The 143,280-nt window shown below is 41.2% G+C and overlaps 7 protein-coding genes and 1 pseudogene across 13 annotated transcripts in view; 3 read left to right on the top strand and 5 right to left on the bottom strand.

Annotated features, from left to right (window-relative positions):
* tmod2 (tropomodulin 2) overlaps positions 1-12,217 on the top strand; it is a 16,769-nt gene extending 4,552 nt beyond the window's left edge. Inside the window, exons 2-10 of the mRNA XM_085158874.1 lie at positions 892-1,111; positions 2,181-2,337; positions 7,716-7,838; positions 8,198-8,272; positions 8,359-8,489; positions 8,566-8,673; positions 8,754-8,897; positions 9,035-9,179; positions 9,769-12,217. Of these exons, the coding sequence (XP_085015000.1) occupies positions 986-1,111; positions 2,181-2,337; positions 7,716-7,838; positions 8,198-8,272; positions 8,359-8,489; positions 8,566-8,673; positions 8,754-8,897; positions 9,035-9,179; positions 9,769-9,800 (1,041 nt within the window). The 5' untranslated portion in view covers positions 892-985 and the 3' untranslated portion in view covers positions 9,801-12,217. The remainder of the gene's footprint in view (positions 1-891; positions 1,112-2,180; positions 2,338-7,715; positions 7,839-8,197; positions 8,273-8,358; positions 8,490-8,565; positions 8,674-8,753; positions 8,898-9,034; positions 9,180-9,768) is intronic.
* LOC146525405 (uncharacterized) lies at positions 4,129-5,008 on the bottom strand (annotated as a pseudogene).
* Positions 12,218-25,434: 13,217 nt separating the features above from the next.
* Positions 25,435-37,752, top strand: lysmd2 (LysM, putative peptidoglycan-binding, domain containing 2). The gene is given in 4 exon segments (XM_085156883.1): positions 25,435-25,913; positions 28,294-28,360; positions 28,363-28,642; positions 31,229-37,752. Coding segments are annotated over 4 exon segments (645 nt in total). The 5' UTR covers positions 25,435-25,667; the 3' UTR covers positions 31,281-37,752.
* scg3 (secretogranin III) lies at positions 32,607-45,841 on the bottom strand. 2 transcript variants are annotated; one of them, XM_085156862.1, is made up of 12 exons: positions 45,707-45,841; positions 44,669-44,721; positions 44,490-44,532; positions 44,094-44,291; positions 42,964-43,106; positions 42,449-42,598; positions 42,151-42,364; positions 41,665-41,781; positions 38,561-38,644; positions 37,868-37,978; positions 35,780-35,869; positions 32,607-33,637 (listed from the first exon to the last, which is right to left on the bottom strand). In XM_085156862.1, the coding sequence occupies exons 1-12, from the start codon at positions 45,810-45,812 to the stop codon at positions 33,519-33,521; spliced, it is 1,428 nt and encodes a 475-aa protein (XP_085012988.1). In that variant the 5' UTR covers positions 45,813-45,841; the 3' UTR covers positions 32,607-33,518. The 2 variants fall into 2 exon arrangements, with proteins under 2 accessions (XP_085012988.1, XP_085012997.1); XM_085156871.1 differs by having other exon boundaries at positions 44,106-44,291.
* Positions 45,707-75,231, bottom strand: tnfaip8l3 (tumor necrosis factor, alpha-induced protein 8-like 3). Its single transcript, XM_085156895.1, has 2 exons — positions 74,711-75,231; positions 45,707-55,964 (listed from the first exon to the last, which is right to left on the bottom strand). Exons 1-2 carry the CDS (start codon positions 74,754-74,756, stop codon positions 55,402-55,404), a joined length of 609 nt encoding a protein of 202 aa, XP_085013021.1. The 5' UTR covers positions 74,757-75,231; the 3' UTR covers positions 45,707-55,401.
* Positions 75,232-86,782: 11,551 nt separating this feature from the next.
* On the bottom strand, positions 86,783-90,309 carry cyp19a1a (cytochrome P450, family 19, subfamily A, polypeptide 1a). Its single transcript, XM_085154637.1, has 9 exons — positions 89,661-90,309; positions 89,416-89,566; positions 89,149-89,303; positions 88,872-89,036; positions 88,620-88,734; positions 88,432-88,543; positions 88,080-88,242; positions 87,555-87,796; positions 86,783-87,292 (listed from the first exon to the last, which is right to left on the bottom strand). The coding sequence occupies exons 1-9, from the start codon at positions 89,845-89,847 to the stop codon at positions 87,032-87,034; spliced, it is 1,551 nt and encodes a 516-aa protein (XP_085010763.1). The 5' UTR covers positions 89,848-90,309; the 3' UTR covers positions 86,783-87,031.
* A 2,501-nt stretch (positions 90,310-92,810) lies between these two features.
* gldn (gliomedin) lies at positions 92,811-99,126 on the top strand. Of its 2 annotated transcripts, XM_085154627.1 has the most exons (10): positions 92,817-94,204; positions 95,832-95,883; positions 95,971-95,988; positions 96,140-96,229; positions 96,724-96,825; positions 96,924-97,040; positions 97,235-97,315; positions 97,400-97,525; positions 97,622-97,772; positions 97,866-99,126. In XM_085154627.1, exons 1-10 carry the CDS (start codon positions 93,662-93,664, stop codon positions 98,329-98,331), a joined length of 1,746 nt encoding a protein of 581 aa, XP_085010753.1. In that variant the 5' UTR covers positions 92,817-93,661; the 3' UTR covers positions 98,332-99,126. The 2 variants fall into 2 exon arrangements, with proteins under 2 accessions (XP_085010747.1, XP_085010753.1); XM_085154621.1 differs by having other exon boundaries at positions 92,811-94,204; positions 97,400-97,772.
* A 456-nt stretch (positions 99,127-99,582) lies between these two features.
* dmxl2 (Dmx-like 2) lies at positions 99,583-141,344 on the bottom strand. 5 transcript variants are annotated; one of them, XM_085154610.1, is made up of 55 exons: positions 140,895-141,344; positions 134,384-134,509; positions 134,048-134,119; positions 133,848-133,926; positions 133,512-133,656; positions 132,141-132,207; positions 131,881-132,053; positions 131,357-131,537; positions 131,064-131,244; positions 130,728-130,946; positions 130,353-130,624; positions 129,315-129,578; positions 128,889-129,118; positions 128,589-128,791; positions 127,953-128,074; positions 127,338-127,427; positions 127,096-127,204; positions 126,878-126,997; positions 126,533-126,760; positions 125,801-126,087; positions 125,176-125,348; positions 124,438-125,089; positions 123,971-124,300; positions 123,762-123,881; positions 123,512-123,647; positions 122,797-122,907; positions 122,490-122,659; positions 122,082-122,179; positions 121,789-121,954; positions 119,514-119,778; positions 119,180-119,382; positions 117,795-118,184; positions 117,217-117,399; positions 116,787-117,083; positions 116,492-116,683; positions 116,304-116,380; positions 115,902-116,032; positions 115,171-115,416; positions 114,710-114,892; positions 111,914-112,104; positions 111,662-111,795; positions 111,487-111,572; positions 111,099-111,300; positions 110,513-110,630; positions 109,422-109,487; positions 108,634-108,720; positions 108,275-108,396; positions 108,013-108,151; positions 106,520-106,580; positions 106,241-106,368; positions 106,092-106,169; positions 105,891-105,982; positions 105,748-105,800; positions 105,431-105,648; positions 99,583-101,170 (listed from the first exon to the last, which is right to left on the bottom strand). In XM_085154610.1, exons 1-55 carry the CDS (start codon positions 140,979-140,981, stop codon positions 100,961-100,963), a joined length of 9,363 nt encoding a protein of 3,120 aa, XP_085010736.1. In that variant the 5' UTR covers positions 140,982-141,344; the 3' UTR covers positions 99,583-100,960. The 5 variants fall into 5 exon arrangements, with proteins under 5 accessions (XP_085010736.1, XP_085010737.1, XP_085010739.1 ...); XM_085154611.1 differs by having other exon boundaries at positions 133,848-133,923; XM_085154613.1 differs by lacking the exon at positions 114,710-114,892 and adding an exon at positions 114,377-114,454 and having other exon boundaries at positions 140,895-141,343.
* Between the last annotated feature and the right edge of the window lie 1,936 nt (positions 141,345-143,280).

Genomic DNA, 143,280 nt, shown 5'->3' with positions numbered 1-143,280 from the left:
GTGACAGTCATAACTTCGTATTACAAACTTGAGAATCTGGTCAGAATGTAATAATGGATGTGGCACTAATCTATAGGTAACAACTGCAATGAGGTTCCTTGGTTTATTTGCTTTTACACTACTGGAGCAGCCATGAATGAATGTCTGTTCTAAATATACACTTACATGCACAGTTGTTTTTCTTGCAAAAGAGGGGCACAACTGTTTTTCTTTTCACTATGACAAAAATCTGTTGTTTTGAAAGAATACAAGTTTAAGTGTGTTTCCAAAAGTGTACACTAATTATTTGGAGAATTAGCATCTGTGGAGTCCTGCAGGGAGTTTGGAAAATCACGAGGTCGCTCTGTGTTCGGCTGTGGCGTGGGAGAGGAAACTGCCTGATGATTTTATTTGAAAGGACACACACTCAGTCACTAACTCCTTCGCTTATCTGAGCTTTATTTAAACTTAACTGCAATGTTATGCTCAGCCTTTCAGTCCCAAAAGACAAAGAGACACATGCATTTCCTCATTTTTATTTAGAAAAAGCTTCCTTTATTTCTTCTTCTGTCTTGATAGTGTTTTATAAACTTTTTCAAAATTTCCATTTGCAAAGAGCTGTAGTTGATCCTTATGTGATTGGTCAGATGTTTTGTCCAAGCCTGAGAAAGTTCTTTGTTCCAGCTCTGTGTGTGTTGGGTGTGTGTTCACCCATCATTACATCATCCCAAGGCCTTATTATCCAGCCCAGCTGTGATCAAGTGTTGGTTCACAGCAATAAGATAAACAATCTTTATTTCAGTTAACGACATGCAATTAAAATTGTCTTTTTGTGAGTCAGCGTAATTAAATGAAATGTATGCACCATCCAGTGCTCATCACTAATTTATTTGTGTGTGTGCTTGTTTTCAGGTAGTATCTTCCTGGTTTGGAGCAGTAATCCTGAGAAGAGCAGTGTGGCTGCGGTCTGGTGTTCGGTGTTGCTTAGTAAGCTATAGCTGGTACCATGGCGTTGTCCTACAAGAAGGATCTGGATAAATACAAGGATCTCGATGAAGATGAAATCCTCAACAAACTGTCGGCAGAGGAGCTCAAACAGCTGGAGACGGCCCTCGAGGAGATGGACCCTGAGGTCAGGGCTCGATGCAGGTTGGAGGAGCTCCAGGGCTCCTCAGTGGGAGGAAGTTCATTTAGAGAAGGGATTTATTGAAATGGATTTATTGGCTTATCTCAAAATAAAAAAAAACACTATGCACACACAAGTGGGTCATTAGATTTGTTAAATTACTAATCGTTTTTCCAACTTTACGTCTCTTGTTGTGGTTGTAGTGCCAAAGTAGACCTGGTTGTGACAGGTTAATGGTTGGGAAATTTCCCCCCTGGAATGCCTTAAAACTCACTAATTCACATGTAATGGTGGTTTTTTTCTCGTGTACTCTGACAGTCACCTCCCACTCCAGTCTCTATGGTTTGGAAAATAATTTAAAGCTGCAGCGGCTCAGGCTGCCAAGTCTTTGTGAGAAGAGCTGTACAGCGTAATGAAATCCCTTCCAAGCCCCTGGACGTTTTCTTTAATTTCCATTCAGTGAGGCAAATCGGCCTACATGGTGACCACACGGGGCCCACAGGAAACAGTCAGCAGCAATGGGAAAATAATCATTTCTGGGTCTCATGTCGGTAAAGAGATGAAATCTCATTTGGTGTGGATGCAAAACGAAGCACTGATTTTGTTTTGTTGCTGTGTGTATAGATTAACACACGGCCTTGTTTGCTCTCTGCCAAGTTTTTTTTTCTTCTTTTTTTTTATTCATCCACAACAAAATATTCACAAGCTGCATTTTTGGATTAATCAAGTTCAACTGGTTTTAAAGTATTATTTTACTTCCTTTTTGAGCAACTTGTATTTCATGTTTTAATTTCTCATGTGACTGTCAAACTCCTGCTTCTGGCAACTAACACAGAGGCCGGAAGATGCAGAGGATACACTAGCAGAAATGTTTTTTGTTCTTTTTTCTAACAAATGGTGCCAAATATTGTTTAGCTTGGATTGTCCAACTTTTTCAATGTGTGGAAAAGGCTTTTAAAGCCTGCTTAAATGGATTTGATGAAAGTCCGGTCAAGGAGTTGTGCTGCGGCTTCATTACGGTGCATAAGTGCACTGAGGTCTTAAGCTCTAATATGGCTCCTTGTCTTGTTCCCAGAATGCTCTTCTCCCAGCGGGTTTACGTCAAAAAGACCAGACGTCTAAGACAGCTAGCGGACCGTTCGACAGAGAACGTCTGCTCAAATACCTGGAGAAGGAAGCCATGGAATATAAGGACAGAGACGATATAGTGCCTTTCACTGGAGAGAAAAAAGGTGGGTTGCTTTTTTGTTTTTTTTCTCGACAGCGCCACCAATACTAACCACCAATACTAACCACCAATAACACCGGCAACAAGGTGCTATTACATGTTAGTGCTGTATTACTCAGGGGATGGAGATTCAGGGTGCACCTGCAGACCTAGCAGTAATTACTCTTCACCTGTGTTTGCAGATATTATTAAGACATGCTTGCACTTACATGTAAGCATGTCTGCTCAGCATAGAGCAGTGTTGGGAGGGTGTGCTAATACTAAAGAAGGGAGGAAGGATTTTACATTTTGAAACTATGTTTTAATTGATGCTTTTAATAGATATGTTTATTTATATGCAAGCCTGAAACATTTTTGAACCATGTTGGCCTGAAGTATACTACATAGAGTATAGTATATAGTATATATTATACTTTATATAGTATGTACTGTGCTTGAACTCACAGCTTAGTAGTATGATTGTCTTCTAAACCGTATGGGTTTAATGTCAGACTGATATATCCTAATCTTTCCATGTGAAACTTGTTCTGATGGGTTTTGCGACATACTTGTGACACTCTTATCCACCTCTTAGAGGAAACAAAAGGTGAAATTCTTTGTGGCAAAAAGTCAGAAATGCTGACGAGTGAGTAGAGTAGAAACCTCACTGGGAAAAGTAGGAAAATTTTCATGAGATGAAGCAGTTCCTTTTGTCGGGATCTCCACAGATATGAATCTGAAAGCTACTCCCTCACCAGAGAGGAAACATGGACTGATGTCTTCCACTGACCTAACCATGGCCTGTTAGGAAATTAGCGTGTGCGTGTGTGTGTGTGCATCTGTGTTTGCAGTGACAACATGGAAAACTCACATCACTGTGGTTTTGTGGAATGCAGCTGATTCTCTTTTCATTGTTAGACTCACCCCCTGCTGATAACTAATGTGGTCATGAGTGTTTATGTCTCTAGTTTCAAACTTCACATAATTTCTGAGAAAAACACCCAGTGTGACTCCATGGTAACCATTTTTAACCCTCTCGCAGCTGAATTTGTTGTAGTTGTTTTTGTCGCTTCTCCATAATCCATCTTTTCTGTTGTTTATTCCTCTGTCTACGACGTGTTATCTGTAGATAACGAGCAGACGATGTAGCTACTTTTAGCTGCTCCCTTATTACAGTTTTTCTCAAATGCTAAAACACATTTCACAAACTTTCCCACCATGTTCCCCAATGTCTAAACACAACACCCCTTTCTAAAGCTACATAAACACAACCACACCTTCCCTCTGCAAAACTCAAACTTTCACACCAAAAGAGCAGCTCGAAGCTTTCAAAAATGTAAGCAAAACAATTAAAAACACAATGCTCAATTTGTGAGAAGGTTCTTTGTTTCATAACTGCCAATGCATATTTTTAGAAACTATACAGTAACGGATCGTCGTAGATCTCTGCAGAGGATTAGGCATTTAGATTTGTGAGTTTCATATGAAGAGTATAAATCTATAGAAAATCCTGCATGTACGTACACTACTGTAACACAACTCAATGCAAAAACAGAATCTATTGCACACAACAGTACTCTTGAAAACATGATCAGGGTGTGAAGTTTTTTATTTACGTTATTCACACCACACACACACACACACACACACACACACACACACACACACACACACACACACACACACACACACACACAATCACTGTGCGGCATCATGTCGCTGAGCTGCAATCCATCCTTGGAAGGCCTCCGCTGGGATGTCAACACAGGCCAGCTCCATTGCCCTTAGAGGGTTCTCTCTTGTGTATGGTTGTCTGTCATAAACCTTCCATCTCCACGATGAGAAGAACTCCTCTATAGGGTTCAGGAAAGGGGAGTAGGGTGGCAGACAGACGTTTAAAAAAATGGTCACTGTTGGTGGTGAACCACTCTCTGATTTGGTTTGTTCTGTGGAAGTGGACATTGTCCAAAATGATCACATAAATGTGATGTGCGGGCCCAGGATGGTGTTGTTGGCGGTCCAGGAGGATGTCTTTTAGCTCCTCTAGGAAGGTGAGGAGACGTTGGGTGTTGTAAGACCCAAGGACAGCATGCCGGTGGACAAGCCCCTCCGAACCCATGGCCACACAAAGGGTAATATTACCCCCCCGTTGGCCAGGGACCTCAGTGATGGCTCTTTGGCCAATGATGTTACGGCCTCTTTGCCTTCGTTTCTGCAGGTTGAAGCCAGCCTCATCCAGGAAGAGGTACTCATGAGGTCTGGCCATCGCGTCCAACTGTGATATCCTCTGTGAAAATGTGAAAGTGCACAGGTGTTCAGAACAACGGTCAATCAGGTAGCACAGTATTGTCCAGAAGTAATGTAGGCCACTGAGCAACACAGTATGTCCACTAACTGTACTGTGAACATGGGTGTATACTTACTTGCACATACTCGGAACGTAGGTCTCTGTGTCACGCAGAGTTGCGCTCAAAGGGAACCCTATAGACCTGTTTCATCTGCGTCTTTTGGCGCCGGAGAACTCGGTCTATTGTGGCCAAGCTGACATCGTCAATGCTCTCAAAGTTGACATTATCGGCAATGACTTTGTCTCTGATCTCCCGGAGTCTGATGAGGTTGTTCCCATGAACCATATCCACAATGAGGGTTTCTTGTGCCGCTGTAAATATGGCAACCCTCCCACCTCTATGTGGCATTCTTTCAACTCTAAAGAAAGAAACATGTTGTCAATTGACTTGTGTTACAATACAGTCACAACTGATTTGAAACCAATAGACTACTTTCACAGGTTTGTAAAACTGTATTGTGACAAAGAAAGCAATTGAGTTCAATACCTGTTGTGTTGTCTGAATGCCCTGATAATGGTAGCCACGGTGAACCTACTCAGGTTTGGACGGACTCTTAGTCCTGCTTCAGCCATTGTCATGCCATGGACAATGACATGGTCAATGACTGTTGCTCGCATCTCGTCCGTAATGATGGTGCGAGGTTGTCTTGCTCTCCCTCTTGGACCTTCTCCTCTCCCATGTTGGCCTCCTTCTCTTCCTCGTTGGCCTGCTCCTCTTCTTCCAGGGCCAGCTCTTCTCCCTCCTCTGCATCGAATTCCTCTTCCCCTGACTCTGCCTTCATCCATTGTGTTTGTTTGGAATCTTCAGCATACTGTGCACTCTGAACTTTTATACATGTGGTCACAGCATTAGCAACAGGTGTCTTCAATTTTGAGTCATTGTGTGTAATGAATGATGCCAGGTGTGTTCATTGTGTTCAAATATTGCTGACTGTGGCAAGCATGTTGCATCACATGAGCTTTCATTTGAGAATATGAGCAGAGTTCTTTTGCAACTTGTATTTTAGCAAGAAAGGATGTGTTTAGATTTATGACAACGGAGGATTGTGTTCTGTGAATTGTGTCTTCATGTGACTTGTGTTTATGATATTGGTAAATGGTGGCTAGATTTAGTAAATGTGTTTAGACAACTGGTCATTTGGTTTAGAGGATTGGCTTTTGTGTTTTAGCATTTGAGAAAAACTGTAACAGTGTAGACCTCCGCACGTTTGATTTGGCAGATTTTTACACCGGATGCCCTTCCTGACGCAACTCCAAAGTTATTTGTGTCACCTCCTGGGAGTGAAGCATGGACTATTCAGTTGTTAGGCCAAAGTGTAAAGCGCTACACTGCGGAGCGGCGAAGATGTGTGATCGATAGAAGCCTGATAAGCATTTTGTTTGCTTAGGTTACAGTGGAGGGCGTCACTGTTGCACCAAGGAAAATGCAAACACACAGCAGATGTGTTTCACATGCTTACAGTGCTCAGTTTTTCTCATGAATTGCTTTCAGAGTTGAAGCATATGACTTTAAGCGTCCATGTAACAAAGCTATACTGATATTATACTGCAAGTCAACTAAGCCTATTACTACAAATTCACTGCTCATGATAATAGTTCAGTTAGTTTAATTATTCTGGTTGAATACACACTAGTACAATGTGTAACCTGGGTTAGCCTTACGCACCCAAATAACAAGAGCAAATTGAATAGCTGAAAACAGATGGACAGACGTCCAAAGATTTCCTATATTTATTAGTAGGTATACATCATGTTTTGTACTGTTTTTGCTCATGTTCTGTAATTACCTCTCCGTGTTGGTTACATGTAGATGAATCATTTGGAAGAGATAACAAAAGCCTGCGGTTTGCTGTAAATGCCAGCGTTGGTGGAAAAACAGGTTTGCAGCTTCAGTTGACCTAACCTTACCTGCTGTATCTGTGATGTTAACTTTGAGTTATGCTAGTAAATAAAGTTTTCATTTGTAAACCGTGATAGTGATAAACTGCTCATTTGTAGATCTTGAGATTTTTTAACAATGCAAAAACTAGATTAGTGCAGGAAGACGGTGCCTGCTGCTTTAAGTTACAATTGAAACCTGATTGGAGAAACATGCCTCCCTTTGACACCTATTAGATAAGTTACTGCTAGAATCTAGTATTTCATGGGAGAAGCTTTTTGAATGAGAATCGATTTGAGCCAAAGATTTTATTTCTTCTTCATTCTTTTTTTCTTTTGAGGTACGTATACATTACTATCGTCATCTTTTATGTACAGTCCATGTGAATGCCTTTTGAGTTTTTAAATCCAGTTTTAAATCCGTCGTTCTATGGCCCTGGTTTTTCCTTGTTTCTGACGAGTTGAATTTCGCTCCAGAGGGACTGGCACAGGATGCTGCCTGATGACTGTATTTAATGTTTGTTGGCTTTCAGGAAGTGCCAGTGCACCCCACTAGGGACCGGTTTGAGCAATTTGAGCAGCTTGACTGATTTAGGAGGGGGAGGGGGGAAATGAAGAGCTGTTCTCGGGGTGTTTTTGTTTAAGAAGACGGGCAAATGGAGAGGCAACAAATGGCACCCACTGGATGGTCTCTCTGCCCAGTGCAAGTGTTTGGTTGCCCCAGCAGTGCAGTTTAGATTAGACTCAAGTCATTGTTCCATGACTTCCTTTGTGCTTTCCGTTTCTTCCCTCTGATGGGTTACCATGGCAATACTGTAACTGTCAGACACTCAATGCCGGTCCAAGTTGAGCGAGTCTTTTGCACACTTAACCTCTTGTAAGAAATGTAACCAGTTTAAAAAGTAATTCAGAATTTAAAATCCTTTAGTGACTGTCAGTGTAACTAGTTGCTCTTAAACAAAGCTTAATATGCTGCAAGGAATTGTGTAGAAATGGCCTAAAATGAGACTGTGATACATCATCCATGGTCCCAAAACCTGATGTTAAAGTAAAAGGTAAGTAGGTCTAAGGGGGCTTATTAACAGTTATGTGTTTGTTTTGTTGTTAAATAGAAAAGTATCTGTTTCTACTCGACTCCTTTGAAATTTGACTGAAGTGTTTTCTTTGTTTGCCCACAGGTAAAGTATTTGTTCCTAAGGAAAAGCCAATAGAAACACGTAAGGAGGAGGTCACGACCCTTGATCCAGAATTGGAGGAAGCGCTCTCCAGTGCCACAGATACGGAGCTGTGTGATCTCGCAGGTAAGAATGAGAAAATGCCTCAGAGAGTCTTTGTGGAAAGGCTTCAAAAACACAAGTGTTTAAGTGGGTGTGATTGAAGAGAAGGCTTTACACATACACACACAGTATTGTAGTGGTGGGAACTTTCTCTGGGCCCAGTCTGTGCTGGGACAATAAAACACAAGCTCTTTTCACTCCTTTACTGTGTGTCTTGATGGGGGGAATAAAAAGGGCATTGAGCAAAATCACACCAGTGGCCTGCTATGCCATTTAGAATTGGTTACTTTTGTTCACACTGGAGAACATACATGTATCCATGTATGTTCTGGTCTGTGGTCTTCGCCTCAGTCACTGAAAATACCGTCTGCTTTTGTTCGCAGCAATCCTGGGTGTTCACACACTGGTTACCAGTAGTCAGACATATGATGGAACAGGAAGTAAAGAGGGTTACAACAGTGAGTATTAAAAGTAATTTATCCCAGTTAACTCAAGTATTCGGAAGAGGAAAATCTGCTGACCTACACTTGCGTTTGTGTCTTAGATGTGGTAAAAGGGGAGAAGATGAACCCAGTGTTTGATGAGCCTCCCAATCCCACTAACGTAGAAGACACTCTGCAGAGGGTGAAAAGCAATGACAGCACCTTAACAGAGGTCAACCTTAACAACATTAAGGTATGTAGAAACGTGCGTGTATGTATATGCTGGTCAGTCCCCGGACCAATGGCAGTGTCTTTGTCTGCTTTTTCAGAACATTCCGATTCCCACGCTGAAGGACTTCGCCAAATCCATGGAGAAGAACACGCACGTCATGAAGTTCAGCCTGGCAGCCACGCGAAGTAACGACCCAGTCGCTGTGGTGAGTGGTTGATATGCTTCTCGTGGCTTTTGCAGACACCTGAGAACTCCACACTCACATCTTTGTCTTCTTCCTCCCAGGCGTTCAGCGACATGCTGCGGGAAAACAAAACATTGCGAAGTTTGAATTTGGAGTCCAACTTCATCACCGGGGCAGGAGTGCAGGCTTTGGTTGATGCATTGCGAGACAATGACACGCTCACAGAGATCAAAATAGACAACCAGGTACAGTAACAATTAGCTCAGAATTTCCAGTAATTGAAAAGGAGGAAGGGGAAATTTCACACCTGTAATTTTGGTTTAGCTGAACAAGCTGTTGTGTTTTTTCTCTAATGCACTGTATCTATTTGTGCGTACTGTAGAGACAACAGCTGGGTACTACCGTAGAAATGGAGATTGCTAAAATGTTGGAAGAGAACAAGAGCATAGTGAAATTTGGCTACCACTTCACCCAGCAAGGGCCCCGATCCAGAGCTGCCGCAGCTATCACCAAGAACAACGACCTGGGTATGAACACAGCACGCACAGACTCGACACTCTGAGATTTGTTTAAACTTGCAAAAGTTGGGCGAGCCGTTTCCGCTTCCCCCCCCCCCCCCCCCCCCCCCCCGCCTTCCTCTAGTCATCTGTTTTATGGGAGTGTGATGACATAGTTGAAACATCTGTTCAATATCTCACTCCGCAGTGACGACCTCTGCTCTCTCTTTTAGCTCCTCCTCCAGACAGAGTCGTGGTAGCACAGGTGTGATGCATGGGTGTGGCTCCCACGTGTGTCAGTGCATCAGTGATAACGGAGATTAGTTTCACAGTATTTGAATGGAGCGTTCACCATATTAACCGTGTGAACATTGACACTGCGTGATATGCAGCTTTGAGAGTGACGACATCTCACTTCTTGTTTTCTGCACATGCTGACACACACTGTATAAATAGGTGTACATTTTAACCACACAGCTCATGATGACTCACTTAGTGTCTTCATGATGAACTAACAAGCCTGTGTAGGGTTAAGATTGTGTAGCATGTTTACAGTTGCTTTTATTCGTGTGTTCTTTAAGTCTTTCACCTCTCGTTTTATTGTGCTTTTCCTCTCCAGTTCGCAGGAGGCGAGTGGAAGGGGATGTGTAGGGACGCCACGACACCCGTCTCCCAGCCAATCCTGTTTTTCATCTCATTGTGTGGAATAATTTCAGCCAATGCCCTGGTCTTTCTCATCTCACTGTGTGGAAACTTTAGTCTTGTGCCAAACTGCGGGGCAAGGCATGCTAAACCTGAACATACATCTGAGAAGAAGGGAAATAACTGGAATTGCCCTCTCCCGTACACATGTTCATACTTATATGTTTATTGTTATGTTGTTATTGAAGCTGTAAATCTTAGTTTTTAGTCATTCATTTCAGCTGCTCCCCCTTTTTTTGAGCCTTTACATTCTTTCCCCACTTTTTACTTGCTTTGTTTCCCTTTTTTTTTTTTTTTTTTTTTACAATTCTACAATTATGTGAGCTACCAACATTACCAAGTACCAACAACAACATCAATAACAGCTCTATAAAGATGGTAACAAACGGTAACCTTTGTGTCCTGATAGCTTGCTATTGAGACTGAAGCTTCTTGTGGAATTCCTGTATTGATTAAGCACTCATTAGAGCGATGCAGAGAGCTCTGAAGTTTAGTGATGATCTGCTAGAGACACAGTGGTTATTGCTTGGAGATAAATACCAGACTGCTGACCTGAATGCCTGACTATACAGCTGAATGTTAGCATTGTAAAAACAAGGGCTGTTGTGCAGTGTTGTCCAGTGCACTTGGCAACAGTTTACATGAGCAGGTGTTGTTTATTAGAGCTGCCTTGTAAAGCCAGAAGTACTGCTGAGTTGGAGTGGCTAACAAGGCGTGCAAAAAGTGCACCAGGTCTCTTAGCCAGTGCTGGTACTGTACTGTCAGCCTAATTCAGACTGTATATCAAAGATGGATATAGCCACTGCAACATTACCTATTGTTTTATGCAGTCTCATAATTTTTAAAACCTGAAAACTGGCTAGTCACAAGGAGGGTCCACCTTAAGTTGTATCCTTATTTTATATTCATTTTTGATGCAAATTGACTAAATAAAAATTGTGTTTTATTAAATAGGATGTTAACATAGCCATTGAGGCCACAAACTTCAGCTCCCGTAGGCACTAGGGTCATTTTCCTCATAGGCTTCTATATAATCAGATGTTTTTGAAAACAGAGGGGTCGCCCCCTGCTGGTCATTAAAAAGGATGCACGTTTAGGGTTCTTTCTTCACTGTGTCCATCTACATGTACAGTCTATGGTTTGATTTGAAACACCCTGCAGTAGCTGTTGGCTCGCCCCTCGTGTAAAATGTATACTTCATCAGTGCGATATTGCTTTACTGTTTTATTCTATGATCTTGTTTTGATACGGTTCAGTTTCTGTTGCTAGTTTTTGTGATCACTTTATTTTCTTGACAGGAAGTTCTAACTGTTTTGATATTTTGGAGTAAGCAAAGCTGCGGTTGTGCTGTAAATGGACCGTGATATTATTGCCAGTCATGGCTATTAAGGCCTTGACCTGCTCCTACAGATGTCTGCTTAACATACTTGGTTTCACTGATGCTTAACCATGCCAAAGACTAACACATGCAGTGCTTAAAGTATCAATAGTAGACATAATGGTTACTGGCTCAGGTTTGGCTTTGTGACAGAGAGATTTACATCATGCCGTACAATGTTTTTACTTTTTTTTTCTTTTTTTATGTGTGATGTTCACAGCGGCATCTTCTTCGAGCAGTCCAATGAGGTGCGCGGAAGGTTTAGCAAAAGGTTTGCACAAAACTTTCTACTTTGACTTCTCAGGTTGCGACTGCTCATGAAATGTTTCTTTGAACTACATCTCACTTTTAACTTCCACTCAAACTTCCACGCTCTCAGCAGTAAGATGTCACTTATGAAATATTAGATGACACCACGCTGTGCGCGCATCAAGTAGACTTTCTTTAGCTCGAGATGGGTATAACAGGACTAATTCAGGAGTTACTTGAAACTTGTATATACTGTCTATGTGTAATAGGAACAATATCCTGGCATGAAGTCATCACCTGTGAACATTATGTTTCTGTTGACCAAAAATGTTGTCATCAGCCTCACATTCCTCACAAGAGTTGTACTGTTTTTATATCCATGCACTTTTTCCATGAGCATATCTGCTTCTTTTTTCCATTACTGTTTTTTTTCTCTTCCTGGTGGACACTCTGCTAAAGGAGAAAACTGCTTCCTTGCTTGAGCTTGTTAATAATACTCTGATTCATAAAAGCTATATTAATTATAAAAAATGCCATCTCAAATTCAAAGTGTGCACGTACACATAATGTTATATGTGCACCACGTGAACCTACAAAAGTCACTGCTGAGATTTTTTTTTGTACCTTAAATCAAAACCCAGGTGTTAATGCAAGGATTCTGTATTATAAGAAAACCACAAGACTGGTAAAACGCACTGCTGAATATAAAACAACTTCAATAATAAATGTTTTTACATAATTTGTCTGTTCTGGGGGGTTTTGTTGTTGTTTTTTCCTCAGCATTAATTACAAAACATTTGCACAACATTTAGATCATTTAAATTGGACTTTATTTTATCTGACAGATTTCAGAGTCCTTTTCTCTGTCAAGCGCTGAAGATTTGTTAAAAAAAAAAAAGAGGTAACTCAAAGGTGGAGGTTAACTAACCTTGTGTAGAACAACCAGCTTGGAGATAGAGATGATATTTCACCTTAGTCATCAGAATTTGATCAGGTGTGCAATCCTGTGATATTAAATTTCTCTTAGTCAAAGGACTAGTCAATTTCAGTCTCATTACCCTTTATGTCTAAATCTTTATGACATGTAGTAAAAATGCACTAATCCCTTTCTTGAAAAAATAAAGTATTATCAGATGCTGAAGATTTAGCAGAATTAATGAATACAAAATCAGTGCTCTGGTGTTAGGAGGTTAATATCTCTCATTATTTTGTTTAGCATCTCTTCTATAGCAAAACTACCTCATCTTTACTTTCTGTCAGTATCTACAGTATTTCCTTTATATTATTGTTCCAAATGTGTATAAATGTTCAGAGTTTTGTCATTACAGATCTATATTTTGGGACTTTAAAATATCAAATTGGGACTGCATCATAAAAGGAAAACATTGGATAATATGTAAATTCTAGCTTATTAATGTGTACAGTCCCTGTTAAGTAATCTTTCAAATAAAATGAGTATTATAAAAGAAATTTACCTTGTTGCACTATATTAAATGTAAAAATATAGTGTAAACTGTGGAAGAGAGTCAGATATGAATGATAACTACGTAGTGGTGTATAGTGAGTAAGGAAGGAAGGAACCGCCTGAAAGAGCAGCTTCAGCAGAGGGACAGCGAATTCCAGTCTGTCTGCTGAGCTTACACAGCTTCAGAAACACGAGAAACCACAATTTGTGTGCACTCTGCCTAAGAGTACACTGGACAACCTTATTCAGGTTAGGAAAGCCTTCCTAAACACTGTGTCTGAAAATCAACTTTTAAAAGAGGATGTAAAGACGGCCAGACAGCAAATCAAACAGCTTATGGCCCAAATTTCACTGATGCGCACCAAGCTGGACCAGTGTGAGATCCAAACTGAAGAACTCACTGACAACTCCGTGTCACGCAAAGAGGAACAGACTTGTTCAGATCAGGAAAAGACCAGAAACTTTGACCTTGAGATGAACCGTCTGAAAGAGCAGCTTCAGCAGAGGGACAGCGAAATCCTGATCCTGAAACAGGAGAAGGACAGTCTGTCTGCTGAGCTCGCAAAGCTTCAGAATAGGGATGCAACGATACCAGTTTTTTCAAACCGATACGATACCGATACTTGGATCTGAGTACTTGCCTACACAGAGTACAAAAACCGATACTTCTACCACACACACACACACACACACACACACACACACACACACACACACACACAAATGCAATGAATTGGAAGACAGGTTTTATTTTATTCTTTGCCGATAATAAATAATAGCTTAATAAAAATGACCACAAAAAATTTTCAAGTGAAAAATAAGCACTTCTGTTAAATTATTGCAGAGTCTCCACATTGTAATTTAACAAAATATCACTGAACTATTGGCACTGTCTCGAGCTTTCAGAATAATAAATAAACACTTCTGTTTGGAATAAAATAAATACAAATTAGGTTTGAGAATAAAATAAACTTTTAAATTGTTGCAGAGTGTCCATATTGTAAACAAACAAACAAAATAACAAAAGTATTTGGCATTGACGAACGAACTCCCTATCTGCCCGTGGATCATCAGTCCACTGTGCCATTAAACCGAGGACTGACATCCCGTACACACTGCTTGTCTTTACCTCTTTAGAAAGTTTTGGCACCATTATCTCCCTGATGTGTGGGCGGCTGGGAATTTCATATCGCAGCTCGAGTATGCTGAGAAGACGGTGCAATCCTATGTTTTCCACGACTGGCATTGGCTGGTCATCCAGAGCGATAAAATGAGTCAGAGCCTCTGTTATTTTAACTGCCCGTGGATTTTCTCTTGACATTTTTCATCGCTTTTCCAAAACCTGAGTTAAAGTTGGCTGTTCCGGTCCACACTGCTGACATTTTGTTTAGCCTAGCTACAGCAGCCTCCAGTTTCACTTTTTTTATCTGGAGCTGCCAGTCTGACTCGTCTAACCGTGTTTCTGTTTAGCATGGGATGTCCCCCTAGTGGCCAATCTAAAAAACTACAACAAAAATGACAAGCCACCCTCTGATTAATGAAATAAGTTAGTATCGGTTCATTGTATCGGTTAACTTTTACGAGTATGAGTACGCACACATTTTACAGTATCGGCCCCGATATCCGATAACAGTATCGGTATCGGTGCATCCCTACCTCAGAAACATTAGGCCTCTTTGAAAGAAACTCTGTGGAATGAGAAAACACAGAGAGAGAATCTGGAGGAGGACAAAAAAGTCCTGGAGGAAGAAAATAAAAACGTCCTGGAAGAGCAGAAAGTGGTGAATGACAAAAGAAATGCAGAACAAACTGGACGAGGAGAGAAAAGAATTAGCGGAGGCTAAGACAGAGACAGAAGACACGGCAACCCCAGATTCCTCCTCATCAGAATTCCTCGAGGTGTATCAGAGTGCAGAGAAGAGCGGTCTCAAAACACCACCAGGATGACCAAGTGAAAAAGGCGCTTGAAGAAGAGACAAAATGTATTGGACTTGCAAAGAAACGGTGAAGAGGCAAAAAAAGGACTGAATGAAGTGCAGACAGCACTGTCAGTCAAGAAGAAATATGTTGAAGATGCAAAGAAAGAAATTCATCAGTCAAAACAAGTGTTAGAAGAAGTGCAGAATGTATTTAAAGATGCGATCAACCAAATATGTCTGAAGGTTCTCAGTCATCCAGGTCATCGTAGTCTAAGGAGCTTGGAAAGAAAAGCATCTGGACTTCTTTAAGTTGCTTGAAGACGTTTCAACTCTCATCCGAGAAGCTTCTTCAGTTCAGATCAACCAAATACTGGAGACAAAGGCTGAAATATCAACAGTGGAGAAAACACTGGAAGTGAGGGAAAAGTTGTGTATCAACAGTTATTCAGTTGGCCATAGAAAAAGTCTCCTCTAAATACTCTTCACAGAGCGCCTGACTGCATCAGCGATCGGCTGATTGAGAAACTCTGGTCTTAAATTGAGCAGAAACATTTGGATCTATCCCCAAAATGGCTGATAAATCTACACAAGACCATTCTCAAGGATCTTTGCAAAACACATAACTGCAAAGAAAAACATTTGATTTTTAATCTGAGGGAGCAGCTTGATAATATTACTGTCCCAACCTTCACCACAAACTGGCATTACCGAAAAGAGTACTCAGCTCTGAAAACAGGAAAGAGTACAAGGTAGTTGTTGTTGTGAGAAATTTCACTAAGGATCTGTTAATGCAGGCTATGAGTGAAGTAAACGAGACAGCGACATGGCATCCAGGAACATCTGAGTTTATTATACAGAGGCTTTCCCACAAGATCTGGAAAAAAATTTGTTCGAAATTACAAAATGAAGAACTGAATGAGAACACTGAACAACTCAGCCTAACAGTATACAAGGAACTCCATAAAAGGTGGTCTTCTCCAGTACTCTTAATGAGGTCAAACAACTCAGTGGTTGACGAAGAAAGTAGATATTCTACTTTCCATGTTCCAGATCCCCAGAATTGATATTTTCACCAATGGTCTTTTCTCTCTGCCAGTGTGTCATGCACTTTTCAAGATTTTTGTTGTTGTTGTTAACCAAGTGAGTCCAAGTGAATCTTAGTCCACCCAATTTTTGTGAAATGCGATGGTCTGTAAGTACAGCACCATGAAAATTGACCTGATTATGGCACCAGAGAAAAGGTCAGGGGATTACCAAAGTCAGCAAGTCATCTCTGGTTGACCCAGTGTCTTCAGGGCAGCCCATGCAACTATTTTTGAGATGTGCCATCAAACTAAATTACTTAAGTCAGTAATTTAAACTCTGGCAGATCAACCAAAACATATCCTGACATCACAGAGCCCCCCCCCCCGCCCCCCCCCCCCTACACACCCACCATCACCACAAAAAAAGGATACCACATTTACTAAACTGCATAACTCTCTGTGTTGCTACTAAATCACAGATTAAAAACTGACATGCCAAAATCTCAAGTTCAAAGAGTATTTTTAATGACTGACAGATGGGCCTTTTGGTTTTGGAGGAACTCTGGGTGGTGTGGAGGTATACACCCTTTAATAAGATCCAGTTTTAAGACTGTTTGCACATGCCTGAAAGATGATGTAATCTGCTAGTACATGACTCCATCCCTCTCTGAGTTTCCTGTGCCAGAGTGTTGCGGTGAGCTGCTGTCAGAAAAAAACTGCACTGCTGGCAGTGAAGTGTGGCCGGGGGGGGATGACTTAAGTGTTTCCACTATGTGAGGATAGAGGGAATAAGCAGCTCTATGGCATGTCTAGTAATCAAAGCAGAAGGCTTTATTTCAAACCCAGAATCAGAATCTGAAAGTAAGCTGTACAGTTGTGCTCTTATGTAAGTACAGTAAAAATCTTCCCTCAGACCATAACTATTAATAAGTGCTGCCCCCGCACGTGGAAAAAACAGCATCTAAAACTCAGCTTCTGTTCTCTGTCTTTATCACAGGCTGTTCAGAGAGTACTGCCTTTGAAAAACGCCTTTGTTTAGTTTCAAGCAAATACAGGGACTCGTTTCTGGCAAGCCATGAACATAAAACCCCAAAGCAGATGTTACCTGTCACCTCAAGCTTGGTTCAAAATCTGACTCCAGTATGCATCACTCCATGTCACACTCATTATTGGTTAACAAAGCCTGATAAAGCAAGTTTGCAGCTTATAATTAATATAAATATAGAGTGGAAGAAATAATTATTAGACCTCCTCCTGAATTTGTAAGTTTGCTCACTCAAAGAAATGAATACTCTTTGATTTTTATGATAGTTTCATTTTAATTGAGGGAGACAGAAATAAAAACACATTTCTTTTTTAGCCACTCATGTTTTGCATTGGTGGTATGTTTTGGCTCATTGTCATTCTGAAACACCCATTCATAACTCATCTTCAGTGTTCTGGCTGAGGGAAGGAGGTTCTCATCGAAGATTTAAAGGTAGATTTTTACTGAAGTTGTTCTGTAAGCTTAGCAGAAAAACAGCCCCAAAGCATATTGTTTCCACCTCCATGCCCTTTTGGTCATACTTAACTCTTCCTGCAAACATGGCAGGTGGAGTTGATGCTGAAGAGCTTGATTTTGGTTTAATCTGACCACAGCACTTTTCCCCAAGCCTCTCTTTTACTGGAAAACTCAAGATAGGCCTGTACACGTACCGTCTTCACGGGACACTGAAGAATGTCACTCTATTATAGCACGTTACCAGTGGTGTTCACTTCATGCTTATATTTTCAACCTCAGACTTCCTCATCTTTCACAAACACACACTGTTGTTTGCTCTTTAAACAGGTGTGTTCACCTGCAGTTGTCAATTTGATTTTCCACCAGAATGAGAACTGTAATTAGCCCTGCGAGCCCAGAAAAAAGCTCTCAGAAGTCCTTATCCATTCTGACCGTATGCAGTCAATCAACAAAGGCCTGCAGATTACAAAGGAGAGGAGAGAACAAGAAAGGCACTTGTACTGCATTCACAAACTTCAAACTTATTGTAGATAGGTACACTGAATAAAGTGCTACATACCACTACAATATGTTTATTTTAGAGTACACCATATTCAGTTACTAACAGATTAAAAGGCCCTCTTAATCTTAATTGTAAATTAAGAGTTGATACTGTATGTAACTAGAACAAAGAGGGCTTTGATGTTGTCCTTCAACACGGGCTCATACCTGACATGATTCTGTAATAACTAAAAGTCTGTGAACTAAGTGAGACGGAATAAGTAAGTAGACAGATCAGGTTATGTAAGAGATGTTGGAGAGAATGTTTTTACATCTCTACTAACACTTATGTAAAAATAGCTCTGATGAAAAATGAAAAGTGCATCCTGTCATAAATGTCAGCTTTGCAGCCACAGCAACAGTGTACTTTTAGATTCCTTCTCTTTCATGTTAAAAATAGAAGTTATGTCATCCTCATAATGTGAGGAACAATCTGCCGAGGGAGACTGCCAGTGCAATTCCTGTTCAGGGTGGAAAACTAATCATAAGCAGTGCCATAAACCAGTGGGTCGTTTGTAATAAAGGTTTTAGAGGGCTATGGTGGAGACACTGTATGTAGGAACACACCCTCCTGGCTATTTGTGTTTCTCAGTGTGAGTGCTATATCATTTTTACTTGAACTGTGGCTGTTAAACTGTCTTTCACTCTGTCTGTTAGAGATTTTTGGGGCGCCAAACCCTCCCAAACAACCTGTTTATTATCAAATCAAACCAAGCCAAACAGATCTCATTAACGAAAAGACTCTACTAAGAAATGCAGAGTGAATTAGAGGCGTATATGCAGGGGTTCAGAGGTCACAGACGCCCTTTTTGGTTTCAAAAAGTCGTAGGCTTCTCTTGTGACTAACTTACACCCCCTGGTGGCTGAAAATATATGGCACTTGGCGTAGGTGCAATATTTAAAATGGTCCAGTAGGGGTCAGAGTAAATGCACTTCTTTGGGTATCATCCAAAGAGCGTGTTCTCAGTATTTTGGGGAACGTTTCATTTGATGGTAAACGCGAGACAGTAGTCAGGCTTAATGAGTTAACACGTAAAACTGACTTCAGCCCCTCGCACCACCTTAAAACTAGAACCCACGTGCTGGAAGTAGTGGGGGCACCAACCTCCTTGCAGGTAAACCGCTTTAGGAGTAACGTTGCTGTGAAAGGTTCAGACTGTAAGGCGGCTACAGACATTGTTGTCATGGTTACAATGTGACAGATGACCCACTGCTATTGGTTGTCATCCTCTTTTTCTAGTCGCCTTTGTTTGCTTTGTTCACCCCCCCCCCCCCCCCCCCCCCAAAGCAAGTGATGCAATCCGATTCCTGCTGCAGGCCAGGCAATGTCAATCTGCTATTGCTATTTTGACCTCTCAGTAAATCCCGAGAGCTCAATTTAGATTAAAAGGTGGGTTATATTTTAATTGTGATGCTTTTACTTCCGCAACAAAACAACCATTAAAAACAATAAAAGCGTCTCTCCCTCTTATATGCTTGTGCATTGAATCAGAGAAAGATGTGGCGCAAATATGACCTGAACAACGAGCCGTTTAATAAAAAAAAGTGTGATCTCATAACGACAGCAACATGAATAATGAATGCCACGAGCTCCTACTTCCCACTCTCTCTTTGTACTCCAAGTTTAATGACATGATTTCCATTAGAAAATGTCAGCCCGTGAGATTACCTCAGCGTCGTCTCCAACCAAGAGAAGCTAATTGAATAAATTAAACATCGGGAGATCGTCGATCCACTTGTTGCTTCCCAGGATTTGTTCCTCAGTGAATTAGGTTTTATAGAGGTACACCCTGTGCATCCCAGATTAGCACCTGCACCCTTTGTGTTAGATAACATCAGGCACGTGCAGAGGGGGGGGCTAGAGGGGCTTGAGCACCCGCCCCTTTCCTGATGGGTGCCCAAAGTGCCCTTTTGTTGAGGCAACTTTTTAAAAAAATATTATTAATTTTTTTTTTTTTAATGTGTGTGTGCGTGCGGAGTCCTGTCTGCACCCCTCAACAATAATATTTAACTTTTAATCACAGTTTTGCTACATAAAAGGATCTGGCTTGCATCAGTCACATGATCACATTTAACCAATGATCGCCCTTGACGGCAAAACGCGCTGGTTACCAGCCGGGAACGAGCTCACAAAGTGCATGCGCATTTGCGGTCGGGAGCTGTAGGAGAAACGCAAGTTAACTCAGAGACACAAACTGATGCGACAAAACCAGTAAGTAGGTGTACAGTGTACACTGTAGTGTATAGCACACAGGAGTATTAGCTTATTACGTACACGTTGGTAAGTTGTCTTGTTGCAACTGACGAACTGAAACAAACGAGCGTGCTGTGTGTGCAACAGCGCGACAAACATTACCTGTCCTTTTATTAACTGCACAAGTAGTGCTGGTCATAGCTGCTGGCTACCTGTGTAAGGCTGTCATGGGTCTGTAGCTCTGTCACCGTTTTAGGGAACATATTTAGTTTTAAAGTATTTAGAACATATTTAGTTTTAAAGTAATTTTCTGGGCTTTTCCTGCCTTTCTGGAGGGATTATATTTCACTAAAAAACGATCTAATATGCATGTCCACATAATTATGCATTATTATATAATATATTAAAAAACACATGCTGTATTTTAAAGAACATACATTAAGAAGCAGATTATATTAGATTTATATTTTACATAAGACAAAATATAGATTTTACAGCAGTAAAATTATTGTATCTCTACAGTTTAAAAATGTAATAAGCTTTGCCCCTGCACAGAGTGGATAGTGAAACAAATGGAATCATCATAAATACATTATTTCATATTTATTACTTCCCCCTCCTCATTGGTTTATTATTGTAGCCCTGGTAATAAATAATAATGTAAGGATTCTGGATCAGCACAGTGATGCCCATAGTATATACAGTATTCTGAAGAAGGTCTAAAATGTCACTGTGCGTGCATGTGTGTGTTTTATTTAGATGGATTTTTAAAAAAAATATTACTCATGATATGACATTGTCCAGACATGCCTGGTAAGGACATGAGGAGGAAACAGTAGGAGCTGTGTGAGGCTACTAAAGGCAGTGGATCCCTCAGCAGCTGGATTACAAAGAGCACATGTACCAGTTGTACCAGTTATAACATTTTTCTCTCATCATTTTATTATAGATTAAGTGCAAGAGTTGTTAGGTGTGGATTTTTAAATTATAGTTTATTGCAATAGCAAGTTGTGCCTTGTTCTCAGATAGACAGCAAGTGGAGAGTGATATATGAGATGATGGGATGGAAGGAAGAAGAGAAGCAAAGAGTGATTCAGCCTAAATTATTTCTCACAGTTTTTTGTTGCCTTATGGTTCCAAGCGCTGTCACCAATCTTTGCATTTTGTTATTATCTCATGACACTTGTTTAATCAGCTACCATCTCTCCTATGGACTTTTTAATGTCTACAGTCTCAGATCAACACAGCCCTGCCCTCCAGCACTATCAGCAGCAACCCCTCAACAGCAACATTGTACCCATCAGGTATAACATCGGCTACGTTTGCTTTGCCTTGTTGCCCATATTAGATTCTTGATGAATGTGTGTTGTTGTTATTCAGCCTGGTTCAATGTGCCCCTTTTTAACTTTGAGCACCCGCCCCTTTAAACCTCTCTGCACGGCCCTGGATAACATATACACAGCAACAGCTTGACATTACTTAATATGCTAATAATGTTTACACCCTCCATGCTTTCCACTGCCAGCTTTTTTTTTTTTTTTTAGCTGCAAGCAACAAACAGTGGAAAGAACAGTAAAACTTTATTAGGGCATTTTGTGTGACAGACAGTAGTCTAGACAATACATGCAGTACTTCATGGAAAGTGCAGTACAAGAAAATATTTATACTGTCATGAAGGGAAAAGATTCAATGAGCCAAATGGCAGTCTAAAGACAGAAAGACAGGACTGTGGACGAGAGCCAGAGATTAATGATAACTAATGATTAAATAAAGAGTAGTGTATAAACACATGGAGAGTGAAAAGAAGTAAGAAAAGAACAGACACTAAGTGCATAATGGGAAAGCCCCCAGCAGCCTATTGCAACAGGACTAAGGGAGGGTTTAGGGTCACGTGATCCAGCCCTAACCATAAGCGTCATCAAAAAGGAAAGTTTTAAGCTTAATCTTAAGACTAGAGAGGGCATCTGTCTCTTGAATGCAAACTGGAAACTTGTTCCATAGAAGACGGGCCTGGTAGAAATGCAACATATAGCATCTGCATTTAAACCAAAATGTAGCTAGAACCGTTCCCGAAAGTTACATTTTGGCACTCATGTATTGATATCAACTAATAAGTGAAAACTAACTAACCAAAATGGAAACTGGATAAAGGACAAACAACAGATTTCACTGCATCTCTGAATTCTTAATAACCATGAGCCACACGCCGTGCACAGACAGCAGGGACAGAATGCAGTGAAACTTTCCATCCGGCTTCCAGCGAATGAATGCACAATGAGAAGACTTCTGTTCATCCACAGATTGGCTTTCACATAATTGGATTGTTTAATTCTCTTTCTACTGACATATTTTACATGCATGCAGCACCGACTGGGCCCCCTGGTCTCACCCAGGAGTTATCCCGATTGCAATATTGCATATTTTTATACCAAGTAAATCCGTACCTGTATTGCTGATACCAATACCAATACTGATACTTTTTTATATAAAGGCAGCGTATGTAAGGGACAGCAGTGTGTCATGACTTATGAAATGAATCATCATCAATTCGCAAATTCTGAACACATTTTTAATGACCACTAAATCCCTGTGATTTTTACTTTCCACAGTAATTAGATAAAACAGAAAAACACACCTTTCAGCTTTTCATGTGTATTAAAACTGGGTTTTTATAAAGATCTAAAATGTAAATGCGCCCATCTCTAAAGCATTTGGGTCAGATTCTGTTCTTTAACACTAGAACCACCAAAGGGGTCATTTTGGGTTAATTTGACCCCCTTGGTGGTTGTAGTGTAACTCTGTTAGACTAAATTCTCATATTTCATGACTTTTCCTATGGCTTCATTCATCCAACACTGAATCTTTGGCTGTGTGAGATAAAAATTAATAATAATTATGCCCATTTATCCTTTGAATCACCACGGACGTCTTTTTGACCTGATGGAAATGAATGTAAAAACTACTACTGCAGCATACCATGTTGCCTAGCAACACAATTGTTTACCCACATTTTGACATTAAGCCTGTTATAACATGATATAATACCTGTCTGACCAGTCTGCCAGCCAAGCTCTCACTGTGGTTGTACAAACACCAGAAATGACTAAAGCTAATTGATACCAACGCTGGTATTACAGGATCGATCCTTTGTTTATATCCTCTAAGTTCAGTATGTAGCGCACTGAATTGTGTTACATTTATTATTATTATTACTGAAATGAAAAAAATATACTTCAAATATTGAAAAAAAGTACTATGAAAAATATCTGAGTGTTTTTCTGCTGATTGCCAAATTCATTTTATTTATAGCCTATAGCACATTTAAACAACAGAAGCTGAGTGCTTTATAGGCATATTTACATTCCATGTCTTCAAAAACATAGATCAACAGAATAGCAGGGAGTATGGCAATGTTTTATTTCTGTCTACACACAGCCAGCTCCTCTGTTGGCAGACCCGATTATATCCAAGTCTGGGAAAATCCCTCTAATGCTTTTGTACCGCGTGCTGTCTAGCGATGATGGAAAATATGCTGCTATCATTGATGGTCGGTCATATGACTGTTAACCATGTCCCTCCCACAGAAGCCTCCTCAGATGTCACATGCAGCGGTTGGTAGTCACACAAACCTGCCAAATGTTCCTACCCAGTGTAAAGTATTGTTCCAGTCCTCATTGGTGTTCAGCACATCAGCTTTATTATTGTTTGGATTTTCTATGATTTTTTCCATGATGGTTCGCTCTTTCGCTTAAGTTTTAATTAACTATAATATTATAGTTCTAGTGTTTTAATATAATTTGGGACATATATGTATAGAAAAAGAAGCTTGGAATAGGTTTGTGAAGGCGCATGATTCACAGTCATGTGCACATCTCAGTCTTAGTGCTGGATGTGTTGACAGGTTTGAGCAATATGACCTGATTAGAGACCAGAACTAAAGACATTTTCTGCTTCATTTAGTTAGTTTTGTAAGTGCTGTTTCAGTTATAGTCCATTTTGTTTTATTGCTAAAGTGTATTTCTTTTAATTCAGATGTTTTTTTCTCTCCACGCCTGTTTCTGAGTTGACTATAATAACATTGCTCCTGATGCACCACACACACACGAGAAAAGTGAGTTAGTGCAGTCTTTTTTTCTAGTACAGGGCATGACTGATGCCGCCAATCAAAACTCAGTCTGTGCTGATATTTTTTTTTAACTAAAAGCACATCTTTCACCAAAGCCAGTGCCGTATTTTTCCAGTTTTCAGAAACGGATTTGTAATGTAATGTAATTCGTTTTTCCTCTTTCCTCATGCATTACCTCCAGACAAGTTCCATGAAATTTGCTCTAGTAGTTCTTGCACACTCTTGCTGACAAACAGAAGTGCAAACAGCACATACCCACATAGTTTCAGCAAAGGAAAAAATGCACCATCCCCCCAGAAGGCCAAAACCTAGATTCTTATCCTGGGCCTGTACAGGACGAAGCTAAAAGATGAGATAAAAGCACTGCTCTTTGCTTTTGGCCTCATTTTAGTGGTGAAATTGACAAACATGTCTGCATTTAATAATAGTAATACCACTACTACGAATAATGGCAAAGACCTAATTTTTAATGGCAAAGACATCACCCCACTGTCTGCCATATTACCAAGTTAGAAAAAATCAAACAAATGTGGTGGAAATCTTCTTGTTAGTACTCAGTTTAAAAACAGATAAGCTCCTTTTTTTCACTATTCACAATAAAATTTGCTGGTTTTTACCCTGGAAAAAATGCAACAATTTAAGTGGATTCACACATATTTTCTGTTGTTGTTGTTGTTGTTGTTGTTTTTAAAAAACTATTATAAAGTCCTTTATTTCTTATAGTATAATTTGTAATGTAGAAAAACAAAGAAGACCCCCCCCCCCAACACACACACAAAACCCCCCCCAAACAAACAAAAAACCAAAAAAGCCCAAAGGTCTACAGTAATGTTTTAAAAATCCCACGGAAATTATAGCCTACTACTAACTTCCTCTTTTTTGCCGGTGGAATTCTCCCATAACGTTCGATTCGGGATTTTTTAAATGCCGTGGTTGTCTGTGGACAGGAAATGAAGGACCACGAAAACATTAGCACTTTCAGGCGAAATAGGACATCTAAATTTTATCTCATAGGGCGATACTTTGGTCAATTAATTTCCTCCTATTAGTGAGCTTATTGTTTAGAAATATTTCAGTCATTGCTTGTAATTTTCACACCAACAGCGAACAGATAAAGCCCGTGCCCTAAATCGGTTCTGCTTCACTTATTTTGAAAGTGCAGTAACCGGAAATTGTGTTATAGTCCCCCCCCTGCACGTTCTGTACGTTTATACGTCAATGTAGCGGATCAATGACAAAAGAGGGCTTTGTGGTAATGCCCCCCTAAACATGTCTGTTTTCCCCGGGGTTGCATGCTCCATATGACCCGGGATGGGACTCTCTCCGCCGCCTAAATCAGCGATTTAGTTCACTGAAGCGACGGAGCTGGAGCGTTAAAACAAACAGAGGCTAACGGGCTGTTTATTTATTCAAGAGAAGATGGCGGAGTTCTCGCCCGTCCTGCCGATGCGGGATGGAGGAGGACGATTTGCCCAGCCCATCTTCCCTCGGTCCAGGTCCGGTTCCGAGTCAGAGAGTGAACTGTCCCAGAGTCTGGCCCGGACCAAGATCCGCTCGTACGGCAGCACAGCCAGCGTCACGGCCTCCCTGGGGGAGAAATACATAGAGCATCGGGTTACAGACAGCGATACTCTGCAAGGGATTGCTCTCAAATACGGTGTCACGGTAAGGTCGCTTCTCGGCCATAGATAGCAGTGTATGCGTTGATGTTTACCTTGAAGGAACTAGAGATTGCATTAAACACCCACACTGACAGATAAGAGGAGCAAACACTGAAACGTACACAAGGGAAGGCATTTTCTCTTACTTTCCACTCTCTGATTCTACTAAAAGTCACGCACTAAGAAATCCGAGCCCAGAAAGTTGTCCGTAAACTCTCTGGATTGTGACTGAACACCCGGGGACTATTTCCGTTCACCTTGAGAGAACAGAAGCTCACTTCCATATTTTACTTTCGCTTTTACTCCTAATGTAAACGTCAGGCAGTTCTGAGGACCCCCCGAAATGCAGCAAAATTATTCCAATTTGAAAGAGGCGTGAAATATTTGCTTCGAGGGTTCAGAGTTTCCACTCTGCGTTCAGATGTGTGAGATCAAAAGTTTGACAAGCTTGCTGTGAGGATGATTACTTGGTCAAAAATGGGCTCTACCTGAGTGTCGACATCTCCAGTTTCCTCAAAAAGTCCACAGTTTGTGAAGTGACTCTGCATGATTCCTATCCAGGGTTAGAATAAGTAATCTGGCTCACATGCAATGCTATATTCTCTTAATAAAAAAACAAACCAAAAAACAATACACGCACACACATGCAGGATATTTACCTGCCGTGAGTTAACCACTTCCTGTTTCTTGTTCATTTTTCCCTGAAATGACCTCTGAAACAGCCGAAAAATACCCTGCCAGTCACTTCAGTGGTTCCCAAATGTAAAACACAAGTTTTACTTTGTTTGAAGGGCTGCTGACAGAACTGACTGATGTTCAGACTGCTGTGACTTTAGGGAGTGAAAGTGTTCCTCTAATATATTACTAATATATTTAAGTTTAAAGACTGGGCTTTTGTGTAAAAATAAATAAATACCATATACACTCATCAGCCACTTCATTTGATACATCAGCTGCTGGTTATAGCAAGTGTGTAATTAGCCACTCACATGGCAGCAACTCTGTTGCATTGCGACATATAGATATGGTCACGATGACTTGCTGAGCATCAAAAAGGGGGAGAAGGATGATAGAAGTTACTTTGAACGTTTCATGGTTGCTGGTTCCAGACGGGCAGCTGTGAGTATTTCAGAAACCGCTGATCTACTGGGATTTTCCCACACAACTCTGGGGTTTACAGAGAATGAAGAATAAGACAGAGCGAGAGTCAATCCTCAGGGAGAAAATGCCCCGTTGCTGCTAGAGATCAGAGGAGAATGGCCTGATGTCTTCGAGCTGATAGGAAGGAAACATTAACTCAAATAACTGCTTGTTACATTCAAGAAGAAGCAGAAGAGCATCCTGAGTGCACATCATGTTGAATCTTGAAGCAGATGGCCTACAGCAGCAGAAGAAGACCACATTGGGGTCCACTCCTGTCAACTAAGAACAAGAAACAAAGCCTACACTTTCCACAGGGTCATCAAAATACTCTTCTGAGCACTCAAAGCTCTTTACACAACGTGTGCATTCACCCATTTGCACAAGCACATTTTTTCTAAGTGCTTTCTAAGTAACATTCACACACACTCATACTTCAATGGATGCATTAGAGAGCAATTTGAGGTTAACATCTTGCCCAAGGATATTTGGCATGCAGACTAGGGGAAGCCAGGAATCGAACCACCAACCTTCCAATCAGTAGATGACCTGCTCTACCACCTGAGCTAGTTTAGATAGTCTGGATTTCTGCTGAGATGTGTGGATAAGGTCAGAATTGATCATAAACAACACAGAAGGTTATGTCCCTCTTGTCTCCAGTGGTTGTGGACGGTACATCAGATTGATTGTCACATCTACCTGAGTATTGTCACTGACCATCGTTTATGGCCGCTTTATGCAGGATCACAAAGCTCAAGTCATCTCAAATTGGTTTCTTGAGCGTGACAGTGAGTTTGCTGTACTCAAATGGCCTCCACAGTCACAAGATCTAAATCTGGCGGAGCATCATATTGACGTGGTGGAACAGGGCATTCTCATTATTGACGTACAGCCGATAAATCCACGGCAACTGTATGATGCTACGCTATAAAGTCAATATGGAGCAAAATCTCTGAGGAATGTTTTCAGTGCCATGAAGAATTAAGTCAGTCCTGAAGGCAAAAGGCGATTCAAACCGGTACCAGCAAGCTATAACTAACCATGTGGTCAGTGATTGTATTTAAAATACTGCTACCAAATATAGATACGCAGATATAAGATGATTTTCTTTTCAGATGAGAGACAGGGGTGCCATCAAAAAAAGTAAAGTGTGTAGTCAGAATTTCATCAGAATTGATTAAATAGCATTTTAACATTTCTTTTTCTTTCTTTCTTTTTTTTTTTTTTTTGCTGTCATCTTCCAGATGGAGCAGATCAAGAGAGCCAATAAGCTTTTCAGCAATGACTGCATCTTCCTGAGGAACAGCCTCAACATCCCGTGGTGTCAGAGAAGCGCTCCATATTTAATGGACTGTCTCTCGAGTCTCCTGATGGGGATGGTGACACGGCTTGCCAGGAGGCAGACGCACCTTGTATTATCACGCAGGACATCGAGGGACCCTCGCCGCCCCCTTCCCCGCCCCGTGAGCACTCCAGACCTGCTCAGCCTCAGCCAGAGGAGCTGTCAGCCAAAGACTTCTTACACAGACTGGACTTGCAAATTAAACAGTCAAAGCAGGCTGCGCGCAGACTGAAAGAAGAAGAAGAAGTGAGGTGAGGTGTTAAACAACAGCCAGCAAACTGCTTCCTCTTTTATGTGTGCTGATAAGTATCCACTTTCATACTATTTTTGTGAGCACCATTGCTCATTTCAGTTTCTTTCCTCTGGGCCGCTGCTTCTCACACTGGTGCTTTCTTCTAAGCATTGCATCCAATCAAACTTTGTTCTGATTGACCTTTGCCTCATGGTCAGATGCAAAAACTGATACTGTGTCTTGGTTTGGTATCAACCAACGACACGACATAAATGCCAAGTCATTTTTTTTTTCAAGCGTCGTAGACAGGAAACGGCACAATGTTTGCGTGTTTTGACCTCGATTGACCAATGTTTCACCTCCTCACGTGTCCCCACACAGATGTCACTGCAGGGGCTCGCACACTTGCTTTTAATTTTCCAGACAGCTTCCTGCTCTTTTCTCACATGGGCGCAGTCCAGAAAAGTTCAGGGCTGCAATGATTTTGTGGAAACGGCTTACAGTGCAGCGTCGTCTGAAGTGAACCGCTCTCATCTTCTCTTTGAGCTCAGCGGGAGCTCGTCAGAAATCCCAGTCAGCATGAATAAGCTGTTTGAAAATCTTTTCACAGAGAGAAGATCGAAGCTAGGAGTACAGGTTTTTGCCGTTCTGCAGTACTAGTCAGGTATTTAGTGTGAGATCTGACTTGCCCTCGCACGTCCTACCTCTGTGTGCTGAGGCAGAGAAGCCGGTCGCGTCTGCTCAGTAGTGAAGCAGCAGTAAGTGCCTGGCGCACAGCGTTCATAGAGAAACGGGCTTTGTTGGTACTATCACTTTGGAGGACTGAGTCACGCTGTGAGTCATATTGCTCCCGCTATCTAGGATTTAACTTCAATATTTGGTTCACACATTCGCCCAACAAGCAAAAGATCCCCCAGTTCGATCCCTGGAGGAGATATGTGTCCTTTGGGGGGCAGTTGTGTCATGAAGGGCATCCGGTGTAAAAGATAAAAGCAAAATCTGTCAAATTAAATGTGTGCATCTGCCCGATGTGCTGAGCCCCTGTGAATAAGAGAACAGCTCAAAGTAGATACTACATTTGAAAAAAATAACCATTACTGCGTTCTCTTCCTATAATATATATATATCCACCTTTACTGCCTACTACATACATTACAGTGCAAAATTGTGTCTCTCATTTCATTATTACACACTTTCTATCTATTCAGCTCATATGCATTTCCTATGAATCTATTTTTAAGCACAGATCTGTGCTTTTAACTCTAAATCTGTGCTTTGGTGTTACAAAACGCATCAGCTTTTAATTTCTCTTTCAGTGTTCGCCTGCTGGCTTTGTCAAATCTGTGCTCTGTGTTTAGTCCCGCTTCTGACTTCAGTCACATAAAAGGCTGCCTTGTAAAGCTGTAGTGTGTTTAGGCAAACAAAGGCGCACTCCCTTGTTTATACAGAGTGCTAGGGCAAACACGAGCAGCGTGCCTGCTTGACGTACTGCCTGGGATGAAATGAACCACAAGCCCCCTTGAGCTAAACTAATGACAGGCCCAGTTCTCCTTTCTGAAGACCTTCTATCATTTGTGCACCCGTGGCTATTATATTACAACAAGTTAGGAATACAGCACAGATTAATCTGTAAAATTATGTTTGCATGTTTCCCTCTGTCCTGTAGTCCCACCTGTCTGCCTTCTCTTGAATATAATGGAAGTAGCTGGCACTCATTTTAGGAGTCAAAGTGCTTAGAAAGAAAGAAAAAAAAACATTATCCAGTTTCTCAGAAAATAGGGCAAAAATGGTAAGAACTGTTTTTATTCTACTGTCTGCATGGCTTCTAGGTAACATTGTAGCTTCAGTGAGAGGGAAATAAAATTGCTTCTACAGAAACGTCTCACAAAGAGGTTTGTGGTTTGGTGTTGTTTGTAACTGGGTCATGTTTTAGTGAAAGTATTCACCTCTTCTGTGTATTTTCAACTACAGGTGCTATTCGGTAAGGTTAGTAACATTCAAGAGATTACAGACACCCTTGCTGAAATTTTCAAAACTAGGCAGCTCATGTTAGAACGATCTCAATAGCTCCAGAGGTTTGAAATAAAAATACATACATTTGATTGGTGCATACTGGTGGAATAACCATTGCAGAAACATAAACAATGTCAATAAAATGTTTGTTGTTGTTTTTTTTTAATTACAGATACTCTTAATTTAGGACAGCTGTGGGATAAACCTTACATTAGATGGAGGTGTGATATATCTGTTAAGAACTTTGTGTGTTTATATGTATATTTTCAGGAAATCTGTAATCTAATGGCCGCCACTCATTTGAATAAACAAAATAACTGTGGAATCTGGTGAACCAGTTAGGTTTCTGCGAGGGTTTTTGAAAGCCAAACTACACTGAGAGTGAGTTATTTGTGGTTTAAAAGATTGATTTTATCCTAAGTCGAAAGAAATCCGCCACATCGCATCAGCGGTCATTTCGCTTTTTACCCTCAAAATTGTGGTATAAAACCTTTTTTATGTTCATCCTCTCATATTTCAGCCTGTAGCTAAATAAACGCTCAGCAGCTTCAAGGCTGTAACATGTTTTTTTAAAATTTCCTCTTGTTTGCAGGAGCAGCGAGGAGAATTACGCGGCCCCCACAACATCATACCAGGAGATCTAAAGAGCAATCTGTTTACCCAAAGTCTCGGACACGCTTGCCCACGCACACAAACACTACCGCAGCCTCGTTGCTTTTTCTTTTTACCTTTTCATGTTTACTGAACAGCGTTCAGCAAGTGTCATTTCTGCCTTTTTATTTATTGAAATGCAGTTCTTATGATGTACATTACAAGCCCATTTCCAAGAGTGCTGCTGTGCTGTGTGAAATGTAAATATTAACTTAGCCTGACCTGGTGGTCATAGGTCAAAAGGCAACACACATCCTGGATATGTTGCCACTTTATCACAGGGCAACCGTTCCCACTCCTACCTATAGTTACTTTAGACTCGCCACTATCAGAAGCGAAGATGCTCATATCTATGGAAGCCTGTTTTTGCCAGAGGAAAAAAGTTTTTCAATCCACAAGTCATTTTAAAATCATTTCAAAATTTCAAGGTAGGCATCTGAGAAACTGTGACAGAAACAAGCTTCCTATAGATCTGCCGCCGTACAGGGAAGGTCTAAGCAAGACAAGGCCAGACTACTTTTTTGCACATATTCCAGCAGCGTGGCTCTGGAGAGTCAGGGTGCTAAACACCCACTGAAAGCTCGTGACACATTACAAAAACTAAACCTCACAACAGATGCTCCAGACTGTTCCATAAGAAAAGGGGGTGATATAACACGGTAGTGAGAGACGTGCGCCTGACTCAGCATTTTGGCATCCAATTCATAAACGATCATTTATTCTTGTTAAAACAATGTTTTCAAATTCGTCTTGTTCATGATACGTCTAGATAAATCTAGGGTTTAAATATATGTATGTGTATTTTTTCAAATTTCCATTTTACATGGCACATCTCCTTCTGGAAGTAGGTTTGAGGGTATTTTTTTTTAGTAGTTTCACCAAGTCGCTCACATCTCATCTGGAGGAGCATCTGAGCACACGTGCCCGTCCACATATGATATGCTTGCAAAGCTGCTGTACAGAACCTACCTGCTGCATATGTTCAGATACAATCTCACACACACACACACACACACACACACACACACACACACACAGGGCGCTAAGCAATGCCAGAAGGATTAGCTTGTTAGACTTGCTAACCGCTTCTGATGTTCTAAATCTCCTCCTAGAATAGGATCGTCGGAAAGTATGTTCAGGCCTTCCTCATCAGTGTTTACTCGGTACGAGCTCACCCCACACGGAGGCGGCGGATGGACTCAAGCCTTTGAACGCAGTTCCATTTGCCCTGTTTGAGAACAAATGGGACCGCTCTTATTATTATTTTGTTTTGTGAGTGTGATTGCATTATTTATGTGTGGAGAACTGTCTGTATCAACTGTTTTATTAAGTTCTATTGGGTTTTATTTGGACAGAATAAATGCTTATTTAAGCAAATATTAAGATCAAGAGTTTTTTTTTTTTCGATGTTCCCTTCCAGTGCTGCTTCTTCATCACAGTCGAGCACAGTCGAGTAAAGAAAAGGCAATGTTTTAATTGCTTTTACAACTTTAGGAAAAAATCACAAATATTTACATTTAAAAATACTTCATCTGTTTTTCCTCTACAGAGATAGAAATGTTGAACTCAAAAGACATGCAGAGAGAACTGATTGAGTCAGACACCGCCCCCTATTGGGCTCTGGAGGGATTACAACAGAACAGGCGTACATAGGGCACTGACATACACAACAAATATATTTTTGGTAAAGTAAAAAGCGAGAGTACATTAGGAGCTTACACATACACTGGAGGGGGAAAAATAAATGTAGGCTAACACAGGTTAAATACAATGAAAATAACTTGATATATGCATGTTTTGCTGTAAAATTGTATGGAAAACAGTTATGACACAACTACAGCATTATACCCATAACATTCATGTCCCATTGGAGTCAGGTTGGAGTAAAAGCTAGCACTAAAATCTGGCAAGTGTGATTTTCCTCTTAGCTCTAGTGATTATTACTCTGATCTTGGCGTGCAAATATAATCAGTAGCTGGAAGGAATAATTTTAAGTTTTTTTTTTTATTGTGTTGACAGTATTATGAATTCCCATTTCTCAATACATATGGGAATCTCCGGGAGTTCCCCTAAGCAGGTAGGTTTGAATACAACATTTATACGTTACCATGCCTTCGGTAATAATAAGTTGTAATCTGTTTTTTTTTGAGCATTATTCATATCAGATTGAGCCCTGGTGTGTGTGTGTGTGTGGTTTTTAGGCCGGGCTGGTTACAGGAAGGACAATAGTGTTACAGACTGCTGTAGATCCTCTTGATGGTGTCTCCTTCGTCTTTGGCGATGATGCCCTTCTCGATGTATGAATCAACCTGCTGGTCCATGAAATCCTTCAGCTTGGACAGGTCATAATCTGGAAAGATGAGGAAAACAGGAGAAGATCGTGAGGTTAAAGGAAAGATCAGACATTCTAGAAGTGCTGTCTTTTTAAGATGGCACACCCAAACAGGGTTCAAGGAGGATTAAGGTCATTTTTGTCTTAGGCCGAAATGCACGAAATGAAATGAGGTCAAAAGATCTCAGAGCGAAACACACTTGCCAGTTAAATAACTGCTAACTAAAAGACTTTGTGACATTGTTTTCCACCATGCTCTAGACAACTAAATCTCATTTGAAATGGCACCATATGGCTGTGGCTATATTTAGAGTTGAACACAGCGTAACTCTGTATTATCCATCATGGTAACAAATGAGTGCAGGCAAACAGCTGCCGCAACACCAGCACCCCTCTCTGTGCTAACAGACTCTGAGTAAAGTGGCTGCAGGAGGCTAGAGGACAGCCAACAAGTCCCACAGTCACTCCTGAGCATCTTCCTAACAGCATTTCTAACAGAAGCAAATTATAAAACTGCTCGAAGATACAATTGCTTTGACGGACATGATGTGCGTGAAGGATTAGCAGGATGTAATTAGAGACAGCACTACTTCTCTCAATCTTGGCACTGAGGAGCCAAGAGCCCAAACCAGGATGCGGCCTCTACGTCCATCTGCTCTTCTGGCTAATCTCTGTGGTGCGTAGGCGTAAACACACACAGAGTATGCTGAGATTGTTGTAATGGGTGCTTCTGGCAGAGTGAGCACAATAAATGGCCCATCTTACACTCTCTGTTTCTATGAGGGTGTTTTTTTGTCTAACACTCTGAAAGAAGAGAGGACGAGGAAGACGAGAACTTTAGAGAGCGTTTTAAAGTGGTACAAGCTGTGCTAGATAAATAGGGCCTGGCGGTGTGTCGTTTTAGTTACCGAGTGTCTCGGTATGGGAAAATTGGGTGATTCTCGGGCACATTTTGACCCTCTGTGTGTTCAGCCTGAACTTGTCCTTTCTTACACCAGTATCAGTCTGTCTCCTGTCCAGATCACTGACAGGCAGGCAGGGAGGCCCTCTGTTGTCCCAGACAACTCCTTCATGCACTTGAATGCTAATGAGGTGTCCTATATAGAGCAAGGTCAGAGATGAGCTCCAGACAAAACTTCCCCGCTGCTTTGCTCCTCTCTGCTATTCAGTGCTTTAAGCTCACTGTCAGTCTCTTGCTTTTCTTCTCTTTCCCTTCCGTGTTTAAGATCCACACGAGAATCTGGGTCACACTTTGTTTTTTGTTTTCATTAATTCCTGTGTTTTTTGAGCCGTTTGTCTGGTTCACTATTGATCAGCTCAGATTAGATCAAGCCTGCCAGCACAACAGATATAAATCTCACTTAGTTGGAACTGTTTACTTTTTTTCTTTTTTTGCTGTTTTTGTCTGGGATTTCCTACTGAGATGATCGCCATTGGGTGGATGGCCTCAATAGTGAGAACTCATTAACATTTCATTCTGCTCTGCTTAATTAAGCACCACTGGGCATCGATTTTACTCTGTGGAGAGCCCAACAGCAGGTTCCTCTTGTTAGACGAGTGCACCGTAGTGTGTGAACCTACCACAGCTCTGCAGACTGCAGACTTTCTTTATGGAAACCGATTGTTCCGGTAAAGAAATACATTTGAAAATATACAAACATTACACAAAAATCCAGAGAAAGATGCTGATGCCTGATATTTTAGTGTTGTGGAGCAGGGTCAGTATCATAAAATATATTTCTTCTTCAAAGATGCCATCAATGATGAGGAACAGGTAGGAGGGAATAAATGAACTGACCTTTGTCTCTGAACAAGCCAGCTGTATCACAGCAATTAGGACAACTCATTTACAGTTATCCATATTCATGAGATCTGGAGTGGAGCGTCTATGTTAGCATCCCACTCTCTTTGAAAATGCAAATCAAGGCGAACAAAAGAGGCTTCAATTTTTCCTCTTCTTTGCCGCGTCGCCTCAGACCTGTGATCTACAGCTGTTCAGTAAGGAGAGGACAGCTTCTAGTTCTGGCTCGTAGTGCTCAACAAAGCCGTTCAGGACTCAGCGTGGAAATGTTTGTGTCTTTTGCACAAAAGCAGACACACGAGAACGAGGTCTGTATCCAGTTTTTCTCATCTATTGTCGAACGTGAGGACACGTCTCACCATCTTTGCCCTCTTCTTTGTTGTGTTTCTTCAGCCACTCGATGTTCTTCCTGATGGCCTCCAGATAAGTCTCGGATTTGCCAGGCCGATCTAGAGTTAGAGGAAAGGGGAAAATGAAGAGAAAGGCAGGCGACAAACCGGCTCATTAAGATATTACAAAATGCAAAAAAAAATTCAGCTCAGGTAAGCTTTGTTTTCACCAAAGAATCAGTCTGTGCTGTCTTTGGCATGTCAATTATTTATAGCTCAAAACTCTTCTAAAGCAAAAAGCGCCATTTTGTTTATTTTTACTTTTTTCTTTCAGAAGCCATGGAAACACAGATTTTGACAACACAAGATTTTTCCTTTAATAACGTGGCAGCACAATAAAGCACTGCTGCTGAAATCAGATGCCCATTTTTAAAAAAAATGGTAGAAATGGTGCCTGTTTGCCCCCCAAAATTAAAAATCCTTTTGACAGTTTACTGGTTCTTACTAAATAAAGCTTCTTCTCTTTCATGCCCACACACACCCTGAACACCTCCTCTTGCGCTGTATAACTCGGGTTAATCAGATGCACTTCCCCGCAAAATCTACAGCAAACGTGTCCCACACCAGTGAGTGTGTTTTCATCTATTTATCGGAGAAAGTCGCTAAAGAGGTTAGGAAAACAAATCGGGTGACCAAAGTAAGAGGACAGGAAGTCCAGAGGAACTCTCAGAATGAAAAGGCTGAACAACCTGGTTGTTGGACCTTTAAGTATCATTTGCTATACTCTGTCATCATAAGACAAGTCAGCCCCTTTTGACACAGGTTTAGGTGTGGGCTTGGTTAGATTACTAACCCCAGTATTGCTAATTGGTTTTGAAGTGATGGTTTTTAATATTCTAAAGACAGGAAGGATAAGCAAACAAATCAAAGGTGTGTGACACAACCATTGTTTTCCTCATTCATCATGAACAAACCAGCAGGAAAAAAAGTTTTGGAAATAGTATAAAACCGCACTAGTGACAATGTTGCAGTGGTTACTTTTCCTTCTTTTCTAAACTCAACTGGTTGATCTTTGGGTCAATGTGACAAACAGCTGCAGAAATTACTCATGGCCGCAGAAACTTCAACATCCATTACTGTACTGCACTGCACTGGAAAAGCGTTCTGAAATTAGCATGTCCACCCAAGTGTGATGCGTTCTTTCAGAGCTTATCAGAGCTGGGCCTGATAAATGGCTATTCCAGAGTCACGTGACCCGGGACTGAATGACAGTTGTACCCTTTCCCCTTGGAGTCAAAAGCCAGACCTTAGCGAGGGTTGAAAGCAGGCCTCAAGTGTTGGTTTGCATTGAGATAATGATGATGTATTTGTTTTATTCTCTGTAACATTCACCGCTTGCAATCAAAGACATGTATAATTTCACTTTCTGACACAGAAAGCTCAGTTACAGTTATATATTTCAGCAAACTTGCAATGATTTGATGAATCACACATCAAATTTGGATTTTAACCCAATTTGTTCCGTAAATATCATATTATGCAACTCAGCCTTTTAACATGCAGACAAACCAGAGTTTAGTAGGCAGCACTTCATATTTCCTTCATTTCCTGCTGAAATGTCATGGTGGTAATCCTGCTCTGTGATTCATTTGTTTTTCCTCTTTATGCACTCCTGTTTGTGTGTGCGTATGTGCGTGGATTAGATTGATGAGTGGGTACAGCACAGCAGACAGGGACACAGAATAATGGCAGCTGTGACAAGCTTTCCTTTGAGTGCTATTGGACTGGCCTAGTTCAGGGACTCGAATACACAGCGCTGTATATTTCAGTGGCAGCTCTGCTGAAAAACAAAATGTCTGAAATTGTAGTCAGGCTAATAGTCAGGTAGGAAAGGATGATTTGCTTCACAGAGCTAATCTTGTGGGATTTGCAATATTTGTGACTCATGTACTTATTTGAGATGTTTGGCACTAAACAAACCCCAAAAAAATGCAAGAAAAGAATTACAGGAGCGTAGCTTATTGCTTTGTGAGGGCAAAACTGTTAGATAGTATCAAATTATTTTAGATTTTTCTTTTTAAATCACAGAAAAAAAAGATGATTGGGTAGTGGACTGACTGGTCTCAGCTGATGGCTGCTCTTCCTTGGTCGAATCTTTCAGGTTCTCATATTCCTTCTGCATCTTGGCAGCTTCAGCTTTGGTGTTGTCATCCTCATCCAGGTTTTTCCCTACAGCAAAGAAACAGGACAGGAATCCTTAAAAAAAATCCTGGTCTGTTGCTGACAGCAATGCTTAAAGCTACAGGTGAACGACTTCTTTGTTTAGTTAAATTACTTACATTGTTTACTTTGTTTAGTCTTTAACAAAAAAATCTGATTTGATATTATAAAACATTAATACATTTTAATGGTGGATTGTCCTGCAGGCTGTATGTCTAGATGAGTGACGTTGCTCACTAGCATGTAACCATCTAAGACTCCCAGTAAAGACTAAATTATTGTTTTCAGGTCCACATTTAGAAAATGTTAAGCATGATGCAGTGTTCTCACTGGTGAGCTTTGGGGTGTTCCTAGGTGGATTTAATCTTCTAGTGTAGACAGTATGGTGTTTTTTAGTGTTAAGCTAAGCTAACTGGCTAATGGCCAGAAGTGCATTCCTGCCGTTAGCCGGTTAGCTTAAGCAGAAGGGCATTCCTGATGGAAAAAAAGTAAAATAACTGAAGTGAAACTATTAATGTGTTAATAATATATGTTAATGATAGTTTCATTAATGTCTGGCATGTTTGGAGGATAGTCTGTGCAGCTGTTTACCGTTTGGTCCAGTAAACTCAGGTGGCAAGAGAGGTTTGCCCAACTTGTTCTTGGTCTGCATGGCTATCATAGCGTCCAGGTTCTCTGCAGGTGAATAAAACATGACAAACAATTTAGATTTCACTTTAGATTTCATCAGCGTCACGCTGCTGCTGCACAGTGAATGAAAGCCTCTTAAGTGCTTGAGTGACCCGCACTGTTCCTGTGTGACTCAGAGCCTGATTATCATTTAAATCGAGTGTCATCTAATTACTGAAAAGAAGTCTCGGGAGTACAACAAAGGGATAAACATAATCTTGTGTTTTCCACTATTATTTCCACTGACTTATTTATGCATTCAGTATGAGAAGAGCCCTCACAGAAATAATTTATGTACAAAGCAGTTAACAGTGAGCTAAATCTATTTATTCTCTCTTTTAATCACTCATAAAGACTAAAAAAGAATGGCTGCATTTATTTGGGGGGGGGGGATAGACCAGGTATGCATATATGGTCATGATGGTCTCATTTAGGTGTTAGAAAACATGGAATGAGAAAACCAGGTGATGCAGCTTAATGAGACATCCAGTCCTATCTGGATTAACGAAGGGGTGAACCTCATGTTCAAAAATAAACGAAGCAGATGTTCTCAGATGTACCTCACAGTCCCCTCATTTAGCATTTAAAAGGTTTATTTACACATTTAATCCCTACAGTGCATTTATGAGCAGGTACAAGGACTCTTAAGTGTTTTTTTTTTTATGTATTCTGTGAAGATTATTTTCTATGAAGACACAGCTGATATAATTACAAGTCTGCAGATATGGTTCCCTCATAGCGTAATTAAGTTCTCCACAGAGTTTTATTATTTTGGTTAATAAATGTTTACTAAAGTGCACCTCATTGTCTGAAAGAGGTCATATATACTGGATTAAAATAAAATAAAATAATGGATTGGTAGAGTTTGGTGCATAAAATATGACCACATATGAGAGCAGAGGAGCAAAAGAGTTTTTGATGGTGGATATTGGGACAGAAGGACGATAAAGATGTAAGACGAACAGAACGGTTCAGTTTGTTTGCTGTCACCGAACATCGTAGAGCTTTGCAATTTCCTCTTTCATCTTTGCTCGCTCCGGCCTCCTTCCTCCATTTTTCTTTTTTATTATTCAACCATCTCACTCTGCTCTGCACTTTCTGTGTATTCACTCCACCTCCTCCCACCTGTGCCACAGTGGAAGCCCATTATTTTACTCTCTCCTCTGTGTTCGCACGCACACACGCACACAACATTTCTTACTCGCCCACTCTCTCCCCCACGTCTTACTTTCTAGCTCAAGTCCTGCATCATCCGCTGGCAGATTGACAGCTGTGTGTATTCACTCGTGTACCTGTGTGACTCACTGGAGCGCCACAGGCAGATGGGCATGGGGGGGAGGGGGGCATTTACGTATTGTTTTTCCATTATCTTATTGCAACCCATGCTATAAAGCCAGAGGGGTTGCCTAGGAAACTCACATCCGCTCTCGTGGTATATGGCTGTTTGCTTTTGTAAGTGAAATCAGCAGTGGTCATTTCCTCTGTGTAAGAAACAACACTGGCCAGCTGCTGTCAGGGGTCACTCAAAGGAGAATTGATTCATCTTTTTATAACCGACATACGACAGGTTAGCCCTCCCAGACCTAAGGATCTAAGGACTGTGTTTGAAATATCTTTAAGCTTTGAGATAACAAGCAACAAAAAGACATATGTTAGAATTCTAGAAGCTTGAAGAATAGACCTGGTGTTAAAGTCGAACTTGGTCCTGAGTATGCATGAAAGAAGATTTTATTTCCGTTGTCTCTTTCTATGACTGAATGTCAAACAGAGATGACAGCTGTCCCTTAAACGTGCCTGACTTTTCCACTGGCCAGTGATGTGATGGACGTCCATTAAAAAAAAAAGAAAGCAGTCTGATTTTACAGGGTGCCCTTGACACTAATCTGTCTCTGCAGGCTTTACGCTCCACTGCGTCGGCTGATAGCGAACATTAGCTTGACTGAACGCAAACAGAGCGCAGGGGGAAAGCTCAGGTAACTCAGAGACAGAGAAATGTGCGCATGTACATTCAGCTGGTTAATGCAACAGATGGGTAGAAACCTACACCTTTTATCCGCATGTTAACTACACATGTAAGCAAAACAAGTTCAAACATCGGTGGTCAGTAATCTAGATTTGGCAGCTTTATCGATGATTTCAAGTGACTGCAACAAAAAAGGCTTCAAAAAACTAAAATCCACTTAATAGCTTTTGAAGATCTTCATCAAAATTATGGTCAAAATTAGAAATCAACTCTTATCCAACAGTTTTAACAGACACAAAAAATTGTATTATGTATTCTGATGGCAAACAGATCAACAGTTGTTAGGTAAAACATGTTAGTTTCCATGACCTGTTAATGCCAAATGCCCAGTTTGTTTCTGCTATTTGTTTGTGTGCTGATAAAATAACGCAGTGACTCTTTAGTGAAACTCTTTCCAGTAAAAACTGGAAAAAATGATTAAAAAAAAGGGAAATGGAAACCATATGGTTCTTTAAACAAAGCTTAAGTTAATGATTTGTTTTTAAAAGTCGACCTGATAGCTGTGATCCACAGGTGCCACTGCAGAGATGCAAACATGAGTTTGCAATCAGCGTGACAAATGTTAAAACTGCATTAGAGCTCTGATTGAATCCAACAGAAGGAAAACAGAGAAGAAAGAAGAAAAAGTAAAACATCACTGTGTCTGTGCTGCGCTGCTGATCTGATCAAATAATGATGTTGTCCAAGCTAACATTAGAAGCCCCATGGGACTTTTTATAGCACTCAACATGCCACCCACATTAAGACCTTGAATTGCAGCTGGAAAAAGCCAATAAATTGACTTTGTGCTACTTTGTCATTACCATTACCAAGATGAAAAATGATCTGTCAAGATCAACATTACTGAATTATGACGATGTCCTGCATGTACATAATATTATTTACCACATATAGAGCAGGATCTTCAAGGACTTCTGCCATCTATTATACAATCCTATGCCTCCCATTAGATCGCTGAGAATCTCCAACCGTTACGCAACATTAGCATTATGTTATGTCTTACCCAGATAGGACACTCCCTCCTCTGGCGTGATGGTGCCGTACTTCACCATCATTTTGACAAAGTCAATCAGAGTCTTCATGATCGTGATCAGCGTCTCTCTTTCCTGGGTGTCTTGTTCTGCAACAGCAGAGCAGAAGACAAATTGCAAACCGGTGTCTAATAATGGTAACTGCCTACCGTGGCCTTTATGTGACCACATGGTGTTTGACTCTAGGGGTTATAATGATTGGATTATAAATAATTAGTTTTGTGTGTGTGTGTGTATGTGTGTGTGTGTATTTGATCTGCACTTCCTAGATCTGTAAAGGGAAAAATGGTGAACAAAACAAGCTGCACCTCGATCTCTGAAAACAACATCACCAAGATTAACAATCTAACCCTGTTCTCGATCTGAAGAACTGCTAGCTTGGGGTGGAAATATTAAAGATATTTTTGGGTGTGGTCTAACGAATCACAGAGACTTTGTGGACATATTTGTTTTCGTACCTGAGTTGAGACTTTTAAGCAGACGGTAGAAGTTTGGGAAGTACTGCAGGTCCTGGAGCCCATCTTCAGGGCTCACCTCATTGCCATCGTCAGCATCCCTGTCCCAGACGTTGTCCCCATCTTCTTCCGCATCTCTGTCCACCTCGTCTTCAATCTCATCATCCTCCTCATCCTCATCCTCCTCGTAGCGCCTCCTGGGTGGCTCCCATGTGTCCTGAAAGGGTGTTGTTTATTGTTATTGTTGTCATCCTTATTCTTATCATCATTACATTCACCATTTTTTTTTTGGAGGTTTTACCGCATTTGTGTCAGAATCCTCATCATCCTGAGCACCTCTAGCTTCTTGGTCAACGTCCTCAATCTCGTTGTTTTTGGCGTTTTTGGTGATGAGATCCTGGAGAGCCTCTGCCACCTTGTACTCAAGTGTATCTGCCTGATTTTCGGTGATCTATAAGACAGCAAAGTGAAAGAGGCAGGCTGAGAATGATTGTGTGCAGTAAGAAATGGACTGTAAGATGGATACTGGTGGACTGGTGATAAAACTCCATATATCACGTATTGATCACTATCACTGAGCTCTCCATCTCAGGGAGGACTGAAAAAGTTTTTATTGACTGGCAAAAAACAAACAAACAAACAAAAAAGCAATTCACAGCCAAAATGGTGCAAACACAGAACAATTCACACGTCTCTAAATCTTAACCCATGAGGAAGCAGCGAGCGCACAGAGAGGGAGAGAGAGAGAGGGCTCCCGCTGAGAAAATGCCATGCGGCGTGCTGTGCTGAACTGAATGATGGAAGCTTACAACTTACCAGCCCCAGTTTGAGCAGTTTGGAGACGATCCTGTCGAACACTCCCCTGTCGTCTTCCTCATAGATCTTATTCGCAATCTTCTGAACAATGGCATCAGCCGTCAGCGGGGTGCCGTCGATTTGGCGGAAGCTTTCTGGGTCGTCTGAATGGAGAGGACACTCGTGTTATCGTTTGGTAGCTTTCTCGAGACACTTTTTTAGCTGCTTTAATGTGTGCACTACATCGACTAAAGATCCTTTTCTTTCTTCACTTCTTTACTTTGATTCAACTTTTCTGTTTTTCTTTTTTCATTTTCACAATAAAATGTCAAACCTGGACCCGGAAACAAGTCTCTCTTTTATTAGATTTGCTAGTATCCTCACATTCACCATATCTCTGCCTCTATTACTGAGCACGAAATGTGCAATTTTTACAGCTTGTTCTCTTACATAACATCCTCTGCTGCTTCTCAAAGTCCAAAGACAATAAAAATAAGCATCGACAGGATGCTTGCGCCCGCACTGGCCTGAGTGAATCATCGCTGATGCGTTTAGCCTTCAAACACCAGGAACCTATTTTTGCTTCACGCTGTAAAATGAGAAATGAAATCTAGACCACACTTGCCAAATATAGCCACTTGTCATTGTTGGACTTTATGCACAAATCAATAAAGGACGGCGCTCAGTGGTTTGTGTCAGAGTCACCTCACCACAGAGACAGCGCTTATGCTGATGATAAAATTACATGCAGCCAAACGTGTGCACATCTGATAAAGTCCAGTGAGACAAAAAAAACCCAAAAACAAATATAAATGTTTAGAAATGTGTACCGCACTAATATTCAACCATGCCAGGCTATGTGTTCATACAGCTTCCTGTGAAGAGATTAAAGAAGAAGCCAGCACTGTAGCTGAACATAAGCGTTCACAAACGTAGTCAGGGAGAGGATAATCTTTCATGCATTCACATGTTCTCTCTCTGACTCTTGTCTCTGCTCATCCCCATCACACACTCATGTGTTTATCCTGCCTGCTCTTCCTTAAAACGCCTGCCCGGTGTCCTGCCAGCGAAAGGACAGAAGCACGCAGCGTGAAGCCTGCCCGTAGCAAAGGGGCCAAAGTTACAGTGCATGAAATCATGACAGTGTGTACCCTGGTACTTGCCGTAGTCCATCCCGTTCTTGGTGGAGTCATAGTCCTCAGCGAGACGTCGGCTCTTGGTGGAATCTGACTCGTCGGGAATGTACTGATTGTCCTTCTTCTTGGCAGGCACCTCGGTGGTCTCCTTTGATTTCGGGACTTCAGCCAGCGACTTGAGCATGGTGAAGTCATCGTGGTTCTGCTCTGACTCTGTCGGGCAGAGGAAACAAAAAAGGGGGGTAAAGAAAAGTGAGGGCTAAAGATGAACTCATCTTACATTACTGTGGCTGCAGCAGTTTTTCTTCTCAGTACGGATGAATTCTGTTTTACTGGAAGTGCTGCAACATGATTCCACTCGGCAGGCGGAAATAAAGTCATTAATTGATTGGCAATAAGGTTTCGCCTTACCAGCTGACTGTACCGCAGCCTTCACGCTGTCCGCCTCTGCGATCTGAGGAAATTCAAAAAATAATTTCCACTCAGGATATAAGCTCTGATTAATAATGTTTGCCAGGTTAATACCCGGGTTATTTGCCAAGTGGCCATAAAGTTCATTTGTCCGGATATTGGAGGAGAAAGAAGCTTACCTGCTCTTGCAGAGGTCTTTCTTCTGTCAGCTGTCTATTGTACACAGTTTTATCTGAGCCAGGAAAAAAAATGCATGCAGTTACTAAACAGCTGGATTGTCCAGACGTTATTACTGACAAACAGAGACAGATTTGAAATGTTAATATAAAATCAGTGCTGTGATCAGGCAGAAATACTTGTACAGGAGGCTCAAATGAACAGTATAGCAAATAGATATATTTAATATTATAGTGATGCTCATCCTATTCTTAAATTATAATCCCACATAGATTTTGTTATACTCCCTTTGTCCTATATTACAAATAAGCAGCCTGGCTGTCCATGAGGCTCATCTCAGAGCCAAAAAACTGTAACAAGAGAAAAAAAGGTGAAAAACAAAGGACAGGTCACTGTGTTACAAAAGGCTTCTTGACCTTTTAAAGGTCTCCCCAGAACAGTGAAAAGTCACCCAGTACAGGGGTCATTTTAAAAATAAAATACAAACCAATAGATAACTAACAACTGTACAACCAGTAAGATAGTTAAACATGTCTCATTAAAAAAAAAAAAAAACTAACTTTATTGAATAAATGCGTAGCCTTCATGCGTCCCTGCTCTCCTAACTCGCCACCGCACAAGCACAACTTAATCGGATTATCAAACAAAAGATTAAATTGCAGCGAAAATAGACCACAAGCGGCCTAGAGCCAGGCGCCTTTAAAAACACCAGCAGTCAGGCACTGCCGAGCTGGACCTTAACTTTAGGGAGTCCGCTTTTTATTTATTTATATACTCATTATTGTGCTGTTATGATTTATGAATCAACACATTTAAAACTAAATTTAACCTTGAGCTCTAAGACGTATAAAACCCACAGAAATATCAACTTAGTAGGATTCTTTTTTTCTTTTTTTTTTTTACATTTCAACAACCATGTGCTTAAATAAAGACTTCCATTGTGGACTACTTTGTGGCATTTTATAAAATCCCCTAAGCAATCACTGCTCCACCAGCCCGCAGACTATTCTACGAGAATTCCACGATTGATTTCAACTCACCGTCCGCTGAGGCTGGTGTAGGTGTGGGGAAGGCAGATGTCTGGCTCACTACATTCAGGGCGAGAAGCTGGAAAAGGACGAAAAGGCCAACGTGTTTTGACGCCATGGTGATAATAACTTGTCTATCCCTCCTCGGTGTCCCTGCTGTCCGGTTTCCTCCTCCTCAACAAAAGTGCTGAATGTGTGGACAGCTCCGCTGCGCTTCGGCCGGCCGATGGTGCTGAAACTGTCGCCCTGATGAACCCGCTTCTGCCTGACGTACCGGGCGGGGTTGGGGCTGGTCAAGTCTCTCCACTGGAGCTGTTGACGAGCCGCGGTGCTGAAAACAGGTCACGGTCTCTGTAATTATAACCAGATAAGCAGGGAGGCTCTCCAAGCCCCGTGTGAGCTACAGCATCACCTGCTACGGCAGTAAAAGAGCCCACTACAACAAGACCTGCCCCCTTCTGCCTTTACTTAGGAGGAGGAGGGGGAGAGAGAGGGAGGGAGGAAGAGGAGTTAAACACTGTAAAAAGTGTTGATGTGCACGTGAAGTCCATCTGCATATCCTATAAGATCTCCATTAATAATGCGTGGAAGCAAGGGCGATAGTTTCACACACACTGCTGCAAAACGTGAGAACAGGTTAAGATTCTGCTGTGTGGATATTTGAGGAGTTTATGATCATCAACCATGCGGTGATGCTTTTAGTGGGGAAAAATCATCTAAAACACGCGAGACTGCGCTGATAGTAAAGAATATTTATGCAAGATCAGATAGTCAATTGATAACACATAAAACTGAAGAGAAGACGAAGCAAAGCCGTAAAGCTGAGTATGATTTTTTTGCAGCACATGAGCAGTGGGGGGTGACCCCGCCCACTCCGTGCGTCATCCACAACCTGCGTCATGGTTGTAGATCTTCTTCATGTCAATAGCAACCGCTATTAAAACAGCATTTGAGGACATAAACAAAGGGTGCACACACACATCAGGCTCGCTTTATGACCGCTGTCCTTTGGCAGCTAATTAGATTTAGGCTTGTTTCATGAAGGAACCAGCAGGTGGTTTGAAGTGGTATAACAAAATGAAATACTTGGATTTTAAAGTTCTTGCGAAAAAAAAAAGAAAAAGAAAAAAAATGAGTGCAGGAGATAAACTTCATTCGTTTTGCACTTAATAGTTCAAATGGTTCATCCAAAAATCAGATGTCATCCTGAAAGCTGTCGGTCTGCAGCGCACTCATATTTCACATGTCACAGTGTGAAAGCAGCGGGCTGTCTGGATGCAACCAGACAGTCATTAGGAGCATATGAGCTGGATGATGTGGCCTGTCACTGCTAATCCTCCGGCTTTAGCTTAAAGTGCATCCCGGTCAATAATTGGACAATTCTTCTTCATGTCACATCATTCATGTTTGTTGGTTTGACAAGCTTCAATATTATTCTTTAGGTTGGCAAACAGCTGCCTTTCTCCCCTCACAGGACATTAGGAGGGAACCTATGAGATCTCTTCCTTGTTAATATTTGGCGCTACTGGTTTATGTGTTTGCCTGTTGTTAAAATTGCTTGCTTTTTGTTGAATTATATATATAAAAAAATACAACACAGTAATGCCAATATATGATGTGGTATAGGTCAATATTCTTTTTTTCCCTCTCACATATTGGTTTGTTGGGAAAAGCAGGTGTTCATTTATTGCCAACATTATCAAAATGTAAACATAATATCTAGTTTGTGTTCATAAAATATTTAATTTTCTTAGGCTTAAACTGAGAGGAATCATTTTTAACAGTAAACAGTATGCACAGTACTGTGCAAAGACATATGTTTTTATATTTTTCTTGGAAAATAGGTAATAGGTGTCATAGTTTATTAAAACATGAAATCATACATTGAACTACAGCATTTGAGAGTTTGTACAAGTCTTCAAAAAAGCTTAAAAGTCAGCATTTGACCACCTTTTTTCTTCAACACACTGTGAACTCACTTAGACAAGCTTATTCGTCATGTCTTCAAGTAGTCTTCAGGAATAGTTCTCCAGGCTACTTGAAGGACATTCAAAGCTCTTCTTTGGATGTGTGTACCTTTTGTTCTGTTATCTGTCAGGATGATCCCACACTGTATGTTGAGGTCTGGGCTCTGGGGAGGCCAATTTGTGACCGTGTGTTTTTATCAAGATATGCTTTTACTGCATTGATACTTTGTTTGGGATCATTGTTAAAAAAGAATCTGTTCCCTGTTGTCCTTCCACAGAGATCATTTGTGACAAGGCTTCAGCAAACAGTAGATGAATCAAATGAAGCATCTCTCGGGTATTTTTCAGGTCTTTCTTTTCCTCTTAAAGACACGACTTTCAGGTACTGTTCATTTACTGTAAATGTCGGTGTACTGCTTCCTCTTCTGTCCTCCACTTGTCCAGTTTACTGAAAATGTTCAAGGACACGCTGCACACTATATTGAGAAATGCCAAATAAAAAAATGATCAGGTACAAGGACCGGACTGAAAATGAGTAACAAAGCAACCAATGTCCAAAGAAGAACTTTGAATGACCTTTAGAAAGCCCACAGAACTATTACTATATTAACCATTTGACAAAAGCAAATAATGAAAAACTGAGGAGTGTCTCAAGACTTCTGAATAGAATTGTATGGGCTGGGTGAAAAAACAAAGTTACAGAGATTAACAAAGATGTGGTCCGTTTACCTGTGCAGCACAGCTGTTATACTGTATTGCAGTTTAATGTGAGTTTTAGTTCTCTGTCTTCTATTTGAGGGCATCTTATTAGTTTTTCTTATCACTTTTATTCATCACAGTGCAGATGCTTTAAAGCTGTAGCACTGACCCTACATCACGGTGCTCATTGCGGTACAAAATAAGATGTTTTCCACCTGCTGTGGGACGACTGCACTTCCTGTCCTCTGGCTGCGTCAGCAGTCTCTGAACAGGAGCGCTGCCAACACCAGATTATACAGTATGCTACAGTCTAACAGACCCCCCCAGTCAATATGATTTAATCATCAAAGCAATGAAAAGAAGAGACTGAGGATGTACAACAATCACTTTATTTTGCTCATAACTGCAAAAGAAAGTAACAACAGCTATTTTGATTTTTTTTCTACAATCCCCCATATTTGATTTACCCCAACAAACCTTTTATCCTCTTATCTGTTAATTGGCATGGACAAAAAAAGTAGTACACTAGTGACACCTTGTGTGTGGTAGCTCTAATTACACCCACCGTCCTTAATCCCATAACCCATAACTATTCTGAAACCCAGCACTCATCTCGTTTTCAAGTAAGTTACTGATTCAGAAATACTTTTCATTTTGCACATTTTTTGAAAAAGACAATTGTACACATGAGCCAGATGTTTTCTGCTGTATTTGTGGATGCTTCACAAAAAACAGGGACAGTGACAGATTTTATTTAAAAAAAAAAAAAAAAAGCTATACTCTGCTTATTTTGGTACTGAGACACCAGAATCACATTGATGACTGCCACTTCTGCTAACTTGCCATCAGCTCTGAGACCCGAAGATCTGAAGATGTTTTGTCTCCATCGATCTAGTAATGAAGACTTTAAAGTTTGCTTTTAGAGGCATTGTTAGAAAGATCTAATTCCATTATTTGAAATGGACGATGTCTCTGTCTATAGCTGAGGTTCTTTTGTGGTCAGTGAGTTGTGAGCATGATGCAGATGAGTGGAGGCTGACAGGTCAAAAGCCAGCCTTAAATGTGTTCTTCTGCATAATGGCAATTACAGTGTCAGTCTGTGCCAGCTGGTCATTCTGTCCAATTAAAAGAAACCTGTAAAAATATGCAAATTGTGTTGGAGAAGCTGAAATATAACAAGCACAAGTGAATTGTATGTGGAAAAAAACTGATTGGGATTTTGTGACAAAGCAGAAAGTGATTGAATACTTTTATTAGAAATTTTATTTTGTGATGCAAAATATTTCCAACCATTTATGGAAAATACTCAGTAGGAAAAATATCTATGTCCATATTTCTGACGTATTATTCCAAGAAGAGAAGGAAAAAATGAAACTGTACTTGACTCAGCTCCAAATGTACAATTAGAGTACAACTGGTAAAGATGACTCAATGCAAGTATAGTTGAACATTTTATTACTCTCTGCTATCTTATTTTCTTGGAGCAACTTGGAGCAACTGTAAGCATCCTCTGGCCCCAGGGCAGCTGTGGCTACAATGTAGCTTGCCATCACCAGTGTGTGAATATGTGTGTGAATGGGTGGATGACTGAATGTAGTGTAAAGCGCTTTGGGGTCCATAGGGACTAAGTAAAAAGCGCTATACAAATACAGGACATTTACCATTTATTCTGATTCTGGTTTTGAACAACGCATAAGATTATAAAAAGTATATACAAAAGCTTTTTACTGCATTACTTCAGTGATGTATAGTGAATATGCTGCCATCGTGTGTTTGTTGAATAAAACACAATTCATGTTATTTTTTGCCATTCATGCTAAACAGAGCTATATGAGCCTGAAATGAGCTTTTCACTTTGATTTTTTCATTATGAAAATATAAAGTATGGTTTTGTTGTTCACTGAAAGCCTTACAGGTCTTATCAACTGTGATCAGTGACTAATCTCAACTAACCAGTAACTAATCTCTGCTGAATTACCTGTAGCAAAGTCCTAAAATCATGCAATTTTTTAAATTAGTGTTTAAAAATGAAATATTTTTCTTGTTTTTAAATTTGGAGTATAACTTTATGATCCATATATTGCTGTCTAATAAATATTTAAAATAGCAAAGAAGTTTAAGGTGAGTTCCAATGTGGGCTGCCCCCAATTCAGGACTGCACTCAACATCTTGGACCCACAAACAATGGTTAAAATGTATAAACGCTAATGTGACAGAGTCGGAGTGTCTTTCTTCTTGGGTCCTGTGGATCGAGTCCACCACGGCTCACAAACATTCTGAGGAAAATCATGGGGAGTTTTTTAAACAGCCTAAATATAAATCTAGTAAGAAGTCCTCACTTACAAGTGATTCTCAGAGAAACGTTGAACTAGAAAGGGTCTGAAACTCCTGTGACACATTCATTCTTTCAGCTGTTTGGTTAAAAAAGGAAAGCACGGGGTTACCAACACAGTTATCTATTTACATGCTATTGATTATGATTACATTTTTTTTTTTACTGTGCAGTTGTAATGTTGGTAGCTTTGCATGCCCCTTGTGTTCAACCCCAGCTACACTTAGAGACATCCTCACTGCCTCCAACATGAGCGTCCCTCATGGCAGGTTTACCTGGAGGCACAACTAACTGGGGAAATCTCTGGTGTCTGATGGGTGCTGTAGATAACTGCTGTGGATGAGGAGAAAAGACCCCAGCTGGACCCCGAGATTTCAGTGATACAAACCAAGGTCTGATCAGCATGTAATGGGCCAAAAGGCTGAAACATCCAATTATGCTGAGGAACACAACTGAGGATCTCACCCTAACATTTGTGACTGGCTAATGGAGCATTAACCTTGTGCGGTGGTCCTTCAAAGCACATGGCACTGCTACTGTCTTGTCCTATACTTCAAAAACGTAGTACTTTGATATCAATGTGGAAAATAGTTCTGCATTCAAGTCACACCAGCTACGCTGAGGAAGTTTGCTGAATTCACCGTCACGGGGTGTAGCAAGTTGCAGGAGTCAAGTGCAAGACTCACTGATAGGCTGACCTATTATTAGTCCAAATAAAAGTCCAAAACAACAACACAAACAATAAATTCAAACACTTCAAGAGAAACAGAGAACACACCAGGGGGAGACATAGTGACAAAGGTAAGGCTGTATATAGACACCCAGGGCAATCAAGAAAACTGGAAAACAGCTTAAACTAATCCCAAGGACAGCAAGACAGAGAAAGTTAAAACTAGCAAAACTAACAAAGCTCCTACTAGAGGCAAAACCCTAACATACATAACCTTGACACAGAAAGACATGGACAGAAGGTCAGGAAAAAAACAAACACCAACCAGAAAACTAATGGAAATAAACAGGACCTGAAACAAAGAACTGAAGTCTCAAGATAGTAAGGAACATGAAAATCAAATGGAAAACAAACACACTGAAAACCAAACAGAACATGAAATAATAAACACAGGTTCAAAGTAAAAATGACCCAAAACAAAAACAAATATCACATCTCTGACCTGGGTGCATGACATACCTCTTTTTATAAGCGTGCAAGGCGTGCACTTCCAGTGAAGTGCGTGACAATGCGAGACTGTTAAAGTGCTGTATTTGGTTGTGTAATCACTCCGCTCATTTGAAAGTCCACAGGATATTTTTCCGATTGCCAAATATCTTACTGCTGCGATCGCTTCCATTTTTAGCGTTGTAGTGTTATTGCACTGGGTGAGAGAGATGTGAGAGCCTCTCTGCAGAAATTCATCAAAACCATTATTTTGACGGTCTCACCAACTGCGCGTCATCCACAATTTTCTCCGCTTTGTATGAAGAGTGAAGGTCTTAAAAGTTCTCTTCTCTGCTCCTGATAGTTTTCCCACCTTTTGTTGTTATGAGCTATGTGTTTTAAATAACTGTTATATTTCTCAACACTGTGGGGAAATTCTCAGAAAACATCGTAATTCAAAGAGTTTTCTGAGAATTTCGTCTCCTCGCCTTGGGACTACAGGCACAAATGTTTAGCTGCTAATGCATCCTTGAGCCAACTACTCTGACAGAAGTAAGATCACGTGACGCAGTTTATCAGGGCCTCAAAAGGCCTTAGCCCATGCAATATTCATCCTTTAAACCGTCTGTGGTTTGAATCAAAGATTTCTCTTGAGTACGTTCAACGTGCTGTTTATTAATGCATTTCTAAGAAAGCCAGTAGTTGGCGTTGCACGTTTGTACCTAGAGGCCGGATCTGACATCGTTGTTTGAGCCTGTGTTTGGGGAGAAGAGGTGCTGAGGAGCAAGCTGACCTGGTATTTATTTGTTTTTTTCCTCTGTTTGCAAATGCCATCTGACTCTCTTTTGTGAGGGCCTGAACAGAGCCATTCTCTGGAGAACAAAATAGATGGAAAGACATGAAGTCTCTGCTCATGTAAGACCCAGGGGGAAACTGTTGAGACTTCAAAGTCAGTTCAGCTCAATCCAATCCACAGAGGCACTGCTTTTGATATGTCATCTGTTTACAGCCTCCTTCAAACAGACTGCCAGGGAAACACTTCATTTATCTTTTCTTTCTTTCTTTTTTTATTTTTAAGAGAACCTCCCCCTGTGGTTATGTGGGACAAACAACTGGTTGCATGTCTCAAATATAATTTTTTAATTCACTTTCCCATCTGTGACATGTGTAAATAGGGATTCTGTTGTCCCATTTGAGTAAAAGCTTTGACATTAGCTGCACTGCTTTTTGTAACTGGCAGCCCTCACATTTAGCCAAAGTACTAACATGTGTAGGAAGTTATTTCACCACTAGAGGTCTACGCTTTCCTTCCATCCACAGGAGTGCTGGGGAGGACCGACAAGAGCGGACAGAAAAAGGCACCGAAAACCTGAAGCAATCTCTGCTAATGGAAGGTAATTGTGGGTGAAATGTCACTGCATATGCTGTATGTGTTCCTCATAAACCTTTTGAAGGGTCATATGTTTTTCAGTGGAGAAAATGTGAATTTCCAGTGGAATTATCAGCTGTGGGATCTCTTTATAACCAGCTGACATTAAGATATAATGCTGCTGACTTCTTCTTCACCCTCTGATCCTTTGAAGACGGCGCTCAGGAAGTTCATTAAGCCACAGGGCGTTTTACATCACCGAGCTTTCTGTGTTTTCTCCTCCTTCTTGAACTTTTGACCTTCTAACGAGAGAATATCTCATTAGTTTTGAGGTTTTGCTTACATTTACTGTTCTTCTGCATATTAGATAATTTAACACAAGTGCTCTTCTGAGGCAGTTAGTAGTATGTCTGTGGTTCTGGAAGGTTTTTATCAAAGTCTGAGAAATGACTTTACAAGGGGGTTTTTTTTGCCCTGGGTTTGGGGACTGCATTACAAACTTCATTTTTGCTAGATGTTTATATGAATTCATTGGAGGCGGTTCGGGTTCAAAGAAAAGACCATTTTGGTGGCATTCTGGGAAATGTCACATTCAATGTTTTTAAAGCTTGACCCACACAAGAGGCCGAAAGTCAGCCGAAAGTCAAGACTGACCCAGTTACAGCCGGGTCCGTCTTGACCACAGGATCTACTTAAAGTTTAAGATAAAGTTTGAATTAGGGTTAAAGGACAAGTTAGATATTTTGAGAATTAAAACAAAAATCTGTTACAGAGAGTTACATGAGATGACTAATTATTATAAATCGGCCTCTATGAGCCAATGGAAGGAAATCCACAAAAACGTAGAGAAGAGGCGCACGTGCGCGTACGTGTGTGCGGTCTTTTTTTCCTGTAGCAGTTCTTTAATTCAAACTAGTCAACATTATAAATTATGCGTCCACTTTTATCTCCCGGTTTCATATCCAGACTGTTTGATTTAAGAATCTGGAAACAGCTGAAGGTTTTGTGCAATGGCGGGAATTAGAAGAACAAAGATTTATAGATGTAATGGAAGTTTATGGTGAATGACATGAAAGTAAGTATCCAGTAACAATAGCTGCATGACTATTTCAACGTCTGGATCTGACTGACAGCGAGTGCAAACGGGTGAACATTGGGTGAGTGGTCTCCTTGTTCTGTGTTTTCTGTAAGAGAACACAGACATAAAACTGGACTTCTTCTCTACTGGCTGCCAGAGTTACGCTGCTGGAGTCACACCAAACCACCAGTAATATGTTTTCCTGGCCTGGGGAGCAGAACAGAGGCAGAGGGCATCTAATGAACCAGAAATAACAAATCACTGAATTCTCTGGACATTTCAAAACATGTGCAGATTTGTGTCTGGCATGCATCTGGGTCAAATGGACAAGAAAGTCCCCCCGTATACTTCCCCTTAAAAGAGCTATTCTAGTTTAAAAGAGAGTAACTGGTTAGCAATCAAGCAAATCATTGTTTTCCTTTTTCAGTTGACTACGACGTGAGTCACGGGAGAAAATTAGCGTTATGACTGCCAACATGAGGGAACAAACTCGTGTTTCCTAAAAGCTTTCCCAGCCCACGTGGAGCTTTTGTTGTCAGGAAAAAATGCAAAATAATGATTTAAAGAAATCTTTAATAAAGGACACGTGTTACACCCTTGTTGAGAAGATTGACACAGATACATAATACATACCAGGTCATTATTGGTCTTATGTACAAACACTACACAACGTTATTCAAGCGGATCCCATACAAGCACACGCAGCCATTCTCTCATATACGCACACATGCAACCACACATAGAAAGACTGATTACTACAACTGATTATCTTCCATATCCAAATATACCTACTGCAAGTTTTTTTTTGGCCATTGGTACAGTACACTTTTGCACACAAAGAGGATGTAAAATGCATACAATGTGAAACAGGCTGTCTTAGCGTGCAGAAAGGATTCCACTGAGTGTAAAGACAGTCCAAAAAAAAAAAAAAAAAAAAATCCCTCATTGAATCATAACAGCAGGATGTTACAACAACCTCCGTGGAAATCGATGCGGAAGAAACAGGAAGACGAGAGCAATAAGAGGATGTGGCAGTCAAGTGAAAAGGACATACAAAGGAGCAAAGGGAGAAAGAGCTTGAGGTGAAAGGGGTCAAGTGCAAGAGGTTAAAGCGTTCCTTCGTCCAGCAGTTTGTTGATGCCATTGCAGATCTTCCTCAGAGAGAGTCTGTACTCCTCTCCGTCTCCGTACAGCTCGGCCAGGAACTCCCCGTGGGCAAAATGGTTGAAAACATGATCGATGCGGGCATGTGAACGTGCGGTCAGGTGCTGCTCGACCAAGGCGTGAAGCAGGTCCCTGCACTCTAGCAGAAGCTCTGACAGAATATTCCGGTCAAAGGTGTACTCCACCTCGTAGAATGACACCGCCGTCATGGCCGCCTGGTTCATCTTCTTCTTGAAGCGCTCCACTGTGTCCAGCTCATCCGGGCTGAACTGGTGGTTACGGTATAAGATGCCAATCTTCAGAGCAATCTTGATGACGTCCTTGATGATCTTGTGGGCCTCCTTCTTGCTCTTGGTGAACTCCCGACTCGCCTTGTAGAGCTCGTCCAAGATCTCACTGCTGGTATCATCCGTCAGCATGTTAGCCACCACCATGGTGGCCATCTTACTCAGGATCTTCTTCTGAGCCTGCAGAGCCAGGGAACGGGAGTTGAAGCTCTCCTGCCCTGAAGGAAGAGAAACGAAAAGGAGAAGAAAAGAAAAGACATGCGAGTTTAATCTGCAGCATATATTGCACTTCGTGATGACCAATCCAAAATAAGAAGGTTTACAAATGAGTTAAAAACTTTAATGTGTGCTGCACCTTTCAGAGGTGAGAAATATTTGTTGCTCAAAATCACAACAAGAGTCGACTTAAAGCTCTTTAGAATGTAGGATAACAGCTATTAAATTCAGTTCTTTGCATTCTTTTGGCGGCCAAGAAAAACTCAAGGCTCAAAGTGGTCTAACTCAAAAAACGATCTTTATTTTACACGAACACACAAGCTCAGGTCTGAACGCAGCAACAGCCGCATGGTTGTTTAGATACTTCTGCAGCACGTCACACACAGCACGTCACACAAGTTTCGAACACTCTGCTTAGTTTCACTTTCTGTCTGCACCTCATATGCTCTGCAAATGCAGTTTCCTGTCAGCCTGCAACCTAGTTTACACTCAAAGTTGGCCCTCTCTTATTAAAATACATAAAACAATAATAATCAGAAAATAAGCACTAAGAATATATGTTTATTCCTTAACACAACACATCAATATTCTGAAAATCAAAAGACCTCTTATGAAGATGCAGTGTGCGACAGTGGGAAGGAAAAACTCCCTTTTGACAGGAAGAAACCTCCAGGAGGACTAGGCTAAGGGAGGGGCGGTCATCTGCCATGACCAGGTGGGAAGGTGGGAGATGAAAGAGAAATAAAAGAAATTATGAAAGAAAATAAATGATGCGCACATTAGTCATTGTTTACGCACTCTTACATGCTTACATGTACATAACAGCTGAAATCCATCTGGACGAGCAGGCTTTTGCAAGTCGCTCGTTTCATGACGTGACACTGCAGAAATTTCGCAGGTTTTCTTTTTTCTTTTTTTGTTACAAGAACACTGGTAACAGTTTTATGTGAGTAGATATGATGACATGGCAATGCTGCAAGTTCCTCTTGGGATGAAAGGTCAAGTCGAATAAATCAGTCTATTCAGATATACGTCTCTGTTTTTTGTTTTCTTTTTCTAAACAAGATTGTATTTTGTTTCAAGGGCAAAAAAAAGAAAGAAGGTACAGACGACAGTCTGAAGAAGTGAACGAGGGATAAATTGAGATGCATCTACATTCTACAGCAGGGCGGCGGCTTTCCTGGAGCTGGCAGTGGTTTAGCGGGCTGGCTACGGGAGGAATGACTGTCTTCCCTGGAAAACTTCAAACAGCTGAAGATAGATAAGGTTCCTTTTCACACACTTTCCTTTTACAAGTCCAGATTAATCACATTTGTTAGTCTGCGTCCCGTTGCAGCCACAGTTTATCTCGGAGCGAACATCAAAGGCTCCTTGTGTCCTCATGAAGCAATGCGAGCAGCCCAACACATGTCAGTGTGTGAATGTGAGGAGTGGGAGGATGGAAAGGGGTTTTATTTAGGTGCCACCCAGCTTCAAATTACACACCAGATAACTCCTATTATGATTAAAGCCAAGCAAAGAGGCTTCACTACCCCCCACCCCACCCCCTGTTCCCTGGGCACGTTGTCAACCGCTCCCTCCTCCACATCTACGTCCAGAGTGGGAGAGAGAGAGTAGAAAAAGTGAGGATGAGTGTGCCATTGCCCAGTGGGCTTAGCGCAGAGCAACAGATGAGCCCATATTCGAAGAGGAACACCTGCTTAGTTGTCATTATAATTTAATTTAAGCACACAGCTCCTGTATGTGACTGTTTAGAATTCACAGCATTGTCACATCATCCGGTTGTTTGTTATTTCAATACAAAGGAGGTGTTTGAATTTGGGGGAAGTGGGGGTGGGGTGAGCAACAATTGGGAAAACCTAATCAGTGGCATTTCATGTGAATGTACAGAAGTGACATTTCCTGTGTTGGTCTGCAGCTAAATGACATTTCATGTGAATGTACAGAAGTGACATTTCCTGTGTTGGTCTGCAGCTAAATGACATTTCATGTATATATAATTAGCCCACCGTGACATTTAACAGCAGATGTCTTTGTCTACAGTCCTTTCCCCCATCGCATTAAAAAAAAAAATCTGATGTCTCTTTTCACCTCTTCTTTGTAGAGCCTCAGGAGAGCGGGGGCGAGACCTATTGTGCATTTGACAAACGTGTGGTGGGTGAGCATGAGGACACAGAAGTTCCCAGTGCTATTTAAATCATGAGGTGTCAATATTTCTGGTATTTCTATGAGTTCAGTTCAGCTCGAAGGCAGATTTTTACTGGGAACAGGGATAAGTGCGTCATCCTGACTGTAATTACTATGAAAACCCTCGTTTCACTTGTGGTCTCCGAGGAAGTGAGTCGCATGGCATATATCCTACTCTTTCAGATTTTGCAATATTTCATAATGGATTTATATGTCCCGATTTTCTTTTCTTTTTTTGTCCAGTTTGGCGTGGCATGAATAAGTTGTGAACATAGCTTTGATGAATTATCCCCACATAAACCTTACAGTATGGAGGTACTGGTAAACTAACAGTTGTTTGTGGGACAACGTCAAGATTGGTTTCTGGCAAATTAGCAAATTTAATATTGCCGTTTGCTTCCTACCATTTGCTCGGGGAAACACATGGCTTGTTAGCAGCTAAATGCTCCACGTTGCTTTCCAGTATGTTTGCCTGCTGTTTGGTGCTGCACAGCTAACAGCAGGTTTACCTAAGCTTTTAACCTAAGATGGACTACAGTATTGAAACTATAACTAAAGAAGAGTGTGGTGAGAGTAAGACCAAGCCTAAAAAATCACTTAAAAATCACAACAACAAAAAAAATCACAGCTGCTTTGCTTTATGGGTGTTAAAACAGGGGTGTCAAAAATAAGGCCTGGGGGCCAGAAGAGGCGAGGACTCCAATCAGACCAATTGGATGGGCCTGTAAAGCAGGACATTAATTTTTTGACTTTTCACTGTGCTTTCACAAGTTTCACAGCTTTTCCTACTGATAAGTGTTTTCCTTGCTTGTGGTGGGACCACACTGTGTGTAGAGAGCAAAATTACTAAACATTTGCTTGTCAAAAAAAAGGGCTGCACCATTTTCCATTTATTAAAGATGGCCATCTATCCTCTCTTTACCATAGAGGCCACAGACAAGCTACAACTCCAACAACTTCCTAAACAATCCACTTAAAAGACTTCCAAGAAACCAACTAGGAAATAACTGAGTATCATGGACACAAACATTTGAGCAGCTGCACGATAGTTTCCATGATATTTGAATAGTCACACCATAATATACATATGACTGGTTGTGATTAGGCAGATCTGTGTCTGTGCCTCTCATCAACAGACTCTCTTTGTCACAGTCATTTCCTGTTCCTCTGAAGCAGCTCTTTGTTCCAGCGAGCCTCTGATATTCAGAAACCCAACTGGATAGATTTCTGAAACCCTGGCACACTGATGAAGGTGACAGCTTGCTCCATAAAGCCGGCCTTGTCAGACCGATGGCGGTGCAGGCGACTTGGATTTGGATCCCACCAGTATGTGCGAGTGACTCCATTTCTAAATTAAATTTAAAAAAAGATGCAAACAAAAATACAAACAACATCTGCTGTGATTATGCCAAAAGATTTATTGAGCTGGAATTGACTGGACACTTTCTCACTTTCTTTTTTCTTTTCTTTTCTTTTCTCTGCAGAGCTAAAAGCAGACTAATTATTCTCCTGCCACTCCTCAACACGCAGCCTGGAGCCTTTTTTCTTGAGCAACAGCAGGTGGCTATCGACTCACTCGCCTTGACCCCTGTCTCAAGTCTGTTTGCGCATCCCAGAGTGATGAAGAATGTAAGCAAAAATGAAGGAGTGCGGTGGAAGGGGCGGGGGGGAAATTACTGAGAAGACTGGACATGAGGCCGCTTGAGGTGTGAGTCAGAGTGCTGGTAAAGGAGGTGGGTGGTTCAGATACTGACTGGAGATTTTAGCACATAGAGAGTAAGTGAGGGTGGATCATTATGGGAGTGAACAAGAAGACAGTGAGAAGTCCAAGCTTTCCTTCTCTCTCTCTCTCTCTCTCTCTCTCTCTCACACACACACACACACACACACACGTACAGCCTGTCACCCAGAGGCTGTGCTGAGTGACATGCATGAACCACAGTGTCAGAATAAGTTAAGGAATAGTGCAAGCTGTCAGAGGAGACATGGCCAGAAAAAAAACCTGCATGCTAACTTTTTCCAGCACTGGCACTTCTTCTCCTACCTGCTCATTATTTCCTTTGCATCACTCTCTGCTGTAAAAGTTCTCACTAAGCAAAGCGGTTGCTCTGAATTCGCTGCTGAACACAAACAGGGAGCGGAGCTTAACCGCTAACGCGGGGCCAGTCGCAGAAGCCCATCAGAGGGGTTACATAAGCATGTTTTTGGGAGCTGGTGAAGTTTACTTTTAACATCAGGATTAGTAAGGTGCTTGCTGCTCTCTGGCCACGGCTGTTGACTAGACAGTCTCTCTTTGTTCCGCCTGGTGTTTTCAGAGGCCTGAGTCAACAGTTTCAGCTGCACTGCATCAGAACATACATCCACTGTGGATCATGGAGACCGGCCAAACCTGCCCTGCTCAAGGTGTTGGAGTGGAAAAAAAAAAAAAGATCCATCTGGACGAAATTATTTTGATTGCAGCCAGAGACACTTACATCAAGCAACCGAGATGGAAAAATATTTATTTGTCAGTTTAAGGGTCCCTGTGTGAAGTGAAGCTGTAGCCTTATGTTTCACAACCTGAAAAGGGTAAATGTCATGGCTCTTGCAAACAGCTAGCTGCTTTCGGGCAGTCCGAGGAAGAGGTGGCTGCAGCAGGTAGCGCTGTAATATTTAATTCTGCAGATTTTTATGACAGATCGCCTTCCTGGTGCAACTCCTAAGGGATCTGTGTATCCTCTCAGGATCAAGTGGGCAATCTTTTGCTTGTTAAGCACATGTTTAAACCACCACACTATGGAGCCACTGGCTCTAGTGAACAGATATGTCCATATATAATGAGCATGAGTTAGTCCTCCTCTCCATACTGACCCTGAACACTTTTTAAATGAAGGAGGCTGGAGTGATGGATTGAGATGCTGCTCCAGTGTGAGGATATAATAAGCAGACATTATACAGACTAGGGATGAGTCAGCAATAGTGAGAGGATGGTTAATACCAAACAGTGCATTCTTATAAAAATGTGCAGCTGAAACTTTGTTTCAGCTGTTGCGTTCTTTAAACGGTCCCACTTTAAAGGGAATCACTGATCATTGAATGCTGACAATCCAAGAAAATATATGTTTTCTTTGGATGAAAAGTGAGCTGCTTCTATTTGTGTAACGTGCTAAAGCTCAACACTGGATGCAAGATTTGCTCATCTGGACATTTTCTGTAGCACACCGAGCTGTGAGGCGGTGGGGATGGAAAAGGCTTGTGTTGGTCTTGTTCCAGACTAATCAGAAGAATGAGCCATTAGCAGAGCCAGCAACTAAGACTGACAATAGCTGGCTGGCCTTTACTGAGTCAACACTGGAGGCACTTTACATCCGGAAGTGTGGAACACACAAATATGAGGCGGCTCTGTGTGAGTCTGGATACAGTACGTGTATATTTTGTGTCTGTCCTTTGACCAGGAGAAAAAGCTTCATGACAATCTGAAGAAATACTTCCTGTTTACAGACATAATCGAAGATGTAACTGACCTAAAGGGAAAGAGGTTGTTCTAAAAAAAGGCTTCCTAAGTGGAGCTGTCTTAGCAGTTTTGTTTTTTTTTTATATTGTCTGGACTGTTTTCAGAGAGCTATGAGTCATTTGGTGCAGCCATTAGAGTGTTATTAGTCTGAAACATTCAGAGTTTCTGAATACTCAGGATCTTGATCCTGTCAGGTGACTACATGCACGCTCACTCACACACACACACACACACACACAATAATTCTATTTCCTCTTCCAAAAACATTATAATGATCTAAAATCATTTCCTTGAGGTCTTAGCCTTACTAAACTATTTTTCTAACCCCAACATTAACTTCGTCTTTGGTCTAAACTGCGATAACTGATGCACAGAGTACTTGCTTTTTGTGCTTAAAAGGCAGGCAGGGCTCTATAACGTGACATTAATGTACCCACAATGTGAGTGATACAGCCGCACAGACCCGCTCACACAAGGAAACATAATACTTGATAAGCGCAGGATTACTAACAACAACAAACCAGGTCACATTCTCAGCACAGGTGCAGGGTTTTTTTTGTTTTGTTTTTGTTTTTGTTTTTTTAAGCCAGCTAGCCACTGATACACTAACAGCACATGACTTAGTGTTTATGCAACAGAGCATACAAATTATTTCCAGTGAAGACGGATATCAGCATATGATGAACATGTGACAACAAAAAAGCAAAAGAAGAGGAATGAAAAACGTTCAGAGAAATAGATGAATTTCAATTAGATCACATAGAATAAAGTCCTGTATGTGTGTATATATATATATATATATATGTAAGTAACACTTGAAAAGCACTATATAAATGTGTGTATAGCACCTGTTGCAAACAGTAAATACTACTGACACACAACCAAGCTCTGAGATGCAAAAAAGGTCCAAAGCAAACAAAAACACAGTTTAACTCTGCAAAGCTTCCTTGTTGCCTGTTGACAGCATCACCAAAAACTTCCTGGTATACGGTGACTTTCCATCTGCAACCAATTTTCTATTCACCAGCAGCTATGTATTGTATGCTTCTTTGAAATGAGTGGTTTCCAGGACATTCTTGGCACTCTGCAAGTGCAATAATTTTCCAGACATTTTCCTTTTCAGGTATTTTCTTTTATAGGAGAACAGAAGTACAGTGTAAATACCCCTTTGCCTCATGTGTTATATAAAAAATGGACTTCTGCAGGAGTTGCACAAAGTCATATTTTACTTTATATTACTTTTTTTTTATAAGACAGCTACTGACCAGTGTCAGAATTAATTGAGATTCTTTTTACATAAAACATCTGGTTTTACTGAATATATAATGGTGCATCAAAGCAATGTATCAGGATCATATTGCAAAGGTAAAGGTAAGTGGCTCCTTATCAGAGATATGTGTTACAAACAGGAAGGAGATGGGAATGTTTTGTTAGTCCTAAAGTGTTTGCTATTTATATCAAACCACTGGCCCAAGCTATCTGCCAGGACGGGGAGCTGAGGGGAGTAGCTGTAAGGAACAGGGATCATAGAATTAGCCCTTGCACGGATGACATGATGATATATTTTATGTATTTAGATGCCTCCTTTTAAGGATGATGAGAATCACAGAGAAACCGAGTTACTGTGCAGAATCTAAGTGTTCAAACTTTCCTCTTCAAATATGTGCCTGCAGGAAAGATCAAGCCTGTTCAGTGAGATTCAAAGTTAATCAAATAGCAAAGCAATATCAGTGGCATATGGTGCCAAACGTAATCGGATCAACCAATATCTGAGAAAGGATATAGGAAGTGATGAATGAAAATGTGGATGCATTTTTTTTTATGACCAATATCACAAAAACTGTCTACAGAATGGGTTTACGTAGCATATATAAAATACTGAGAAGGGGAAAAAAGCCCAAATTTGATAGACTGCACTCTGAATGCCAACAGATAAAAATGTAATGGAATGTAACAACTAAAAGATGTATATCTGCAGACCAGCTTTGACCACTAATTAACTGGGGTGATGATAGCTTTACAGCTAGATGGAAAGAGACTGACACAGACATTCCTAGCTACCACATCTAAACGACTCATATGCTCCCTGGACACATTATTATAAGACCAATTGCACATTACTGTGCTATATATGATGATTCATATATATGATATATAGTAGCTGTTTATGGTTTCTATTTTCTATTTATGTGACAAATGCACATAAATAAAAATTAATTTCACTGGAAAAATTTACATCATTTCTTTCTGCTGTAAAATATCTGGGGAAAGCCTTCGGTAATAAAGTCTGCCATCCATCAGCGATGCCATTTCGGAACACAAAAAAGGCACCAACGATGTATCAATACCAGGAAAATGTCAGGGAGAACGCTCCTCACGCAGCACAAGTAAGCAAGGGTGGCAGCTTGACTTCCACTTCTTTTGCCTTGGCCTTTTCGTTTGCTTTTGGTTCCCAATAAGGATTTGCAGTGAGAATCTCTCTGGCTGCATTTACAAGGCTTTAGGAAAACAAAGGAGTGGGTCATTCAGTGATCTTAAAGGGGGTTTTAATAGCCTACAGGGTTGATGTTAAGCGAGCCCAAGAGGCCGGTGGACTGTGCCAGCTGGTACCTCGACAGAGGAGCTGGAGGAGGGACATATTTATTTTCCACTGTCAGTCTCGAGGCTTCTGACTTGTTGAGCTGCTGTTTGTCAGACTCGCTGTTTCACTAATATACTGCCGTGTAGATAAAGGCTGCAGAAAGACAGATCACGATGCCTTTGTACATAAGGAAGGAGTTGTCGAATGGGAACCAATTTTTGTCATTTCATGTTCCTCCTCCACTCGCCCTGGACCTGCAAAAGTCTCTGCATAGGCGTTTTTTGGACTCCCACAACGCTCCTCAGAAGATGACTCAAACATAGCGCCCCTGCACACTCTGTCTGTTGCAATGTATGTGTTTGTTTCTCATCTGATAAAACTTGAGAAAGCTATGATTTCTGCACAGAGGAAAAAAACAGTGCGAGTCAGTGGAGTGAAGCACAATGATGTGCATTATTCATGACATGTAAAATCTGACTCTGAGCCAGTTTCCAAAGGGCAGTCTGGTGCTGAAAGAGGTCAGTCACTGTGCCTTTAACAGCTGCTCAGGATGTAGAGTGGCATTCAGAAGTTTAGGGTTAATAAATAACTCAGCTTTAATACTTTAATGACTTTCATTTGTGCAAAGTAGGGTTACGGAGCTTAAAGTATAAATGTAGTGTGTGTGGCTGAAACCGAAGGGTATGCTGTAGGTTACAGCTCAAGCTTTAATGAGCGTAATGGCAAAAAATACGTCCGGATTTATGCCCCCGAGGCTTTTAATACTGCTAACATTGTGCAAAAATATGACAAACAAAACAAATGGAAAGCTTTTGTTAATGCTTTGTGCAGGTGTTACCTGTCTCTGCTTTTTATGGATGCTATGGATAATATGAGGCACAAAAGTGACTGCATCATCACAAAGGTTACACACGAGTACTAGTGAGATAAAGATCAGTGCATGTGATGGAAACATCACAAATTGGAGAACTGACTAAGAAAGCAAACAAACTGATCTTGTGACTGTTTTCACTGAGCCTGCAATATTTATATGTGTGATTTCTGATGAGCATTTTCAAGTGTAAAGAAAAAGTATATATTCAGTCAGCCTGTATTAACAAAAGTAAAAATATATGGTCTGCTAAAGCCTGATGCCACGGGACACTTATTATGTGCTTTCCTTTGATGGATTGATTTTGACTCAACTTGACGATCAGCATATATTCTCAGTGCAGATAACAGCGTATGAGTGTGAGCCAGTGGCTGAGCATTTAGCATTAGCCGAGGCAGGTCATGGAATCAAGCTCAGCCTGGTATCCCCGTACAGCGACTCATAACAGCTCATCTGATGGCTCAACAGATAACACGTGGGGTGCACTTTATAAAAACTGGCTTTAGCCCGCTCACACAGTTGCTTCTGCCCCTGCAAGCCTCTTTGCCGACCCACCTCCATGCAAGCTAATGTTTGTCCTGCTAATTCTGACCTAATAAATATCATGTCTGTTATCACTGATCTGTGTTGGCTTCTGTATTGGAAGGGATCTTGCTGCCTCAGGCTTAACATATATATAAGCACATATAAAGCGCTATATAAATTCAATCCATTATTATTATTATTATATATAATATATGTGTGGAAGGGTGGGGAGATGAAATAGGAATGTCATTTCATCGCATTTCAAGTGCTGCAGGAAAATAACCCATAACCAGAAACCGCTGAATCACAGCTGCTTTGTGATATATTTATGTTAGAAAAGAAAAATCAGCTGACGTCACGCTGCATATGTGCATGATTATTATATTTTTAGTGTGTGTGCTCCAAAGCATTTCGTATATTCAGTTGTACAGCTACAGAAAAAGAAAAAAAAAACACGTTTTTCCTTCAGTGTGGCTGAACAGCAGGTTGGATCAATAGTTTTTTTTCGGAGCATACAGAAACTATAAGATCGGTGAGGTCATTATCAAATTATTTTGTGCTCTGAGGAGCTTAAAAATAAACCATTCTCAGACTTTTTCTTTGGTGGCTTTGCAATCAAATAGTTTTAAGTTTAAGGGAATTGTGGAATGAAAAAAACGAGGCATAAAAACGCTCTTAATGAAGCTGGAAAATAGAAGCTAATTGGCCTCTGAAGTTAGGAGTCCTCTGTGCGTTATTCGGAAATGGTTTCACTCAGCGTTACTCACTGCATAATGGATGAATATCAACCAGGAAAAGCTTTAAAGGCCATTTCGAAATAAAGGGGGGGGGGGGGGGGGGGGACTGATGTTAATGTAGCTGTAATGAAGAGGTTTGCAACAGAGTTTCAAACTATAAGCGTGTTTATCCTGGGACTGGTTTAAATGTCCACTGTGATGAAGGGTCCAGGGAAAAGCACTTAGGAGGGATCTCTGATTCATGAGGGACACAAGAACAGATTGCCTTTGGCAGCCGCGCAGCCTCATTTAATGCTCCATTCTTCATCTCTTTCTTTGTCTCTTTCCGTCTCTTAGTTTTAATGGCCACGTCCCTGTAGAGCTGAACCAAAGAGATTGGGAGAAATGAAGCATTTGCAGAAGATGTCTGATTGATTAATGCGCCGCTTGATGTCCTGTCACAAAAAAAAAAAAAAAAAAAAAAAACGGGTGGCGGAAAAGAGGGAGGGTGAGAGATAGCAGCTATTTGACCCCCACCTTCTACTCTGCCCTTGGCTTTCATCACAGTCACTCCTTGTTATGAAGACCAAAGGAGCTCCTGGTCCGCTGAGGATCAGAAGTGGCATCCAAGACATCCTGTTAGGACCCAGCGTGGACTGCGGGGTCCTGTGAGATTGCGACCATTTGACCTTTCCTCTGCTGCAAAGCAAATTTCTCCACCAGCTACGGTTTCCATGTTTGTGCCATTGTTTAACTACAGTAAAGCACCGACCACAGTGAACTGGGTATCTGGCTAGCTGGGTATGGGAACTGGCTCCACTTCTCTTCTCTGGGAGCCTCTGTGGAAAAGTACTCTGCCACCATCACCAGCTGACAAATCTCATTATGATGATGTTGACTGAATGGAGAAAAAGACTTCACATTTCTATGCAACGAAATGACAAATTTGCTTCTGTGCACCGAATAATCTGACAGCGACAGCTGGCTACAAATGTGTGTGTGCGGGCTTGTGCGTTAACTATAATGATAGACTGTGGGGCTGAGGCCTAATAAAATACAGGGGAGTATGATGTATTCAGCCTCTCTGTTACCAGTTTCCCATTTTCCGTCTAAAATAAAGAAGTTATGCCTTTTACAGAATCAAAGGGCAAGAAAAAGAGGAATGCGCCTTTCACGCCTTTCAGTCTAAGCTAAAGATGGTCGAAAAAGAGAGAAAAATCAACTATCTTTGCTTGAGAAATGCTCTGAATTACTGCGGATGAAAGAAGAAAATCAAAACAAATAGACTGTCGCAGCAATCTATACCGTCTGCAGATGTGTCAGGTCACTTAAATAAAGGAGGAGTGATGGAAGCAAGGACGGAGGAGGAGGTGGGGGTGTTGAAGAAAAAGAGGTGAGATCATATGTCCACAGTTTGACTGCCTAACTCCTGTCAAAATCCCTTAACGTCAGACATAGCCGCGCACAACACCAAAAAAAGCTAAACAAAAAAAAGAAACAACACCTCTCCCCCTCTCATTCTCTTTTCCACCTTCTACCATGTACAGCTGTGTTAAGAACTGGCTGCAGTGTCTTTGTCTCTCTCACACACACACACACACACACACACACACACACACACACACACACACAAAGCTCTTGTGTCTTTCTCATCTGCTCCTCTCTCTCTATTTCTCAGCGCATCTACAGTGTCGAGGAAGTAAGCGTTTTCCGGCCCTGGGTGAGTCGCTCCTCTCATAGACCTCGGCCAAGTCTCAGCATGCCGTGGCATCGTTCACAAAGGGACACACGGGTGCTCGAGAAGATGCGCGCACACACAGATACTCGCATGCAAAATCATCCAGACCATGAGAGCCCACCCAAATTCCCCCCTTCCCAGAACTTTGGCCTCCTGGTTTGTTCACTAGTTCACTCACTTCGAGTTCACGTAAAAAAAATAAATAAAATAAAAATAAAAATGAGGCACTGAGAAGCTTCGATTCACTCACAGAGGAGCTCAGTCTGTCACTGCCCTTATACAGTGCTGAAGCCCCCCCAGCTATTCTCTCTTCCATTAAAAAAAACACTACATAATTCTGCTAGGCCTCCATTATCCTTCTATTCACAGGCTTTTCCTGTACTTGCTGGTAAAATGTAATGACCTCACTGATTTTGTCACCTTGCAGGGATGTTTGTAATTTGGAAAATTGTGATGTATGCTGTGCACTTCAATTAGCGGCCTTTAGCGAATGCAAGCCCAAGATTTAAACACGACCAGCTCGACATACTGTGAACACTGATTCAGACAGTTTGTAAATGGACTGGTTCTTATGTAGCGCTTTTCTACTCTATCTGAGCACTCAAAGCACTTTACACAACTTGTCTCATTGACCCATTAACACCCCTTCGCACAAGCACTTTTTTTAAGGCTCTTTCTATCTAATATTCACACACATTCTACTGCCAGGACAGCCAGAGGACAGATGAAATAAAGCATCAATAATAATAAACTATTACAGAGTCATAAATAGTCAAGCAAAGAATATTAAGATCAGGGTTTCAAGTTTTCAGATTGCTCCTGCTTTGATTGAAGTGATGAAACTGCATATGCTTTGAGCTTTGACCTTGCGGGCCCTCCCTCTCTGCGCACGACGCGCGTTAGTGTGAAGCCAAAGGGCCTCTGCCGTCCTGGCTGCCAACACACCACTAACTAATGACCAGGAAATAACTGTGGTTCACGCAGACTCACAACGCTCCCTCTCTTTCTCACATTCGTATGTTTCTAACTGACTTTTATTGACTGCATTTTTCTTTTGACTCCTTATTACGAGCCTAAACCGAATCATTCCATGAGTTAATTCGAATCCCAGCCTCCAGGGATAACACAGAGTAAAGTTTTAGCTACCATTAAGGCTCGTGAAATGTCTACGCCCACAACATAGCTGCCAGGGCTACTTCTGTCTGCGCGGCTGTCTTCCATCTCACTAGAAATAGATTTTAAAGGTTTTCTGAAAGCAGGATCAACATGACACACTGCTGAACTGTTATGAAATATGATGAACACGAGTGCTTTTCCCTACCACAACTCTATAATGCTATAATCAGCACAGTTTGTTCAGTTCTCCTAGAGTTAAGTGTGAAAAGCTGTGTGTGTAATTGCCTCCCACTCCACATTGTTTTTTATCTTTTTTTTTTTTTTTTGGAGTGGGAGAGAGAGGAAAAGTGTATTTAGCTTTTTACCATCTGCATGTTAAGTTTTGGGGTTTTTTGTTAGTTTTTGGGGAAATGTCAGAAAATCCCAGACATCATGTTCTATTGGCACTAATGTAGAAAACTCTTGTAACCACAAAGTAAAGCTAAAGAACACTTTCTATCAGAGATTGTGATTTTAGGTCAACACAAGTGAGAAAATAAACCAACACATGCTCCTTCACAGAGGCGGCATCTGCACAGGCTCAGTGGTTCTCAAACACCAGTCCAGCCTTCATTTAATGCATACTGCTCTCCCCAAAGAGATCGTCTCTCACTTCAGGCGCCACTACTGACTGTTTGCTTTGCTTCGAATGGCCCTCCTGTGAAACCGCAGCCATCTCCCCCTTATGAATGTGTGTCTATGAGGCCTTTGACCAGAATGTCTGTCAGAGTGCCTCTGCGGTCTGACTCCGTGTTTCAGTAATGGCTCAGCCGTGGGGAGACAATCCTCTTTCCAAATGTCCTACAAACACCGTGAAATGCCACGGTATTATTGTGTCAGTGCATGCATGCATGCATGTGCATACAGAGGAAGTGCACTCACACACAGATAGTGACCAAAGGTTTTTTTTTTTTTTTGTCTTTTGCTTCAGTTGTAGGAAAAACTATTTTCTCCTGAGTCGTCTTTTCCACTTACGGCTACTGTGTTTTTTTTCTCTCAGTTCGTGTTACAATTTTCCAGAACCAGCTCCTGGTGTCTTGAGTGTGGGTGTTTGTGTGTATGCGCGTGTGTACAGAGGGCTGGGTGTAGTGCAGTGAGCACTCTCCATCTGTGGGCCAGATTAAATGCAGAGTTTAGGGATGCATGTGCTGGGAGACCAAGGATACGAGCGAGAAGAGCGCAGGCTTTTTTTCAGTATGTCTGTGCGTATCTTTGGGAGTGTTGCAGTGTATCCAGGACTGGCTCACATGTGCAAAGCATGTGGCCAGTCTGCCAACATGGCAATCACGAGGCAGAAGCCTTTCTCTCATTGCCGAGTGCATCTGGCCTGCTCTGATGTGTCGGAGATAGCTCAAGTGTTTGCAGAAGCTTGGAATAGTGGCGGTTAACAGGGAAAATAAACCAGGTTTGTTGATGCGCAAATATGTGAATGAATGGCTGTGATAATCTACTGGCCCAAGATTGCATTTCAGTTGTGTCATCAGACAACATCTGCAGTTTTGTGTTTTTAATAGAAGCACAGAAACGGCCCTCACGCCCCTATGGATATCACAGCTGTTGTTACAACAGCCAAAAAGCTCCCCTTTTCAACAAGTCTGCTTTTCCTGTGAATTTGAAGGTAAACACAAATGTCTGGAAATAGATCTATACAGGGCTGATGGAGTTATGGTGTTAGAGAGAATCACATCACCAGGATAAATCATCCAAAAACAGAACGTGGTTAATAGCTAAACATAATGCCACAGTAATATAATTTAATATAATATAGTGATATATAAAAAAATAATTCGAAGTGGAAAACAGGAGTGTCTGAAACCCCTGAAGCATTACAGTTTAGTGAAATTTCTAGCCTCTATTTTGCACCTATTGTGCAACATACACAGGAGAACAGGTGTACTGACAGTCAGCTTTGCTTTGACTCATAATTAGGCGTGGTCATCCCCACTCCACCACAGAAAGGAGGAACAGGATGACTGGGTGAATCAGTTTGTGGATATTGGTATGGTCAGAGGCATGCTCAGCGCATGACTGGATGATTATGGGTAAGAAAATATGATCCTTTCTGTTTGAGCTGGGTTTTTTTATGGCCTTTTTTCAGAGTTGTTGCAGCACAGCTCTGTGTGCTCTGTGTGCAGAACGCTGTAGCAAAGCCAGAAAAACACAATGAAGCACAATATTAGTTTTTGTAATGAAGCTCTGTCCTAACTCTCCCATGTTAGAAAATATCTTCCCCAGCAGAACTTATTTAAATTTGCTTCATGTAAGCATCCTGAAAATCTTCGAGAATGTTTTTGCGACACTTTAAATAGTGTCGCAAAAAACTTTTACTTTTTAAATGAAAAAAAAAAGTTTAAGGCTATCGACGCTTATTTAAAATATTTCAATAAATGATCACATGGAGTGTGTTACGAGTAAACGCAAAAAATGTGCTGCATAAATCTTCTCGCTTTCCATAAGAAAACATGGAGACAGATTATTATTTAAGCCCACAGAAATCATAGGTTTATAGATGTAGTTGGCAAAAATGAGCCTAAAAGCTGAGGTGGGACGCCCTACGTACGGGTTAAAAAACATACAAGTTTATCAGGGTGGAAAAACTGAGTCTTTAAGGAGACAAAATGGGATTCAGGCTCAAGACGTGAGGCGCCATCACTGGGAAGAATGGTAAAAGCATTAAGCAGCAGGTCTAAAGCATTTTTTCACTTATAAGTAAAATATCAAATATCATTTGAGGCTTTCTAAATTTTGCTAACTTAGGCTAACCCATCTGATAATGTGCTACATTGGAAAGTGAATCATTAAGAAAGCTGAGGAATGCTATTATATTGTGTGTAAGTAGCTAATACAAAGAGAAACAGCACCTTTTCACATCTAACCTTCCATAGAGTGATAATATATAATGACGTAGCCAAATCTAAGTCAGCTACAGTCAATTATATATTGTAGCATGTGCTACATCCCCCTCCAGCTGGAGTAGTTTTCTGCTTTACTGCCTTTGGAAAGCTAAGGACCTACAGGTGGGTGCAGAGGTGGAGGTGTTTCTTTAAAATGCTGACAGCAGTGGTGACTGTGGTGGCACCAAGCAGCAGAAGGAGCAGCGTCGTTTTCGGGTAAGCAGTGTGCAAAGGCACGCACAGCCCTGCTAGCTACACCTTCACCATGTGCTGTTTGTGGTGAGTCCTACTGCCTAAATTAACTAGCAGGCTTTCCTCACCTTTCTCCTTCCTGTACACTATTTTCTTGTTCCTGGCATAAATATAAAACACAAAGCACATGGGATCACAAGGCCACTATTTTGAGTTTGATTTATAGATAGGTGACCAAACAGCTCTCTCCTGGGGGTAGTAACAAACTTATCTCTCTATCTGTTTACTAGCAGCCACCTTCCAACAGTGTTCCCATGGCTCAAACGACTAGAAAGCTACTCATAGTTCAGTCATGATATTATCTCTGTGTGGTTTTATTTATGAGTTTGCATGTTAGAAACACACACAGATATTACTTGAATGCACAATCCTGACATGACCTGTGCCAAGGTCATGTCAGGCTAGTTCTCTTGGGTTAGCCCAGAGAGGCACTGAAGAAAATAAACTATCACTAATTGCTCATGGAAAGGGCACGTTGTGGTAAAATTAATGCAGCACAGAAATGTAGAACATCACTCTCTTGGAAAAAAAAAAAAAATACAACCATTAACTGCCCAAGGGCACAGGAGATGGTTGAAAGGTCAAGGCCAGCTGAAACATAATACCTCGCTATTTACACTGCTGAAAATATGCATGTGTATGTGTAAAGCGTAGATTTATCACACATCCCTCACCGACATATCCAAGGAAAAGGGTTTTGTTTGTGTACAACAGAGTTTCAAAAGACTCCTGTTTTCCCAAATACGTTATCTCAGCTTTCACTGACCTTATCAAGTGAGCCAAACCAGATTTTTCCACGGTAGAGTAGGCACTGCAGCACAGCAACAAAGCACGATGCATTATGAGTGTGAGTCAGGCTCTTCTATTCTCTTGACTTTGGAAAAATATAGCTCTCGCCTCACCCTGGAGATTCAACATGTGCAACAACGTTTTGTTTTTTTGGTGTCCGGTCAATAAATCTATATGATTTTATTACTCTGACGTAACAAAGACCTGGTTATGTTATGCTGAAGGATGCTTTACCTGGAGTCTCTGGAAAACACTGTAGACCACTTCACATCAAAGTGACAGAAATAAAGCCTCTTCCTTTACGGTTTGGCTTAACTGTGACGCACAAAGCATCGCTTCATATGAAAGACTTTTATGGAAGTCAGCAGATGATATGAATATATCATCACTTTCTCATTATATGTATAAAGTCCTCCAACCCTCACACTGAGGTTCCTCTCCACTTGCAAATGGATGAGAGGACAGACAGACAATGGTCCAGATGGACAGGCAGATGGCCAGAGTTCAGCAGAGCATCATTAAGGCACACAGAGCTCTATGACTTCAAATAAAACTGCAAACACCCACGGCATCAACGTTATCTAACATTAAACGATAAAACCCTCCAACACCTAAAGCAGATCTACTAGTAGTACTAGTTTTAGGAAACCACGATAGGAGAACAATAAAGTCAGTTCAAGCATCAACGTGGGTTTTACTTTTATTCGCTGCTATTTGACTGTTCCTGTATCCTGACACTGCTGTGAAACAAAGAAACCCCTCCTGGAGACGCATTTCAATCTGACTGTTTAAACTCAAACATATCTCCACAAGGATGCTTCATCTCCCTCCTTTCTCCCACAGAATCAGTCGCCCACGTGCATGCGATGCTGTGAAATCTCCAATAAGCAAGTTCACTTTAAGGAGCATTTGTGCCTCTACCTGTGTGTTTAATGTATAACTCTCATCTGTGCAATAAATCTTTGCCCTGTACTTTGACACCATAAATCTTTTTTTTCTTCTTCTAACTTCCAGCAAACAGCAGCGAGCTTCACGAGGAAAAGGAGCGGATTTCAGCGTCCGGGGAGTTTGCGCTCTCTCCGGCTCGCTCTGTAGCTGGACGTGTTGATGAACAAACTGGCTGCACGTGTCGGAGCTTGCCTGTTCCTGGTGGTGACTGAGCCGGCTTTCCTCCACGCACTCAGGGAGCCTCTGCCAGCCACCAGCATCACTGTACATACATCCGAGCTCACGGCTGCTTGCCTGTCACACATCTTTGAAAGCTTTAAATACTGTACTCGATTCTTACATTTGAGTGCACTAAAGAAGGGTTCAGATTTACAGGCAAGCTGTTGATCTCTAGAAACCGACTGAGTGCGTGAGAGGATTGAGATGCACTAAATGTGTTTAGTTGAGAGCAAAGAAAGGCTGGAAAATGCTGAAAATTTACTGGAACACAAAGGAAGAAAGAACTTATAGACCTCCTGGATTGGTCTGCTTAAAGTCTAGTTAGCAGGACATGCCAGAAACCAGTGCTGTGGTGACCTGTAAGAGTCTTGAGGCCTTACCTGGAGAGAGGTCTCCGTCACTCTGCTCTCCAGAATCTGAATCCATCTTTCCCTGCAGGACACTCGGAGGCTGCAGAAGCTCTCTTCTTGCTCCCTTTCCTTTTTTACAGCAGCTTCTGGTTTCTTAGCTCAGAAAAAATACATACAAATTCTTGTTTGTTTTTTATTATTTCTCCCAGTGAGCTAAAGTTCCCCTCCCAGCCTGGATCACTGCAGCTGTGAGAGGAATGCTACTAGGCTTATTTGCTGATCTGTCCTCCTTTTTTTGCGCTCCTTTCCTTTTAGTCTCCTCTCTTCTCCTGACTCCCTCAGTTTCCCTCTTTACTTCTCCCTCTCATCTACTTTCCCCTCCTCTGGTGCTCCCTCCCCTCACTCGCTGAGTCCGTCCCCCTCTCAGCGTCTCCCACCCTTTCCCTGCCGCTCGGTCCCTCCTCCTCCTCTTCCTTCTCTCATTCGGTGGTGTCACACTCAGCCTCTTCATGCTCTCTCCACTCAAACTCTTTCTCTACCTCTTTCTGTATGCTGTAAGTGCCGTCTCTTCCTCTTTCGCTCTTCCTCTCTCCCTCCCTCTCTCTGTCTCTGGGTAAGAGTGCTGCCTGTGTTTTAGCAGAGCAATTGGAGAGACTCATTCACGGCGACTTGAAATTCATCTCCAGCAGTAAAAATCCCATGACCTCTTGTTACTGGCTGTTGTAAAAAACAACAACAAAACAAAACTGGCTTTGGTTTGTGACTGTCACAGACCAGGTAATGACTGATTAGACGTGAAAAGTTGTGGATCATTTCTGTGCAATAGGAAAGCTGATTTTTCTGTGGATCCCACAATGATTCACACTTCAGTGTCAATCACTTCACCATCATATCATCATTATCAAAAGAATAATATTATTCGCCGCCTTTCCTTACTGTAATTTATTTGGTTTTCAATTTGCTGCAGAGAGCTTTTTTTTTTCAATGCTCTTGTTGTTTTTGAAAGCACTCTGACAGAAAACGGATTCACAGCTTTCTTTTCGTATTGCCCTTATTTGTCTTTTTATTTTTTTCATCTTAACTTCCTGATCTCTAATTCTGAAGTTCTGATTGTGGTGTGTCCTTGAGCAACACACTAAAGAGTGCTCCCTGCTTTGAAATGCATGAACATTCCAGCAATATAACACTTGAAGAGCAGATCACATATTTGCCTTCAGATAGACGGTGGAAGGCAAGAACTCTATCGAGAAACTTAAGTAAACTTTTTTGAAAATAGTTTATAGTTATACCATCTTTATAAAGTAGCATTCGCTGTATGCTTGCAAAGCTAGTGTATGCTTCAAACCTGTAGTAAACTGAAAGAAAAGTAAAATGTCAGCCGTTTCAACCCACAAAGTGGAATTTGGCATACTGTTGTGGTTTCATGGTGTCCCACAAATCATCTCTGGAAATGTGTTTAAGACAATGGATTTGTTTCTGTGGTGGTTCACTCTCACCGTCCTCATGTGATATAATGTCACTGCTGTTATGGACTGCAACCTGTCTAGGATGTACACCGCTCTGTAACATGTGGAGCTGAAATAGGATGTCAACACAAAGTACAGAAAACGGACGTTTTTCCAATGGAGGTTGGCACCAAACGTCAGTCCTTGTAGATTTGCATATTTCAATGTCCACCTTAACCACAGAGATAACATGTTCACAGGCTGGTAGGAAGAATTTAAATAGGTTAAAAGTTTAAAGTTATGCTGGGTTAAGTTTGTGGCCACGTTTAGTGACCTGTGGGTGCTAGCTTGGCTGCTAACTAGATGCTAGGTACTACCTCAGGTAATCCAAGTCACTGAACTGGCCCTCTTGAACATGAAAGTGGTGTTAGTACCCTGAATCTAGAGCATTTTGGTGGAAACACAAAATCATATGTCCTACTGTACCTAACTGTAAAAGATTTTCTTATTCTTTTTTTGGTAATGATGCAGTGTAAACTACAGCACTTTCTCTCTCTTAAAGCATCAGGGCTTGTTTTGATATGACTTCCTCCCACTACTTAATCTTACCCTTATTTTCCACAGCTGAAAACGGGAAATAAAACAGTCATCTAAAGACAATCCTCATCTGAGATACACGTGATAACAAAGTGTCTCTAAACCCGACAGACCACTGATGTTAAATGTGTAAAATGTGGGCCTCGTGTTTGATTGAATGAATTTTTGTGAAATGAGTTAAAGCGGTTGGTGTGGAGGCAGGTGGGTGTGCAGTTGGTGGTCCGACAACAGTTGCAGGCATTAGCGTTTCCCAGGTGTGGAGCTCACGGTTTCTCAGCATGAACTCTGGGCACCAGATGGCATTAAGTCTGTCTTTCCAAAGCCAAGGGCTCAATTATCTCTGACCCTGTGTGCATTTGCATTTGTGTGTGTGTGAGAGCAATTGCAACTCCCTTGTGCAATATTCCAGTGAAAAAACATAATGCCAGTAACAACAACAAGCTGAACTACTTTGAAGCTATGTACTCCTTTGACCCGATGTGAAATGGAGAGTGTCTGTGTAGGCTGTGTGAGCGTGAATAGAAACATACAATTCTCATGCCCTGAGACTGAAAAGCACAACAGAGAGTCTGCACTATCTTTGCTTGCTTACAGGAGTGAACTGGCTTTTACAAGAAACCAAAACATAAAAATTAAAGATCAGTCTGGAGCACAGGTGCGTCTCTCTGGACTTTGCACGTGTGCACTGGTTAAGCTTCAGGAATGTTGAATACCTCATTAGCTTTGGCACACATTTGATCTTGGTAATGTGGGGCCATCTAGTTATTAGGTATTTTAGTATTATAACTATACGCTACTATAAATTCATCTGAGTTTCTTTGGACAGGACAACCGAACCACTGATATGAGATAATGCACTCTAGCAACGATTTTAAATACACATCATTACTAAGTTACTAAGTTTTAAGTATTCAAATTAATTTTCATGAAAAACAAACTAAATGGGCTTTTGGACCTTCTAATAGTATGTAGATAAGATACTTTGTTTACAGAGCTAACAAAGTAATCCATATATCTAAAATTATAGTTGCCTGTAGGGAACCAAACAGTGCAAGTTTATCCAGCCTGTGTCTTGTGAGTGTGGAAAAAAGCAGACCTTAATCCAAAATTTCTAGTAATAACTGTGCAAAAGTGTCTAATTTTTAAAGTAGTAGAGGTAATTTTGGTAAGTTTTAACAAATAGAATAGCTGTACTGTAAAGCTCCGAGATTTAAAGCAAGGTTTTGTTAATTCAGTTTTACTTATACAGCCCCAAATCACAACAATAATGGCAAAAGGCGCTTTATATTGTAAGGTAAAGACACTACAGTTACACAGATTTTATTGTTGAAATCTTGGCGATACAACTTAATTCTTCTGTACTTACACTATTAGTGTAATGAGGGCTGATGGTGACGGCGGCGTTGGTGCTATGTGTCGGCCTTGGGGATCCATTCCTGTCCAAACAGGCAGCTGATATACTCTTACAACTATAATTAAAATGAAATCACACAGTTTAGTTTTGATAAAAACACACTGCTGTAATAAGCAGTTCAAGCTAATTGATAATTAGCTTGATAATTTTTAATTTTGTGATGATAGAATATGAATATTAGAGAATATGTTTTCTAGCCTGCAGTTTTTATTCCATTTTTCTGCTTTTAAACTATTAGAAATATGCTTTAAATGTAAATGTTAAATGTAAATTTGAATCATTTTATAAATCCGAAACTGATATATGTGCAGACATTCAGATTAAGATAACAAACACCGGAATTATAGGACGTTTTTGACTGTGCATTGCTTGGTGTCCGTCTTTTTTTTGGCTAGCTTTTTGCATGCTATGCCAACCTTTGTTTTACGGACGTAGTTAGTAATGCTAAGGATGTACACCTCTCTGTCGCAGTATTTCTTTTATAAAACACAAGTGTGACATGAGCTAAATGCCCCCATACCATCAACCTTCCAGTTTTCTTGCACCAGTGCCAACACTGGTCAACACCAATGTTAGCAAGCTAGCTTACAGTAGTGAAATTTGATCAGGCATTGTTACATGTTATGACATTAGTTGTTGACAGTGTTGGGGAGTAACGGAATACATGTACCGCCGTTACGTATTTAAAATACAAAATATGAGTAACTGTATTCCGTTACAGTTACCGTTTAAAAAGGTGGTATTTAGAATACAGTTACTTTGTTGAAATAAATGGATTACACGGCGGTACTTCCCTGTTTCATATTGTCGCGGGTCAGCCCTGTTTGGGTTTTGTTTGACAGCTACGTTCTGTTGTTCCAGGTGGCAGCGTTACGGTTGCCATGGTTGCAGGGTGACGCTCTCTCTCTGCGTGTTTCCTGGGTGAGAGAGGCCTTTTTGTTGTTGTTGTGCTAAGCTAATAGGCAGAATGCTACAGGTATAGCTGTAAAGAATGTAGCATCATAGGCAGTGTAGTCCGTGCTGCAGGGAGAATGGACTGCCATACACGTTATGTGTCTGTGAGCGAGGGAGGGAGAAAAAGGAAAAGTTCGAGCTGTCATCGAGCAAAAACGGGAGCTGGAAGCATGTAAATATAATAATAACCACTGCAGCCAAGAAGAGTGCCTGACGAGCCCAGTTGTAAGTAAGCTATTAAGACTCGACTGTACACCATGTTCATGTTTTCCTCCAAAAACAATAAGTTCCGTTGGAGCAGCCGTTCAACGCCTCTCTCTGTCTCTCACTAGCAAAGTTGACCCAGACAACAAAGTAAAGCTAGTTTTCAGTTATGAGCCCGACACAGAACCCACCGTATTAGCAGGAGGTCCCTTTACTACGGTTCGGAGCCGCGGACCTTCAGTAACAGTAATAAATCACAGCAATAGTACATTCATGTAGTTGTAAACAGCATGATAATATATTAAGTAATCCAAAGTATTCAGAATACGTTACTCTCATTGAGTAACGTAACGGAATATGTTACAGAATACATTTTGGGGCATGTATTCTGTATTCTGTAATGGAATACATTGTAAAAGTAACCTTCCCAACACTGGTTGTTGATTATGCATTTTAACTTGTCTTCTTCAGTGTATCAGAAATTCTATTAGGCGCATAGTCAGAGATTCAACAAATGCTAAAATTTTTAACTTGGCAATGAAAATGTTTTTGAAATTTTTGTATTCTGCTGTTTTGCAGCTAAACCCAACCAAGCTAACATAAAAGATGAGTGGTACCAGAGGTGTACTACAAAGCCAGATGAAGGGCTTAGTAAATATTTCATGCTTTTAAAATGTTTTTCAGACTCACCTGTTCTTAATTCAGCCGTTCACTCTGACTGCATAATTTCACCAGACAAATATTTTTTTCAAACTAAGCTCAATTTTTCAGTTCCAAATAAACAGATCTGACCAACTAGACCAATGTATTTGGCAACAAGTGCACTGTAGCTCAAAAAGTAAATAGTAAAATAACACTGCTTTACCCCAGACACAGAGCTAGACACTGCTCCAGGTCTGAAATTATTTTCCTGACTCCTCAGATGCAATTCCAACTCTGCCAGCAAACACTCAAACTGCCCCACTGACATCCTGAAATATGAATGAAAGCAGTTGTGATACAGCTTCAACTGTGGGATCAAACCATGAAATCTCAGTTTCCTCCCTTTTTTCTTATTTGGAAACACCAGCTTATCGTGGCTTGGTGTCGACAATTTTGTTGAATGTTGCACAAAAATGCAATGCGTCAAGTATTTACATACGTTAAGTGTCTGCATCTGGAAAAATTTGAATTTCATGTCATTTTTTTGCATCGTGCTTTGTGTGTGAAAGCCTTTAAAGTCAGAGTTTCCTGTATCACAAACCCGTCTTTCTTTTTACCTGGATAAATCACCATGGTAACTTGCTGAACACATAACCTATTCAGGAGCAGGCTGTGTTCTGAGTTTCCGCTCCAAATTGCCTGGATCCCCGCATTTTGATTAATTCCTTTAAGGGCATTATAGATTGTCTGCCGGGGAAATTCATATGTGTAAATGTTTAGCCATACCTTACTAAAAACCACTGCATGAAGCACAAACTGTCTTGCATTGCCACATAAATGCACTGTGGTCATGTGAAAAATGTATAAATGGTAATTAAAATATTTTACCAAAGAACACAGAACGTGTACCGTGAAATATTCTTTTTTCTTTTTTCTGCAAACAAACTGAAGATATTTCCAAGTCTCCTTTAGGCTGTGGGACAGTAACTTGTAATGAGACATTTAAAAAGCAGAACAGAGAGCGCATTCAGCTTTAAATCATTAACTTGAATTAATATGATCGTTTTACTGCTCTGCGTGATAAATCCCAAGATTAATGATTTTCTGCAGCGTGTTCTTATGTTCTTATATATAGATATCGAATTTTAATCATCATCATCATCATCATCTGATAACATCTCTGAAGTAAGCGTAACTCATGGGGATCATTTTGTGTAGAAGAAAATGACCTGTGAAACTCCCCTTTTTCTATTAGCATTTTCAGAGCCTGAAGCCAGATTTAACAAAGAGAGATGATAACCAGCGTCGTGATATCCTTTATCTCTGACTGGGGCTTTGTCGAGTGAGCTAACACAGACCGTGCTGTGGTGCCATACTTTGCAAAACTCTGAAATCTCCAGGCTTATTTAGAAAGTAAGCAGGAAAGGGAGGGGTGAATACAAAAATAATAATAGGAAGAAGAAGAGGGTGAAAAGCTTCCCTCAATGATGAGTGCCACCACTCTCTTCTGATGTTCAATGGGAAACAAATGGGCTGACTTTGCAAAATGGGCTCCCATGAAAAGGCCATGAAGTGAGAGTCTGCCTTTGATCCAGTGCCTCTACTGGCAGAAAGCCTCCCAGTCTGGGCTTCTTCAGACAGACCAGTCTGACGAGAGAGAGTCTCTCCCGTTTCAAAGAGAGTCGCGCTGCATATCCTCTTTTGCACAATTTTTCCTGTGACTATCGAAAGGCCCGAAATACGCTGCTCATATGAGCACAGTGTCAGCGAGGCTGAGAAACACTCACGAGGGCAAATTACTCCGAGCATCATGTTAAACAGTGTCATAACTGACTGTAGGAGGTACCGTTCATATTGACAGCATTCTGACAATGTAGAGACACAAGTACATTGCCAGTTTACCCTTTCTGGTAGATGTTTCCATGGCAACCATGGCTCTCTTTTAATGAAACACGAATCCAGCAGGGGACTGAAACGGAGAGACAATATGGCCACTGGCATTTGAAAATTTTAGCAAGACATAATGTGTGTGTGTGTGTGTGTGTGTGCGTTTCTTGGCAGTAAATAATATGTAATCAATCAGATGGTCAATCAGAGCTCGAGGCAGGACAGTCTCAAGTTGGTGCTAGGCTATTGCGTCAGAGTTATTTTAAAGCTGTCTGGCTGTCTGCCTCTGTAAACCTGTCATGGAAGAATTAAAATAAATAGATGGGTATGGAAAATGAACCTCATGTGACAAATGAAAACCACAAATGAAGAAACATGGACTTCCTAAAGAGAAAGAACATCAGATCACAGTTAGCCCAAGTGTAATACAGTCCAGTGTGGTGGATTTGCAATATGCATGTTTTCATTTAAGTGCTCTGATTTCATCCTAAATGAAATCACAAAAATGCATCACAAAGTGTAAAATCTGAAAACACATTACTGTGGATCATCTTTGTGCTTCAAGCAGACAAGGCTGACACAATCTGAAACCACAAGAATTTTTCAATTCTTCTTGAAAAATATTTCCCATACGGACACACACACACACACACACACACACACACACACACACACACAGCCATCACAAAGTCATATAGCAGATGCGTGGTATAACAGGCATCTGCTTTGGGGCCACATTTTCTCTTATTACGTTCTCCTATTATTGCCTTAATAGTTACTGTGCAACCACACTCATGGTACACATTAGGTTTTTTTTTTCCAGGGCTTACTGTTGCTTAAGAGATGGCAGAGTTGGTTTGTTTGTTTGATCAGCCTGCCACTTTGGTTCACAGTCAAGTATCTCTGGCTATTAGCTGTAGATTTCTGGCTATTGCTAGGAAGTCTGGTGTTGGAATAGACAACGTCTGGAGATGATGACTCTTCAGTGATGCATGATTCATTTGGAACTGCAATGTATTCAGTTGAATTCCTTTCTAGGAGCACCATCGGCTAAGAGTTTGCTCACCCCCACCCCCTGAGTTTTTCATCAGCTAACTTTATTTAAATTGTTAAGAAATATATAAATTAGACTTTGTCTCTGGGAAGCTCACCTCTGGTGTCAAAGGATTCTAGCGTAGACTTCTATTAAGGATTCATGAAGTGCTGTATCTCTGTCGCGTCTGGCCTGTCAAACCAAAGTGTTTTGGGGACTCACTGGCTCCGCCATTAGTGCTTTTTTCAGATTATACTTCCACAGTCAGTAACATGACATAGCCCATCTGTAGCTGGAATAGCAACAACTACAAGCAAGCCAACAAGATGGAACATCATGATTTCAGGTTCATTGTATTTAAAAGGAGATTTTAGACTATGCCATTGGTATACTACAGTAAGTATCTTAGGAGCTGCTAAGGTTTGATAGACTACAGTGTCTCGTGCTAATAAAAGCCACCAACAACTTATGAATGAATCATTATGGCTCAGCACACTTGAGTAACCTCTTTGTGACTAGGAAAAAGCAGAGGTTCCCTGGTGTTTGCACTGAATTTTTTCACATTCAGTGACCAATAGCAAGTAGTTGCGGTAGTTGTTCGGCCTCTGGACGACCACTTTCCATTACAAGGGGATTGCACAAGCTGCCTGGTGGGAGGCAACCTGTCCCCAAACAATCCTGCTCTGACTGCAGTTACTCTCAGACAGTTTGGCGAAGGTTTGCAAGTAATTGCCATCTAATTTATAAATGCAGACAGATTGCATCATAGTTAATCTGTGTGCTGATGAATGTAACTTGTCTACAGTGTGTCTCTCTGCAATAGAGAACTTGACTCAGCTGTTGGTGCTCATATTCTGCTTATATTCCTGTATAAAATTGATGTCCTGCAGCAGATCTATGAGGTTCTGGCTGGACTCTATATGTAAGCAGATTTCTGTTTAATATCAGTGTTTTTGTATGTACGCAGCAATAGATTTGCGATCAAAGGAAACAGATTTGTGATTTTCCCTGATTTATCACAGTGAATCACCATTTTATTACAGATTGCACGTAGTTGCCAGCCTGACCCCATCCAAATGCAAAGTTATAGCAGACTGACTCTTTCTTTGCAGTTGCTTTGAGGACAGCAACTTACAGTGAGTGGTGACAGGCCGGGTCCCCGCCTTTGAAGTAACATTTCAAAGGCAGCGAGAACCCAAGTTCAGAGCACGCTGTTAGTTTTGGGCGTGTCGTCATCTCCAACCACTGTTTTTCCTACTGTGACTGTAGCATCACCAGTACAGAAGCCAGAAAACCATAACAACATAGATCTGCTTTGGTTGTTGACTTTTACTTTCCTGTAACCCTACTTGAGCTGCTCCACTGCTATGATGGGTGCAGATGTCAAAGGTCATGCTATTGCAGTTTTTTGATATTTTACTTTGATGACTTAGAGTCACGTTGCATTTCCTTTGACACACAGAGTAGCTGATTTCTTTAATTATTGTTTTGTTTAGTTTTTTTTTAGAGCTAATTCTCATTTCTAAAGACTAGCTACCCTTAAAAGAGAAGTAAAAAATAGACCCTATAAATAAAAGTTCTAATAACTTCTTAAAGAAAAAAAAATGAGGGGGGATTTCTCTAAAAGTTATCAGTACTATAAAAAAGTTTTTGCAGTTCCTGCTGATGGTGATGTACAATGACTCAACTAGGCCCGTGCATGAGGATGTGATAATTAAAACACCATTACACCCTGAGGCTACTTTACACTGGCTGTTAACACATTTGTCAAAAGCTGCTGGAAATTGAATGTATACAGATCTTTTTTTTAAATTATAATTTAAATTGTCCCATGCTGCTCGATAATCTGTCTGTTCAGGCTTTGTTCTCTTTTAACATAAATCTAAGATAGATAAACACGGCTCGCCTTAAGGGTTTTTGAACTGTGAAAAAAAATTTGACAGATGAGCAGCAGGTTGCATATGAAAAAACCTCAAGAACAGCAGCTTCAGTTTATTTTTAGCTTGATGTTTGTCAGTATTCACTCATTTACATCCATCTTAATAACTTAATTCTCTCTAGCTCTTCTTAATGTTATTAAGCTCACAGATGTCATGGAGTTTATTATGACGAAACATTTTTTCCTCGCAAATTTGCAAGATATATCTCATAAAGATCTGTCTGGGCTGCATGTAAAATGTTTTCCATCCTGATCGAGGGCAGAAATGAGATTGGGGTTGATGAGACTATTATGATTCATTTGCTATATCCCACGACACCTGCAAGGAACAGCCTGTGATCTGTGATGCACACACACACAAACACACACACATGCACTGAAAACAATATTACAGAGAGAAAAACACAGTCTCTCTAAAGTAACAAACACACACACAGTCACACAGACAAGTGACTTTGCTTCTTGCAGAGGTGCCGAAATGATTTGTTGCAGGTACTGATTAGCCTACCAAGCAGCTGTGTGCGTGTTACCCTTCCTTTAATACCCTCCCATCTCACTGTGATCAGCACCATAAGGCCCAAAGAGGTCGCATCAGTCAAGCTGAGACAGATACTCTTATTTTGAACGTGTCACTCTCTTGTATCACTGACACACAGCTGACTGTTGACATGCAGAAACTGCACTGCGCAGCTGAAACTCAAAGCTGCACACTGCCTGTTTGAACACAGTTTCTTTCTCAGCCCTTTTTCTTTCGAACATTGAACAGTGATTGTTTAGCGTGTTTGTTGATTGCTTCTAGCAAAGCAATACAAGCTGAAGCATCTCAGTATGAAATAGCCACTTTTGCCCAAAGGCAGAGCAACTGAACATAATGAAAAGACTAGAGGCCGAAGATAAAGATCAAATCACTGTATTAGGTGTTACTGCGCCCTCTCCTGACCAATGTTAGTGTTACATAATTGCAACAAGAGATGCCTTTTTTTTTCTTCCTGTGGCTGTCGAAGGGCAGTTTTATCACCCACTCAGAACAATCTTGAGACTAACGATGCCTTATAGATCTTAAAGTCACACATGTTAGATCTATTGAAAAGCACCATAACGCACCGTTTACTGGAGTAAGTGAATCATCTCTTGCTTGTTTTGCAATTAGACAAAAAAAAAAGATCTGGTTACTTTGGTGTTATCAGACTTGCATTGGTTGTCTGTGGCACTGTTTGTAACGACATGACTTCCTGATACTGTTTATCTGCTGTACATGTTTTTTTTTTTCCAAGCCTGACATGGCGTGCTGAAATATGACAACTCTTTGCCTTATAGCTCTTTGGGAATCACCTTGTTGGTGCAAAAATACTATTTCATGCCTGTCAAGCTGTGTTATCGTTGGCATTTTTCAGAGATTCACAAAAGAAAAGAGAACAATGAGTGAAAAAGAAGTGTCCAAAGAAAAGCATTCAAAGACTTTCAGAAAGTCTGGAAAACTATTCCTAAAGAGCACAAAATTACAAAAAATCTGGCTTTTTGGAAGAAATAAATTTTAAAGAAATAAAGGCTCGCTGAAGACTTTTGCACAGTACAGTAGGGGAGTTAGCTGTTGTGTCATTGTTTGGAATTAAAGTGTGTGGGTGCAGAGAAACTCTGGGAAAATGCCTGGTTTTCTCTCGCTTTTTTTTTCATGTGCAATAAAGATTTAAATGAACTTACTTCTCAGAGTTGGAGTAGACTTAGAATGCATCGCTTTCTTCTACTTATTCTCTGTGTAATAACTTGTATTTACATCCCCCCTTGCTTCCATTGGACTTTGCCTTTGCTTTTGTTTTTGTTTTTTTGTAATAAAAGGACAAATTTGAAATCCTCCTTTATTTATTTTCTGTGTTCTTAAATGACAAACCCACATTTATACCGCATTTAATAAATTATTAATCATGTGATTAGTTAAATTACGGTGTAAGATATTTAAAAAAGGAGAATGAGAAAAATGTGGGGTCAAATAAAAAAAATACAAAAACAAAAAACTGAACTAAATATGTATGACATGCAGACAAAATGATGAGACGACAACACACATTTGTGACACAAGAATTTACATTTATTTCAGTGTTAGCAGGTTTAAATGTACATTTCACATCATGCATACAGTTTGAGTACAAATACAATCTTTGCATATATCAAAATATAAAGGCTAGCTTTCTGTCGTTATAAGATTATACAAACTAAGTATACAAAAGTACAGGTACAGCTAAAGGTTCGGGCCTCGGAGGGTTTGACAGCTGCTTCTCTGCCTGGGTAAGAACCTCATGTGGAGATGTTCAGCCTCTACAGGCTGCTTGGAAAGGTTGTTGGTTTGTTGGAGGCAGTCCAGGATCGGGCCCTCGTGAGTACAAACAGAGTACTGAGACAGCAGTGTCACCAAAATGGATTTCATCATCACCATGGCGATGTGCTTGCCAATGCACGCGCGAGGGCCTGAACCGAACGGCTGAAAGTAGCGCCGAGGAACCTGGAGGCAGAACAAGAGGACCAATGAGATAAAAAGTAAAAGGAATGATGTATTTTCAAGAACACAAAGCTCAGATGATCTGTGTGGGTGTGGCTTCATCAGGCTGGACTGAAAGATTCTGATTGACGTGTTTCTAATTGCTGACTGGTGCAACTGGAACAAGTGCCAGACAAGAACGAATAAGTGTGACATCAACTTTTTCAACCAAGTTCCACCTCTTTCTAACCAGGAGAAAAAGTAAAGCAATGAAGGCACTACTCACATTTTTTTCAAAGTGTTCCAGATTAAATTGATTGCCTTTGAGGAAAAACTCGGTGCGGTGCATTCGGCCTGTGTTCAGAATGATGTTTGTGCCCTTCGGTATCCTGTAGCCTTCTATGATGTCATCAGACAGGGCTCGACGCATGGTGAACTGCACCACTGGGTGGAAGCGCAAGCATTCATTGATGAAGCTCTCCAGCACCTGCAGCTTGTGAAGATCCTGGTTCTGAGGCTGTCTCTCACCTGTAGCAGCAACAGACTGTTGTGAATTCAAGTTCTTCAGCCTGGAGCAAATGCAGTGAAATGCAATACTCCTGAGTTAATGAAGGTTATTGTGGCCTGGTTTTGTGGTTTTGGTGATATAGTTGGGCCCTGTTGCACTACTTATTCTTTTAAATGGGGTGTGTAAGCGTAATAGTAAGAGCTGTCAGTCTAGAGTGAAACAGTGCCAAGTGTCAAAATGTATATTTGATGTGCAGCAAATCAGTTATAATTGCATTTTTTCTTAACTGCTGCAGCCTCTTACCCACAACAGCGTCTATCTCCTGTAGCAGCTGCAGCTCCACGTGTGGGTTTTGTTTGAGGAGCAGAAGCATGAAGAAGAGACTGAGGGACAGAGTGTCCGGAGCTGCGATCACCATCTCCAGCACGCACTGCGTCACATCGTCAGCAGACAGCTCGCCGTGGTTCTGAAAACACAGTTGAATGCAAATATGCTGTCTGACCTTACTTGGTAGGCGGAAAAGAAATCCAGCATTTCACATGCAAAGAGGAACTGCTGAGACGGCTTGAAAATGAAAAAACACAAGTACCACAAGTGAAAGGTTTTACTTTAAATGAAAGTATATTTGCAGAAGGAGAATACTTCGTAGACTGACTTGTGCAAATATGAGCTCTGCCGTGAAGTTGATGTTGTCCAGCTTATCTGCCTGCTCCATATTTTTCCTCTTTTGATCTACAAGACGTTTAATGTCATCTTGTAACTCCTGGCTGTGAGATAACAGATAACACATATTTAAAAAGATGAAACTAAAGGTGGGCTTATGTATGAGACTGAGAGACTCACGCTGCTGTCTTGTGCCTGTCGTGAATCCAGGCGAACTTGAAGTAGATGTCAGGTTTGATAAGCACATTCTGCCATGTGTGAAAATACTTTTGAATCTTCAGCAGCAGCTCTTTCTCTGGATGCAAGGTAACATAAATATATTAGCATGCTAAAATTGTCCCCATATCTTTTTGATCCACTTCTGGAGACAAGAAATTCTTTATGTACAGCTCGCATGATAACACAAGTAACATATTCATGCATCCTATTCACCATTGAGAGGTACGTCCAGGAAGAGTCTGTTAGAGATGTCCACCACGGTGCAGCGCAGCAAACTGAGGACATCAACGTGTCCCAGGCTGTCCAGGTGGTCCAGGTGAGCCTTTGTGGAGGAGACGCAAACATCCATCGTCTGCTCCAAATTTGGGCCTGTCAGAGCTAACAACATGAGATGGTTTTATGATTTAGTTTAGACAAATATTTGCTGTTTAAAAATAACTTTTGAATAGCTGACTTTGTTTTGAAGTTCATGAAAGAGTTGCAGTTTTACCTTTAGCAAAATAGGTGCGTATCTTTTTCCACAGAGTTACGTTGTTGTTGAATATGATGCCTCTCTCGTTCATGCCGATGCAACTGAGTCCCTGCATGCTCCCAAAACGTGAATTATAGTTTCCGTTCTTCAGCACATGGTGCACTGCTGAAGCTCTGGTTTAAAAAAAAAAAAAATCAATAACAAAAAATACACTGCAGCTTTTCATTTTACTTCTTGACTGGCTTGTTTGGTAGCATCAGCACTGACAGATTGAGTTCAACTAACCTGCTTAGTATGAGCGTCTCTTCTCCGTTGATCCAGACTCTAACAATGTCTCCATACTTGTTATTGTAGTAGTTGCTGGCTGTGCCTATGCCAGTCCAGATAAATCTCAGATATGACAGAAGTGGGCCCAAACCCAAACAGAAAGAAGGACCTGTTGTATTAAAAAAGCAGTAAATATATTTCAGCTCTCACAACATTCTGTTGTAAAAACAAACAAACTCCTAATTAGAGCAACCTGAACCAACCCGGCGCAGTTTTCTTGACCGTGTGACTCCAGGCAACCAACAGCAGACAGACGAGCAGTATCAGCGTTCTGGTTGCCATTGATATTCCATGCGATTGGGTGGCATTTGAGGTCACGGACAGATCTGCCACCACGGCGTCTAAGCCTACAGGACTCATCGCCTGTTCACAAGTTGAGCTCAGATCCATGAAAAGGGTGATGATGTAGAGCAGCCTGCACAGACCCGTATGGTCCGAATGCTCACATCTGCCTTTTTATAGGCGGTCTGAGCTGGTTACGAGCCAGGTCAGGGTAATGCAAAAGCCACAACACTGCAGGAAAAAGGTAAACAATACTGTGGCAACCTTGAGGGATTGGGTTTGTGCTTGTGCCCTTGGGTTTACAGGACCTAGTTCAGCGGTTGCATGTTGGCGTGAGCTCATGTTTGGCATTTTGTTGATGAGAAGGTTTTCACCTCCTTTAAACTTTAAAAGAAGTTGCTTTGCCTGTGAGAACTTGAGAACATCAGTGTTATTTGCTCTGGCTGCCTATTAAAAATCAGCTTTTCAATAAATGCAAATTTTTCATCTGTTTTTACTAAACAAGCGAGACAAGGGAATGGATTAAATGTTAATATTGACATATGTACGTGCATTTGAATTATAATCTTCATTACATTGATTCCAGATTTCTGTTCAAAAGCTGACTTGGATTTTAGGTGATACATTTTCATTCAAAATCAGAGCTATTTGTTTTAATCAGAGCTGCTATGTATTCATATTGTACTCACACATGTGATCATATTACAGTAAAGTTTAAAAAATAGGCAAATGCTACCCATTTAATCCTGGCTTCCTGTGTTTTAATTTATTTGGCGTTGCTCTCAGATCCAGTGAAGCCAGGAAATAAGTTACACATAATACCAGTGTTAAATGTAGATGTATTTGTTTATTTGTTTATCAGATGAATAAATGAAGATGATATGGTCTATGCACTACAGTAAAGCTAGACTGATCTGTTCATCTCCAGCCCCCAGACACTTTGAAGAAAGAGTGGATAGCTGTAGCTAATGGAGAGACTGGTGTAAGAATTTTCCTCGCCAGAAAACAAAGTGGAGAAAAAAAAAGAGGTCATCAGTATTAAAGCTGGTCTGTGAATTAAAAACATAGAACAACTCAGTGAATATTGACATTATCTGTGACTTTTAGTCACTTTCACTTCTCCGCTGAGCATTATAAATTCTAAAAATCCTCAACATAACCCATGCTGTCTGCTCTTGTGCCTGCCTTTGTTTCCTTGGCTCATTCTGCATAAAGAACCCTGCAAACTCATCGCCCACACTCCGGTCCAAGAATGCGCACACTTCAAATGACTGACTGTGTGCTGTGCCCCTGCCTCGATAACGATGCCCTGTGTGATGGCGTAGACCTAGATTGTTCTGCATGATTAAGCGGCGACAGCCCCCTTTGTTTCTCCTGAAAAGTAGAAGTGTGCGTAACCTCATCTCTGGGCTTTGAGTTGTGGTCAACCGCATCTTTATCACTAGTGCATGTTTAGGGAGTTATTCAGAAACGAGCTGTTGAAAAGGTTTTATAAGTGTCAGAATATGTGTTATATGTAGGATTATATTATTACATCACATATTTAGATAAACATAAAAAATTAAGTACACCCTCTTTCAGCTCTAATGCTTTACATACTGCACAAGGGTTACACACAATTTATACAACCTATAATTTATCACCATCCACAGTCATTGCAGGAGTGGACGTCCCAGCAAATTCAGACTGTGCAGTTCTCAGAAAAACTGAAAACCTCAGCTAGCGTCTTAAACATCAAAGTTCAAGACAGTACAATTAGAAATAGACTGAAAAGGTATGGCTAGTTGTTTTGTCCACAGGTGAAAGGCTGTTCTCTCTGAAAGATCAATGGCACATCTAAAACAGTCTCCCTGAAAGAGAAATGTCCTCAAACCTCAATGAACTCAAACACTGCTTTAAAAAAAGAGTGTGCTGAAGTATACCACGTGTTGTTGTTCTTCTGAGGTTATATTTAAATAGCCTGCTAATATCATATATCATATATATATTTTTAATCACGTCCTGATGTAAAACCTCAGAAGTTAAAGAGGGTGAAGTTTCACTTTCAAACTAACAGAACAGAAGGAGAGACTGATGATTTTGACCAGCAGCAAAAGAAAGCAGATGCTCAGCTTTGTGCTGCCCGAGGAACCTTGGGGAATTTATCACACGATTCACATTTAAAGCAGCACTGGAGAGTTGGCCATGAGATGTGATAACACTGTGAAGCTGAACTTGCCTTCCCAACCAGCTCCGCCGCTGCACATTACAAGCTACATGCAACAGAGAGTGTAGCCTTTACTGTTTGACATTACACGCTGAACTCCACTTTATTCTTTTCTGTTGACACTATGAGAGGGAGTAATCCCTCACTTTTATTTCTGTAGTAGTCCTAATAAATTTTAAATTTCTGAGCAGGAAGAAGTGGGAGGGTGGATGAAGTCTTCAGGAAGGCTGACCATCTGTCTGTCCTTGGGCAGGAGTCCGAATTCGAACATGGACCTCTGGGAAGAACAGAGATAAAGCTGCTTTCCCAGCAGCTGCAGCTTAGGAAGGAGAAAAGGCTACAGGTGGGAATGTCAAAATATTGATTTAGTATGAAATGGAATGCAGAGAAAAGAAAAGAAAAGAAAAGAAAAGAAAAGAAAAGAAAAGAAAAGAAAAGAAAAGAAAAGAAAAGAAAAGAAAAGAAAAGAAAAGAAAAGAAAAGAAAAGAAAAGAAAATTATTATAAAAACTCATATGTACATGTCTGGCTGGAGCAGTTCAAGCTGTCCAACCACTGGCCATCAGTGACCCACACCCTCAGACCACAGTGCACACACTACAGAGTGAGCTCAGGGCTTGAATCTATGTTGCTTGGCTGATTTCTTCCTCCTCCTATGCTGAACCCATGTGTGTGTGTTTGTGTAAAAGGGCTGTAACGCGGCTGCAAGAGCATGTAGGTCAGCTACATGAAGTGAGCAGTGCTCTAAAACACCGCAGAGGCCAATTACCTTACTCATTAAAGCACTATTAAGGTAGTCACATCTTTGTTTAAGCCAAAGCAGGCAGTACCAGCTACCTTTTGCAGGGAGAAAAGCTTCAAATGCCTTCATTTCTTTTCTGCTGAATTGTCACCTTTCCAGTTAAATGTCATTTTTTAGTTCTAAATCAAAGCTGTGGAAATGGGCCATTGTTGCGACTGGTGAATGGAAGCTGTGAGGATGTGACAAGGACGAGAGCCGGGGGGAGAAATTCAAGGATACAGGAGGTGGGAAAAAGGAGAGAACTCAGTGGAGCTATATTAGTGGTAATATGTAATGATGAAATGTATTTTCTTTTAATGCCATATAAGCCTGACAACAACAACAACAACAACAATAATAATGTAATTGTGTAATAATGTAAATGTACCAGTGAACAGTTGTTTTTTTCTGGTGTATTCGTGCTTTCTTGTAATGTGTTTGAGTCCTCTTGTGTGTTCATCATATATGTGCGCGTGCATGTGTGTGTGTGTGAGAGAGAGATGTCAGTCTGCCCACGGCGGTGCAGTAGAATGGGTTCAGATGAATATAAATCAGGTGACTGAACAGGCGGGGGTTTCTCCCCAGACAAGCTCAGAAGATTGTGTAATGCCCACTCCTACATCACTGGTTTGCATGTACACACACACACACACACACATACATAACCCCATCTCCACTTGGTGAACAGCCACTGTATTTACCAGTCTGCCTTCAGACAGACCACCAGTATTGAGCTCAGATACTGAAGCTGACTAGATTTTATTTAGAGATTTCAAACAAGCTGAACGGGAGCTTAAATTTCCGCTAAAGTCTTCCTGTCTCTTGGATTAGTTTGAATTTTAGATGTTTTGATTTTTGTTGGGAGCATCTTGTTCCATACGGTCATAGAGCTAACACATCCTCTGTGCTGTTTCACTGTTCTTTCATTCTCTTTGAATGCTGAGGTCAGTGGTTGACCGCCAGAAGAGAGGAGGTGAAGTGGTGACAATGTGGATTCCCACACCCAGTATGACTCTCCCTCAGCGGATGGTGCTGTATGGGACGTGTGTCGTGGCACTGATGAACTCGATAGGCCTTCTGGTGCTCTTGGTCCAGCAGAATCAGCAGTGTGCCAGGCTGGAGCAGACAGAGGCACGGCTGATGGAGGTGGAGCAGAGCTCTGTGGTGGAGTTTCTTCAAGAGGTGCCCAGAGGAGCAGCAGGGCTGCGGGCGAGCGTGGGGGAACAGCCACAATATCAGTACCAATACTCCAGGAACAAGAGGAGCAAAGAAGTGGAAAAGGAGCTACAGCAGGAGCTGCAGGAGATTCGCCAGGAGGAGGGAAAGGAGATCAGTGAGCAGGAGGCCAGCCAGGAGGTCGGAGAGGAAACCGAGAAGAGGACGAAACACGAGAAGCACAAGCAGCGGCACAGCCAGCACTACCACAAGGCGCACGTGCAGGACGACATGATGATGATGATGACATACTCCATGGTCCCGGTGAGTCTAGATCCTTGAATGAGAGAGAGAGAGAAGGCAGGCCAGGACATTTAGAGCAGCTCAGCCTGCTTCCTTGTTTTGTGATTGCTTAATAATGCTGTCGCTAATGGTTCACTGGACTAATGGCTGAAAGTCGTAACGCTCATGGAGCCTGACGATCTGGCAGCGCCGAAGGCTCCAGATCCTGATTGTGGTAATATGATTACAGGAATTTTAGTTTAGATGTCCTAATCAAACTCCAACAGAATATTTCCAACACATTTGAATTTTAATTTTGTACCATTTCAAGCTTCTACTCAGCTACATTTCACAGAAAAACTGTAGTTATTTAACATACTGAGATTCTGCATTCAAATCATGCTCATCTTATTGAATATGACTTACTGTAGTCACTGCCACAAAGTAAATATTATTACATATCAAATAATAATAATAATAATAATAATAATAATAATAATAATAATAATAATAACAATAATAATATTCCTCGCATATAATTATGTATATATCTTAAATATTATTCTATATATACTGACTTAAAAGCACTATACAAAAGAATTTCAACCAATGTGAATAACTGAATTTGAGCCAATGAATGTTAATGTAACTTAAAAAAGGAAACATTCCTGACATTCTCAGTAACATTGAACAGTCTGATTTCTTTGCAAACACTCTGTGAAACTCATTAACTATCTTCTGATGACTCAGAGGGTAACGGTAAGGGTTTGGGGGCGTTATGTGTAGCTGGCGGATTTCAAGATGCATAATGGATGAAGTTAGAGCCACAAATTCAACTGTGAGACAATAGCAAATCAGATTTCAAGCTTCAGTCAGTGCAGTCTCCTTTTGCTCTGAACATGAACCCTTTACCCTTCTGCAATCAAAGCCTAGACGAGTAAAACTAGTCAGTAGTTTTTAAACTACAAAACAGAAACTGGATATTCTATTCTAGAGACTATCATATAAAAAGACTGGAGTTAGATTTACCCCATACATCCAAAGAAAGCGACATTTAATCTTCCTTTAGAGCACCTTGCCTCAGTGCTTCTTTTTCTCCACTTCCCTACAGAGTGTGTAGCAGTCAGAGTTAGTGATTCACTAATGTCAGCAAACAATCAGTTTCAACACAGCCAGAATTCTACCTGCACTTTAAAAATGTGACGCCCGCCTTGCATGAACTAGGGTCAGCATCAACAAGCCCTTAATCTCCATGCAATATTTTAGCTCCTCTTGCTCTTTCCTCTTTAATAACCTAGCTCAGAGTCAAATGTAAAACAGTTAATACTCAGACTGTAGTAACAGCGTTAGTTTACATTTCTCATCTACCCAAATGATGCCGGTCAGTCAGTTTAATGTGTATGTCAGGCTCATGTTCTGGCCTGTGCACAGAATGCTGACTCATACCTACTGAGTGTGAACACCACACAATTAACATGATGCTAACTGCAGTTTCCTTAATGGCCGCTGGTGTCTTTTAACATGAAGGGGTTTCTGAAGTCTACACAGATAATCTTTAACTGGCATGTTAAAAGGTGCAGGGTTTTTATTTATAATAGAGTAACTTTAGGTAAAGTATGCTGCTAAATTTACTGCATTAATATTTTTTCTATTTCCTCTTTTACTTCAGATCAAAGTGCTGATTGATATTTGCAACAGCACCAGGGGAGTCTGCATAGCTGGTATGTTTTACTCATATGAATCATGTGATCATGTTCAGAATATTACTTTAAAAAAATTCTCTAACATTTCTAAACTTTCATTTACAGGCCCTCCAGGTCCGCCGGGTAAGTCAACGCACAATTCCTAATCCAAATTTAAAACCTGCTGTAGAGTATGTCTCCTTTGTGGTTTAGTGACCCATATTCTTGATAAGTCTTTTTTTAATGTTTATTCTTTCGTTGAGTCCACAGTAAAGATTTTTTTGTGTTACTCTAGGTTTGCCTGGTGCAGATGGCCTGCCTGGACACAATGGGACTGATGGCATCCCAGGACTGAATGGACTTCCTGGGGGAAGAGGAAGAAAAGGTAAGGAATGAGTGCTTTCACTCGGCATCCATCTTTATTTTGTCCTCAGGCAATCTTGGCCATTTAAGCATAGAAGTACTGGTACAATGTAAAAGTCAAAAGGTTGAGTATAACCTGCAGAGAAAAGTATTAAAATAGCAAAAAAGAAGAAACAGCCACTTAAAATCCTTGGCACGCACACACACAGACTTCTTTCTGTCCATGTATCACAATGCAAGCAGAATTTATTCACATTTTTGCTTCATGAATGAGTGAAGAGTTTGAAACAGTTTTCTTCCCTTGCCGATATTATTCATCTCTGTGGTTTTGGGCTTCAGCTGAATGAACTGGAAAACTGTCTTCCAGTATTCTCCCACTTCACTCTGCTCTCCTCCACAGTGGATGGCATGATTCATGCCAGCAATTCAATGGGACAATTCATTTCAACAATGGGGCAAAGTGTATTGAGGTTACGAATACAATGTTCTAGCTATTTTGCACGGTGTTCTCCGCAGGGCCAGCAGGTGAGAAAGGAGAACCAGGAGAAAGAGGGGAGCGAGGAGAGCCGGGCCCACCCGGAGAGAAGATCCAACCATCCAATGATGCCATTATTGAGGGTGAGCAGAACTTTATTGACTTGAACCATTTTGCAGATGACCTGAAATAAAAATACATTTAAATGGATAACATTTAGACATTCTCTCCATTTGAGCAGGTCCACCTGGGCCTCCAGGACCACCTGGGCCTATGGGTCCTCCTGGCCCGCCTGGGCCTCAGGGGCCTCCCAGAATAGGGCACCGCAGAGCTCACCTCCAAGCTTCTCATAATCAGGGTGAGAGATCAGTCATACTTTGCAGGTGACATTTGTGATCCTAGAAACAGTTGTTGACAAAATAATTTTCAATGCAATCAAAGCTCTCGGGAAGAAGGTTCAAATTCTCTCCCCATAAAGTGTCTAATTGAAACCTTCTGACAAACTAGTCCATCAATGACATGACTAAAACAGGATGAAACTGCTTCTAACAGGGCTACATGCAATCCCAAATGATGAAACCTCACCTGTAAAGGAGACAGAAAAACTACACGAGAAGACTGCCAAAAGGAACGGTACGTTTCCAGAGGAGGTTGTGTTCATGTGCAGTCATGTGACCTGTGAGTAAATCCCCTAAGATTTTTTGTTTTTTCCCACAGACTGCCTGATTAAGTCTCTGATCAACCCCAGAAATGTGACAAAGATGAAAACCACATTTGGCACATGGATGAAGGACACCGCTCAGCTGAACGATGAGCGAATATGGGTGGCGGATCACTTTTCTGGTAGGCTGGTTACAGAGTGTCGCGCAGGTGCTCCTGTCCCCACTTTTATAATCTCCACATCTTTTAGCAGTAAAGATTTTGCTTCTTCTTCCCTAGGTCGCATGTTGAAGGAGTACAAAAGCATTTCCTTCTTCCAGAAGAACAGCAGCGACACCATAGACGTTATAAAGTACTATCAAGGCTGCGGCCACATCGTTCACAATGGTTTCTTTTATTATCATGCTGCTGGCACTCCCAGCATTGCCAAGTAAGCCTTAAAGCCACTCGATGCACATCAAGGTGATTTTTTTCATGACTTCCACATCCTTCATTTAGCAGCTTCCTGCTTGTGTGTTCACAGATTTGACTTCAGCACCAAAAGACTTCAGACTCTCACTATTGAAAACTCTTTTTACAACAACCTCGCCTACCTGCTCCCCAACTCTAAGACCTACTTCAAGCTGGCAGCAGATGAGAACGGCCTGTGGCTGATCTTTGCATCCAATGTTGACGAGAGCATCATGGTGGCCCAGCTGGACCAGAAGACCTTCTCCGTCACATCCTACGTGAACACCACCTATCCTCGCATCAAAGCCGGCAACGCCTTCATCGCCTGTGGCGTCCTGTATGTCACCGACACCAAGGACACCAGAGTCACCTTTGCGTTTGACCTGCTGAAGGGAAAGCCGGTCAATGTGACCTTTGACCTGAGGTCTGCTGGTGAAGTGCTGGCAATGCTCTCCTACAGCCCAAAGGACAGATACCTGTATGTTTGGGACCACAGCTACGTCAGGCTGTATGTGGTCCACTTCATCTCTGATGAGTGAGAAACATGATGTCCGAACACGACTGTTACAGTAAATACTGAGAGCAAAACGCCTGCAGACTTTCATCTATTCACTGCATCTGAAAACTGATAACTCAAGAGTGACATACAGTGTGTGTGTCACTGTTTTAAATATATTGTCCTGTGTTACTTTTGTGTTAAGTGAAATTGTAATTGACCGTCAAACTATTTCACTAAAGTAAATATGGTTTTGGTTAACAAGACGTTTGCGCTGTTGCCTCACAGCTAGAAGGTCCTGGGTTTGAATCCGCCACCTGGCCAGGGCCTTTCTGTATGGAATTTGCATGTTTCCCCCGTGTAGTCCAGCTTCCTCCCACAGTCCAAAGACATCCAGTTAGTGGGGTGAGCTCAACTGGCAATTATAAATTGCCCATAGGTGTGAATGTTTGTCTATCTGTTAGCCCTGCAGCGACTGCTGACCTGTCCAGGGTGTATCCGTCCTTTCGTGGAAAAAAAATGTCTGAATGGATGGATGAAGGAAGTGCTGTATTTACTGTACATGGAGTTTTCAAAGGACACAAGATTTACTAATAGTGTGAAAACTTATCATTTTGTATAAGCTGGCAGTTTATGCCAATCAAACCTATAACTCAACTTTTGTTGCCATTTGCGTTTTTGCATGGTGGTCACCACTGCTTGATTTTTATACAGATGTAACTCGTGATGTCCCTTCCCCCTCTTTCTGTACATATAGACAAACCAGCCTTTGTAAGGGAGCAGCACAGCTCTCTGGCTGCACAAGATAATAAAAAGAAAAGAAAAAAGAAAAAAAAAAGCGCCAATTCATCCTGATGAAATAAAAAGAATTTATTCACTTTACAAAGGTAAAACTGACCATGACCTGTTCTCTTACACACCTTCAGGCTCAAGTACCCTAATAGGCCTCTACTCATAATAATGGCTTCTTTTGGACTGTTTGATGTGCACGTACGCACATGAATGCGCGTGCACACACAGACACACACACACGACACCAGTGGGACCATTAGGGAAACACTTAAGATGCATACAGTACACACAGAGGGCAGAAAGAGAGGGAGAGAAACACAAATCTCTTTAATAAATACCATACATACACTTAACAAAAGTTACAACTAATCCAACTGGTATGATACAAACCAAAAATAAAGAAATGCCTTCATGTTTGTACAAGGTTGTTATATATATATATATATATATATATATATATATATATATATATATATATATATATATATATATATATATATATATATATATATATATATATATAATTTATAATAAAACTATTTCAAATGTTGTACTAGTAGGCCAAATAAAGCCAGACATTCATTTGTATATAATCGTTTCCTCTTTAATAACCTATTTATTTGAAATAAACTTTTAGTGTCTCCAGAATTTGAGTGCAAATATCTATTCCTTATGGATGAAACAGTAAAAACAACTAGTGAGGTAAACACACACTTACATACGGTAGACTGTTGCACATCTCCCAGTCAGATTACAGTAAAACCCCTTACATTCCTAAAATAAAAGGCAATAAGTTAAATAGTTTTACAAAGGAATGGTCAACCAAATGAACACAAACATAAATAACTTAAATAAGAAAATCAACTCAATTTAAAAAAAAAAAAAAAAGAAATCTTTGTGATAAAACCAGAAGTGAACCTTTGTGTTTCTGCTCTGGGGTGAGTGGGTGGGTGGATCTTTAGCGTTTTACCAGACAGATGGAAACACTGAAATCACAGTCACAGGAGTAAAACACACCGTCTTCCAAACAGGAATGTTCTAGCAGTGAGTCTGCCGCACAAACAGGCATTTGAGGGCAGGTGGGCGCGCAGACGTACAGATGGCAGACACAGCAGAGTGAACACGCACGCAGAGGGCCAAACTGGAGCGGGCTGAACCCAAACCATTGTAGGCCAAGTGAGTGATGGGCAGCCAGTGGAAAAAAAGAAGGGGGGGGGGGGATACAGACAGGTGTCACTATCAGGAGCAAATGCACCATCAACTCTTCCACGGAGCTGAGAAAGCTGGGCAAATAAAAGGCAGGAGGGTGGGGGGCAAAAACCATTGAAACAAAATGCAGATTCCAACAACTCGATTCACACTGGAAACCACTGACTTAATAACAAACCACAGTGCTGGTTACAGTAGATGCTAAGAGATTTCAGCTGTGGGCACAAAATGACGACAGTTACACACTTTTAAAATTTTTGCTTGAGCACTTTTACAGAGCACTATCAATAGACCTGTGATTGCACCGCATAACGAGAACAGGACATGCATAGCTTCCCTATGGACACACTCTAAGAGTAGAGATTCTTCGATAAAATTACAATAAAACTAGCTTTAAAATCAAGTATGATACCATTTGCTTGTAACTTTGTTTTCAGCCTTTGGGAAAATAAAATGTTTGCAGCTCCGTTTTTAATCGTTCTGGATACGACCGACAGTAAACTCATGAACACCGTTCATGCTGAAAGATGCCAACAGCGTGGTAATCTTTTGACTAACTCTTCCCCCAGCAGCGTTTCTATTAATGCCTACAGAGTGTTACAGAAGCATTTCGGTTTTTTCCTCCACTTTCTGACCCTTTCCTCTTAGGACCCTCAGAATTACAAAAAGCATTACAGGGCGTCAACCAAGCTGCTGGGGATATTGTAGCGGTCTGGGAGGACCCTCATCTTTAGGGTGCCGTCTGCTCCGCAGGTGAAGATTCGGTTTACGGGTCGCGTCTCCACCTGCATGACACCTGCGCCGATGTTACGGAAGATGGACTGCTTGGCGTGCTCTGTGCTAAAAGAGTGCATGAGCCCGTGGCCGGCTAGCTTCCACACCTGGGTACAAAGGAAGAGAGAGAGAACGAGAACAGAATATATAATTAGTTTCTCTTCCCAGGGTTTTCTGGATGGAAAAAAAAAGTTTAATTTAGGACCTAAAAAAAAAAAAAAAAAGAACCCAAACAGAGCATTTTTTAAATAATGAAACTGGAGAAATTAAAAACTATTTGGCTGGAGACACCACTTGGCATTTGTGATCAGTTAGCCTTTTTCCATGTTGTTTCTACAAAGAGACAAATGTGCTTTAAGGATCCAGACAACCCCCCCAAAAAGGTGGTTGCTGGAGGTTGATGGCAGTAGCAGGAAAAGACAAAGAGGTTGGACATAGAGTGCTAATCTGTGTTTGCTTTTGTCACTAGCAGGTTGACGAAGTTGCCGGTAGTTTGCATACCTTGACTTGTCTGTAAACACTCGCCAAGCAGAAGTGAAATAATTGAAAGTCTGATGCAAACAAAAAACAGAGACCGTCTGCACCCTTTCAAATGTGTTAGTTATACCGATCAGGCACAAATTTTACTTTGAAGGCGAACAGCCTTAATTTCTGGTTTCCTTAAATGTTTTTACATTTCACAACATGTAGAGTAAATGGCGAGTATTTCCAGACAAGTTGGTGTCTTCCATGAAAACTACAGGTGATCACAGCAATTTTTATTAGCCAATCAACTAAGTCAGAATACAGAGAACACATTTATCAGTAATAAAAATAATTATCAAATATTTCAGGACAGTAATTTCAACCAGTACTCCATGTGATTGTGCCAAACATTAACACACTGCTGCTTTGACTGTCACTGATAAATCCGAAGTCAGATTTGAATATAAAACATACAGTAGTCTGTGTTTTAGTTAGTTCAGCCAAAGTCAAAACAAACTATTTTTAGTGACAAGAAGAACAAGGCTTCCCGCAGCAGACAGTATGGCACCCACAGAGGCTTTATCATCAAATCAGTCTGAGTTTACATTAAAAGATAAAAGAATCTGAGATGATTAAAAGCAGCATGAAAGCAAGAAACTTCTCTAAATCTTTTGCCTTTAACAGTTTCTTGTTCCTGCTTATAACATCTATAACAAGAACGCAGTCATCCCGGCAGTGCAGTGTTTACCTTTAGACCATATCACCTCTGTGTTTTAAGTCTTTGATCTCGTCACCCTGCTGTTGTCTTCCTCTGTTTATCACCCACATGTAAATCACACCCTCCACTGATTGTTGTCCTCTTGTGCACCAGTATGAATGCCGTGCTTTCCAGTGCTTCAGGGTCAGCTTAACTTTCCAGACCCACACCAGGCTGGTAAGCCCACCGTATACCGGAATACTTAATAAACAAACCACAACAGCAAAGCCTGAGAAACTAGTGACAAAAGTGTTGTTTGAAGGCTAGAGGGCTGCACCAAATACTCCTCCAGTTTATGGATTAAAAAAAAAAAAAAGAATTCTCAGTAGTTTTGATGCTGAATGCTTTACACCAGGGGTGTCAAACGTACGGCCCGCGGGCCGGATCAGGCCCGCAAACGGGTTTACTCTGGCCCCTGAGATGATTTTGTAAAGTATAAAAATGAGCAGCAATTTTTCAATAAAGAAACTGCTGTTTCAATTGTGTCCATTGAATGGCGCAATAGCAATTGTGAGCTACTTTGTTTTGCCCACGAAATTTAAACCTGATGTGCTTTGGCGCCCTCATTGCCCCAATATGTCTCTGTCAAAAAAGAGAAAAGTGGATGCAGAGTGTTCCAAGAAAAATGGTCATCCTCCTATTTATTCACGGAAGTGAATGGGAAAGCTGTATGTTTGGTCTGTTCCCAGCATGTTGCAGTGCTGAAAGAATATAACCTCCGTCGCCACTATGCGAGTCTTCATGCCGACAAATATGACAACTTTCAAGGACAGCGGAGAAGAGAGAAGGTGATTGAACTGTTGGCGGGTCTGAAGAAACAGCAGTCTGTGTTTACTCACAGCCGAGACATCAGTGATGCTGCAGTGAAAGCTAGCTACCTCATTGCTAACGAAATTGCACTAGCTTCAAAACCATTTAGTGAAGGTGAATTTGTAAAAACATGTATGATGAAGGCATCGGAGATTGTGTGCCCTGAAAAGCGCCAGGCCTTTGCAAATATCAGCCTGACAAGAAACACTGTTGCCAACAGGATTTCTGATCTTTCAGCGGATTTGGACAGCCAGTTGAAGCAAAAAAATAGTCATTTATTGTGTTTTCAGTTGCAATTGATGAAGGCACGGACATTACAGATGTTGCACAACTGGCAATTTTCATCCGCGGAGTTGATGACACATTGACCGTCACCGAGGAGTTCGTGGAGTTGGTACCGATGACCGATACAACGACCGCAGCTGATATTTTCACCGCACTCGTCGGCGCGCTGGACAGGGTCGGAGTGGACTGGTCCCGCGCTGTCAGCCTGGCTACAGATGGTGCGCCCTCAATGATCGGGAAGAAAGCAGGCGTTGTAAAAAAGTTCAGAGATAAAGTGCAATCTGCAAATGGAGGACGTCATTTTTGGACTTTTCACTGTATTTTGCACCAGGAGGCTTTGTGAAGTTACTGAAAATGGATAACGTCATGAAGGTGGTCATCCAAACTGTTAATTTCATCTGATCCAGAGGCCTCAATCACCGTCAGTTTGACAGTCTTCTCAGAGAGAAAGACCACATCTATGGCCTGTCATACCACACTGAGGTAAGATGGTTGAGCCGAGGTGCTGTGCTGAGGCATTTCTTTGATTTACGAGAAGAAATTGAACAGTTTATGGAAGAAAAGGGCAAACCAGTGTTAGAATTTAATTCCGCAGAATGGATGCAGGACCTTGCATTTATGGTGGACGTTACAGAGCACCTGAATAACCTGAACAAACAGCTGCAAGGACTCAACAAAGTTGTCACGCAGTATTATGACAGCATACGTTCTTTCAAGTTGAAGCTGTTATTGTGGGAGACGCAGCTCGCTGGTGGTGATGCGGCTCACTTCCCCTGTCTGAAAAATGTGTGCACGATCCAAAGTGTGGCAGATATGAAGCGGTTTAAAGATAAAATAACGGGACTGTTACTAGAGTTTGAGCAACGATTTCAGATTTTTGGTGAACTGGAGAAAGACTTCAAAGCTTTTTGCTCGCCGTTCACCGTGAAACCCTTTGATCTGCCCGTCAGGATCCAACTTGAAATAATAGACTTGCAGTGTGACTCGGATTTGAGGGGCAAATTTGCCGCAGCTGGCTTGAACACATTCTATCAGAATCTCTTGCCAGGTTACCCCAACTTGACAGCCCTCGCTGCAAAACTGTTGTGCATGTTCGGAACCACGTATCTTTGTGAGCAAGTTTTCTCTGTAATGAGCACAAATAAAACAAAACTGCGCTCAAGGCTCACACACAGGCACTTGAATCACATCCTGAAGTTAGCTGCCGCTCAGGATGTGAAGCCTGATATTGATGAGCTGGGGAAAGCTAAAAGATGCCAGGTATCAGGAGTCAAATAAACTATGCAACCCCACTGAAAGTGCTGCATGAGACACCCTGATGTAGTTCTGTGATCTGTGATATACTTCTGTGAATCACTGAGGCACTGTGTGCTTGTGTGATCTTTGTCCTCAGAATTTTCAAATAACTTGAGATGTTTTGTAATTAATAGCTATGTTGTGCTTTTGGACACACTGTTCTCAGGCTCCAGCTTTATGTTTATATACTTTTATGTTGATGTGAGACTGTTTCTAATTGATTATATTTGATTTATATATTTAACCTATTCTGTGGTTCTTGTACTTGTTTGGGGAACAGGATTTCATTATTTTTATCTACATTGCTACCTACGAAGTGACACCCTGATATAGTTCTGTGATCTGTGAAACAGTTCTGTGAATCACTGAGGAACTGTGTGTTTGTGTGTTCTTTGTCCTCAGAATTTTCAAATAACTTGAGATGTTTTATGATTAATAGCTATGTTGTGCCTGTATTATTTTGAACATACTGTCCACAGGCTTTAGCTTTATTTTTATGTTGATCGTATTAAAACAAAGAAAACAATCTGAAGTTGTTGTTTTTAAGTTATATATACAATGATTTTACCAGTACGGCCCACTTGAGAATAGACTTTTCTCCATGTGGCCCCTGAACTAAAATGAGTTTGACACCCCTGCTTTACACAGTGCTTAAGTTCAATAACATTCACTGACGCAAAAGGATATTATTCCTCAGCACACAATGTGAGCGTGTATCAGCAAGGAAGTGAGTGAGAGAAAGAGCATGCGTCACCTTCATGTTGCCCTCTGCAGAGCCAGTGACGAAGAAGTCCTCAAAGGCATCCAATGCGAGGGCCTTGATGGCTGAATCATGGGCCTGGAAAGTGTGGAGCAGCTGCCGCTGTCGGATGTCAAACACGCACACAAAGCCTTTTCTGCCTCCAGTAATCAGCAGCTGCTGTTTAGGAGCATACTGAAGCACAGTGGCCCCGTTCTCATGGCAGGGAAAAGCTGAAGGGGGAGGTAGGAAGTAAAAGTGGATAAACTTGAAATATAGGGAAAAAGAAACTCACTGAAACTCACTTATTAGAATAAATATGGATTTCTCACCATGCACCATAGTATTGTTAGGTGAAATCAGAGTGTCCCACAGGCAAACATTTCTATAAATAACATAAAGCAAAATATTAGGCAGCTGAAAAAAAATAAAAAAAAGAAAAAGAGCAGTGTTTGATTAGTAGTCCAAATCTGACCTGTTATCATTGGACTGTCCGGCCGTGGCGATGAGACTGGAGGATGTGATGAAAGCGAAATCCCCGCAGGTCTTAGTGTGGCATTGCCAACTCTGAGAGCAAGAACAGGAAAATAAAAGCACATTTTCATTTGAATTATACAGACCACTCATATTGTGTGTGTTCTGCGACTGTGAATAAGGAGGTGGGAGGGAACCTTACCAGGTACGGTTTGGGGTTGGACGATGTCTGGTTAACCTGCCAGAGACTGAGGAAGCCCTCTCCATCAGCGACTCCACACTACAAGAATGTTTCAGAGGAATCAGAAAAATGACATCACACAAAACACAGTTGCTACTTTGTGTGTGTACCTTATTGCCCTGGGAGTTGAAATAGAGACGGGTGACTCGAGCGTTGCCTGCTTGTCTGAAGCAAATGAGTTGCTGAGGTCTGTTCCATTCAAACATCCTCACGCTACCATCCTGAGCCCCAGTCATGTCTGATACACAGCCCCACACACACACAAACCAGGAAAAGAAAGGGAGAGAGATGGTGGGAAAAGAACAGGAATACAAAGCAGGAGAAGCTATATAATTGACTTATACATGTTAAACATGTATACTGGTGAATCCTCTCAAAGTAGCACTCACAGTACTGATATATGGGATGGGATGTCATTCTCTTCACATTGTTTAGATTCCTCTTCATAATCTGAAAGACATCAATATAAACATACATTTATCTTGTAATTAGCTTAAATCAATTGGGCAAACAATTAAGTTAACTATCTGAAAACGTCAGGCGTGAAGATCAGCCTAGTGAGTGGTTGACGACCCCCTGAACAATAACTGTTGCCCGTTTGGGTTCCACTCTTCACAGTGTCACTACCACTTAGCGTGCATTTAGCAAGTTTTTGCAGACAAATTGGTTTACACATTAATCAAAGGCGACCATATCAATCTGCTACCATTCAGTGCAGCGCGGATCATCAGTGGTCATCAAGCAGTCTTTAGGCATTTTTAACTGGAACATTGGGCTAACCTAAGCAGTAACGTGATTGGATGATGGGCTGACTGAGGCACCGTCTATGTGCGCAAGAGTTTAAATCACTTTTATCGAATCTTCTTCTCAGACACACATGACACTCGTTCAGGTGTGCACTCGTTCAGACTTATACGCGACTATGGTAAATTACACACCAACACATCACTTCAAACATCAAGCAAATTTCTGCAGATCCCCTCAATATTCAGAGCTTCCAGCTCTTTTAGTTAAAACTCATTCCTGCACTTTCATGACTTCTTCAGCATCAACAATATCTTTAAAGTATTTTACGTGCATGTAATTTCACATTTTGGTCATGAAAAAACTTTTTTTCTGACCACCGCTGTAAAGACTAATTCTAAAACTGGACAGATAGCAGCTTTTAGACAGATGAAACAACAAACCAATTTACATGAAATAGAAGTGCAACTAATTTTGCTGCACATCAGAATATGATAATTGAATATGTTAAGAGAGCCCTCCTCCCCCTTCACATTTAACAAAACCCCTTCCACAGTCGTTTGAACCTCTGTGACACCCTCGGTCTTGTCCTCCTTTGCGTATCACACTAAACATTTATCACCATGGCTGGGACACGGAGAACCTATCTGCGTGTTACTCTGACGCAAATCTGTACCTTGGCTAGCCGTCTGAAAGGACTTCTGATATCTGTGTTTATATGTAGCCATCACTGCCACGCAGACACCCCCCCCCCAGTCTGTATCTGCATCTAAAGACTCAGCAGGCCAGCTGTTTAGTCGGCGTGGTTGAGCAGCGATAACAATAAAAAACAAACTTTGCCTGAAAACGTGCAAGCCCTGCAGACTGCTAAATAAAATCCTCAAATTAAATTGATTTTTTTCCAGAAGCAGAGGTTTTAAATGAAGCGTTTTCATTTTGTAAAACTACATCTAAATCTTTACTAATGAATATTATGAAATGAAACGACTGCAGAGTCATGCCACCCTTTCTATGAGCCCTGAAACAGAACTTAATCACCCCCTACTGGTTATCACTAAATACTGCATATGTACTGCTGCCTGGTTTTGCTGGATTCAGGTTGCACAGCTGTGTAGATATGCAGTGAAGAATCGCGTACCACACTGGCTCCCATACTGGTCTGACCACTACCGAGCCACGGCATGGATGCAGAGACTGGCATCTGCGGTGGTGCAAAGGGGACGGAGCTAGCCTGGGCAATATTGGTGTGTGAAGAACGATGATCTACATCATCAGAGCTGTAAAACAAACAAACAAAAAACAAAACGCAAGCTATCATTTAATCGGAGAGGAGACAGGGAGTGTGCAGTCCAGGCTTGGTGAGATTTGAAGGAAATCATATGATCGGCTGCTAGTCTGACCTGCGGGACTCCTTATCAAAGTCCTCCCCAATCCACGTGTAGGGCTGGACAGCCACTAGACTGGACACATCGACCTCTTGGACATCATGGGTGGAAGCCAACACTATTTCATTAGAGTTAGCCTAGGAAAGTAAGGAAGCACGATGGATAAGGCGAGACAACACATATCACTAGCTTCTCTGAATTCTCAGAAAGTAACTGCCATGTATTTGCTACTTAAAAAGGATTTCTAGAAACCTTCATTCAATGTAAATCTATCTAATAATCCTGTCTCCATGTACAGTGTCCTCAGAATCAAAGGAAATTATGAACCACAAGTTTTCCCCAGTATTTTACACAAGTTAACACCCACAACTGACCTTATTTATGGCAAATGCCATGATTATATCAGACTCCTTGTGGATGATTTTAGCTTTTCCTCCTGGGTAGCCCAAATCAGCCTCCACCTGGAAAAGGCAAAAAGAAAAGGAAAACATCAAAGCTGAAGAGAGAAACACTAAAATAAGGTTCTCCTGGGTCAGATTAATGGTAAGAAAGACATTTTTTAAAAAATAAATAGACTTTAATTTCCCTCTAGTAGGATAAAGATAGAAAACAGAAAACAGAAAATATTGACAAGTATGACTATTGAGCTTCTGGGCTGACACCCTCCAGTTAGAAAGCCTCGCCACCACACACTGACAGTGAGCATGCAAGTTAGTAGGTTTAAAGTATGTGCCATCTCACTTATGTGATTTTGAGTCCTGCAGAATCAGTCCAGCTAGAAAGGATGTGAGCTACACAGGGAGATGAGTTATTGATAGGTTTGGATATGAGGTTATGTGAGTGGATAAGTGTCCCAGTGAGAGGAAGAGATTAGACATTAGATCTAAGCCATAGAGCTTCGAGTAGATTTTATGCCAAAAAATTACCAGAGCAGTCACTATCAGGCCAAGCTAGAGAGGAGACATGCAGTGCTTTACCCCAGCGTGGCGGGATCTAAAAACAAACTGCAAACCAAACCCTGTGCAACTGGTGCAAGATTTCTTTTAGTGTTTAATGCACTTGCTCCTTCAAGCTTGGCTTCGCAATGACTCTCCCAGACAGACAAGATAGACAGATGCTCAGACAGAGCCAGGGCCTGGGCTGGTACAGTAAATGATACTACCTTATAGGAACTGCTAGCTCCTGCTTTGCAGTGTGGGCTTATATGGTCCGTATGGTTCTCTACAGACTACACACACACACAGAGGCAATATAGACACAGGACACACCAACACAGCACGACACGACACACATGCACAAACAGAAAAATAAATCATGAAATGAAAATGGAAAAAAATTAACAAAGCTGACAGGATATTGTATACTTGGTGATAAAAATGTAAGTAAGTCAGACATGTTGCAGCAGGTATGGAGACATGAACTCTTGATCTGACTATTACAGCTGAATTTGACATGATGTTATTCCAGTTAGCGACAAAGGTTTTAATTATTAACTAGGCATGAGGACATCTATAGGAGGTTTTTTTTTTTAAGTTCGACTGTGAGCTGCATTGGCAGTCTGTCATAAAAGTGACTGATTCAGACATCACAGAAGGCAGTGAACTCTCTTATACTTGATTATATGCTAAAGGAGTCAAAGCAAAGATAAGAAAAATATTAATAGTGATAAAAATGCTCACTCGGTGCTTTTAAAATAAATAAATAAAGAAAAAAATCAAGGGATGAATTTAGATACATGACTAAGAAAATGACCAAATTGCCATTTCCAACTAATAGACTGCAAAAATATTCCAAAAAAGATCTGGGAAAAAAATTAAAAATATCTGGACAACCGAGCATCTGGATACCGTTTTCCATTTTTAAGGGAAAACCTACTGTAGACATGCGGCACACTAAGAACTAAAGTTAAATTAAAAAGCATATAAAATATGTTATTTTTGTAAAAATTGTTCGGATACTTCACTTTGGTAGGGCTAGTTGTTTAATGCCTACACGGATCATAAATCTCTATGTTTACAGGTGTCGTGTCTTTACGTGTGGTTAACCTGGGCTAATGTCAGCAAATCCACTTCAGAAATTTGTTTTCTATGACAATCATGTGTTACACTAAGATGAGGAGGAAAAGACAGAATAAAAGAAAAAAACAACATAATATAGTTGCTGACTAACGTGATGTTCAAGTACTTAAAATTCATAAAAGAAATGATAAACTTCATCTAAGGAAAAAACAAAAATTAAATGCCATGTGCCGACCTCGCTCTGCTTCCTTTTCTTTGTGAAGATGTAACGGATTAATGTCTCCTGAAGAACTTCCTGTTTGACCAGGAAATGCCACAGACGTCGGGCTGGAAAGGACTGGTGGTTCCTTGTCCTAAAGAAAAAAATAAAGTGGATGAAAACAAGGTGATCACAAACAGGCTGTTTGTGGCTGTCACTTTGTAAAATCAGAAGCAAAGAAACTAACAGAGTAACACAAATTCCTGTAGTCTGCATGGAAGAAAACTGTCTTTAGCAGGTAAAGCCTGAAAAAACACGAAAGCTTGAAAAAATGTGATGCAATCTGGAAAGAAAGAACAGCCACTTTCAAAATTCAAGTTATGCCTTCTGGCTGAAACCGACATGTTTCGAAGGGTGGAACTTGTTTTCCATTTCCAGTCGATTTACACTTATTTCACTACCACTTGTGAGCAGTTAGCGAGCTGTTCAGAGAGAATACTATTTTTTCCCCCAGCAACCTTTGGTCACTAACTGGTGTCTACATCTGTGCTACTGAGGCCTTATATATTTATCTGCTGTAAGTACAAAGACAAAAATTACATATAGATGATGTAATACTCACTTGAAGGGTGTGTTGTCAGGCTCCAGCATGGCCTTATGTCGCAGTATTGCAGGGCCACCTCCTGTGCTGAGGTCAGTAGGGTAACTGTTGATGTAGTTGGGAGGTGGGCCATCAAACGTATTCATTCGCTCCAACAGAAGCTGCTCCCAGGTCTCTAAAGTCTTCAAGACAGCATTGCTCAGAGGGGACGTAACTGGCAGCTCTGTGACACAAACACATATACAAATTTGATATTCAGAAGCAAAAAGCTATGAAGCGTTTATCTGTGGATTCCATATGATTAACAAATTATTGTTGAAATGTCCTAAAATATTTCCATGCACCTTCATAAAGAATGCATCGCTTACGTTTAGGGGCGTTTAGGATCGGTCTTTTGGCGAGCACGTACCTGTGAAGTCCAGGCCAGTGAGAGGAATGAAGTTCTTGACATTGTGATAAGCCAGTTTCACCATGACCAGGCGGATCAGAAACCAGCTACATAACCCACAAACACACAAATAATTAAAATATGAACCACAATGAGTCTCAGAGGAAATAAAGAGAAAGAGGCATGCTGGCTGTACCTGTAAGAGTTGGGGTCAGAGTGCTCAGTCATCTGTGTGTCAGATAGGAAGGCGTCATCATCATCTTCATCATCCTCGGCACCGCTTTCGTCTGAGTCATACAGAGCGCTGCTGTCTGACAGCGGCAGGAAAGGCTGAGAGGGGAAATGATCAGCAAAGAGTAAATGAAAGGTTTAAATATGTATATTGTTTTTTTTTTTTTAAACCTTAAATCTGAAGCAAAGATTCAGTTTGACAGTTTTACTCTCTTACTTTGGCCACAAAATAGTCCCACATGCTCAGCTCTGGGGGAATGAACTTCTCCCTGTAGGTGGGTCTTTCAACGGGAACAGGAGGCGGCGTGGCAGGTGTCTCCTTTACAGGGCGTCCAGGAACCAGCATCCTCATGTTGAATCTGCGTCTGTATCGGTCCACATCCTCTGCTGGGGGCTGAGGGGGAGCCACTGTAGCAGAAGAAGAATGAAGAAATGGTATATTTCAAACACAAGACAATTTGAAAAGAGATCTGCAGTGTGCTGCATTTTATACAAAGGCTGAAGATCAGCTGAAACTCAGCATCACTTTAAATCCAAAAAAGAAAAAAAAAATAGATCCGGAGGAAAAGTACTGCATCCACATCCTACATAAAACACATAATACCTGAGAAAGGAGGCTCCTGTCTGCACCTAACTTCAGTCACAAATGACACGTCATACACTTTTGGAAAGGAGAAATATAAAAAGGCACAAAAAGCACACGTTTGGGATGTAAGCACAGGGCAAGAAACACTCGCTAGTACACAAACCTGCACCATTATCCAGGATGACTATCTCTGGTATCGCACCAGACAAAACAAGACAAGACACAAACCAGAGTAGACACTGCAGTTAGACACATAGATACTGCACAGTCCATTACATAATAGAATCAGTGAATATTTCATGTGTGGGCACAAAGAACACATCAAACGATGGCAAATTTCTTCAGCGATCATGTGCTAAGCATTTCCTCATATGCACAGCACTTAATAGGCAAACATGATGAGACTGGCAACTACAGTATGTTAAGGTTAAAATGAGTTAATTAGAACATGACAGTTGGGCATCAGCATGTATCTTTTCTCTAAAGCTGTGTGACTGTGCCATGCATGCAGGTTTGCCGCAGCCCTCAAAAGGACAATTTTAACAAGTGATTTTTTATCAACAGGCTGGCATTTAAGATGGCCTGTCCTCTAAAGGAGCTCTTCAAAAGGCCCCTGGCCTTGCTCAGAGCTGCCTCAAGCTCTAGAGATGTGGAGTCTAAATGCCAGTCCCCATCTTCCTCCCTCACAAACACAATGTGAGCACAGTATACTCTGGCCTGATGAATATGGATGAACAGTGTCAATTTCAGCCAACAGTGACACAGTAGAGCTGTGAGCACTTTGGGAATGGCTTAGTTTTTGAAATAAACAGACAAATACCTGAATCATGTCACACAAGCGCTAGTATAAATCTATAATGCAGTAACTCACTCAACTGCAAATTACTTACGTACACCAACTCCATTTGCATTACTTCAAAATACAATTCCAGTTTCAAGAGAGTTGGGATGCCGTGTAAAATGCAAATTAAAAACAAAATGCAATTTTCGCTAATCTATTTTCATCACAGTAGATCATAGAAACCATATCAAACGTTTGAAGGGAGATTAAGTACCATTTTAAGAAGGATATTAACTCGTTCCCAATTTGATAGCAGCAACATGTCTCAAAAAAGTTGGGGCAGGGCCATGTTTACCCACTGTGCAGGATCCAGCCTTATTTTAATCTGTACAAGTCAGGACTGTCTGAGCAGAGCAGCTGCTGGACTTTTGGGAGAGGAATGCTGTCCCATTCTTATCTGATATGGGATTGCAGCTGCTGAAATCTGCAAAGCCTTCCCTAAAAAAACTAATCTGAATGGGAGCACATGCTCCTCTAAAACCTGTACATACCAATCAGCACTGATGGTGTAATTCCAGATGTGCAAGCTGCTAGTTCCATAGGCACTAATACAGTTCCATACCATTTCTGAACGGAGCGCTCTCCTCTTTAGTCTGGAGGATGGTGCGTCCATGTTTTAACAAAAAAAAAAAAGAATTTCATCTGACCACAGATCAGTTTTTCTAGTTTGTCTTAGTCCATTTGAAATGAAGTTTGATCCAGAGAAGACAACGGTGTTGCATTCTCTGGCAACAGCCTTGTCCTTTGCGCACAGGGAACATTTCTCCAGGTTCCTTGATTCTATGAATTTTCTTGAATTTATGGACAGTAGATGATGAGATTTTAAAAGTTTCACACTGAAGAGGACCGATGATCCTCAGCTCTTCGAGATGCCCTTTTTTTTTTTACAAAGCAATCATGTTAGTGATATGTTGTAAATGAACCTGATTAATTGCAAAATGTTATTTTTCAGGCCTTTTGTCACCCTGTTCCAACTGTTAGTATTTGTTGCTGTCATCAAATTCAAAGTGAGCAAATATTTTTCATGAAAGAGTAAAATATCTCAATTCAAACATCTGATAGGGTTTTTGTGTTTTATTGTAAATAAAATATAGGTTTAAGAAATATGTAAATGATTACATTGTGTTTTTGTTTAGATTTAACACAGCACCGCAGTGGTTTTCTTGAATTGTGGTTGTATTTCATTCTAAAATCTGGACAACACACAAGTAGATATTTAGCCTGAACGCTACAGGAAGCCTCTGAAAGTGTACCTGGTTTAGTCTCAGATTCACATATAGTGGGCTGCTCAGCATTGGCCTCTGAATACTCGTTGCTAGGCCCAGCTGGTGCTTCAGTGACACAAAATGAGCACAGAGGACGTTACAACATGTACATGCAATGCAGTATACACACACAAACACACACACACAGCTGTTGGCTTGTCATAACAGTAGTGGATTTTTTTTTTTGTAATGCTCATTCAGCAGTAGCTTCACGATAGAGTGGTGGGTCAGTCAAGCAGCTGCAACAATGCAAACCTTTACAATTACCATGCACTGCAATTCTGCAAACCAGCACTGCAATCCACCAGCCCAGTTACTCACAGCTGGTGTTAGCTGCAGATACCACAGTGCCCACCCCCTCGTCCCTTAAAACAGGAGGAGGGGGACGTTTAGGGCGCTGGGTTTCAGTAGGGGTGACAGTGGGGTTTGAGGTGAAGTTGCTCTGCTCTGGTCTTCCTGTCTCTTGAGACTCCTCTGGCCTGGCTGCCTCAAAATCAGCTGGCACTGGGACACAGGGCAGAGGGCACACTCACACAAGACGCTACACACGAGTAGCAGCAGCATGTTAGGAGCATCAACAGGACAGTGCTAAGTAAATATCTATGCGATAATACCAAAAGTGGAAGTGATCAGAGATGTTAAAGGGAAAACAGACGTGGGAGGAAAAAGGTCAACTTCATGTGCTGAATCAAGGGATAAAGGCAAATAATTACAACCATGAACAATGTTGACATGGTAAAGATAAAGGTTTTAGATCGCTAACTACCAAATCGTCATTTTACCTGGTGGAGCCTCAGGCCTCTTTGGTTTAATGACGACTTTGGCCCCTCCTCCGAAGACTGCGGCCCACACCCGGTTATTGAGGGGATGTGCTGCCAGGCGGAAGAGTTCATTGCTGCTGTGAGTGCCCAGGCCATGGATTAGCAGGGAAAGATAAACTGCCACAACAGCTTCACACAGGAGCACGCTGAGCTTTGGCTGGTCCTCGTCCCTTGCGGATGTCAACAATGAAATCAGGGACGACACACCTGCAGAGAGGGGAAGCACATCCAACGTGATAAACGTGCAACAAATTAACCCCTAATTTACACAAATAACTTCCACAGGCAAACAAAAACACCATCTCAGCACCATCTAGAACCCATTTATGAAACCTTTTCAGGATGGCGTGATCAGTCTCTTTCTTTCCATTTCCTTCCCAGAGGCCACTGAGCTCCTATTATAGAACACCATCTGCCTCTCTGCATAAACACAGACTGCCTGCTTTGCTCTGCTCTCTCTCGTCCTGCTCTTCACATTTTCACAAAATACTGTCCTTGATGTTTGCACAGAAAGCCATTTTCCCCATCCTATGCATCTGTGAGGATCCTCAAATATGACTTCAGTTTCATTTTGTAAAACTACAAATTAGAGCAAATGTGTTATTATATTCTAATCCAAATTCTCTCTTCAGTCAGAATCAAACCAACTCCCCAAAAACACCACTGGGTAGTAAAGTAAGAGGTCTTATTACCTGGCCACTGTGCAGGTGCAGACGTGGGAGTAATATGCTCTTCAATGCTTTCTGTGCGGAGTCGTTTCCTCTCACTGAGCAAAAGGCCCTGGTAAACCATCCCTGTAAACTGGTTGGCCTCTGTTTGACTGCTGCAAAGCAACCAAAACATGAAACGATAAAGTCACAACAGCCCAAAACATACATGTTCAACATTTTGTTAAATACATTTATTCTTCTTTCATAGTGTGAAACTCAAAGATACAAATGTCTGAACAGACCTGGAGTCAGACTAAGCTACACAAGCACAGCATCAAAAACAATAGTTCTTAACTACTAAATAGCAATGAGCGTGTACTTTGAGCACAAGGGTAATGTGAAGCCAGTTTTGGTTTCTGGATGTGTTGCAATGCACGTGTTTACCTGTAGCTGTGACTGTCACACAGTGCTTGATAGATGCAAGCAGACAGAGATGCTGCTAGCGTGTGCAGAGCGTTCACCTAAAAACATGAACATCACTTTTCATTATTCATCCCCAAACTGAACAACCAGACAGTAAGACTTTCAGTCAGTTTAAAGTTAAGTTAGAGATTTTTTTTTAAAGTACTGACCCGATCATCCATGATGTCCGGACGTGGTGGGGTCTCCATGAGTGTGATGGTGTAGAGGATGTCGTGTATGTGATTGCTGAGGTGGAGAACAGGGTTGGCTATGACCGTCTTGGTGGAGGCAATGTAAGCAGATAACAGGGGCAGTGTAGTAGGCAGAGGCAAAGGGGACTGCAGCTGCTTCACTGTGGTCTCCTACAGAGTATGACAAAAGGTGAATTTGCCTTCTCTGTAAACTGTTTTGTACTAATAAAAAACAAACATATATAATGACATATGTATAAAGGTGCAGGCATACCTGCTGGCTCTCCTGCAGGAGGAACAGAAGCTCCATGCGAACAGAGGTGACTCCGCCTCCCTTGGCTCCATGAAGGCTGCAGTAGGATAGAAACACTCTGAGCAGGGCCTGGTTCTTCCTCAGCCATGCCTTGCGCCTCTCAGAGTGCTGCTGTTTGGCCTGAAGCCGGCGGCGCTCCATCTGGTGACGCTCATAGGCTCCGGCATCTGTTCGCTCCAATACGTCATCTGATATGTCCACCGATGTTGAGCGTTCTCCCCAGCGCTCCACCTCTGACTCTTCCTCCTTTCCTTCCACCTGAGTTGATAACGTTTATGGTAAAAAATAAAATAAAATAAAATACAATGAACCAGAACTGAAAAACATTTTTAGAAACATTCAGCAGTTTTTAAAATAGGCTAAAACAACATCAAATAATATTAAAGTCCACCTTGTAGTTGCAGATTTTATGCATGGCTGCTATCTCCTTCTCCAGCCAGTTGTAGAGCTGAAAGCGGAGCTTCCCTCCGTCCACCTCAAAGCCTGTAGCCAATGTACGCAGCTCTGTCATGAGGATCTTCAGACAGGCACGGAACTTCAGCTGCTCTGCTATCACGTCGACCTCCGACTCGCCCTGAAATACATGCGAGTGACTTAAAGGAACTTTGCTTTGTAGCCTCCTTGAATTTTATATTTGGAGCCGACCCAACAAAAACACTCTCCTTGCACCTTTGCTGCAAGTTTCCACCTTTTGGAGAAGACCCCACCAAAAACATCTTCTTTGATGTGTTAACTCCAAATAAAAATCCTTTAAATGTAACATTTTGGTTTGTATCTGTCGTCTCCTATATGCCAGATAAGACAGTAAAGAAACTAGACAAGGATGTGCCTTCATACAACATCAAAATGAAGTTGTTTTTTTTTTCCTGTTTTGGTATTTTAACTGTGCAACCAAAGGAAAAAAACCACAATAAAATAAAATCTGAGATCTCCACAATTACTCAAGGAGATTCTAGATATTATTGCTACCTGTGAGTCCTCTCTTTGCAGTTTCTGGCTGCCTTTTCCTGAACCTTCTCCTTCAGTTTCCAGCTCTGGTTTCTTCATGGTCAGACCATCATCGTCCTCATCCTCATCATCTTCCTTGTCATCTCCCCATTCCAGCTTCAGCTCATCTTCCTCTACCTTCACCATAGGCTGGCTCCAGTCCAACCGACCAGTGCCATCATTTCCTCCCCAGGCCTGTGTCGGTGCTGCTGGAGAGCCCCAGTCCAAACCTCCCTGAGTGCCATTTTCCAAGGGTTGGCTTGTGTTTAAATTGGCCTTGGATGAAGCCTTGCTGAGAGGCGATGAGCCAGACTTCTTGCAAACCTTGGGGATCTTGGAAAGTACTTCCAGAGCTAAAACTGGGCAGCCCACCTACAAGATTCAGAGATTATATAATATGTATATGAACTTTTGTTATATAATCTCTGCATGCATGCTTTTGTAGTTATCAGAATGATACATAGGGGGATGGAAGTGATAAATTACAATTATTTTTCTTATTGTAACACAGTAGATTTTTTGTCTACAATGATGATTATGTAAAAGGTATGACATCAAACAGCGACAGCTAAGGCCTAAATCTGAATCTTAAATCCACGAACCCTGGTGGGTCAAGCAAAAATGTTAGTTTCTTAGTTACAACTTATCTAACTTCCTTCATATCACACTCAATGACATCCTGGCTGGGTTAATGCAACATGTAATTGAGAGCCTCCAAGTATAGTTTTTATCCCAGTCTATTTTTTCCTGTTACAAAACTGCTACATTTCATTTCCCTTTAGAGGAGTAGAAAGAGAGCAAATTCAGCAGATCTTCATCGAGCAAAAATACAATAATATTCTGTGATTGAGCCCAACAACAATATCATGACTTATTACTGCATTTCTGCTAAACTACAAGGCAAAAATATTCTCTCTCTTTCCCTGCAAAATTGTATGCGACTGCAGTAAACTGCGTGTAACAAATTTAGCATCCTTTGATAGTGGAAGTTGATTCTTGTGTAAAGCTGTTTGCTGTGTTTGATTTATTTATGAAGCTCATGAACATCACGGTTTCACCCTATCCTGTTTACCCTAGTCCTGCGATTTCAGAGGAAACAGTCTGGACATTAAAAATTGATCATCAGTTACAGGCACAAGCAACAAAGTGCACTTAAATTTATAGGCTAAAAATGTTCTTTGCTAGTTGTGTCAGAAGGCAATGATTTCACTAATCTTTTACTCTTGTCCTTACCATTTTAATGTTTACTTCAATTGTAACTGGCTCACTTTATACTACATATTTATACTTACACATATAATGTACAAGTTCCCAACTCCATCAAAAGAACTGGATTGGAGTAAATAGCTAGATTAGTATGGACTCACCTTGAAGTGTGCATTGGCCGTAGTGAAGAACAGTTTGCGCTCTATGAGGTTGATCTCGTCTGCGCTGCTCTTTTCAGCAGTGAGGCCTACTGTTGTTGCTGTGCCCGCTGGATTTGCAAAGTGGCGGCGAATGATCAAAGGGTGTGTCCTTAAGTAGTTATAGAAGCTAAACACCACAGGGTTGCAAGCCTTAACCATCACATCTGATGCACAAAAATGGAAAGAAAAGGGAGAAAATATTTATTTCAGGTGAAAACAGCATGAATAATGCGCAATCCGCTTTCAGTGGAACGTGCCGTTTAAAAATCACTAAAAATGTCTTCAACCAACTAACCAGGATTCTCATCGTCGTCTTTTGGGATTCGCTCCAATAATGTGTCCAAAGCTTGCGTGTAGTCTTTCATGATCCAGTAGGCTATGCTGCGGAGGAACGGATCGGGGTGCAACCTGGAACAGTGGTAACCACTCCCGTCCCTATTGCAGCCCAAGACCTTCTCATAAAGGAGGCCTTGGCAGGTGGATGAATTCTCAAAATCGGCCTCATACAGCCTTGCTACTATCATGGCTAACTGGAGATCCTCCATCTTCTCCAGCAATACCTAAACACCATGAAACAGCGTGATGAGTTAACGGTGCAGTTTTTTTTTTAAAGAAATAACAAGCCAAGTGCAAAAAGTTAATGATTTCTGCAAGGTACAAACAGAAACTCACACTTCCTTTTCTGCACATCTGTATACAGCGGGGAAAATAAGTATTTGACACATCAGCATTTCCAGCAGTAAGGGGATTTCCAAGTGGACTATTGACACAACATTCCCACCAGATGTTGCCATCAAGCCAAACATTGAAGTCATACACACAAATCAGAACATTTAAGTATACAAGTTAAACCATAATAAATAAAGTGAAATGACACAGGGAATAAGTATTGAATACATGAAGATAACAAGGGGCAAAATGACATAGAAAGCCAGGAGATCACCTGAAATCTGTCAGTATTGATGGAGAAACCCAGTCCCCTATCAGTACTAACTGGAATCAGCTGCTGTAGTCCTAATTGATGGCCCATAAAGGCCCCTCATTACCCAGAAGGCACACAGGAAAGACTTCATGATGGGTAAAGGCAAAGAACTCTCACAAGATCTGCGTAATCTCATCGTTGAAAAGCATTGTGATGGGAATGGTTATAGGCGCATTTCCAGAATGCTGAATGTTCCTGTGAGCACTGTGGGGGCCATTATCCGGAAATGGAAAGAGCATCAGTTCACCATAAACCAGCCACGATCAGGTGCTCCACGCAAGATCCCTGTCCGAGGAGTCCACAGAATAATCAGGAGAGTACTCCAAGAGCCAAGAACCACTCGGACAGAACTTCAGGAAGACCTTGCATCAGCAGGTACTGTTGTGTCAAAGAAAACTATAAGCAATGCACTGACCCGCCATGGCATCCATGCACGCTCACCACGCAAGACTCCATTGCTGAACAAAAAGCATGTCAAGGCTCGGTTAAAATTTGCGCAACAGCATTTGGAGAAGCCTGTGGATTATTGGGAGACTATAGTATGGTCAGATGAAAGCAAAATAGAACTTTTTGGCAGTCATTCTACACACCATGTTTGGAGGAGAAATGGCACTGCTCACCACCCCAAGAACACCATACCAACAGTTAAGTTTGGGGGTGGAAGCATCATGGTTTGGGGCTGCTTTTCAGCAAGGGGTACTGGCAGACTTCATATCATTGAAGGCAGGATGAATGGAGCGATGTACCGGGACATTCTGGATAAGAATCTGCTGCCATCTACCAGGAAGCTAAAAATGAAAAGAGGGTGGACATTCCAGCAAGACAATGATCCCAAACACAAGGCCAAGGAAACAATGAAGTGGTTCCAAAGAAAGAAAATCAAGTTGCTTGAATGGCCCAGTCAATCACCTGACCTAAATCCCATAGAGAATCTATGGAGAGAACTGAAGATTAAGGTTCATAGAAGAGGCCCAAGGAACCTCCACGATTTAAAGACCGTTTGTGTGGAGGAATGGGCCAGAATCACTCCTGAGCAATGCAGACGACTGGTCTATCCATACAAGAGGCGTCTAGAAGCTGTAATCACCAACAAAGGCTTTTCTACAAAGTATTAAATAAAGTGTGTTCAATACTTATTCCCTGTGTCATTTCACTTTATTTATTATGGTTTAACTTGTATACTTAAATGTTCTGATTTGTGTGTATGACTTCAATGTTTGGCTTGATGGCAACATCTGGTGGGAATGTTGTGTCAATAGTCCACTTGGAAATCCCCTTACTGCTGGAAATGCTGATGTGTCAAATACTTATTTTCCCCGCTGTATTTTGACTGTGTGGTGAAAAAAATCTAGGCCAACAAAGACTGTGCTACTGTTATCCATCTTATTATTAATATAATTTAGGCTTCTCTTTAGTGATTTAAAGGCTGAAGAATATCCCACTCCGTCATCAACATATTTCTGTACCAATATCACCTTAAAGAGAGACAACTTTATGATATTGCTGCTGCAAGTTACACTGAAATATGCTACTGGAGTAAACACAGCATCAGTAAGTTGTTTGTGCGCTATTAAAAAAGTCCTCAAACCTCTATGGCATCTTTGAGGGAACCAGCCAACAGGAAGAAGGCAGCCGACTGTTCAAAGCGCTGCTTTCCCAGTAGGGAGAAAGCATTTTTGAGAGCTGCCTTTCGCCAGCGGTCTTCACTGAAGTTGTTTTTGAAGAACTGAGTCATCTTCTCGTCATGCTGAGACCTGAAAGAACAAAGCTACAGAGTTTGGTATCCATTCTGCTTTAGTAAGAAAATTCACTTAAAACCTCTTGTTCTGAGCATTGGAAAAATTATTCAAATGAATTATGTGTTTAGAGAAAATGTCCAACCTGAAGAGTCCCCACAGGACAGCTTTCTTCTTCATGGCCAAGTAGAACAGGGCAGCATCTAAAGGGTCATTTTGTCTCTGGAATGCAGCTTTTCCCAACTGATTATAAACAAGCAATAGTCATTATTTAGTTATTTCTAAAGAGTTATCAATATTTACCAATTGCTTTGATTCATAAAGTCTTTACAGTAACTCCTAGCTGTTCGATATTTATTAGAAATGGAAAACTCCTGTAGGAAATTAATTACATTACAGAGTAAACTGGATGGTAAGTTTCCTTTTCTAGTTCATATACTCACCTAGAAACTGAGGCAATATCTGAGTAAAATGACACTTGATACAGATATTGCCATAATCAGCATTACATTTTGATTTTTATGTATATAAATACACATATTTATTCTGGTACCTTCTCCACCATTTTCCTCAGAGTGTTGATGTTTCTTATCCACCAACCCACACCCACGGCCCGGAGCTCAGACCACTGTGGGTCGCCTCTCTGCATTGCTGGGATCATGTTCAGCAGCTCTTCCTCTGCCTCTGAGTGGAACGCCCATGCAAAGTGACACGTTGAGAGGCCTGCAATAGAAGCAGATAGTTGGATCGGGATAGTGAATAATAGGGATAGTGAAAGGAGCAATATACCCCATAACTGTCATACAAAACGTTTTGTATACTCGTCTCACAGCAGCAGCACCATGAGCAGAGTACTTTACCTTGGTGGAGCAGCTGCATGCGGTAGAGTGGGGGCAGAGAGGTGAGCAGGCAGGTATGAAGACGCATGGCGAGCAGGTACCTTAGTCCACACTCATCAAGAGCCTCGCCACCTACACAAATACCAGCAGTTGATCAGTTTTTCCCCCCACAGACCACTCAACAAGAGGGCAAAGACCTTTAAACTCAAGTATCACTTGAGTTCATGTGATCCTGTCACACAATAGGTCTCCAGTCCTTGAACCTTCTTACCCTCTTCTCTGCTTACTTAGCACAGGAACAACCTGCTAATGTCTTCCTCACAAAAGACTAAGTAAAAAGAACGAAAAACCAAAGTAAAAAAAGGCAAAAGATACTGAAAAAGAGAAAGGAACAGTTTAACCACCAAGATTTGATAGCTGGCGAATGACTCAAGAAAAGTATTCCTTTCCTGTTTGTTAAAAACATTTAACTTTAATGCAATATTGGAGCGATTTGCTAGGTTGCAATTAAATACCAAGACTTAGAACCAATTTGCTTGCTGAAAATATGTATAGCAGGACTGAGGAGGGGGACCGTAATCAACCTTTACTGCTGGAGTGCAATATCAGAAAGGATGCTGTTATGACTTCTTTTTAAGGAATACAGTGTTTATGACACATGTCAGATGTATTATATTGTACACAGTCTCCTGTACATATCATAAGTACGACTGGAACACACACAAACTAGACAGACCTGTGTACTGTTGATCAGTGGAGCTTGCAACCTCAGCACTTGTGGTTGCAACAGTATCCGCCAAGGCCACCAAGAACATCTGCTCTAGGCGGGTCAGGCCTGGAAGGCTGGAGTGCATGAGTTGACTGGACAGCACCTGGACACAAATGAGAAGAAAGCAAGTGAAGCAGAGAACTGGTAAACAAATATTACTTCTCCATAAGTAGATTTTTATGTAAAGAGAAGCCTATTTTTTTTATTCTATTTTTACCTGAGCATGTTCTGGTCCAAAATATGTAGGCCCATATTGAGAGAGGTTAATAACTCGGGATTTTTTCTCTGGTTTATCTGTGGCAAAGTTTACAAAGTCATCCGTGGTAACTGTTGGCACCTGTTAATGCAGGAAGAGAACGGTTTAAAGACCTTACACGCAGGTAAACCTTTAACAACAAAACCTGTTCAAATCTCAACTCTGCCTACCTGGAAGAGGTCAGCATACTGGTCCTCTGTAGACTTTTGGGCTGCCTCACCATCAGTCCCTTTAGTTCCCTTAGCATTCTCTTCAGGTCCTTTATAAGAGGTGTCTAGGTCAGCCAACATGAGGGAGTACAGAGGCAAGGGAGGGATGGAGTTGATCTCTGTGTAGTCCCTGCCTCCGTCACGGCCCGACACTATGGTGTCTTTTGCTGTGCTGCCAGTAACGCTGATTGTCCGAGACAGATGTCTCCTGGCTCCGCCCTCACCTGCCTCCACATCCCTAACCACAGCGACTTCCCCAGCAATACATTTTACCAGGTGGGCGAGGATGGCCTGACACACACAAAAAAGACCGAGACTTTATTAAAATCAGCTAATCCGCATCACATCGTGTGAAAAACACTGAATAAAAACTCACTAGATTTCACTTGGAGGTTTTTCACTACTGAATGAGGTAGAAATGGACTCACCTTGGCACGCCGAACTCTGCCCAGGTCCATGAGTTCCAGCAGCTGGGTTGGATGGTACTGAGGCAGAGTTGGGGACAGCGAGTGAGCTGCTTCAAAGAGTCCTCCTTCTTGAAGTCCTGCCGGGGCACGAAGGGCCTCATCTACTGCAGTACTCCCCTCATACACACTCTTTGACCTGGCCCTCCCTTCAAAGATCGAGGAGGACACTGTGCTTTGACCTCCGGCTATGTCTGCTGATGAAAGGTTGCCTTCTTCTCCCTCACCGGGCTTCTTGTCCTGATGCCACTGTGCATACACATGCATTTCACAGTCCATGCCCACCACTAGGATGCCATCCCTTACCCAGGAAAGGGAGACCGGCAGCGATGGGGTGCCATCCACAGATGACAGGAGGTCAATGGTCCGAAGCAAAATCCAGCGTGAGCGGATCCCCTGTTTGATACTGCCCCCTAGAGGAAGGGTGATAACAGCCACACCCTCCTTGCTGCTAGTCTGCTCATTGACCACGCCAGAGATACGGCCATACATAAGAATGTTGGAGCCCACTCCCACAGTGAGGATGTGCGATCCATCCTCCTTTGACAGCCAGTCCAAGTGCACGTAGTGCTTAATGTTGGGTGAGCTATGGTCTCTGCTCATGTACAAGTCAGACCTGAGGTGAAGAAAATGAATAACCTATCAGACATACAAGCAAAACACTTAGTCTGACATAATATGATAAACGTAACAGTTCCTGACCTGCTGTAGACAAAGAGATTTGAGTCCACACTGACTCTTGGATCCAGGGTGGAAGATGGTCTGGCGAAATCATCCAGGTGGACAGTTTGCTCTAAAACCCACTCTGAGCCACCAGTAGACTCACACTCGTAGATGGACACATGCATAGAGAAGTCTTCTCTGGAACTTAGACTCTGAGGACAACAGAAGATCGTTTGATTTAACATGACTGCTGTGACAAATCAGTAAGACAGTAAGGCTCTTAATAATACTTTTTACATGCACCTTAACACTAAATACACGGACTTGCTTGTAAGCCAGACTGCTGATGTTAAACCTGAACTTATTTTCACTTCAGTGACATCTAGCTAGTTTTTAATCCCTTCTCACTAATGCTGATCATTTCTAGATGCAGCCCAAATGCAAAACTTGATCATTCTCCACTTTACATAAAAGTAAAATAATATGCAGACACAGGGCATTAGTATCCATTAATGGGAGAGTCCAGGGTCCAGCCAAATGATGTTCCTTTGCCCAATTTACATTTTTATTGCATTTTTCTTTCACCTCAAGGTAATTTCCACAAATTTTTTTGTTGTATAATACATTCACAATACAAATACAAAGCCAAATTCTAATTTCCTACCTGTCCTTGTCGCGGCTGTTTGAAAGCCACAGCCAGCCTGCCGATGTAAGAACACGACACAGCTACAGGCCGGCCTGACACACACACAGCACTGTTGTTGTCCTCCTCTTCATTCATCAGAGCCCAGGGCTCCCAGCGGTACACCCGGTTGTCCTCGCCATCCATACCATTCCCATCATCACCCTCCACAGCACAGTGCCAGAACCGCACTCGGGAATCAGAGCAGGTTGTAACAATCAAGTATGGAGCCAGGCACACGGGGTAAATAGAGGAGGAACTCAGATGTCCTGGTAGAAAGAGGAGACAAAATGAAATTTAGGAATATTTTTCTTTAGCATATTTAAACCCATCAGGAAACTAATTTCCTCAAAACTGAATGATAAAGACACACAACCTATTGAATATACTGTGTCGACAGGCATTGAATTATTACAGTAAATAAGGATAGGTGAAATGATGCATTAATTTATGTGTAAAAAGAAAAAAAATTTTTTTTACTAGTGCTGTTAGCTTTAATCTGTCAGCTGCACGGCGTCAATGTGTTAGCTCGTTAATGCGTTAGCGCTGTGCAGCCCCACGCATAGGGCGACCCGCGCTAACTCGCTAATGGAGATTTACCGCGTTAATGGGGTTATGGCATTAACGTCATTTTAACGAGATTAACGCTGACAGCACTAGTTTTTACACATCAGCAACAACAGCATGGTTATACTCATAAGTTTATATTCCAACCTGCAGATGGGGTCGCCCTAGTAACCTCCACCCCATGAGGAAGGTCAAGGCGTTTGCTGTAAACCAGCTTCGAGCTGAGGATCAGTTTGCTAGCAGATTGCAAGTTAGCTGTTGAAGTTGACCGTGGCAAGGGTCTGACAGGAGACGTCTCTGGAGATGAGTCAGCATTCACAACTTGATTGGGAACCATCAGCTGGCTCTGGAAGCTGTAATCTGGGCTTGGCTCATCTGCACACAGAGGCAACACATCAGAAGAGACAAGTTAATCTAAATTAAAAAAGCAGACTTCACATTATTTTTCAATTTCACCTATAAATGCTTTGCTTCACGCACCAAAACACTTACCCACACAGGCCTGCACAGACTTAAGATGTAGATGCCACATCTGCAGAACAGAGTTCCTGTTGAGATCTTTTTCGATCACCACCAGGAAAAACTTCTCAGAGAAGGGAGGAGGTTGGTAATCTGGATAGAGTAAAATGCAGTATTATCGTCATCTAATGACAACTGGGTTGTAAAATAGGAATAAACAGACCGACACAGAGTTTAACAGAGTGCTATACCTCCCCCAGGTGGAAAGGCTGGTGTGTTTGCTTCTGGTTCTTTCTGGGGCTTGTAACCTAGAATGAAGTCCTCTTGGAAGACATGTAGCAGCTGTGTACTGGCTCCACACTGGAGGCACATGGACATAGCATCACACAGTTTACTATATCTATTGATCAGGAGGTTTCAGTAGTTCATGCCAAGAATTTTGGTCTGTCATTGATCTGAAGTGGGTGAGAAAAAATACAGAGCAGCTGCTAACCTGGTTTGTAATAGCATCCAACTCTATGATACAGCCGGGTCTGGCTGTGGACTGCTGGCTGACGATATTGAACACTTCGCCCACGAGTTTCTAAAAAGAGATATACAAGGAAAAAAGAAAACACAAAAAACACATAATCTACTTTGTATTTCATCATACTGCATTTCATTTAAAACCATTGGAGTGGTAGAAAGTGTTGCATAGTATTTTTTATATTGTACAGAGGAATGAAGTCTGGAAATTGTTATAAGGGCATGAGGAAAACACATATTTTGCTTCAAAAACAACATGGCCACATGTCCTATAAATTCAGGATCTGTGTGACTGATGTAATAGGTGTTAGCTTATTTAAAAGCCGGCCTATAGCAAAAGTTAACATCTGTGAATAATGTGTGTATTTGACTGCTGCTGTGTTTTATGGTTGGTGTACACCTTTAAGCCAAACAAAGCCAACAAAGCAACAGATAAGACTGATTTTAACTCCATTCTTGGTCCCTCATGACAAATTCTAAAGTTCCGCAGTGTGAGGAATGAAAACCCAGATACATTCACATAAACCTTAAACAAAAACTATCACATTGCAGTGAGCAATAAGAAAACAGTGCATATACTCACAGATGTTTCAGGATCTGACAGCTCATCCAGTAGTTTCCTGGCATCCACAACAGCTTGATAGAGACGCAGGTTTTTACCATCTGATGCCACGAAGCAGGCACTGGCACTGTTACAGTAAGTTCCTGTTAGACACAACACAAAGATTGCAGGCTTAATATTGGGCAATGCACAGAACTCTGAAGGACACTCATGAATGGAGCCGTCCAAGAAAACTTCTTCAAAGAGCAATAATCGAGACAAACTAGATTGAGAATGGGTTTGAATTAGAAAGGGTATATATATTTTTTTTCTTTCAAGACTTATGGCATCAGTATCAATAAGACAGAAGAACACTGCATTTTGACCGCAAAGCTGGAACATACTGCTGATTCGTTTGCTACTGCTGGAACTGAGTAGCTGTGACAGTTGTTCAGTATTTCCTGAGAAATTCTGAACTTAATATCATCCTGCCACCTGGACAAAAAAAAATAACTGAGTGCAGCAAGAGTCTCAGCAAGAGTGAAATTTCCCCTCTTAATCAAAATTCTTGTTATTAAGCTACTTATAATAACAACAACAATAATAATAATAATAATAATAATAATAATAACAACAACTCAAAAATCAGCTTTATATAAAAATGTACGGTATATTTACCAAGTACAGTGCTGGGTACTAGCGTGGGTAGCCAAGCAACATTGCTGAAGGCAGAGGTGTGCAGAGAGTTGATACGGGCCAATTCTGAGACGCCTCCAGTGCAGGACAGGGGTCCAATGTGGTCCACTCGCCACAAAATCAGCTCACTGTAGATGGCGTTGGGGTCATGGAAGGTCCTTGTAGCTGCATTACGAAGCTGCTTCCTTAATAATGGATAACAGTGACAATTACTAGCCTATCACCAGCAAGCTAAACCCATTATTGACTGCTTCAGTTCTCTACCTCTACTCCATGCTATACCTGGGAAGACCCTTTGGTAGGGGAAAGGTAGGAGGCTGCTCTCCTTCCAAACTTCCAGGGGCTGAGGGAGGGGTGAGCAGGGCATTGTGGTGAGAGGAGGTCAGCAGCAGCGGCAGCACTGTGTGACAAGCTTGGTCATTCAGATGGAAACGATGGCCGCAGTACCGGAACTTATGAGATACTGTCAGTACATTGGAGAAGTCAGAACGCTCTGCAAATGTCACAGCCCACTGCAGACAGAGGAATCAAAGCTTTTTGTGAGGGAAACAGAATATGCAAAAAACATCAAATTATAGCGTGAACTGCAAAATGATAGACTGTCTGAGAATTGTGTCAAGCCTGTGGCAACATCTTGGGCTAAAGTGGCAATTTACCATGTGAGCAATGCCCTCAGAAAGAAGAGCGAGGTTAACCTCAACCTCGTACCTGGTTAAGAGATCCATCAACATGCTTGGAGACCATCATGACTGCTGGACTAATGTGAGGGTTGGGAGGGGAGGTCACAGCAGCAGAACTAAGGCCAGCTGAGGCTGAAGCAGAGTGGGACACATGTTGGACTATCCTTCCCTGCTTGCCTACTCCAGCGCTTACACCCTCAGTCAAAGTGCAGGCATACATGAGGATGTTTTTACTCAGTGAGTTGGCATCTCCTGTGGGAAACGCCACCGGAATACGGGAGGAGAAGGACACCTGGAGGAAAATAAGAAACAGTTGCAAATATTTTCTTAGTGCCTTAACCCTTAAGAGATCCACCTATCAGTTTAAATCAACATAATAATTCAGCTTCCTAACGATATTCCTTTTGGCTTACTCATCTGTGCTAAACCAACTCAAACACCAAACACTTATTTAACTTGTATTGTGTAGATATGTTTTAATATTAGAGCATTAAAGTCTTTTCATACTCTACTGTATTTTTGCAGTCAATGCAAAAGGGATATTTTCGAACAAATTTAAACATCTGTGCAGCTGAAGCCAAAAATTCAGTCCTTTTAAATTTAATATCCTGTTTGGTCCTCATTACAGGAGTGCTGAAGTGCTGCTCTTACTAGGACAGCCGGATGCTACAGTGCAAGCTTCTCGCTGCATATCAAAGTGAAAATTAGAAGAAAAATTACTTGGGCTCTAACTTTATTAAAATGACAAAGACTTCCTTCAGTAAGTTATAACAGCTTTTGCTAATTAACATTAATTCTGTGGGTAACTTGATAAAGCGCAGAGTACACTCCATAATTCTCTATTGGAGAAAATGAAAAAATATATTCTGAATGTCAAATACGACTGGAGGAATGCTGAGTCAATTTATATTTGAGAAAAAACAGTCACACAGTTTGTGCTGTGAGCAAGGTGTGTACGAGCAAGTAAACGACTAAATTCAATTTAAAACAGAAAAGTTACAATTTAGGAAAAGAGATTATGATTTGCTTGAAAAATGTTTTTCATATTCTGAATTTTTGTGCACACCTGAACCTGTCTGAAGATGCCCTGGTTGAATTCGTCCAAGTATTTTACATGCCAAACCAGGAAAGATCCATCCAATGGATGGATGGTAAACAGCATGTCCGGGCTCTTGTTCCACTCTGTGATCAGAGTCTCCATCTTCCTCTCTAGCAGCATGGAAGGCAGAGGCATGCTAGAGCTGGATCCTGGGGAGGATGCCTTGGTGCTTCCCTGCTCCCCTGACTCACCCTCTTCTCCTTGCTCTGAGGATGCTTTGTCAGACATCTCATCCAGGTCTGGAAAAAGCAAACAAAAACAAAAAAATATTTAGTCTTACACTTTTACTCCTTTAACATGGTACGTTTTAAGCATCCTTATATATTGTTAGCCTGGCCATACCAAAGTCAAACTTCATAGGGGATCCTTCAGGATCCAAGGGGTCCTCAGTAGTTTGGTCCAGCTGTTGTTCAGAGAATTTACGGAGTTGCAGCATAAAAAGGTCCATGGATGAAGTGAAGCTAAGATCCTTATTATTGAGCCAGTGAACCACAAAGCCTCCGCCACCTGTGCCATCGTCTGGGTTAAACACTGCAGAGTCAGCTAGCACTGATGGGATATCTGACAGACAGAAACATGGCAGGAGCACAAATATTACACAAGCTTAGATTAAGTTTACAGCTCCATTCAATGTGCACATTGATTCATTTTAAAACCCAGTCCAACAAAAAACACTACCTGTGTTGGGATTAATACTGGCCGAGATATGGAAGTGACACAGGGCATTGGCATGATGAGCGATGTGGCGGTGAGTGTGTGCATCCTGTGTGCCCAGCTGAGAGGGCAGCAGCTCACTGTGTGCCACCAAAGCAGAGGACCGTCGCCGGCCACGGCGCAGATGTTTTAGGTGGTGGATTGACTAATAGACAGGAATAAAGGCAAGAGAACAAGTCTGTGTTATTCCTTTCTGAGAAATATTCCATTTTTTGGTCATTTATGAATTATTTCTGCTGAGATTGAACCAAGTGTACCTCCAAAGCATGTTGGATCTTGTCCTTATTGCCTGCCAGGCCTGGCAGGCTAGAGCTGAAGGACTGTGTGTTCTCAGTGATCTGTCCACCAAGCAGACTGTCTTCAGGTAACAGGGTCTCTGACCATAATCTACACACTCCATCCTCACAAGATGTCAGCAACACATTGCACACTGAACCCCTAGAAAATAACACAAGAATGTAATCGTCCTTCAGTAGTTCTTTTTTTGATTCATTTTGCCTTTATTAAAAATGTTCAGTCAAAACACATTTTAGGGACACAACAACAATTTTTTATAACAAGAGTTAAGTATGCATACCCCATGACTAAAATAAAATTATTGCTGGATGCCCAGTTATTGAATATCTTTCTGGCCTAGTAACGCATCACTCAAAGGAGGCAAAACCTCATTTTATAGCCAAAACATTATGTCTGGCTTTGAAAGACAACAAGCACGTACAACAAAAGTGGACAAATGAACACGTTTACAGCATATTATGTGTGTGATCATGTGCTTTCTTACTTGGGCATGTACTTGCTGGTCTTCCTCCAGGACACACCAGTGACCGAGCGAGGATGAGCCAAGTAAACAAAGGAGAAGTGAACAGGAAGAGGCTTTTTATCAGACGGGTCCTGGACCACCACTGCGGCTCTCCAGCCAGTAGTGGGATACCAAACCTTGAGTAAACAGTCATCCTGTACATGTGCAGAAAATTATTATATAAGCAAACTGAGTTACAAAAAATGTTTCAACAATTTGCCATTTTTAAAAATGTTATTAACCTTTCCAATTGTGGCAAAATACTCTCCATCAGGAGACCACTTGGCTGCGTGGACAGACGCAGCAGTCCTAAAAGAAAAGGAAAAACAAACAAAAACAATATCAGCTATTAAGGTTTGTCATGTGATGCCAAACACACTTTCCTCAAGAGCTGTTCACCATGTTGGACATAATGCAATCAACGGTTGTTAGGGAATAAGATTCTCATCTCTATTCCTGTGTGAGTGGGGTTTTATTCACCTGCTCCTACACTGTCACCATAATTTTCACACGTTCAACGCAGCAAAAAGTTAACCTCACATGGTTAGTGGTCAAGCGTCAGCAAAACCCTTAACATCCACTTCTCCATGGAAACAGTCTGTTTCTTTGTGCACAAGGTATTGTTGGTCGCAACCATTTCGTAGTTTTCTGTTAGTCATCATATGACAGTAACAAATGTGGTTTCATATGTCTGTGTCTACTCACACAGCTTAAGGCGTGAGAGCGGCACTGCCTGCTGACTCAGAAGACTAGTCTTCGTGTGAGGCCAGATGTGTTTGAATAATCAGTAACTGACTATAGGTTTTATGAGGGAAAGGGAAGATTTCAGAACGTTTTCTGCACAATGAAGTGAGTAACTCTTCGCTGCATAAGAGAAAATGACCAAAAAAAGTTTACTTCCAAAGTAATAGTGAAAAAATAATGTATGCACAATATTCAGCTGTCGCCTCAATGCTACACAAACTAGAATAACTGCCTTGTTGCAGCCGACATCAATGTCTGGGCATGCTCATCATATTACACTGTGTGTTGTAAAGTGTTTTTGAAGAACATGATGGTCTGTGAACATTTGTGTGTGTGTTATATATATACACATATATTTTTTATTTTATTTCTGTTTAATGTTATCATCGATGACGATTTAATTCAGTTACGACCAGAAAGGGTTTTTTTGTGACCTTTGACAAACAACATCTAATCAGTTCCTTCCTGATTAGATTGGTGCCAAATTTGAAGAAAATCCCTTTCTGCATTTGAGTGTTATCATGTTTAAAAGGATGGGGCAGGTAGACAGATACAGAACCCAAAAATATAATACCTTTTCAGAGCAGAGGTCTAAAAATCCACCTCAACTTTCTCAAAACAGATTTTAAATAATTTCTAGATTCCACTTAAAATTAGACAAACTTGGCTGAAGAAAGCATCTTCAATTCCACAAAAAGAGATAAGAGGAGGTGGGAAAAAAGTATCTGGTCTGTTCAACACTTAATTTACTGGTTAGTTAAATGTCAAGGTATTTATCCTAAAACTGTAGCTTTGTAAGGCGCATCACCCTGAAGCAGCGAGTTTTGTTTTTTAATAAAACAATATATAGAATGTAAGCCAAAACGCACTTGCACTGCCAGACACAGTTCCAGTCACTGAGGACAGGGTGGGGCTTGTCGTCAATCATCTGCCCATCCTCCTCCTCTATCAGGGCATCCGTCAGTGGAGGTGCCCACAGCTGGAGTCGCTCGGTTGCTGCTAGGATACGGTTCCCTGAGGACACAAAAGCACTGTGTTACACACCTCATGTCCCACGTTGACTACTACACTACGCAGAGCCACATACAAACTGTGACTCTTACATAATGCACATGCTGTTTCAGCCAAATCAAAGGGTGGTAGGAGAAGGAGCTGCCTTTATCATGTAATGATTTCTCTGGTAATCATAGAAAGCATTTGTGTACCTTGTGGGTCCCAGGCCAGGTTGTAGGTGATGGCATCAAGGAAGAACTGTCCTGTCTTTTGCCACTGATAGTTAAGCTGCTGTTAGTGGTGGGAGAGCGACACACACCATGCAGTGTTACTGGAACAAAGGTGTAATTAAATCTGCTACATACTGATTTAAATCCCTAAATCTGCCTAAAAAGCTGGCGCTGGTACTCACCTTGTGGCGTTTATTTGGGTTGATAGAAAGAGGTTCAAAGATGCAGACTGTGTTTCCGTAGGATGCAGCAATCTAAAAATAAAGAGCTGTGTTCATCATCACAACATTACTCACCCCATCAGTGCTTTTGCACAGTCACTCCCACAGGAAAAAGGAAGGTGTGGTGTGGTGCAGGAGAGCAAAATGGCAAAGGAAGACGAGAGGTTGAAGACAAATGCAAACGAGGCAAAATGTACCTCTTTCCGCTCAGCATAATTGATAAAATCTTTTAGCCACAGGACAAAAAAAACTAAAGCTGTGTGTGGGAGTGTGTCTCTGTGAGCATTTAACACTTACCCTGCCAAGCTGGTGGGAGCACTCCACACAGCCCACCTGTATGTTTCCATTTTGAGCTCCCGGGATAATCTGAACACACTCAAAGTCACTAGCCAAGATCACTACATCACATCCTGAGCCATAGGCCTGAAAATACCAGAGTATAGGAAAAACAAAATCACATTTTAAGTCATTCAACAAATGTAATCAAGACACTGAGATTTAAAATTACAATCATTGCAAAATGTGTCTGGAAGGTGGAGATCATTCTATATGCAAATCTTTTCACTATGCTATTTTTACTACTTCAAATATTTATATGACTTGATTTTAACTAGATGGGCAATATATAGCCAAGCATATCACAATATCTGCAAAAGCTGTGTCAATCACATGAGGCATGAAAGAACAGCTCAACAATTGGAAAGAGGTGTCTACAGGAAATTACATTCGTGCTGAATGGTGGGGAGAAAGAAAAACAACAGCGTGACTCTGCAGTCGCTGAAACAACCTCCTGATCTGTTTCTACTACACCCCGATATCGGTCATTTTTGTTTTTACCATTTATCACACTGGAAAAAAATAATTTTCTTGAAAATAAAGCGCATACACAGGACTGATCAGCCACTGCAATCATAATATCATGTAAAGCACATATGTGGTGATTTTATAGCACTATAGCATGATTTCACATGATTTATTGAAAACAGCATTTCTGAACATCAATCTCATGTGGCACTGAAGGAAAAACTGAGCCTTTAACAGCACATGTGACACTGCATCTGAAAGACCTGAGCCTTGCCAATGCAGGATTTTTAAGACCAATGTTTGGGGATTTAAAAAGCCAATACTTTGGTACTGGTCAACATTTTGTTTTCCTTTTTAGATACATGAAACTTTTTCCCGACATCTGTTGGCTAGTTATTTACTCGTTTATGCTCTGCCTGACTGCGCTCAGAACAGCTGCTTGTTGTTTTTGTTGCATCCAGCGCTGTTGCAAACAGGAAGGTTGCAGAGTGCCCTCTGGTGGACAAATCTCCACATGTTCGAAGGGTGTTTCTCCCATCTCTCATTTAATTTTCATTTGTCAGCAGCTATAAATGCCAATACTGATTGAACTGAAAGTAGCTAATATCATCCCCCCACCATCTAAGATAATCTAAGACACATTTTGTGGATCATATTTCACACAATATTTAAAGAAAACTGATAAACATTGATGAGACAAAAATTTCACTGATCACATTCACCATTATATGCATGCTGTCGCGCTGCCGAATAACTGCGGTAAGACTAGTTTTAGTTACTTCTCATACAAATCAAATAAAACCAATTCCAGACACATTCCTTTCCACCTGCAATACTTAACCATGGGAGGATATCCATGGTGTAAACTCCATACAGTGTGCATTTTTTGTTTCCTTTTCAGTTTTGCTGAACAGACAAACGTTCATAAACAAAACTTCTGCTTTCGCTCTCATCTTGGCAGATGAACAAGGGCGAGCCACAAAACTAAGTAATATTACATTGTAACTGTCACAACCAAAGAGGAGCTGAAAAAGTTAAATTAAATGTTCAAAATATTTACATTTTGTGTTTTAGACAGTGCATGAGCAACAGTCTGGCAGCAAGGATTTTTATACACTTGTGCAGACCCGGTGTAATAACTACAATATAAAGATTTGGAACATCGACTGGAAGGTAAATTGATACGATGCTGATTGCCAGCAGCTGGCATACATGAGCAGAATGACAGCGGCACCTAGGACACCAGCAAACTGGTCTCACAGCAGCAGTACAGTCAGGACGACGGCTTGTGTCTTTCATTATTCAGGAGAACAGGAGGAGATGCCGAGAACCACTAGGTCACACAATAACACACTATAGCCAGTTATATAACACTGAGTGACGATCAGGGGATGAAGTTATAGTGAAAACTGTCATAGGACCGTACTTTAAATACTATAATTTAAAATGTGAGTGACACGTAGAAAGGAAGAAGGGAGGTGCAGTGTGTACTTCATTCTTACTGCGACACTTCCCTCTGAACATTACAGCTGGAATTAAAAGCGGTCACCGTCACGCGCTGTCTAGGACTGCTTTGCACCCTCTCCCTCACATACACATTTAGACACAACAGGACCTGGAGCTAGTGAGCTTAAATATACCCAAGTTAAAGAGGGTGACCCATCGTTGTTGTGTTTTTTTAAATCATCCTCAAATCCACATAGAGGGTTGGCAAAGGACTGCATTTTTAGTAATAGAAATTTAATTCTGATATTCATGGTATTGTGTAGTGTGATAGTCTGTGTGGAAAGACACTATTAAAACATGGCGTTAGCACATCATACAAGATTAATAATCATCGCAGTGTGTGCTCAGCTTTCAAAGCTTATCCACATGCTATTGCTAACTGACAACTGATGCACTGCCAAATACGATCCAGGTGGAACTTGGCTCTAGAGTATATAGAGCCAAATAGATGGTGTACCAAACAAAGGAATCATTCTGAATTGAATGTCCCACACTGGTTTGGGACAAATACATGTATCATTACCCTATGACAAAGACTGGCACTGCGTAACAAACAGAGAGAAGATTTAAATGGATAAATAAGATAAAAATCCAACAGTGTCACCATCATCAGGTAAGAGATTCTCAGTCAGATTATACCTCAGGTTAGTCTTTTATTTAGGTTTTTTTAAGGAATGAGATATTCCACAGTCACATCTAGACAATCACGTCTCCTGTCTATAGCATCTTTGGCCTCTGACAAGCATTACCTCTGATCTGTCTGCACAGCATTATTCGTGTGCAGAAGGGAAAGGATATTAGAGAGGCAGGGAGACAGATTCTAAGATTAAAGTAGATCAACTGAGAGATGTGAAACACTATGACTTAGTCAACACAGTACATTTATTTAAATGGCAGTCTATTGCAAACACCACCGTTTGCTGAAAAGTCTAATCAATGTAATGCCCAGCTAACTTTTAGGATAGTAATTTGATTCAGTAAAAGATTAAATTAGACGGCCACTGATTGTGTCTGAATATATTTGGATCATCACACTCAAGTATCTACAGGTTCTAAATCCACTGACTTAACGAGTGTGACCCTGATGGAGCTGCATTTCTTCCCTGTCAGACATATAAGCTGCTTATATGAAGAATGTTGCCGCCATTAGATAAATATCGTCTGTCTACTGACGAAAGAGCTGCAATCAAGCCAAGAAACAATAAACTGTCAGTTTTCTGTTAAATACAAACTATGTATTTTTGAGCACTATCTACTTGAGAGCTTTGGTAAACAACCAAAGGTCAGTTATTAGCTAATTATTTAATTAAACCTTAAAGCTCTTATCCCAATAACACATTTTTAAGTTAACCAAAGTTTCAGTTTGTGAGGAAAAAAGGACATAAATAATACAGTGTGTTGTATTAAAAACAGCTGTCCCTGAATCACTCCTCTGGGCTGGGTTCCTTAACCCAGCTCTGGAAAACCCCCAGTGTCCTTATTTAAAGGGTTAGTCAGCAAACTCCATTTCTAGCCTCATGAAAGACAGCGCAGGTATCTATAACATGTGTTATTACTGATGAGAGCTAAACAAACGAGGGACATTTTGCCAGTCTCATTTTAAATGCTATTTGCATAATGACAGAGAGGTATTTGTTAATGTCTTTTAAAATAAAGGAGTGAATGTAATTGTGTTCTGTGGTAATGAAAGTAGATATGAGGAACAAAGTGAGAGATCACTTCTGCCTTCATTACATCAAATGCCACTTTTACATAATCACGTGATCATGTTCCAAAGCCCCAGCTGCTACCATCTGTGGCATATTTGTGCAAGCTAGCAGGACTTAGAGTGAACATAAAAAGCTTTTGGTGCATTGTTTTCTTTAAAGGATTGATCAATTCTGACTTGCAGTAACCTGGTAAGTCTATCAGTCTGTAAGATATTAACCTTTGCAAATCCTATGGCACAGACCTGTACTTTGACTCTTCCACTTATAGTCACATGGCATGGTCTTTACTGTTCACTGCAGCAAGATTGCAAGAAAACAATGAATGTTTTAATGCCAAACACAACATCTAGATTCAATCATTCTTCATTCTCTCAGTTAGTCATAGCATATTCAACTGAATCAATGTAGCCAGCCAGGCAGGTTGCTTTTAGAACAACAGGGGACCTGTTTTAGTGACACTTTTGCTTCATAGATACATAGTTAACAAACATTTTTTGGCCAAGATTTATGTAATCTTAGACAATCCTATCCATATTTGATCAATGTCCAGCACCTTCTTCTATTGCAGTAATATAAGAACATTTTCAGAAATATGGAGCTTTGGGAGAGAGTACGTGCTCCTCCTCTCCTTGTGCTTAGTTTACAGATGTATTCTATTTTTAGCAGATCACACATCTGCAGATCTGCATATCTGCATATCAAACCCACTAGGCTTTTTACCGATATTAAGACACCGACTACGGCTTAAGAATCACTTTAATAGACATGAAAATGATCTTTCTAACCAAACTTTACAGCTGTGTGTTAGCCACAGTTAACAGCAGAAAAAACAACACGTGATTATTAAAAATCTGCCAATATTATATTTTTAAATATGTACTGTTCCTTTTAATTCCGACTTATAGATCAAACTGTTCTGGGTTCTCAGCACATAACCACCATCTATCAGGCCACTGCACAGAGAGAAGGCAACATGTCTGTTTTTCACTTTCCAACTCTATTTAAAAATATCTCTTCTGATTTCTGTCAATATGTCAATGCAGATAGTTTAGAATGAAACACTGCAGACGCCACGCTGAAGCTGGTGCCCTCATGGCTGCTCTAGATTAGATATGTACGTATGTGTTCGTGCGTTTTGTCAGGATCTGGCCTCCGAGCCCTAAGGGTCAGTGGGAGTGTAAATGTGTTTGCTGGACATGAAGCCCAGTGCTCTTCAAATACCCTCTCAGACACTGAAAGAAAACACCAGGCACAGAAACCGGGCCCTTTCGACAAAGCGATATGCAATGCTTTAGCTTCAAAATCATCTTTGTCCTTTGCTGTAGCACATATTTGAGGATACTGAAAGACGCCTGTTTTTTTTTTTGTTTTGCATTTAAACTGCCCTTATCAGTTGCCAGTATTTAAAAAACAGATCATTTTAACTGTAATAAACAGCACAATGCTCTACTGTACTATAATTTAACAGAATGGCATCAATCAGAAGGGAAGGACAAGAACATACCCATTCTCCTGAAAAAATTAAAAACAAAACACAATGACAAAACACCACCTCATTAATAGGCAGCAGGAACATACCCAGATCTGGCATCTGTAATAAGCCAAAATAAAGTACATTCATCAGGCTATCAGTAAAGTCATCATTCCTCTTCTGCTATCGATTCAACACCAACACAGAGAGCAACAGTTTTGGATTCTGCTGCACGTTTACTTCAGCCTGTCAATTTGTTGGGGGTGAAAGAGGACTGTGTACTGTGACATTACAGATTCTTGCCATGTCTTGTAGCACAAAGTGAAATATTGACTTGTCTTCTATGTATTCGGAGTCGACTTGAGACAGATCTTAACAGGTCTTTGACACACAACACGCAACAGAAGCAGACTCAGCTCAAGATAATAGCGTTTGATCAAGATGCCTAAAAACCCATCAAGTCTATGTGACTGATGTCCGACTGCCCCATCTAAAACTGTAAACCTCTAAAGAACATCAAACACTTGGTCATGAAAAATGTAACTAATTTATTCAAGTCAAAGCAATGGCAAATGTCTTTTGATTATGTTCTTCCCCAGTGACAAAACACGGCCATTCAGCCGCCTAACTCATGTATCCATATAAGGCTCTCTACGTCACGGCTGTCGCAGCTGATGCCAGGATGACAGCGAGCTAACGATCTGTGAGGAGGATTTAACGCCAAATGGGAGCAAGCTAAGCTAGTTCTGCAACCACACCAAACACAGCGTTTTCCTTCTGTGAAGGTGCGCAACGTCGTCAAACCCTGACACACAAGTCGCCCCTAATCTGCACTGCAAACGAATTTCACCGGCGCGTATTCCACTGCAAATATTTGCCAATAAATGTTATGGCTGCGCAAAGGGATTCCCTTGCAGTAATTCTAATGTTACGAGATGCAGCTAAAGGTCATTTGAGTGGCTGTTTTTAAATGTCTTGGGGAGAATAATGTCAAAAACCTTCACGTAAATAGCTAATGCAAACACCGCAGCGGATCACGTACTCGTGGGGTCCTGCTTATCGGTGACTGACTGTCACGGTAAATTAAAAAAAGGAGCTCGTGACACGGATGCCCCGCGTACTCTCAACCCACTGTTTGTGAATCACTCGGTGCGGCAGTTTGGCTAGCACACTACCCGGCTAGCCAGTGCTTTAGCTCGCTAGCCAGCCCGTTTACAGCCAATATAACGCTGGTTAGCTAACTACCCAGCTAGCTAACTTAGTCGCTAGCTTCAATGGGTGTCATCTTTGAGTAAACAATATCAAAATAAAATCTTACCGTGAACTGAATGTCGTTCACACTTCCTACCGAATAGCAGCAGTCTCCTGGGTTCACAGCTCCCGTCAGCACCTGGTGAAGATGCATTTTCCTTTTATTTTAGCAGCAGACGGGCTCTCTTTTTTTCTAATTATTTATAACGAGTCCACCCTTTCGGTTTCTCCATCTAGCAGCAGCGACTGGGAATTCCATCATTAACATTAACGTCGTCCTCGGACTGGCAGCACCGTCTTCCTCCACAAACGGTGTTGTTGCGGAGAATCTGACTTGGACTTGAATAAATAAATGTTATCAGGTCCTGACATTTATTTAAACGTGTAAAAACGGCCGCCTGCTGCCTCTCGCTGTCAACACCATCCCGACGATTAATCGTGAGAGCCGAGGCAGCGGGATCTCTGCAGCGATCCTGACATGCGCGTTCACAGCGTTGTCCAGGCACGACTGAAAAGCCCTAGATAGCTCAACCTAGACTGGAAATCTTTACTGCTGGATATGTGTGCGAGGCATCACTGGGCGTATTTCTCACTGAGAAAGGTGTGTGCTTAAGCCCCCCTATCTATGTTATAGAATGACGTAAAGTTCATATCAGTAATCAACTGTACTTTTATCTGTCATGTTGTTCAGCTGTTCTAGTAGCACTCTTCTGTATTTAAGGGACTCCATCTTTGTGGATTTAAATTTATTGCTTGTAAATGTAGGGTCCGGGGTCTAATTGAACGGGTTAAATCAAAAGTGGTAAAGGGTGGGTTTTAATTTAGACGATATGATGTGTATACTGCGGACAGAAAACATTTAAAATACAACAGTGAGGGCATTTTATAACTGACCAGACACACATCATAGAGCTCTGTGGCTCTTCACCTTTGTGGTTCGCCACTGCCGGCTGAAAGAAGGTGGCTAAGATTGCAGACATACTGGTTACGGTAATACCAGTTAGTTTCTTTTAGGATGCATATGGCACAATGTTTCAGTGAAACTCCTGCTTTTTCTTTAGAGAAAAGCTAATAAATCTAGAGATGATCCAAATGGAGACTTTTCCTGTTTAATTTCACTTCAGTTTTGTAAAATAATGTATTTGTCTTTTGGCCTCAATGTCACAAACAATTTCTTTAACATTAGAATTTCCAATGTTGTACAAAAGTCTTGAGTCACACTTTATTTCATGATATTTTGCTTCCAATGAGCACACATCTTGCAATTTTCAAAGTGGTTTTGAGCAATAGTTCTTCGGGTTTTCTCAAGGCCTTTCAATTTCTTTCTTTAGACTGCCTTTTCATGCATTTTCAGTCCAGTTTTTGTACCTGGGGTGTTAAACGCAAATTGTTTGTGCTTTGGCCTGTTTGTTTGTTAAGCCACTGACCTATGGATCATTCAAGCATAAAAGAAGCACATAACCCACGGGATGAACCACTTTTGTGTTTGTTAAGAACCCATTTTAAATTGTATATTTAGGCAATTTGTTACTAGCAGCCTGTTGCAAAAGCTTCCAATTTTTTAGTCAAAGCTATGAAAAATACAACAGTTTGATATTATTTTGCGCCAACAAGGTGATATTAACTGAAAAGCTGATAGTATGTATATGAACGAAGAAAAATCAGAATAAGATTTGAGCTGCCATTCAGTGCCATCTGTAGGCATCTGATTGGCAGCACCTTCCTTTTTCAGCATATCAATGATCCCAAACACACTGCTGGTGCAGTAAAATCATGCACACACAGAGAAACACTATCAGTTATGGATTTGTCTTCCCAGAGCGCAGACCTCAACATTATGAAGCAGTGTGGGATCATCTTGACAGAGAACAAAACAAAAGCCAGCCAACATCCAAAGAAGAGATTTGAATGTCCTTCAAAAAGCCAGGAGAACTACTCCTGAACACTAAAGAAATGACACAAAGGCTTGCCTGAGAGAGTTCAGGCTGTGCTGAAAAATAAAGACGGTCATACCATTCTAGGTCCAATAACACTATGGAAGCATAATATAAAATCAGTGAAGAAATGTTCTAATGAATAAAAAGATCACATGCAACTGTCCTGCCTCTTGTTTGTACTTTTTGGATTTTGAGATTCACTCAGGCACCATTTAACAGAGAACAAAGGGAGGTGAGCAAGACCTGACTGAGCTTCAGGATAACTATTCCACATCTGTTTATCTGCTCTAATTCATCTCACTGATGAGATTTAACAGAACGCATCAGCACAATGCTGTTTATCCTCTTTCCCCCTTAAACTCCCTTTTACATATCGGCTGTAACACTCTTCATTGTTTGTAGAAAAATGATGTGAACGATCCGTGGGGGGTGATATGCAACCTACCATCATGGCACTGGCCTAGTTATTTAAGCCACACTGACATCATCAAGCACAGCCTGCCTGCCAGCCACCAT

Source organism: Neolamprologus multifasciatus, chromosome 1 (assembly GCF_963576455.1).
Source record: "Neolamprologus multifasciatus chromosome 1, fNeoMul1.2, whole genome shotgun sequence".
NCBI lineage: Eukaryota > Metazoa > Chordata > Actinopteri > Cichliformes > Cichlidae > Neolamprologus > Neolamprologus multifasciatus.
This window is presented reverse-complemented; position numbering and strand designations above follow the sequence as displayed.

What these genes read in the sequence shown, in the direction of transcription:
- scg3 (XM_085156862.1), bottom strand. Translation starts at nt 45,812, where the DNA reads ATGGCGTCAAAACACGTTGGCCTTTTCGTCCTTTTCCAGCTTCTCGCC. An exon ending in AAAGACCTCTGCAAGAGCAG is followed by an intron (nt 44,533 to 44,668) that starts GTAAGCTTCTTT and finishes GAATTTCCTCAG; the next exon opens with ATCGCAGAGGCGGACAGCGT. An exon ending in GGCTGCGGTACAGTCAGCTG is followed by an intron (nt 44,292 to 44,489) that starts GTAAGGCGAAAC and finishes TCTGCCCGACAG; the next exon opens with AGTCAGAGCAGAACCACGAT.
- tnfaip8l3 (XM_085156895.1), bottom strand. Translation starts at nt 74,756, where the DNA reads ATGGATTCAGATTCTGGAGAGCAGAGTGACGGAGACCTCTCTCCAG. An exon ending in TGACGGAGACCTCTCTCCAG is followed by an intron (nt 55,965 to 74,710) that starts GTAAGGCCTCAA and finishes CTCTTCCTTCAG; the next exon opens with GGCAGGAGAGCTTCAACTCC.
- cyp19a1a (XM_085154637.1), bottom strand. Translation starts at nt 89,847, where the DNA reads ATGGATCTGAGCTCAACTTGTGAACAGGCGATGAGTCCTGTAGGCTTA. An exon ending in GAGACGCTCATACTAAGCAG is followed by an intron (nt 89,304 to 89,415) that starts GTTAGTTGAACT and finishes TTTTTAAACCAG; the next exon opens with AGCTTCAGCAGTGCACCATG. An exon ending in GGAGATAGACGCTGTTGTGG is followed by an intron (nt 87,797 to 88,079) that starts GTAAGAGGCTGC and finishes TTGCTGCTACAG; the next exon opens with GTGAGAGACAGCCTCAGAAC.
- gldn (XM_085154621.1), top strand. Translation starts at nt 93,662, where the DNA reads ATGCTGAGGTCAGTGGTTGACCGCCAGAAGAGAGGAGGTGAAGTGGTG. An exon ending in TGGGGGAAGAGGAAGAAAAG is followed by an intron (nt 96,230 to 96,723) that starts GTAAGGAATGAG and finishes TGTTCTCCGCAG; the next exon opens with GGCCAGCAGGTGAGAAAGGA. An exon ending in CAATGATGCCATTATTGAGG is followed by an intron (nt 96,826 to 96,923) that starts GTGAGCAGAACT and finishes CCATTTGAGCAG; the next exon opens with GTCCACCTGGGCCTCCAGGA.
- dmxl2 (XM_085154610.1), bottom strand. Translation starts at nt 140,981, where the DNA reads ATGCATCTTCACCAGGTGCTGACGGGAGCTGTGAACCCAGGAGACTGC. An exon ending in CATGCAGCTGCTCCACCAAG is followed by an intron (nt 122,660 to 122,796) that starts GTAAAGTACTCT and finishes CTTCTATTGCAG; the next exon opens with GCCTCTCAACGTGTCACTTT. An exon ending in AGAAAAGGAAGCAGAGCGAG is followed by an intron (nt 109,488 to 110,512) that starts GTCGGCACATGG and finishes GTGTGTGTGTAG; the next exon opens with TCTGTAGAGAACCATACGGA.